The 141,876-nt window shown below is 34.2% G+C and overlaps 16 protein-coding genes and 1 pseudogene across 22 annotated transcripts; 6 read left to right on the top strand and 11 right to left on the bottom strand.

Annotated features, from left to right (window-relative positions):
• Nucleotides 1-1,958: 1,958 nt before the first annotated feature.
• Nucleotides 1,959-7,100, bottom strand: LOC102625704 (protein FAR1-RELATED SEQUENCE 4). Of its 2 annotated transcripts, none has more exons than XM_006493602.4 (4): nt 6,807-7,100; nt 3,567-5,787; nt 3,398-3,451; nt 1,959-2,397 (listed from the first exon to the last, which is right to left on the bottom strand). In XM_006493602.4, the coding sequence occupies exons 2-4, from the start codon at nt 5,622-5,624 to the stop codon at nt 2,251-2,253; spliced, it is 2,259 nt and encodes a 752-aa protein (XP_006493665.1). In that variant the 5' UTR covers nt 5,625-5,787; nt 6,807-7,100; the 3' UTR covers nt 1,959-2,250. The 2 variants fall into 2 exon arrangements, with proteins under 2 accessions (XP_006493665.1, XP_006493664.1); XM_006493601.4 differs by having other exon boundaries at nt 3,398-3,454; nt 6,807-7,096.
• Nucleotides 7,101-15,654: 8,554 nt separating this feature from the next.
• Nucleotides 15,655-18,548, top strand: LOC102625251 (transcription factor bHLH122). Its single transcript, XM_006493599.4, has 7 exons — nt 15,655-15,851; nt 16,162-16,864; nt 17,216-17,523; nt 17,616-17,780; nt 17,877-17,942; nt 18,056-18,124; nt 18,214-18,548. The coding sequence occupies exons 2-7, from the start codon at nt 16,300-16,302 to the stop codon at nt 18,265-18,267; spliced, it is 1,227 nt and encodes a 408-aa protein (XP_006493662.1). The 5' UTR covers nt 15,655-15,851; nt 16,162-16,299; the 3' UTR covers nt 18,268-18,548.
• A 3,278-nt stretch (nt 18,549-21,826) lies between these two features.
• On the top strand, nt 21,827-25,513 carry LOC102624964 (hypothetical protein). Of its 2 annotated transcripts, none has more exons than XM_006493598.4 (7): nt 21,827-22,505; nt 22,969-23,181; nt 23,282-23,428; nt 23,700-23,819; nt 23,905-23,991; nt 24,245-24,828; nt 25,349-25,513. In XM_006493598.4, coding segments are annotated over exons 1-7 (1,551 nt in total). In that variant the 5' UTR covers nt 21,827-22,106; the 3' UTR covers nt 25,350-25,513. The 2 variants fall into 2 exon arrangements, with proteins under 2 accessions (XP_006493661.1, XP_015381270.1); XM_015525784.3 differs by having other exon boundaries at nt 23,279-23,428.
• A 3,029-nt stretch (nt 25,514-28,542) lies between these two features.
• Nucleotides 28,543-33,360, top strand: LOC102624670 (hypothetical protein). Its single transcript, XM_006493597.4, has 4 exons — nt 28,543-29,347; nt 31,690-31,973; nt 32,282-32,509; nt 32,594-33,360. The coding sequence occupies exons 1-4, from the start codon at nt 28,900-28,902 to the stop codon at nt 33,098-33,100; spliced, it is 1,467 nt and encodes a 488-aa protein (XP_006493660.1). The 5' UTR covers nt 28,543-28,899; the 3' UTR covers nt 33,101-33,360.
• Nucleotides 33,361-38,747: 5,387 nt separating this feature from the next.
• On the top strand, nt 38,748-39,370 carry LOC102624198 (histone H3.2). The gene has a single exon (XM_006493595.4). It carries the CDS (start codon nt 38,836-38,838, stop codon nt 39,244-39,246), a length of 411 nt encoding a protein of 136 aa, XP_006493658.1. The 5' UTR covers nt 38,748-38,835; the 3' UTR covers nt 39,247-39,370.
• Nucleotides 39,371-46,171: 6,801 nt separating this feature from the next.
• On the bottom strand, nt 46,172-49,356 carry LOC112496323 (flavonoid 3'-monooxygenase CYP75B137-like). The gene is made up of 2 exons (XM_025093648.2): nt 47,844-49,356; nt 46,172-47,681 (listed from the first exon to the last, which is right to left on the bottom strand). The coding sequence occupies exons 1-2, from the start codon at nt 48,825-48,827 to the stop codon at nt 47,049-47,051; spliced, it is 1,617 nt and encodes a 538-aa protein (XP_024949416.1). The 5' UTR covers nt 48,828-49,356; the 3' UTR covers nt 46,172-47,048.
• Nucleotides 49,357-49,950: 594 nt separating this feature from the next.
• Nucleotides 49,951-51,800, bottom strand: LOC102631446 (flavonoid 3'-monooxygenase CYP75B137-like). Its single transcript, XM_025093638.2, has 2 exons — nt 50,796-51,800; nt 49,951-50,693 (listed from the first exon to the last, which is right to left on the bottom strand). Exons 1-2 carry the CDS (start codon nt 51,762-51,764, stop codon nt 50,064-50,066), a joined length of 1,599 nt encoding a protein of 532 aa, XP_024949406.2. The 5' UTR covers nt 51,765-51,800; the 3' UTR covers nt 49,951-50,063.
• Nucleotides 51,801-61,298: 9,498 nt separating this feature from the next.
• Nucleotides 61,299-64,185, bottom strand: LOC102631132 (flavonoid 3'-monooxygenase CYP75B137-like; annotated as a pseudogene).
• A 1,006-nt stretch (nt 64,186-65,191) lies between these two features.
• Nucleotides 65,192-67,096, top strand: LOC102630829 (E3 ubiquitin-protein ligase RHF1A-like). The gene is made up of 5 exons (XM_052434543.1): nt 65,192-65,196; nt 65,786-65,888; nt 66,028-66,163; nt 66,742-66,847; nt 66,934-67,096. Exons 1-5 carry the CDS (start codon nt 65,192-65,194, stop codon nt 67,094-67,096), a joined length of 513 nt encoding a protein of 170 aa, XP_052290503.1.
• Nucleotides 67,097-77,859: 10,763 nt separating this feature from the next.
• LOC102630520 (flavonoid 3'-monooxygenase) lies at nt 77,860-79,933 on the bottom strand. The gene is made up of 2 exons (XM_025093635.2): nt 78,806-79,933; nt 77,860-78,692 (listed from the first exon to the last, which is right to left on the bottom strand). Exons 1-2 carry the CDS (start codon nt 79,772-79,774, stop codon nt 78,060-78,062), a joined length of 1,602 nt encoding a protein of 533 aa, XP_024949403.1. The 5' UTR covers nt 79,775-79,933; the 3' UTR covers nt 77,860-78,059.
• Nucleotides 79,934-82,938: 3,005 nt separating this feature from the next.
• On the bottom strand, nt 82,939-84,870 carry LOC112496318 (flavonoid 3'-monooxygenase CYP75B137-like). The gene is made up of 2 exons (XM_025093634.2): nt 83,789-84,870; nt 82,939-83,683 (listed from the first exon to the last, which is right to left on the bottom strand). The coding sequence occupies exons 1-2, from the start codon at nt 84,755-84,757 to the stop codon at nt 83,051-83,053; spliced, it is 1,602 nt and encodes a 533-aa protein (XP_024949402.2). The 5' UTR covers nt 84,758-84,870; the 3' UTR covers nt 82,939-83,050.
• A 2,691-nt stretch (nt 84,871-87,561) lies between these two features.
• LOC102623620 (G2/mitotic-specific cyclin S13-7) lies at nt 87,562-90,529 on the top strand. Of its 2 annotated transcripts, none has more exons than XM_052435118.1 (8): nt 87,562-87,706; nt 88,404-88,564; nt 88,681-88,938; nt 89,036-89,161; nt 89,237-89,485; nt 89,609-89,656; nt 89,850-90,031; nt 90,221-90,529. In XM_052435118.1, exons 1-8 carry the CDS (start codon nt 87,670-87,672, stop codon nt 90,357-90,359), a joined length of 1,200 nt encoding a protein of 399 aa, XP_052291078.1. In that variant the 5' UTR covers nt 87,562-87,669; the 3' UTR covers nt 90,360-90,529. The 2 variants fall into 2 exon arrangements, with proteins under 2 accessions (XP_052291078.1, XP_006493656.1); XM_006493593.4 differs by having other exon boundaries at nt 89,609-89,770; nt 90,221-90,525.
• A 2,571-nt stretch (nt 90,530-93,100) lies between these two features.
• On the bottom strand, nt 93,101-102,622 carry LOC102623138 (hypothetical protein). Its single transcript, XM_025093642.2, has 18 exons — nt 102,485-102,622; nt 102,292-102,388; nt 102,132-102,206; nt 101,989-102,041; nt 101,838-101,871; nt 101,256-101,346; nt 100,753-100,850; nt 99,968-100,042; nt 99,564-99,655; nt 98,096-98,225; nt 97,457-97,546; nt 97,065-97,130; nt 96,332-96,423; nt 95,325-95,390; nt 95,154-95,220; nt 94,165-94,253; nt 93,891-94,017; nt 93,101-93,504 (listed from the first exon to the last, which is right to left on the bottom strand). Exons 1-18 carry the CDS (start codon nt 102,544-102,546, stop codon nt 93,439-93,441), a joined length of 1,470 nt encoding a protein of 489 aa, XP_024949410.1. The 5' UTR covers nt 102,547-102,622; the 3' UTR covers nt 93,101-93,438.
• Nucleotides 102,623-102,706: 84 nt separating this feature from the next.
• Nucleotides 102,707-103,305, bottom strand: LOC102622647 (histone H3.2). Its single transcript, XM_006493590.4, has one exon. It carries the CDS (start codon nt 103,211-103,213, stop codon nt 102,803-102,805), a length of 411 nt encoding a protein of 136 aa, XP_006493653.1. The 5' UTR covers nt 103,214-103,305; the 3' UTR covers nt 102,707-102,802.
• Nucleotides 103,306-105,672: 2,367 nt separating this feature from the next.
• On the bottom strand, nt 105,673-111,359 carry LOC102622140 (hypothetical protein). 4 transcript variants are annotated; one of them, XM_052435119.1, is made up of 4 exons: nt 109,710-111,359; nt 108,040-108,133; nt 107,743-107,794; nt 105,673-106,130 (listed from the first exon to the last, which is right to left on the bottom strand). In XM_052435119.1, the coding sequence occupies exon 1, from the start codon at nt 110,740-110,742 to the stop codon at nt 109,774-109,776; it is 969 nt and encodes a 322-aa protein (XP_052291079.1). In that variant the 5' UTR covers nt 110,743-111,359; the 3' UTR covers nt 105,673-106,130; nt 107,743-107,794; nt 108,040-108,133; nt 109,710-109,773. The 4 variants fall into 4 exon arrangements, with proteins under 4 accessions (XP_052291079.1, XP_015381275.1, XP_006493652.1 ...); XM_015525789.3 differs by lacking the exon at nt 107,743-107,794; XM_006493589.4 differs by lacking the exons at nt 107,743-107,794; nt 108,040-108,133 and having other exon boundaries at nt 109,710-111,353.
• Nucleotides 111,360-117,693: 6,334 nt separating this feature from the next.
• Nucleotides 117,694-121,169, bottom strand: LOC102630222 (putative receptor-like protein kinase At3g47110). The gene is made up of 2 exons (XM_006493613.4): nt 118,462-121,169; nt 117,694-118,344 (listed from the first exon to the last, which is right to left on the bottom strand). Exons 1-2 carry the CDS (start codon nt 121,061-121,063, stop codon nt 117,989-117,991), a joined length of 2,958 nt encoding a protein of 985 aa, XP_006493676.3. The 5' UTR covers nt 121,064-121,169; the 3' UTR covers nt 117,694-117,988.
• An 11,839-nt stretch (nt 121,170-133,008) lies between these two features.
• LOC107174690 (disease resistance-like protein DSC1) lies at nt 133,009-135,145 on the bottom strand. Its single transcript, XM_015525777.2, has 2 exons — nt 134,603-135,145; nt 133,009-133,498 (listed from the first exon to the last, which is right to left on the bottom strand). The coding sequence occupies exons 1-2, from the start codon at nt 135,076-135,078 to the stop codon at nt 133,171-133,173; spliced, it is 804 nt and encodes a 267-aa protein (XP_015381263.2). The 5' UTR covers nt 135,079-135,145; the 3' UTR covers nt 133,009-133,170.
• Nucleotides 135,146-141,876: the final 6,731 nt, after the last annotated feature.

Here is a 141,876-nt window from a genome sequence, read left to right as displayed (position 1 = left end):
AAAAATTATATTTTTCTTTAATATATGTGTTCTTTTTCTATTCTTTTTTGAGATGGTGATTTTGATGTAATTTGGGTTTTGTGTTTAGGAGAAAAAAAAAATGATTCATGCCCTAGTTGTTTTATTAGAAAATTTCTTATTCGGCCATTTCTATTATAGTTATTAATTAAATCTTGACATTTGATTTTCAATCTAGTGATCATACAACAAATAATTCAGTAGCCCAATTGTTTCCCTTCATTTGATGACCAATTTTGGGAACAAATTCGCAATGATTATTTATTTATTTCTTAATTATTGAGCAAGAAACTATAATTTGCAAGGGGCAGTATCCGACAAGGCAATGGCAATAATGCTACAAGAAGCTTATCCACAAGATTCTGGATCTCACTTTGAAAAACAAGAAATAAAATAAATAAAGACATACAAGACATTAAAAAAGAAATTAACAGATCGTTTCCGTTGAGATTTAGCAGAGGATCTCAAACAACTCTAGCTAGCTTGTAATGTAATAATAAGAGATCCCTTGATATGTGAAACTAGCTGCCCTGAAAATAGTTAGTGATATCAGAAACAAAAAAAAAAAATTTGAAAAATCGAAGAGTCTTAAGAAACATTGTCTCTTGAAAAGGCAAGTTAATAAAAAATATTTAATTTGATTTCTTTTTTCTGCTAAGATTTTGCAGCAGATCTGCCAATTAGCTGGCATACAAAAAGGGTTAAAAAAAACCTAAACATACTTAACGAGAAATTAAGAATCAATCATACCCTTTTTGTTAATTGTCACATGCGTTATTGGTACTAAAATAATGTTGCACATGTGCAACATGACTGTCCCAGCAAATACGTCCACAGGAGAAAAGGTTTCATAATTTTCTTCTTGGTTTGAAATAATTCACCCAAAATAATAATAATAATAATAATAATTCACCCAAAAAAAACTTATTATTAACCATAACTTCAAAAGAAAAGAAAAGAAAGAGCGTTGTTTATAAAACCATCATGTTAAGGGGAAAAAATGATAAAGAAGAAGAAATTATTAGACGGATATTTATTTACATGCAGTTTTTCATCTTTTTTTTTTTTTTTTTTGGGTTTATGCTTTACTCGAGTCAATTAGAAATTGTCAATCTTTGGTCAAAACCAAACAGACTTCCCAATACCCATATCAAAATAGAAAATATTAAAACATGAAGAAATTTAAATAAAAATTACCGAAGAGATACCACATCATAGTTTAGCATGTCAAAGTTTCACGCAGGTAAATCATTTATCCAACATTGAAATTAATTAATCAAAGGAAGCAACCATTTGTGTGCAACAGTTGTATGGCATTAGCATAAAATCAGAGACAAAATATTTGAACTTATTTTAAAAATTCTGCCAAGATCTTGTGTGCATTTGGGTTCTTTCTGGGGCAGTCAACAACCAAACTTCTTGGGTTGACCCAAAAAATAAGTCTCATGAAACTGAGCCAAGAACTTGGGATTACGCATTATTTTTACATATACATGTGCAGCTTCCATAAGACATGCCACTTAACATGCGATGCCATTGCCTGTTTTTGTTTTTGTGCTCTTCCTGGTCTCGCTGATAGCATCTTCAAGTCACCTAATGTTTATCTTATTGTCTATTGTTTAATATTAGGTGTATGATTTTCTTCTAAAAGTAAAGAGATTTCAAATATAAGATTTCGTTCAAATTATGATATTAGGTTGGTTTCATTTTAAATTAAATTAGACTCATTTTAATCGTTTAATAGCTAATACGGTAAAAAAATGCACCCACTTAAATTTTTTATTCTCTCAACTTCAATTTCTTTATCATTTTTCTAACCAAAAAGCAGTTGTTTTGTGTTTAGAACAATTTTTTTGTCAGCGATTTTTTGTATCAAAAGGGGTGACAAGCTATCATTAAAACTGTAAGGACATACATGGCAAAAATCATAAACATTAGGGTGAAAGTGGCAATCTTCCATGAATTTATATCTACACAATTTAACAACCTACAGTACGTACTCACTTTAACAACAATATATATTAATTGGTACATCATCTCCCACACTGCTAATCTTGGGTGGGAATAAAGAAAAAGACTAGAATTTTTCTTCAACCTAACAACAAGCACTTTACTTTGGACCATTGTCAGCAGTTAGCACCTAGAAAATTTGTAAAACTGCAACCTATATTACTCGTCTGGCCAAGTCTGTGGCAATTCGTGTCAATCCAGAGACAAGCAGCTAAACTCACACTACCGAGGAAGTCGACTATCCAGCAAATGCGTTGTAGGCACGTTATGAAACTGTGTTGGCGCAACATTATGAAACATTGTTGGTAACACTTGTAACGGCGTTTGCACAAAATTATGTAGCTGTGTTGGCCTCATGTCAGACAGCTCCTGCCACAAGGAAATGAAATGTTATAGGAAATGCATGCCATCAACAATGTGAACAGAAAGTTGATGCAAACAAAGTGAAACACAAGTTACAAACATGAGATAAATGAACAGGAATGAATTCCGTGACTGAAACCCGAAGCCAAATTGAGTTTGAACTCTCCAGAACATTAGCGTTAATTCTAAGTTACAGCTAGACACAACCAAAGGTAGTTTACCATGCACTTAATCAATAAGAACAAACTGCCTAAATCAAAGATCAACCACCACCGCAAAGTCAGTGCTCAAGCTTTAACAGCATGGCTTCAACTGCATAACTCCAGCATAATACCATAATTCTAACTACCATGAGATGCAAACAGGGCAATATAAGAACTAAGAGTAATGGCTATATGCAGAACCAAAGTGTATCTCACTGGATGAATTAAATAAAAACCAACAAGAACTAACGAGTCAACTTCAAACTCATCATTTTCCAGAAACAAAAAATGAACCCATATGGTAAAGAGCCGGCTGCCATAGAATAGGTTCTAGGTGAAACATTGCAGAATTTATTATAATTAAATAACCTATTTTTAACTATAAATAAAACAAACTACTGCATCAGCAGCAACAAATCGGCATAAGTAACAATCTGACAACTACCTAATAGCATGTGACATATTTTATGAACATAAGCACAAAACAATGATCACCAGGAGGCTGAACTCAGACATAGTTCATTTGCACAGCCCACTTCTATCTATGGTCTCAAAGTCTTCATTTAGATAAGCAGACAACCTTGGATGCAATCTATACAAACATAAAGCATTATAGTCAACCAATTAGATGTTGTATCACATAATTTCAGTGGAAGCAACAAATTCAGGTAAAATTCCATGCTATAGGATGTAAGGTTCCAACCACGCTAAGGTTATAGTCTTCTATTTCAGATCTAAGATTATGCCAGGATAAGAACTAATCTCCTAATTTAAAGTAGCTTAGAGATGAGAGTGAGACAAACCATTTGGTGGCAGCCATCTTGAGTCCTGACATTCCAGGTAAGTTGTTGAGTTGCCTGCTGCATAAGTCGAATCAAGTTTCAATGAATTTTTTTCTTGAGCCACAAAACAGCATTATAACAGCAAAATAACTAAAAAACTGCAACATTAACTATCTAGATCTCTACTAACCTTTCCTTTTTTAGCAGTGTTACTTACATTACTCCCCTTCCCCCTTCCAGTATCAGCTCTGCTAGAATTACCATTGGTGTTGACCACTAAAGGATAGGGAACCTTGTCTTTAGATGTATTACCAAATTGATTTTCTTCCTCGGTGGCACATACAGAAAGAACATCTGAGGTGATAGGCCTGGCATTGCTTTCGACAGAAATATTCAGACTTGCACATTGCTTCAAAGCTTCTTGGATAGCAGACAGTGCCATGCTATAACTCTCTTGTGAGATAGACCCTTCTTCACCCAATATAATGGCACGCCGGCATAGATCATTGTACCGACGTACCTTAGACTGCATCTCATCTAGTCTTTCACTAATGACATGCCTGCTCTTAGCAGCATTTGTCCATCTTTGCAATATGTATTTAGATGGGATGCTGAAAACACCAGACATCTGCAGAACAATGATAGCATGTCTACAGAGATAACCTTTATACTCAAATGAACGACATGAACAATATATGTCCAATTTTGACTCATTCCATTCCACCATAAAATTCTGATTATCTTCAAAGTCTTTAACTTCGTACGTTGTAGTCGTTTCAAATTCATTTTCCTTTTTAAGATGACAAGCAGCGGCTCCCAAAACCTCAACTTGGAACTTCTTGAAAATTTCATGTGTGTACACTAGTGACATTTGCTTTTCAAACGGTGATGGAGATTTCAACTCTGGTGTTTCATGCCATGCATCAAAATCTGCTTTGGCTTCCTCTTCATACCTGTCTTCAAGAATCACTCGGTATTGCTCTATAAACTCTCTCAATGATGTTTCTCCACGCACATATTTGTCAAACAAAGAGTTTAAACTCTCAGAACGTGAAGGCGTAGACAATGCAGCAAAAGATATGCCTCTCATGAATGTAGGAACCCAATGTTTACGATCTTCGTACAACAATTGAATCCATTGTACCTCTCTAAGATGAAACTTTTCAACTAATTTCCACCACCTCTTTTCAAATTGCTCCTCAGTCCATGACCTATATATACACTTATAAAATTTTTCCATAAAATTGTCGTGCCACGGGCTTAGATACTCAAGATGCCTAGGAATCATTTCCAATACATTCCACAAACTGAAACAATGGCGCGTCTCTGGAAAAACTGCTGCAACAGCTGCTTTAATGGCACTATTTTGATCAGTGAGTATCACTTGTGGAGCTCGCTCTCCCATTGCTAAAAACCATGTTTGCAGTAACCAAACAAAAGTATAAACTGTTTCATCTGCAATTAATGCACAACCAAGCAATGTGGGCTGAATATGATGGTTAACTCCAACAAAAAGAACCAATGAAATTTTGTACTTGTTTGTGAAATACGTCGAGTCAAAGGAAACTACATCACCGAAGTTGGTGTAATCTTCCATGCCTTTGGCATCCACCCAAAACACATTTCTCAACCGATGCTCTTCATTCAAATCAAATGCATAGAAGAATTTTGGATTTTCTTCTTGCATCTGCATAAAATATTCTAGCAATACTTGAGAATCTGCAGGGTCTAAAACCAAGCTTCGCCCTTTATCATGCTGATTTCTCATATAAGTCTCCAAACAATCAACATTTTGATAAGCATTGAAGAGTTTAGATACTGCAGCTAGGTTCTTCCTCCTCCTTATCCTAACATCATTCTTCAGTGGATCAACATTTCGGTGACTACGAAAGAAATGTACCTGAGCAGGTAAAAGCTCGTGATTGTGCTCCTTTACAAAGCTGTAAATAAACCACTTTCCATTTTGCCTTCTCTTCACATGCATGCTTGCCTTACATCCAATTTTTGGAGATGGCCGTGGATTTATGGCATCATCAGATTGTTGCTTGTTCCCATATCTTATGCATGAAAATTTTGCATCAATGAATTCCTTTGATGCCCTAGACCGGCGACTGCTCAATTTAGCAGTACCAAATCCCATAGATTTAGCATATTCTTTATAAAATGAATAAGCAGCCTCATGAGACTCGAATTCCATATCATCACGAGGCTCCAAAATGGTGTTGCTAGTGATGTCATAGGAATCCATCCTTACAGTGGGTATAGTCGAATCTAGTTTTAATCAAAATGCACTTTTCCAAGTTTTGCTCACATTGGTCTTATGTCTTTCATGTGACATCACATAGATAGTTCTTCAGAGTCTCCTGTGGGGATGATTTTATTCTTTCTACAAAGGGATCCCATGAAGGTACCTAAAAGAAAGAAATAATTGTAACTACTAATCAAAATCAACAAAAAAGAATTCAAATTTTCTGATTTTAAACAGACATTTGTACCACAAAATCTACAAATATCTTAAAATTAACAAAAATAGGAATGCGGTTAATGGTAAGGATTCACCACCTGAACATGTTAATCAATTGAATACAATACAATAGTCCCACTAATCAATTGTTATACAGAAAACCGAAAACTTTTAGCTAAAACTACTAGACAAAAGAAATATTGATCACATGGACAGCAAAGAATCTTTTAAATGGTTTCGGGGATAAAAGTTTAAGCAATGGATTAAAAAAATGCTTCTTTATCCCAATGGCTATATTCTAGCAACAACCATCGACCTCCAAACTACGTTATCATTCGCGTTTCCAAGACAATAACACATTCATATTAAATAGCAACCATCCCGCTAGCAGTAAACTAACATGAAGTAAGCATTATCACCGATTGCTCCTTTTCAAAACTACATTTCAATTCAGCGTACCACAAAACAAATACAATCCTTGTTTTTGGAGATTTTAGAATTAACCTGTTATCAGCTCTCATAACATCTACCAGGCAATTCGACTTTCAATTCCTGACCATTTACTAAGTTCCATCACTTCGATAGTGATTCTGTTGACCATATCCAACACTTCAACCACGTAGTGTTCAGATTTCCATACCGCTAGCCTCACTTTGAAACTTCAATTCTATACTCAAGTCTTACTTCCTTTTATCCTTTACCCACTTCAAGTTTTGCCCCAAAAATAGTGAAAATTACAAACTTTTCATATTAAAATTAACTAACGACACGATTGTCAGTGCCACTATTAACTCTTTGACTAAAACCTTTGTCCTCATGTTAACACAATTCGATTATTGACAGCCTGACATGATTGATCCCAAATAAGCATAATTCAAAAAATATATATATAGTAAACTAATTAAGGTAGAAAGTTTCCAAACAAAATTAAATGAGCTAAAACCAAAAAAAAAAAAAAAAATGTACCTGTAAATTGGCCGAAAACCATCAAAACAAAAACGAACCAATTGAGGGTTTTGAATTCAAGGCATAAATTTTCAAGCTTTGAAGAGAGTTTTAGACAGAGACGGGATTGGTGTCGGGTCAGGGTTTGGTCCGCGAAGAAGAAGAACGGGGGCTTTGATCGGTTTTTTGGGGACTGGCTTTGTTCTTTGAGAGAGGGCCACGCGTCTTGTGGTCGTGACACGTTTCCAGCTGGAGGGTGTTTTGGGTATATGAGGGGAAGAGTGGAGGCTTGTTTCGGTAGCACAATTGAGAGTGAAAATGCAAGTAGGCAAAGTTTAAGCTCTGCCAATGAAAAAAAAAATGAAATTTGGGCATTTGGCAGTTTAATAATTATTTTGTTTCTTTTGGGGGTGGTATATTTTAATTGAATTGGTGTTCCTTAAATAAAATATAGCAAAGCTGAAAAACATAAATATAAAATACAAACAGAATAAATTTTCCTAAAATTCTTCAATTAAAAGATGTAATAGGATGGGCAAAATCAAAGTAAGGTTTTAGCCTATTGACGTGCTATATAAATTGGGTTGGTAATGGGACGGGATGAGACGGTATTTATCAATTTTAGTTCTGTTTTCTTTATGCAAATGGGATAAAAAAATATTTCGGTCCATCCTTTTATTTTTTTGGAGACACAAATTTTTCCTAATTTTATCCCGTTAAATATCTCATCACAAGCCATTATTCTGAATAATCTCAAATATAAATAAATAAATTTTGATTTTTTTCTTTTAAGAATCATCATTTTTAATATAGCAAGAATCTTGAATAAATATAAAGTAAAATAATTAAATATTAGTTCTGAATAATCTCAAATACAAATAAATAAATTTTGATTTTTTTTCTTTTAAGAATCATCATTTTTTAATATAGCAAGAATCTTGAATAAATATAAAGTAAAATAATTAAATATTAGTTTTATTTTGACTATATGTATGTTCGAATATAATTTTATGTTAGATTTTTTATTTGTCTCTCTGCTTTTATTGCACGTTAATATTAAGACTTATATTTTAAAAACTATAAATTTGGACATTAATCAACTTCAGTCATGTTAAAATATCCAATAATTCAATAATATAATAATAAACCAAACCAACAGCTAGGGTTGGCAATGGAACGGGAGGAGATGGGATTTGTCAATTCTAATATTGTCCCGTAAATGCAAATGAGATGAAAAAATGTCTCATTCTCATCCATTTATTTTTTTGAGACAAAAATATGTTCTAAACTCGTTCCAAATGGGTCAGGATCCTATAGAATCCCATCCCAACAAAAAAAATTGCCATCTCTATATGTAAGCATGCATGGGTAAGAATAAAGATGTGTGAATCTCTCAACAACTCAAAGTAATAGACTTCTTTTTTCATATGGATTTGAAGGGGTTTTAGTTTCTAATAGACATTAGAAAAGATTAATTTTATTTTTTAAAAAAGGATAAATTCGTTTATTATACAACTGTTTTAAAATGTCGTGGAAATTCTCTAATCCACTTCCAATTTATTAATCTAATTTAGGGCATTTACACAATTTGAATAATCAAATTGATAGCATGTTTATTTAGTTGAAGTGAATTAATTGAAAATTAAGCAATTCCAGTTTTGACAATTCAAAGAGAGAGAGAGAAGAATGCTGGACATACCAAAAATGGTCTAAAGATTCACCCTCTCTTATTTTGAAATGCACCCAAATTCAGAAAACGAATTGCAATGAAGATGTTAGGGGATTCACAATCAAGCCAACAAATTTAGGTGGGCTGGCTCTCTTTTACTTCATCAAATGCAATATAGTTTAAGCCCAAATGAAGAGACCATAAGCCCAAATTATTGTTGGGATATAGGAGCTCTGTTTTGTTTTATCTAGATTTCCTTAATTTGTTTTTGAACCGCAAACTAAATAGATCCTATTTGTCACCTCTTCACAAAACAAATTATCTTTTGGAATCAATAATCAATGATGTTAAACCAAACTGCACCTAAATAAAGCTAAATGCATAGTGGAAATTCTTCAATACTTTCACATGGGCAACAATACAAGATGGGTGGTGCTGGTGGTGGTGGGGAAGAAGAAACCAATCTCATTAGCAGCCTGAGTCTCTACCAAGAAGAAAAAGGACACTTCCATGCTGTGAAAATTTGAGTTTAAGATTTGATTCCAAAAGTGGAAAATATTTTGGTTTTGTTGTCTTTCACAGTTTTGGTTAAGAATCTTATCTCTGTCTTCAATTATATGAGGAACTAATTAAAAAGGTGTTGCATATAAATGTACTCTTGTTTTGCTATCCATGTTACCCCCACCCAGCTTTATTGGAAGGCTTTTTTCTATTCATATCATTGATGTCAAATTATGGATTTGCTGTTTTTTTATTACTTGTTTGCTTTGCTACAATCTTCCACTCTCATGTGACAGCTCATTATTGAACCCAAAGGCCAAAACCAATAAATAATTTTTAGCATGTACTTATATATATTTATGAAATTATTGTACTATGTGTAATTGTCCTTTTGCTGAATCCTAAAACATGTCTTATTATGATTGCTTTGCTTGTTGCATACTTGCACGTGATAATAGCACCCAAACAAAAGTGATGAGACAGAGAGAGAGAGAGAGAGAGAGAGAGAGAGAGGAAGAAGAAGAAGGAAAATTTATTGTATCATTGTATGGTAGCTGGTAGGCAGTAGTTAGGTATCCTTTTATATTTGATTTTTTATTTATTTTTGGTAAGTAGAGTTTCATTAAACCAAACACAAATACAAAGATCAATTATAAAAAAAAAAAGTTTACTATAAGAAACAACTCGTTAACACTGTTTTAGTTTTGTTGAAGAATAGAGAGGATGATGGGATGGCGCATCCAAAATATTTGTTTTAAGATATGCTTTGATAAGTTTTAATGTGCACGTAATAAATTCGAGCTAGGTCAAAACTATTTCCTTAATTAGAGTCGTAACGTGATAAATTGTGCTCACAGTGCAAAATAGTGACACCCACAAAAAGTAAAAGATTTTGATTAACATTGAAAAGTACATTTATTTGATATTAATTGAGAATAAAGTAAAATAATAATAATAATAATAATAATAATAATAATAATATGAACGTCACGGATATGGGATGATGTGTGTTGCATCAATAATAATAAACACTATGAATCACATGAACATCGTAGTCAATCATACCGCGGACTGTTTGTAATAACATTTATTTTCATTGATTAAATAAGTCAACATTATCGGTGGATAAAAAATCAAAAAGTTTTTTTGATAATAAAACAACATATCAAAATAATTGATAGACTAGCAATTCATTTTGGTAACCTAACCGCTTAATACATAATAATATTGATTAAAATCTAACTCAATACACAAAACTATAATTTCATAAAAGCTAAAAATCTTGAAATTTTACAATAAAATTGATCGTCTAATCAAAGATCGAATATTTTAGATTAAAAATTCAGATACATATACGATATTGCATCTAGATAATCTTTTTAAAACAAAATTAATTAATTTCAATTTGACAACAAGAGCTAAGAGATATTATTGACTATTAAGTTATTAATAACGTGCAAGCATTAACTTATTAATTCTGTTTAATGACAGCTAAAAATTCTCTTCTTTATAAGCAGATGTGATTATCACTACGTTGTCACACAAATCACAGTGTAAACAAGTATTATAATTTTGTCAAACTTTCAAATAAGGTTTGTTTAAAATTTAATCAAGTTCGGTTTAAGTCATAATTATAAAATGCTTGACCCGTCATATCCGGTTCGGGTTATAAATGTTGGGTGTTGACAATTTTTCACGTGGGGTCCTAAGCCGACAGGATCCGATATCTGATTATCCGAATTTAATAAAATGTTCCTGCAATTACCAACATGTCCTTGTAGACCAATATTCTTTATTTCCCCCCCCCCCTTTTGGGTATAAATAATTAAAAATATTCGTGAAAATAAGAAATTTCATTTCTTTTTAATTACGTGCAAGCAATTCACAATTTCAAATGCCTTGTTGCGAATGCACCAACGAGAGGCAATATATATATATATATATATATATATATATATATATATATATATATATATTTTTCCTTTTTAATTATTGTATTTTTATGTAAAAGTATTTTGAATTTTAAATGAGTAGTTTCAATTATTATTTTTTTCAAAAAAAAAAAAAGAAATGAGCAAGTTTATTAGAAAATTATTGCTATTAGGGTCTATCAATCTTGATCAAACTGAGCACCATATATATGTTACTATAAATGAACGATAAATTTATTCTTTCGTAAATTAGACTTAAAAAATTTGAATTCTAACTTTAAAATTCAGTCGTGAATCTTAAAAAGAACAAAACCATCTTTAACACTATATAAAATAATAATTGCTTAAAAGGTCTTTCTAAACTTTCATTTCTATTTCTATTTTTATTTTTACTTGAAAAAAAAAGTATTTAATCCTATTATATTATATGTGACAGCATTTGAACCCAAGTGCTTAGAAGTTACATGCCCAATTGTTGTATAATTAAGAAATGCTAAAAGCATGCACTACAAGGAATATTGTCGTTGCTTTTGGTGCCAACAAAATCTTCTTATTCAGATTATTTACAAAATCCTCGTATCTTGGTAGTAAATAAAGTAAAGATTTCATTGTTTCAGGCCATTGTACCCACGCGTACACTAAAAGGAAAAAAGAGCTAGAAAAAAATATTCTAAATTTACACTAATTTGGACATTTGGCAAGACTAGGCACCGTAAACATAATCAATCATTAGCTAAAAAGTGACGCTAATTAACTTTAATTATCCTGACAATTATGGTAACTCCATTTTAAACGATAAATTCTAAGGTGTAAATATTGAGGTTACTAAAATAATAGTATAAAATGAGACATTTAACCTATCTATAACATTATTAATATGTAGCATTAACTAATGACAAGTACAAAACGTTAAAATGTTGAATATCATTGAAATTTGTTATCTAACAAAGATCAAGCGAACATCTAGACATCCATTAGCTAATTAGTGCCTCACTCCCAAAATGAGTTCGAGTCTCTTCAATGCATAAAGAAATTAATTTTTAAATATAAGATCAAATGATACTTATTATAAATATAAATTACTTTATAAAAGTAGTTTTAGTTCAAGTAATATCTCAATAAATAGTTAATAATTAATGTTAGTATGTAAAAAAAAAAATTGATATTCTTGTTCTGACAAGGTAACCTAACTTTGATTAGGACTTTATATTAAAGTGGGGTGTCACATGCATTTAAACTTAGCGAAACTAACATCTTTTGTGGCATGAATCAAGGCCCCATTATTTTTTTAAGTAATGCTACACGTTCTAAATTTTTTATCCCAAAAAGTTATCCTAAATGATGTGTCATTTATCAATTGATTGGTGAGATAATATAATTAATTCACTTGAATCTTGTAAAGAATTATCAACCACTCAATTAATGACACATCATTTGAGATAATTTTTTGGGATAAAAAATTTGAGATATGTAGCATTATTGTATTTTTTTTTAATTGCGGTCGTGATAAAATTTATACTTGTCATAAAAATTGGCACAATATCACGTTAAAGATGAGCATAAACCCTTTACATAATAGAAAACATTATCTATTAAATATTCCACTACTAATATTTTTAACAAGTTACAAATCAATCGATTCAATAGTGCTTGTCTTCCACTCAAAAGTGCTTTCTCACTTAGGCGTTGGATCACCTGAAATGATATCTTAAACAAGTAAACGACGACTAAATGTAATCTCTATCCACGTTTTCAGATTCTAATAGGTTACAAAGCAGATATAGTTGTTTGATTTGGAGGGGGTGAAAAAGAGGAAAAAAGAAATGGTAGATATAATAGTGATTTGATCAGTTAGCTTTCATCAAATTTACGGTGACTTGACACGTGTTTTAGCATCCAATGTAAAAAAAAATTAAACTTAAAAATATGCCAGCCATTCACTAAAATATAGTAATAATAAAATAGACAGAGAATGTTATTAAAAAAAGATACTTTACAATTATAAAATTTATGAAGGAAAAAAAAAAACAAGAAGAAGCATTGGTGATAAAAACTATTTGGATTCATCAAGATTAGGGTTTAAGAATAGTATAATTTACTTGTATTTCATTTATTTATGGGTAAGTTCATATGATTTTTACATTAATTGAGTATAGGGCTGTTTTTTTTTTTTTTGACTTAATGACTTAATTGACTTAATTTTAATCAGTTAAGTCATCAAATTTGTTTGTTTTTTCAGTTTAATGAAGATTTTCAGCAATTAAGTTATTGAGCTAATTTTTTTTTAGCTTTTTACTTAATCTAAAAAGTTTGAATGCTATCATTAAAAGATATATATTTTTTTAAAAAAATCCCTATTTAATTAATTAATCTATATCCTTAGCTAAATAAATTTTAATAATTAGCATTATTACCCATTTGTATATAATTTGTGATAATACATAGTGGTAGACTATTATTATTTTTATCTTTTTATTTTGTTCAAAATAGCATTATTTATCTTTATAATTTTTTATGAATACTTTTCATATAAAAACATCACAAAATATAATAAAATTGATTAACATATATGATATAAAATATTAAAGAGTTATACTCAATTGAATATGATTTATATTATGATAATTTATTAACTTATTTATATTCTTTGAGATGTTTATTATTTGTTTAACATTATAATTTATAAGGGCATAAATGTAAAATATATTAGTTTTCAGATTTTTTAAGTGAAAAAAGCAAACGACTTAATATTTATTTTTAACTATTCAAATAAAAAAACAAACATGTCATTCAAATTCAGATATTCAACTCTATCTATAATTCAGACTAATTTAGGTCTATTCAAATTTAAAAAAAAAAAAACAAATGCCACGTTTCCAATATTTGTTAAAGGAAACATCAATGATGATTTCTTTTTCTTTTTCTTTTGAAAGGCAATCAAAATATGATGGTTAATTATCAATCGATCAAATCATATCTTATTATCAAAACACATGTCCTATTAGTCCATTACATCTTGGTTCACCAGTGATTCAATCAAATGCAGTAAAAATATGTTTAACTGCAACAACGTTTTGATGCATTTTTTTTTAACATATGCAGGTTAAATAAATAATTAAATCAAAAGGTAAAGACCAAACAAATATTTACGCTGTCAAAAATAATAAAAATATTAATCACCCACAGACTTTGATGACTTTGCGTAAGATGCTTATTAAGAATACGTAATTCATATAATATTACAAAAAAAGAATAAAAAATAAAGCATAGAAACTGTCGCAACCAATCCAAGTATTAGATCTTACAACTAATATTTCTTTATTGAAATTCATGAATCATGGCATGATTAAATTATAAATTTGCACAAAAACAATGGTAGTGGAAAAAATACAGAGTTTTTATCTATGCATATTATATATTCATATGACTTTGGCAGTATATATTACTGACAAATTTATTATAAAAAAATTACGTTTAAGACAAATTTATCCTTGATTACCCACAAACATAATAATTTAACAGGGCCAGTAATGTCCTTGCAGCGCCGAAGTTTGACACATTTATCAACCTAAAATTAAAAAATTAATAATAATTGAAAGTTTGTATTTTGTTTTCTGTATCCACACGTGGCACCAATGGTGTGCGGCTACGTGGTAAAAGGAGTTAATAATTTAATTCTCATCAAACCTAGCACTTATATTATTTAAATGTGAAAATAATTAATGAATTGGTAGCCGCATTAGAAAATTATTGATTTTTGTCCTATTTTTCCCGAACTGATGGAGGATTTTATTAAAATATTTATCGCTTTGCACGTTGAAAGGCCGCACTGGTGCATTTCTCCAACCAATTTTGTTGCTTGTGAAAAAGACGATTTAAACCTTCAATTATGGCTAAATGGTTCTAAAATTCAAAGGCGGTGGTACGTGTAAGTTTCTGCTATTATTATGCTGTGGGAGACTAATTTTCCTTGGTTTGAAAGAAAGTGAAGGGAAATAAATATAACTTATACTATTAAATAAAAGTAAAAAAAAAAAATTCAAGCCAAAAATCTTTCTTTCAATAATATGAGACGATGAGCCGTGAATCAGTGCAGGTGTCGCACTCATGTGGATAGAATTAAAAAATAAAAACATAAATTTTAAAATGTTATTGAAAGACAAATAAACAATATATTGTATTCTTTATTTATTTTTATATATATTTTAACTCCATCTGAACTACTTTTTAAAATACGAACACTTGAGCACCAAAATCAGATGAATATATATTTGAGGTAAATTATTTTATTTTCATGTTATTTTTATTTTATTACGTCAAAACTTTGATAATAAAATATAAACTTTTAAAATTGGGACCATGATTTCCTATGGCTCTAATGTTCGATCAAGAAAACGTGATTTTCTTGGAGGAAAAAAAAGATCAAACAAATCTTTCTCAGAACAATTATTAGTTTTTAACAAGGACAACATCGTCATTTGCACGCATGGAGGGCTCCAATAATCAAATCGTTAGCTTTAGCCCAGTTCTAAAGAAAGAACTAGAAATTGTCCTTTTTCTTCCATTTCAGACGTAATTTCACTCCTGTACGTATGTACAGTGACGTGTACACATTGCTAGCCATTTAGGCTCTTTCATTATGCCACTTATATGTCATAAATAAAGAAAACACGAAGGGTATTTATGTCCAAAAGAAAATTAGATAAATAAACCAAAATAAAAAAAAAAAACCCCCACTATATTTATATTTCTGGTCCTTGTTATTTCCCACCTCCTGAAACTCATCAATCATCATCATCATAAAAATAAAATTATATTAAAAAAACTATATTTTGACTTCATTTTCCATTTCTTTCTTTTTTTTTCGCTCCCTGAAGATTTCACTTTCTCACTGCCAACAACAAAAACACTTTCAGCTTTTTGCTCAATCAATTCAGCAGTAGCAGAGAGAGAGTGATTTACTAAGTGAGTTTATCGTTGTTGTTGTGAGGGTGTTTTTGTGTTTTTTTTTTTTATTATTTTTGTTTCCTCTGTTTTGTGATATAACATATCCACCCCTTTTTTAGTGGTCACTGTTCATTGCTTGTTTTTGGTTATCATTTTTCTTTGAGTGATTCAGATTCAAGAATATGAAACTGGGTTGCTTTCAGATTTGATGTCCATCCCCTTCCTCTGATCGAAAATTTGACTTTTATGCTCTCCGTTTCCTCTGTTTTTCTGTTTCCTCTGTTTTTTAAAGCTTGTTTTCTGACCAAAAGTTGTTCCAATTTTTCAGAAATTAGATCCCAATGAAGAAGAAGCTTCAAGTTTGATCTGATATTGAAACAACCAAAGAAAAACGGAAAGGGTTTAAAAAAAAAATCAACTTTTTTGAGCATTATTATTATTAATAACAAGAAGAAGCAAGGTGAAAATGGAGTCAGATCTTCAACAACATCGCCATCATTTTCTTCACGATCATCAAATTCAGCACCATCAGAAGCAGCTAAACTCAGGCTTGACACGTTACCAATCAGCTCCGAGTTCGTATTTCTCAAGCTTTCTTGACAAAGATGCCTTTGAAGATTTCCTCATGAGGCCTTCGAGTCCCGAGACAGAGCGAATCTTTGCAAGATTCTTGTCAAATTCTGCTGGCAACACTGACAACACTGAAAACACGAGCAACAGCATCATCCCTGAACAAAAGATAATTCAATCTGATCAACAACAGCAACAGCAACAGCTTATGCAATTGCAGCAACAGCAACAGCAACAGCAACAACAACAGCAGCAGCAGCAGAGCTATTACCAAACTCAGCCTCCTCAGCCTCAGTTGCAGCAACAGAATTTTCAGAGTCAAAATGTTGGCATGGATCGATTTTCAACTCAGCCGATGAAGATGAGTGGTGCTGGTGCAGGTCCTGGTGGTAATAATTCAAATCTTATTCGCCATAGCAGCTCACCTGCTGGACTTTTCAGTAACATCACTATTGAAAATGGTATGTGTTTTTTTGTTTTTTTTTTTTCACAACACACTCCGTTGAGTTTGTTTGGTTTCTTGGAAACAATTTATATAAAGAAATAGAAAATTTTGGAAAGTTTCTTTTTAAGGCTATGTTTTTAGATAATAAATGTTTCACTCTTTTTCCTCATCATCTCTACAAACCAATTAATGTAATTTGTAGATTTAATTTTGTAGTTTTTTGAATTTCCAATGAAATTTTTAATAAGCAACTAGGACATAAAAAATTAAATAAAATAAATAAACTATTGAAATAGATCAACTAGTTTCTTGTTTGATGATTTGGGATTTTTAATTTATTTACTTATTTTTCTCTCGTGGGGGATAGGCTATGTGATGATGAAAGGCATGGGAGATTATGGTGGTGGAAATAACACAATCAAAAGAGAATCAACATCATATGCTTCTTCAGGGAAGCCACCTACTGGTGCAAAGCCGATGAGTCCTATTGTGGAGGTTGATAATAAAACCAGCAATGCCGGGTTCAAAGAAGGCCATAACGGCAATTATTCAACAGGCTTTCCTATGGATTCTTGGGATGATTCTTCAATGATGCCGGAAAATATTGTCAGTGAGGTTAATAGACTTAGAGAAGATGATAGGACTCTTTCTGGGTTGAGTGCAACTGAAACTCAGGTATCAAGCACCTTTTAAGTTATTCTAATTGTTACATCAAATATTGATCCAACGGTATAGTAATGATTTAGTGCTACTTGTTTCATCAACAGAGTATTGATCTCGGAACCCGGCCTCCTCCTCTCTTAGCTCATCACTTGAGTTTGCCGAAAGATATAGCTACAATTGAAAAGCTGCTTCACTATCAAGATTCAGTGCCGTGCAAAATCCGAGCCAAAAGGGGCTGTGCGACCCATCCCAGAAGCATTGCCGAACGGGTAATATATATAAATCTTATGTTGATGGTTACATTTCACTTGCTGCAGTCTTGATCATACATTATGTTTACTATATGGTTTTGATTTTAATTTCAGGTGAGAAGAACCAAAATTAGCGAGCGCATGAGGAAGCTACAAGAACTTGTACCCAACATGGACAAAGTACGATAATTTCCTTCTCTTTGCATTAATTTGTGTTTCTAATTTTGTCCATGGAGACTCTTAACTAATGTGACTTTTTTTTATCCATTTTCTTTTTTCCCCACAATTTGCAGCAAACAAACACAGCAGACATGCTAGATTTGGCCGTTGATTACGTTAAAGAACTTCAATGCCAAGTGAAGGTACATTACAAGCCAAGCAATCTTGCTATCTTAACCCAAAATTAAACACTATGCTGATTACATCTTTTTTCTTTTAAATAAAAAAAAAGGCACTCTCGGATAATCGTGCAAAGTGTACATGCGCAAAGCAAGAGCAGCAATAGAAGAAAAGGCCTGGGATTATGTACAGAAGCGAAAAAGAGCTGGGAAAAGGAAGATATAAAGCTTGGTTGTGGGTTCTTTTTTGCACTAAAAAATATGAAGATGGTAGTGATTAGTATTTAGTGAGCTAGCTATTTATTTCTATTATATACTATGCTGTGGGGTGTGGAGAAAAATTAAAAAAGAACAGAAAAGAGAGAAAAAATATGCTGCTAGAAGCTAATTTATGTAGCTAGTTTTTGTATAGTTTAATTGCTGTTTTAAATAAGTACTTTTAGCATAATTTTCAATCATGATCAGATAATTTATGTTGCCGAGAGAGACGAGATATGTGCTGGGGGCTAAGCTCTACCGTGCACTTTGCTATCAAGGGTTGCTATCCCATTAAAGGGCATGGGGACACGTGGGGGCCTACCATCTGTGCATCACATAGTTGAAACTATTATCCTTTTGAAAGAGATAATTCCACAAAACCCCACAAGATGGAATTTGTTACCAAAATTGGATCTTAAATTGAGTGCCAAATTTGCCCCACGTCATTTTTCTTTTTGCCTTAAATGAAAGTAAATGCTAAAGCGCATTGGTGCATCTAGATCAATCAAGTGCTTAGTTGGATGTGAAGTGTTATGTGATTATTAAAGATCTCACCTTTAGATTAGGCCTATTGACTTCCTATTATTGTACATGCTCTTTTTGGTTTTAGACTGCTCTAACATTTGCTTGAAAATGTTTTCTTAACTCTTTCACTATGTATCTTAAAATTTCTAAAATTTTCTTAATATTATTTTTCTTAAAGTATATTTCTCATATTAAGATAGTACATGAATGTTACATTTCATTTTTTAATATGGATATTAGTTGATTCAACTTATAAAATCTCTCATAATAATACATTATAAGAACTATGAAGTTCGCATAAAGTGAATGGACCATAAAGTAAATGGAGAAGAGATTGAACAATTATCACCTTACTTTATGAAAAAAAACATAAGTTAAAATGGGATTGTGTCATTGTTAATTTCTCATCCTTCAAGTATGATCACTAACTCTCTTTTTAGCCACAAAGATGAGATAATTCTATGTATAGTAGCACGTTTCGTTTTGATTGTAAACTCCTACTTTCATGTAAATGCTTCGAAAAGGGAAGGTGTGCCCAAAAAAAAAGAAAAAAAAAGAAAGGGAAAATGATAAGGGATTGATTGAATTGATGAGCTTGATGATGATGATATGAAGATGATCTAAAAATGTTTTTAACGTTTTGGTGAAAGGGTAGATTGGCTCTTGCCCTAGTGGGGCACGGCTAGCGATAGACTCAATAGATGAATCACTTTCTTATTGGACCCCAATTCCGTAGGAAGTGTTTGCCATGTCATTCATGATGTCATCCATATTTAACTGATGATAAATAATTTATCGATATACATATATATTACAATTACAAATAAGATTCTACTTGTATTTGTAATAAAAAAAATTTATTAAGATTATCTTTGATAAGTTTATCACAGCACAACTTTGAATTTTTACCCTTATATCTACTCTATGCATATTAGTGGGAGAGAAATTTTACCTGTACTTAATTTAATTAGATGGAGAATACTAGAGCCTGAACTGATATATTCAAAAAAATAAAAGTTAATAACCCATTAATAAATCTAAAATAATTTTCACTTAGTGATAAAATATATTTCTTATCGGTTAATATTAAATATTATTAGCCTACTAATTAGAATTTTTTTATAATCTTAACAAAAAGAAAAGGGTTTCTGTCTGTTTTGTTATTTTTAGTGACCAACATTGCTCATGTTAGTTCGGTGAACAAATTGACACATGGTAATACAACATCTTTTGAAATTTACTCTTAATTAATTCAGCAGAGGTGGGACAAAGCATAGCTGTGATATAAGAAAATATTACTTATTTTATTTTCTATAAGTGGGTACCTTTCTTAGAACCGTGAAGCTTCTTTGGATGGGGGCAAATAAAAGAGCAATAAGAGGCCGACAGTGCTGGGGCAACGAAAGCCCCAGTTTGTCTGGCTCTTATCTTGAGCGGTGATATTTGACCTTCTTATTACATCTCATTAGTTTTTACTTTTCAGTTAATTTTATTAAAAATTTTAAAATAATTTTTATCTCTCAACATGTTTCATCTAATCATGAATTTAGCATCATTATAATTTTTATCTTTTTTCTAAGTACCTACCATATAAAACTTACAAAATTTATTTCAAAAAAAGAAAAAAAAATCTCATAATCATTATAACCTCTCTCTTTTTTTTTAAAGGTTTTATCCATAGTTGTTATAACCATTAAAAAATATTTGATACTTTTTCATCATCTTCTATTTAGTACTAAAATTTAATTTCTTCCATAATTATAAAATTAAAGCATACATTATTGAAGAAGAGATAATCATTTAAAAAGTTAAATAAATTAGGGTTTAAGAAATTAAATAGCTAAATTAGATATTAATAGGAATTATTATGTGGGCGAACCTAAAAACTATTTACTCTTTAAAGTCATTTCATAAAATAATAATAAGTATTAATATAAAAATGATTCGTGGGAACTGGTGAGATGTAACTAAGGGGTCAAATATCACAACTTCTCTTACTTTGTTTACTAGGCTTCAGGCCACCATTGGAATCCAAGTCCATCGTTAACCCAAACACATCTTTAAGTCCAATTCGAGTGATATTTTAACAAAATTAAGGATATATAAATATGAGGAACATGTTTTGTGTGAATATATAAGTGGGTGCTGAGTTCCAACTAATTGCACGTTTGTCGCCTACCCCATCATTTTGTAAGAAAAGTTTAAAGTTTACTTGTACCCTTATATTATAAAGATGCTCGATAAATTATTGTATGTTGGGCCCAAAAGGGTCTAATTACATTTAATTCAAAAGAATAAAATTAAAGATATATATATTTGAGTCGTTGCTCTAAACTGACAACTTAGATCGTAAAATGAAAATTATGAAGTTTCCACTTAGATAACTACAGTATTTCCTTTATTTACAGTTGTTAATTTCAGATTTTATATCTTGATGTGAATTATGACTGTTTATTTATTTTTTAAATATTTAGAAGTAGATTCGGTTTATTATAAGTGTAAAAACTTTAGGCTATACCATTACAAGAGTTAATTAAGGAATTCTGACGAATTTATTAGTAGATTTTTAAATTTAATTTTTTTTTACAAAATTGTTATAATTAAAATATCATTTACAACTTAAAAAGAATGATATTATTCTATAAAGTTGATTTTCAAAGTTAATAAATTTTGTTAACGTTCTTGAAAAATTTCAAAGTAAATCTGTTGAGTGTTGATATTTGGAAGTTAACTTAATGCCAACAAATAGATGTGGAATTATTCTATATAGACAAGATTTGTTTAAAACTAATTACCATATCTAATCCAATACACTATCCACTATTCTCCAATACCATATCATTTTTTTTGGAAAAAAATAATTTCAAATTTCGAAATTTGATTACAAAAGCAAAAAGTATTAACAAAAATAAAGCCAAATGAAAAGAAAGCGGACACGTGTCAAAAGCCCAGATGCTCCTTCAACGTTCAACTCGGGTGCCTTGCGGCTTCAAGTTCGACGTTTTCCCTCTCGAATGGAAAAAATTCAAATTTACAGAATTCAATTAAATACAAACAATAATAGTAACTCGCTTATTCATTCAATTCAAATCTCACCGATCAAAATAAAATTTCCCCAAAACCCAAAAAAAAATAAAAAATTCAATTTCAATTCAATAATGTCCCTGTAATCACGCTCCTCCTTTTGTTCTCACTACTCTCTTTTAAAAATTCAAAACCTCTCATGCACGAAGCCGACAATGACCCCGGCTTCGGCCCCGGCTCGCGCTCCGCTGCACAAATGGCTCAGATGCCGCCGCCGCCAGCGTTAGTCTCTCTCAATGCATTCCGTTCAATGCCTTCCCCTTCGCCTCGCCGGCTCTCGAGCAATTTCAAAAGGCCGAGCGAGCCGGTCTCGAGAAGAAATCTGGCGTGGGTGTCGTTAGAAGGCCGGCTTGTGAACGCTGACAAAGCCAGCTCAGCTCGCGCTGTTAAGGGCGGGCTAAGCCGAGAGGAAGCCGTGGCTTGGGAGCTCTTCTCTCCCATTCAGAGGTTTCTGATTGTTGCCGTTATAGGCGTTGCCGCTGCGGAGTCGAAGAAGAATCGGCTCATTTCACAGCTTACAAAATCTGTGGAGTTTAGGGTTTGTGATTTTAACTCTTCTGCTTTAATGGGTTTGTTTTTAAATTGCCTTAAATAAAAAAATTGATGACTTTTTTTTTAAATTTTTTTCAAAAAAATTCTGCCACAAATTCCCTGTACATAACATTCAACTGTATGTTTATATAATTATTTTTCTTTTAGCAACTCCATGTATTTAATTCGCCTGAATGTTTATCTGTTTAACTTGTAATCAAGTAATGTTTATTCGTTTGAATTTCACTGTGCATAAACTTAGTTAGATTTGATATGATTTGCTGGCGAAGATTATTTTTCAATCAATAAAGTATTTTTGTATCAATATTTGACCCGGTTAATTGGATGAATTGTATGACAATTCGTTAACAAATAGTTTGCATTTCATTTTGATTATTCTTAGTGATCTTTCACATTGAAGCTGCTATGATCCGGTTTAATTTGTTTTACCATTGCTAATGCTTTTCCAGGATCAGGTGCTATCAAGCATGCAGCAGAAGCTTGACAGCCTATGTGAACAGTTGTATTACGTTAAGGACCAGCAAGGAATCATAGCCAACATGTCATTAAGTGGGAAAGCAGAATCAGCCCAAAGCGAAACTTTTGGCAGCGACAAAATCAATTTTGTTGATTGTGGTTGTTGGCTCTGTGATCAGCATCATAACCAGCTTTCAGGGTTTGCGGTAAATTTTAACTTCATTGTCCCGTAGAATGTTAGCCTTGCATACACAGGTTATCTGAGATGAGACACTTACTCTCACTATCTTATTAATTTGGTAGCAGGGTAGTTGTGCTGGAAAAAACTCCAGTGGGGATGAGATGATGCCGTATAAAATGATTCATGCAATTGAGTCAGAACAAGAGGAGCGCCGCATGTCTGACCTGTCAGACTGGGCATCATCAAGTGGCATATCTGCTGCAGAATTCCAGGTAATGGAAGATCCCAAAACTTTGTTTACACCTGGGATTTCTCATTGAAGTTCAGATAGATTAGTCGATATCCATCAATATTTGAACTTTGATCTTATAGTAAATTGGTTCTTGAATTTCATTGAATCAATCTTGTGAAGTACAAATGTGCAAGTTTCCATTTTGAATGATTATTCAAGTACCAATTAAGGATCAAATTATTGTCCATTCTGTGATGATGCTTAAGCATTGCAACAACTTTTCATTTTTGTGATTTCAAATTCTTGTGCAGATGAGCGGCTTTTCAATAGAACAAGATATCTGCAATCTAAGGAAGGAGTGTGAAGAGAAAGACACCACCATAAAAGAGCTAACCACCTTAGTTCAGTCAACTAATGTCAGAGGTTCAAAGGTAGTTTTTCATTTATATCCCCTTCATTTCATATTAGATTTTTTCTTCTGACCAAGATTAACTTAGTTCTTTTTATTGATAACAGAGGATCTCAGAGTTGGAAGACATCATACTTAGAAAGAACTTTATAATCACAAGACTTAAGAAGGACATGTTGGTCTTAGAACAAAAGGTGAGAAATCAATGTTACTGAATGCATTTGTCGAGATAAGGGAATTAGCAGTTGAAATTAAATGGAAGCTGGAGTGAATATTAGTGTGAATTCTTATAAAATCAATTGTCAAACTCAGTGTTAGGAAGAGAAGCTCATTCTGCAGTCTTCTATTTCAAGAAATAGCATCTATTCATGAACCTTTCATGTATACAGCTTGAATGTTATGAAATTCGTTAATGAGCTCTTAGAAAAATCATGTCACCAAATACAGGTAGTGCAGTTGACAAGGCAACAGAGATCTTCCTCTTCTGCCTCAACCTCAGCCTCAGACTCGAACTGCTGGCAACTTCCCACCATGGTAAATAATGTTATTTATGATATGGACAGTACTACTAGCCCTTCTTCTTCAGATTCAGATTCCCCTTCCAAGAACCGACTTGTAGCGATCAAGCAAATAGTAGCCAGCGACCGAGCAGTAGCCACTGACCTACCAGTAGTTCCAGTAGCGAAATTCCAAGACACCCCTCTTCGAGATTCAGCTGCTAAATTTCAAGACTCCCCTCCTCAAAGTCCCATGGCTAAATTTCAAGACATCCCTCTTCGAAGGGGACAACTTGCCTCAACAAGTAGACAGAGATCAGTATCACCAAAAGTCTCAAGTTCTTTGCTGAAGCCAATGGGCAGATCCAAAAAGCCTCAGTCAAGTCCTCTTCGAGAAACACCAACAAATCAGAAGTCTAGAACAACTTCTTCTCTGAGGCAGAAGCAGTCTCCTGTTAGAGGAGAATTCAAGAAGGCTAGAAGGCAACCTCTGACGGCATCAAAGGATGCAGCTCCACCGAAAAGATGGGCTTAGTAAGTCTTGTGTATTTGTGATTGCTTCCTGCTTTATGATTCTATTGGAAGAAGTTTCTATATGTTAATTCTTTATAAGTTTCTGTTGATTTATGGCATGGAATCTTCAAAAACAAGATTTTTCTTTTTGAGCAAACTTTACCAAAGACTTTTTGAACCTTCAGATTCTCCTATATCTCTTAAATTTTTTGAAATGTCTCAAAGTCAAACCAAATTGTCCCTGCAAGGAATGCTTTTAAATTTCTGTATTCATCATTTTTGAGTTCATAATCTTTGCTAAATGTTCTGCCTTCATCTTAAGAATTTTTTACTTTTAACAGGAATTTGAAACCTTTGAACATAAGATTAGTTCATACATGTGCCAGTTCTTTTGTTATTATAGGCTCCAAATGATGCAGTTATCGTTACTTAGTGAATATGGTGTCTACAGAAGCTTGTTACTTAGTGAATATGGTGTCTACAGAAGCTTGTACTTCGTTTTTATTTACTTTTGCATTTTCGTTTTTTAATGATAATGCAGGAAAGTTGTCAAAGTTATGGTGCAGCTGGTACATACTAATAGGTTTAAGCCGGTCTGCTGTGAATGTAATATCATTATTGTTGTTAGATTTCCAGCTCTGCAGATTTTATATGTAATAGATTTTGAGGCAGCTTCCTCATATAAATCAAAATGATCAATTTTGAATCTTTGGTTGCTTGTTCTTCTGTTGATGCTGTCACATAGTAAAAATTTCTCTGCTTTAGACTTGGGGCCGCACAATTTGCTTTTGGATTCACCTAAATGGGGTCATTCTCATATGGTTTGACCATTTGAGGAGCGAGTTTTACAAGTACATATCATAACCATTGTTAACTAGGGCCTTATTCGGGATTGAGGTTGGGTAGCTGTACCTTAAAAAGTTAAAGTACTAAAGTGCTTAATAAATACCAACTTTTGTATTATGGAAATGAAATTAATTTGATTTATATCTCTATAGTGAAAAATTTATTATATTATATCTTTAATAATTTTATTAAAATTATTATTTAAAAATTATATTTATTATATATTATTAATTTTTATTTTATAATTATAATTTTTTTCCACAACAGTTGTAATTAAAAGTTACAGTACTTTAATCATAAACAAGACCTAAACAATGTGAGTTTTTGGTAGCTCATTGTTGGGTGTTCAAAAAAAATAATAATAAATTGATGTCTGTTTCTGTATAAAATGTATTTAATCTACAATAAATAATTTAAATATGTAATAAAAAAATTAATTTATCAATAATATTAATACATGACGAAATAATAATATAAAAAATTTCATAATAATCAACTGGGGTCTAGGATACAAATATAAATAATAGAAATATATAGGATTTATATGTTAAAAGTTTAAAGTCTCTAATATTTTCAACTTGCAGCAAATAAGACTATAAGAGGGATGGCAGTGTAATTAGCCAAAATGGGCAGTTAGGCACCGCCACAACTGTCCCTCTTTTTTCCCCTCTCCCTCTCTCTTTTTGGGTAGTAGAAACAGAATTCAATTGAATAGTGTTTTGGAAGTTGATGATGTTGGCAATCTTTGTAGTCAAAATTCTTCCCAATTACTGAGTCCCGTCAAAGCTCGGAAGATAATAAAAATAATTCTGTCCTTATATAGTTGAATTGTCTTATCACTTGCTTCATATAATAAAATAAATTTGGGAATTGTTTTACTGATTCAGAATTGACTAAAGATATACCAAAAGTTGATGTTGGAATTGAATCTTGTAGCTTGTAGCAATATTCAACATTGATATGTTTTTCAGATTGGGGAGAGTCCGGTAAACACAGCACCACAAGCTGCAAGAACCAAATTACCCTTTTGCCAAACCATTTGTGATGATTTTGATGCATAATACTTAATACAATAACAAAATTTTTAATAAAACTATGGCTACGTTGGAGTTCACCTACGGTAGAGCACGAATCTCAGCCTACACACATAAAATGATAAATAGTAAAAAGTTCATTATAACTCATTATTTATTATTTATTATTTTGCGTGTGTGGTTGAGATTCGTGCTCCACTGTAGGTGAACTCTAATATAGTCAAATTCTTTTAATAATATTCATTCAACAATCTTTTCTTATTACTCTTAAAGACCTGATCAAATAGTTTTCAAACAAGTATTTTGTACGATAGTTTGAGTTTAAATCTTAAAAAATTAATGAGCTAAATAATTAATTTATATTTTTACTTTAAAAAAGACTAATATATCTCTTTTTAAAATATAATAATTTTTTTTATTCATTAATCATCTATCACTAAATGAATTTCCACTTTGGTGAAGAATAGAAAGGATTTGACTATTATTCAATTAATTAATTAATTAAGACCTCTAATTGTGATTGATGTTAATTTTCCATTATTTTATTTATCGAATGATTTCCTTCAATGCAGGGAAAGTTTGGTGAGAAGTAACCGTCACCCACGCGTCGCCTGAAAACGGCACTCCCAAGCCAATGGTTCGATCTTGTTGCTTAATCTCTCTCACTTAAGGCGCGTGTCACACCCAACAATCCTCGTCGGTCAACCTCAGCCAATCATAGAAACTTCTGATGCCGCTCATTAGAAAATAAATAATTATTTATTTATATAATTGACGACAGCATCACAGACTCATAAATTTATTCTTTTAATACTCGGACATGATTTAGTGTTACTCTTAATTCTTTTTTAAGTAACACTTGCAATATACAAATCTAATTGATAAATCAATACTGTATGATGAAGAAAAAGTTATTAATTAAAACAATTTTAATTTATTGAATTGTAATTTATTTCTATTAACAAATCGTATTATTTAATCGAGATATCAGTTTATCAAAATAACCAAAAAAATAAGATAGAATGTCGTTTCCAAGGTTCAATTCAGTCAATAGAATTGAGTAAATTTTCTTTTACGGTCTCATTTTGAATTCAAATATATCTTCATTGATTTACCCAAGCAAGACCTCCACAAATCCACGGCTGCTTGTAATATAATATTACTCCAAAAATACATTTGTTTGTTGCACATTATTAATGAATATCAAATTAAAATATCAATACAACATAACCTTGGTTTTATTAATACGGTTGAGGTTATTTAACTCAAAGTGTATTGGGTGGAATGAGTTATACAATTTATGAATCTAACTTCGTTTTGCTAATTAACATAGGAGATAACTCAACAATTTTCTCTTCAAAAGAAACATATTCCTTTCATCACCGACACACCTGAATTATACACCATGACATTTTTGGTTATTAATGTTTGACTCTAATACTATTTGTGGCATATCAGTTGAAGGAGGTTCATCTTTTTGATTGATCAAAACTTCTTCCCAAACCGAACAAGCTTCTTTCAAAGCATACAACTTTCTAGATGTAGATGATGATATCTATATAAATAGATCTTTGGGGGCTAACTTGGATTTCTTAACATTCAACCTAAAATACTAACTTATTAGAAGGAAAGACCTATTTTATTTATCAACCCAACTAACTCTTTTTTATTATTTATATAAAAAATCTATTTTTTACTGACCAATATGAAACACAATTCAACAAATATCCTTCAAACTAAGAAAAAAATAATTAGTTGATCAAATAATAATTTAGAAACGTTAGCATCAAGTCTTGACAACAAAACTTATTACTTAATCAAGTTATCAATTAATCGAGCACTAATTTTATTGGGTTCGTACTGTATTTACATTAGTAATTAAATCATGAATTGAACTTGTCAACCAAGGCCTCCAATCAGCATCAACCCATGTAAAAGTCAAAACTCCCCGATTATTAATTTCTTACATTCCAAATTTTCTTCTCCAAGTTAAATATCTGCAAATTCCTCGAAAATTAATCAGAAACGAAATTTTTTAATCTCGCTTCCACTTGTTGCCCCTTGCCGCCTCTTGCATTAAAACCCCCCAACTGACAAATAACTCAAAAGCCATCTCGCTCTCTCTCTCGCGCTATCGTCTCTCTCTCTCAAATCCTTTGCGCCAAAATTCAGTTAGCAAATGCACTGAATCTACGACCCGACCCGATCATCCATGGATAAAAACCAACAGCAACAATCCGATTCTCCAACGCGGGACCCCAAATCCTACACCGTTCTGTCAATCGACTGCCTCAAGGGCACCTCAAAAGCCGACGAATGGACGGCCGACATGCTCCAGACGGGCGACATCGTCGAGGAATTCACGATAGGAGGCGGCTCGGGTTTAGGATCGGGATCCGGCTCTTGTCGGACGTACAAGGCGCCGTTCAAGAACGGGAGGAGCGGAGTTCAGAAGATTCTGCACGGCTCGTTCAAGAACAAGGAGACGTCGATTCTGGTCCGGGTGAGGCGAGGCGCCGAAGAGTTCGCCGAGCTGCAGGCGTGCATCGTGCCGGAGTCGGGCGGGAGGAGGAACTGTTACATGCTGAGGTCCATTACGGATCCGAATTACGCCGCCGGGTTCACTGATCGGACCGAGGCCGACTGCCTCGAGTTGCTAGGTGAGTCCGTTTTGCTCATTTGCTTCTGTCGTGTTTCAGTGCTTGTGACCGCGTTTTGTTCGTTTTTTGACTTTTCCATGACTCTTTAACTTTTCGATTCCATTACTTTTTCGAGTATGTTTTTTTTTTCAAGTACACGTGCGAATATCAATCCCATTGGTGTTTACTATTTTTTCGTTGTTAATTTCTTTAAAATTCTTAGGAATATTTACGAAAATAACCTAAAATCATAACATGTTTGAGAGAACTTATTGTTGTTGTTTACATTTTCCATCTAAATAATTTAAAGTAATTTATCACATTAGCCTGGTTGAGCGCTTAACCAATGAGCTGTCGACACGTCACTGCCCACCCAAAGCAATAGATTACTTGGGGGTCTTTGCATTCAAAATGCTTATTTTTAACTCCTAAAGTTTGAAAAATAGTTGGTGGGCTATTTTTGTAAACATGCTTTATTTGCAGGCTATTTCTATTAATTTCCAAAAATTCTTGATGTAGGGAGTAATTTTGGAAATTTTAAGATTCTAGGATTCTATTATTTTAGGATTTTTTATTTTAATTAGAGTCAATTATGGTATTTTATTATTTTAAATTTTTTTATTTTTATTAAGGTCAATTAATGTATGAGATCGAGTTAACTTAGTAAAGTATCTTTTCTTTTAGGAATTTTAAGATTTAGTTTTTCATTTTTAAGTTAACTTAGGGGAGTAAGTTTTCTCTATTTTATATAGAGAGACATTGTCATTATTTGAGGGACTTTTCAAACTCAATTATTCAATAAATTTTTTATTCGGAGACTTGTTTTCTCTATCTTTACAATTCTGCTTCGTCAATTCTTATGAAAGTGATTAATTTTATCCAATTTAATTTTTATATAGTTTACTCAATTTTCCTGTTATAATATATATGTGTATAAAGATGATTTGTCTCTTTCAATTGCACATGATTCCTCGGTATGTGAGGCTTGCAGACCTTATTGACAAGTCACGCATATTAATGATGGAACTTTTGAAATAATAGTATCACGGCTTGGAGAAGTGCTTTATGACATGGGCATTGAATGTACCATGTTTCCACCATCACTGGGCAATTAGCATGATCTTGACTTTGATATTTTTAGAGCTTCCTTTGTAGAAAAAATCGATATTCATGAAGAGTATAATGACATTTTAATGTTATAATCATCACAAATATTATTATTTTTATTTTTTGTATTTACTTAATTAGAAATGAAGAAAGATTTAAGAAGTGTGGTGAAAACTTTGCGGTCCATTACAAAAAGTTTTCAATCATTATCATAACCTGGTTCATGAATTTTGTTTTCTTCACTTGAATGCTTTGCATCTTGACCTACGGCGGTCTACGTGATATCATGTGTTTCCTTTCTAGAATTTGGCATGAATGATGGCTTAGTTGATGAGACATTAATGGTACTCAGTTAACCTAATTTCCAACATGTCAACTGACATGAATTGCGGCTTTGGCTTTTCACACATGGGGTAGAAATTTGGACAGCAAGATCTAGGGTTTCCTAGAACATGTTTCTAGAAGACTAAGCCGCAAAAGTCTAGGAGAAAGGTATTTCAAGACAGCAAAATGTCTCATTTTCTAATAGAAATATGAATTTGAAAGTGACATCTTTTAATAATTTATAACGTTATGCTAATTAGTAAACCAAAAACTACATTTACTCAGATGGTAGCATAGTATTACCTGTAGTGTGAACATGCCATCTTTAGTGAAAAATATGGCCGATTCTTTTGCCTATTTATCTACAGCGACACGGCTTCTACTTATCAATACCAATCATATTATTGAATAATGGAAAAACTAATATGGATGTAATAAGATGCAATGGTTTGCTTGAAGATATGTTGTAAAATCATCCGTTCATCTGTATTTTATTGTCCGTGTCTATCCCAAGAGCCAAGAGTGCAACCATAATAGCTTTTCCTCTCTCTGAGTTTAAAATTTTAAATAAAAATCACTGTTAAAAACCTTTGTATCATCATGTGATGCAGTTACTTCTAGAATTGTTTTCTCGTAAGGTGAATCTCTTTTGCATTTTGTATAGTTGCACAAAGTGGTAACCTGGAGAGCAGATCAAAATTTTAAATTGGTTTGTGTTTCTTTAGAAATTTGTATAGGTTAAGATATCGAGATTTGTTTTACATGATATTTTGTTTCAGTTTGTTTTATGTTAATCATTATGGCTTTCAAGAGTTTTATAAATATTCAGTGAGCAGTTTATTTACTGATTGATTCTGCTAGAATCAAGATATTTTATGCTTTGTGTTTTATCTTCAAAGCTTCAATGTGAAATAAAGAATTGTAATCTTCAGCTTCAAGGAGCTCCAGGATTGTAAGTGCATTAGCTAGGGCTAGGCTTCAAGAAGGATATGTCTCGTATCCTTGGGAAAGGAGGAAGCAGGAGGTTCTATCTGTTCCCAATTCAAGCTGCTTTCTTTCTATGCTTCTCCTTCCAAAAGCTTCGGATGTAGTGGCTTCTCGCTACAATGATGTGGAAGACACTCTTGCCCGGGCAAATGCCTGGCTCAATGCGTCTCAGGCCACTGGGGTTCCGATTGTTTTCATGAACATCCAGACAGAGTCCCTGCTTACCAAGGTAAATTCCGTAGCCTCCACGAAGCTCAGGCTGCTCAGCTATTGAACTTGTTTGATTGGGTCCTTGTAGATTGTCAGATGTACTCAACTTCTCTAAAACTGCTTTTAATGCTAATTTAGAAAATTTATATTCAGAAGAGGAGTGTCTCCATTGTGCTTACATGGCATTGATGTCCAAACATATATTTTTTCCAAGTGTTCTCTTCTTATTTCTGACCATTTGCATCTGAGAGTAACTATTTAGCCTACGAAATCTACATGAGGAACAAGTGAAATTTATATTTTCAAACTTCTTTTTGTCTGGAACAGATCTCTGGAGAGACAGCCTCCTCCACTGTTAATTCGGGGTCATTATCTGACTTGTCTAATGTTGCAAATGCCAGTCTGTATGGCTTTGAGGATTATCATGGCGTTGACCTCGGTGTCGTTAGAGCTGTTCGGCTTTGGTATGCTCCAGTTGGGGGAGAGTTAGCAATTGAGATCAAACTAAAGGAAGGTGATTCCAAGCTTGGGTTTGCCATTAGTCGCACTGAAGAGGTACGCTATTTGATTCTCCAATTTCTCACTGCACTTTATTAATCATTTTGAAGGTTTTTGTTTACCATTCTTGTTCGTTGACAGGGATTTATCTACATTTCCACGGTTATTGATGATGACGAAAATATACCTTCTACAAGGTCAGGGCTCAGCATTCTTTACAAAGAAGCAGTAAGTGCTTCTAAGCTGCTGGTAGTCTCCAGAGTGTCAAACCAAAAAGTTCTTCCATGGATAGTTTCCTCAACAGGAGCAGTTAGATGTTTCGACACAGTTTCTCTCAGCCAGAAGCTCTCATTGCACCGGCATGCCAAAGTTCCTATTCTCTTACATGTGTTCTTATGGGACCAAGCACTGGCTTCAACAAGCGGGAGCAGCACTCGATTAAGGGCTGCCTCCCTGCCTACAATGCCATTACCCTCTGAAGTTCGATTGGCACGTCAACCTAATGAGAATCAGATACAACCTCTGCCAGCTGAAGTTCCAAATGACAATGAAATAAGAAACAATAGAGAGCGCAAGCTTGAGCGCGACACAGCTGGGGAGGTATCTTTTAGATTCCATGATTTTGCACTTAAAAACAACTGGGTGTGATTTAAATTCTTGTCATGTTAATTCACTCTGTGATTATTGCTGTATAAATAGAAATATTTTAAGTAGGCGTTGTCTTTGCTTTTGAATCCTAGCTAATTTTTTCAGTTAGGCAGATTTAAGAATTTAAGAATAGAAGGTATAGCACTATTCTGAATAGAGTGTGTTTTGCGAAATAAAATAAAATTGTCTGTTAGTACTTGTATCAATGTATATGTAATTAGACCTTTGTAATATGGAGTGATATTCTTTCTTCTTACGTATTTTTATTCTTCTTTTCTTTGGGTGACAAATAGTACTCCTAAGATATCTATCATGAGTAAAAATGCAACACATACGATGCACACAGATTTTTCAAATCTCGTTTACAGGGAATCAATTTAAGATGCATAATCTAAAATATTGCTTGAGGTTGACCAACAACAGACTTGTCAACCTGAAAGGCCTTGACAATTCATCGGCAATGGCAGAACTAGATCCCAAAACGGCATTAGCTATAGCGATGACTCTAGGATTCTGGCTGCTTAAACCAGAGATTGAAAAGACATTTCCACGATCACCTTGCGTTGAAAGTGAACAAGTCCAACAGGGAAAACGAACGCATCACCCTTTCGAAGGACCTTCGTGATGAGAGCCTGTTGTCTGGATTTGATGTTACGAACCCGACCTCAAGGCTTCCTTCGATGATCGTTAGAGTCTCGGTGGCACGAGGGTGAACATGAGGAGGAACCACTCCCCATGGTGCGTAATCAATACGAACCAAACGAAATGCCAAGAGTGTTAAGTCCAGGTAATTGTGCCGCTGCGACTGGTGTTACCCTAGAGCCAGGTGGTTTTGATGTGTTGCCTGCTACATGCAGTCCGCTGAATGAAAAATGGTTAGCCTGAGCGAGTTTTGGGTCCACGCAGGCATAGCCATTAACCCTGGCCGATGAGGACTAGGCTCAAAAGCAGCTGCAAGATGAGCACGTACAAGGAGTTATGGCCAGTAAACTCATTACCAAAATGTGCTTGGCCATTTTAATTGAAAGCAAAGAAGTGAAGGTGTGAAGTGATGTGAAGATTCAATAGCATGAACGCTATTTATAGTCGGTAGTAATATTATTTCAATTGCATGATATTAGTCATTTGGGGTTTTGGCCTGGTGGTGAACCATTGTCCTTAAAGTCAAGCATGACTATGAGGGCAATGGTTCGAGTCCTCAAGGATTCAAACTCCCTCAATTAATTATAATTGTGTGGAGATTGCTTATAACGTCTTTCTCCCTTGCGAAATGCGAGTGAAATAGAGACATCCCTTTCCCTTGAAGGGTATTTGGCTGAGCTTGTACTTCATAGAATAAAAATGTATATATATATATATCTGATTGTAAATATCAGTACAATAATATGTTGTCATTTGTAAATATCTATATGTAATTCAGTAACCTGATGCTTAATCAATTTCAAAAAAAAAAAAAATTGCATGATATTAAAAAATTGCATGATATTAAATTATAGTAAAATTTGGATAGAGAATCATAGTCCTTAGTGGAAATTAAAGCGATGCCCTCTAGGCTTCAAACGTGTTGCAATAGTCTAAGCCGATTGTTCCTCTCACACACTATTTACTTGTTATATTTGGACATGGGCTTTTGTATGCCTTTCCTTGTTCAATCGACAATACCACAAAAAATTGAAGTTTATTGCCAAGAATTAAGTACGTGCCTTTAACTAAAGATGTCAGACTTCAACCAATGAGCCTTTGGCCCAATGAGAGAATCATTATATTTATAATGTTGAGTGCAAGGGTTCGAGCCTCCATAAGAGTATTATAGAGGTTAGTTTCCGTTCTTCTTCAATTATCAACTAATTGAGTGGAGACAGTCTCTCCCTTACGAAATGTGAGTGGAGTAGGCATCCTTCGAATATTAGAGAGGGAATAAGAATTTATGTATAACAGATAGGGGTGGGCAAAATCGGGTTCGGGTCGGGTTCGGGTCAACCCGATCGGGTTTCGGGTTGTTCGGGTTAGACAAAAACCAACCCGAACATAACCCGAATTATTGACCCGACCCGAACTATGTTCGGGTCAGTTCGGGTCGGGTCAATAATTCGGGTTATGTTCGGGTTGGATCGGGTTGGATTTAAATTGGGTTGGATTGAGTTCGGGTCAATTCGGGTCAGTTCGGGTCAGTTCGGGTCAATTCGGGTCAGTTCGGGTCGGTTGAAATCGGGTCAATTCGGGTCGGGTCTATTCGGGTCAATTCGGGTCAAATTCGGTTAATACAATTTTGAGCTCTTTTTTTTCCTATTATTGTAGTTTTTATGAAAGTTTTAAGACATTTTTCTTAATTGTAGTCATTTTTACTAATTTTCAACTAAAAAAAGAAAAGAAAATGTTATTATTAATTCAAAAATCAAAACACATAAATATTATTAACATAATCCATAAACAAAAATTAGTAATTTCAATTCAAGTTGTTCATGCTCCATAAACAAAAAGTAAGAAATTCATGATACTTAATTTTAATATAATATATAATATCTAATTACCCATTCCCCATAATAAATAATATGATATTATTTGTCTATCTATATCTTATTTTTTATTATAAATTAAATCTTTTAATTTCAAGTTCAAGTTACTTGTACTTAACAACTTAACGGATGATTAACATATAATATAATATTAATTGAATTTATTAATTTGTTTAGGGTTGAAAGCTTGAAGCTACTGCACAAGTACACATAATTACATAACATAAACACATTATAATTATAAAACATATACAACATAATACTTAATTTTAATATTTAATCTACCTAATGTACTAATTTATTCATAAAAAAATTAATTATTAATTATTGTTAACAATTATTAACAATGATCAATTAATATTATTTCAATTATTAACTATTATTAACAATTATTAACAATTATCAATTATCAATTAACAAAACCCACCAATCAACAATTCCTTTTTATATATGAAAAAAAATAATTTCTGATGAGCTCAATAATTAATAAAATTTCCTTGATTTTATTACTAATATTTATAAATACATAATTCGTTCATTACAATAATTAAATAATAAACAATTACTAAATTACATAATAAACTATTTAGCATATATAATTAATTAATTATATAGTGTATATATACCATGAAACGAAACAGGAAACACTTAGGAAACGGGTCAAAAGGTTGAAGGCTTGAAGCTTGAAAGTGGAAGGTGGAAACCGGAAAGCTTCAAAATCGGGTTCGGGTGGAGAGGATTCGGCCTTCAAGCAGCAGATCGGTGGCCACGGCTCACGGCTGGACGGACGGGATTTCACTTGGCAGCAGATCGCGGCTTCACTTGGGAGTTGGCAGCAGCAGATCTCGGAGATGCGGGCGGCTCACGACTCACGGCTGGACGGGTTTGACTTGGCAGCAGCTGGTCGCGACTTCACTTGGCAGCAACAGATCGTGATTTCAGCAGTTGGCAGCAACAGATCGCGTCTTGTGGTGGCTGGTTGCAGACTTGCGGGTTGCGGGTTGCGGCTGCCTTGTTCAGTTGTTTCATTGTTTGTGTTTGTGTTTGTGATTTGTGAAGTTGTGGCTGACAGGCAGCGTGTGTGCTGTGCACTTGCAGCGTGTGTGTCACAGTGTCAGTGTGTGTGCTGTGCAGCTTGTGACTTGTGTGTGCTGTGCAGTGTGCAGCTTGTGGCTTCTATAGTTCTATGTGTGCAGCAGCGTATGTGACTATGTGTGTGTGGCTCAGTGGCTGGCAGCTTGTGACTTCTGTTCTAGTGTTCTGTGTGTGTGCTGTGCAGCAGCATGACAAATTCAAATTTGTTTCCCGTGACAAATTTCTTTCTTTGTTTCTTTCTCATCCTCTCTCGGTCTCTCCCCTTTTTGTTTTTTTTTTCTTTTCCTCCAAAAAGAAATTGTTCTGTTCTTAAACAATTTGTCAAATGCTCGAAATTTATCAATTGCTTGGCGTTGGGTAGATGATAAGATCTCTTTTGAATGATTAAATTGGACAAAAACAGAAAAGGGTGAGGATTGCTTCAGTCATCATTGCACTTGCAAAATGCCATCTAAGGCAACTTTATTTTCTTTATTAAAATTTAAAATGTCTCTGAGAAGAATTTTGACAGAATGGCTGCTAACTTTTTGGATTGGTTATTGGTGTGATTCGATTGCTGTTGGAGAATGGAGAGGGAAATATGCTCAATAAGGAGTACAGACACATGCCAGAAATCAAAATTTTTTTTTTTTTGGGAACCCGATCGGGTATTCGGATCGGGTCGGGTTTGACCCGAACCGATCACAACCCGATCGGGTTTGTAAGTTTCAATCCGATCGGGTTTCAATCCCGACCCGATCCGACCCGAACCCGAAATTTATCGGGTCGGGTCGGGTCGGATCGGGTAAAATGCCCACCCCTAATAACAGAATTCAAAAAAAAAAAAAAAAATGCCAGACTCCTTCAATATTTGCCAAGTACAAAAGATTGCTTTCTTTATCAAAGACTCTTTCTCGCTTAATTTATGCATCGAGTGATTTCTTCTTCATGTGTCTAAACATATACATATTTTCTGAAGACGCAAACAATAGTCTCTCTTGATTTTGATAGCTCTAACACTTGGCATTAATTTGAGCTTAGTCCACCGCAAGACCGTTGATTGACTTTTATCAAGAGTAAAATTTATATTTAAATGTTTTTTTTAGAGAAAATTAAAATTTATGTGAGTTGAGCGTGATTTATCTAAAGTAGTGCATCGGATTCATAAGAATTTTATTTTGATAGTTGTAGTGGGTCACACAATAAGATCTACTAAACTTATTAAAATGTCCTATCTTTCTTGACTGAACATACCACCTCACTATACTAAAATAATGCACACGAGCCACACAAATACTTCTTGCAATTTTTTTGTTCTAGTTGGCACAAGAGGTACAAGCTCCAAAGTATTGATATAGAGAATGCGAAATTGCTTGCTTGCAAGTGAATAGTTAGGAAATAATTTAAGGTACAACTATTTTATCTCCAACCAATTTTGACAAATATGATGAATATCCAAATCTTTAAAAACATTGTTATGTTTTGGTAGTCCATCACTCTTGTTTCTATTAAAACAAACTATCCACGGCGTGGACATCATCAAATAATTAAAAAGTTAAAAAAGTTTAATAATTTCATTGTGGAGGCTGTGAAATACAGACCCTCGTATCTTTCTAGCAATAATAATGAAATAATCACAACCCTTAAAATTATATTTACTTTACCAGATGGGATTATGGGATTGATCGAAACGCGATTAGGTTAGATTGAAACTGAATTTTGGATAAAATTTACTCTTCAAGCTATGATTTGCAGGTGAACTCGTAATCAAATTACAAGTTCTCCATCTCCCCCTTCAAGCTAAATCTTTATCGGTCAGTTGACTGGAAGCACGGGGATCCCAATCCACACCACTCACCTATTAAAGATTTATAACCGTCCATCTTCTATTAAAATCTACGGCCACTAATCTACTTTCAGAAAACAATCCCATTGGTTGCTTCTATTTTATTCGGATCATCAATATTCACCGTAGATTACTCCAGTAGAAAAAAAGAACGGTCCAGATTCAGAACTCACAGAAACAAACGCCTCACCTCATTGTCTTGTATAAATCACCATCCCCCAAACCTGTCTTCCATCGCCACATCGCCATCACTTTAAAGTTTTCCCTCTTGGTGCTGGAGAAACAAACACTTTCACAAAATGGCCCGCACGAAGCAGACAGCAAGGAAGTCCACTGGAGGAAAGGCACCACGTAAGCAGCTGGCCACCAAGGCAGCTCGGAAGTCTGCTCCGGCGACGGGAGGAGTGAAGAAACCACACCGTTTCAGGCCGGGAACAGTGGCTTTGAGAGAGATCAGGAAGTACCAGAAGAGCACTGAGCTTCTGATAAGGAAGCTTCCGTTCCAGAGGCTCGTTAGGGAAATCGCTCAGGACTTTAAGACCGATCTGAGGTTCCAAAGCAGCGCTGTCGCGGCTCTTCAAGAAGCTGCCGAGGCTTATCTGGTGGGTCTCTTTGAAGACACCAATCTCTGTGCTATTCACGCTAAGAGGGTCACCATCATGCCTAAAGATATCCAGCTTGCAAGGAGAATCAGAGGCGAGAGGGCTTGAATAATAATATGACACATGTAAATATTTTAATGGGTTGTTTTTGTTGTTAGGGTTTGCTTTTGAGATGTTGATATGTAATGGATCATTTTGGAAATCTTATGTAATGTACTGTTTTTTTTTTTTTTTTTTGGCCCTTTGGAGGTTGGGTTTAGACGTTTAGATTGTGCCTTCCAGGTGCTTGTGAAAATGTCTGTTGAATGTTAGAAGTCCTATTTTAGAAAAAATGAATTATTGGGCAGTTTCATTTGCTTAAGCAAGCTCTCTCATCGTTGAAATAAATTTTGCATATAAATAGCTCAGAAAAGAAAAGAAAATCTTCCAATAGAATGTAAACAGTAGTTTGAATTGGGAGGTCTTGGTGTTGGAATGGCAACCGGAGGCGCTTTTTCTTAGTGATTCCAAACACCAAGCGCAGGGCCTTAATGGATCAAGCTAATGAAAGCATTGTCTTCATTTTCTTGAAGTTCCAAGAGTAACTGCAAGAAGTCCTTATTACCTCCTTCAGTATTGTTCCCTGCTGCTTCTTCTTCACCTTTAACAACAGACTTTGTTTCTACACTTTCAGCAGTAGAACTTATAATATATTTGAACCATAGAGAGATCTTCTTTGTTCTCCTTTCTATACCTTGAATTAAACCATGAAAGCATCGGAAAGATGTGCAAAATATTTGGTGTTCCCATTAGCGCCATGAGCTCCGCAAGCTTAAAGTTTAGCACAGCTCCAAGTTTAGTCCCCTTGTCTCCTAATGCAAGCGTGCCAGTGCCGTCCAACAGCAGGTTCTGAATTACACACGCCAATTCCCTTCTTTTTTTTTTTTTGGGTTGTTGTTATACATGTCTCTTAATAGTATTTTTAACCCCTTGGTTTCTTAGACCATAGCAAGCATCGAGGCTTGCATTACTCATCATCTTGGCCACAAATAATTGACACAACTTTTCCCATTCGGGACCATAATTGGATCATGCTATATCGTTGGCGCCATAGGTGGCAACCGGTGCGGCGATTGTTGGGTCGCAGGGAGCGAATGTTGTGTCTTGATCACGAACCACTTGTTTAATTAGGGAAAGCGGGCACACGACTCCACATAATTTGTTTCAAGCCAGAGCTTTAAGATCAGACCATACACTCCATATTATTCCGTTGCTGCTGATATTTAAAATATAAATATTTATAGATTGTAATTCAAAAATAAATTAGTCCAACTAGCTTCTTGAAAACACAAGTACATATGATGATAGATTATGCCATTGAAAAACTAGCAACCAAGGACATTTTATTATGATTGAACTTCAAATAAAATAGAAATCTTCCAATACAATGGGAAACAATATCATCACAACCATTTTGATCTTACTTATAGAGCTCTGAATTTGGTAGTCTTGGTGTTGGAATAGCAACCAAGGGCTTCTTCTTTTTTTTTTTTTTCCTTAATGACAATCCCAAACTTTTCAGATAAGTCTAGCCTTGTGCCTGTCGGCAATTTTCACTCAAACAAGTGCAATAGCGAAGCCAGAACATACATCAACATCCTCTCACCTAGAGCAACCCCAGCAACACTTCTTTCTCCCAGAATGAAATGGCAAGTACTGAAAATTGTTACTCGAGTAATCGAATTTGATTGCAATACCATCATTCAAGAACCTCTCGGGCCGAAATTCTAAGGGATTATCCCAAAGTTGAGGGCCCCTGTGATTGCCCAAACATTTCAACATAAGAGTTGTATCGTTGGGAATGGTATAGCCACCAAGGGAAATGGAGCTGGTTTTGCACCAAGTAATTTCTTGCAACTTCCGCTGAGACAGGAAGATTACTGTCGGATTTCTTGCAACTTCAACACCCAAAAAATATTTCAATGGACCCAAATCTTTCATATAAAAACAGTCACTCAAATACATCTTGAATACCCGAATAGCTTCGTTGTTGTTTCCCGAAACAATTATATCGTCAACATACACAAGCAAAAGTAAATGTATGCTATCCCGATGCAAGGTAAAGAGAGAATAATCCGAGCTCGATTGAGCAAAGTCGTAAGTCTTCAAAACCACTGCCAACTTTGCAAACCAGCAACGGGGAGCTTGGTTTAATCCATATAATGACTTTCTTAGACGACAAACCATTCCAGATTCATTTGAGGTGAAACCAGACGGTAGGCACATGTAAACTTCTTCATTGAGGTCACCGTGTAAGAAAGCATTGTGAACATCCATCTAATGAAGCTCCCAATTCTTAGCCGCAGCAATAGCCAGAAAAGTTCGAACTGTAACAAGTTTTGCGACAGGAGCAAATGCTCTGTGTAATCAATTCCTTCAACTTGCTTGTTCCCAAGGATTACCAAGCGAGCTTTGTATCTTTCAACTGTACAGTCGGCATTGTACTTAATCTGGTACACCCAATTACAGCCTATGACACGCTTTCCAGGTGTTAGAGACACAACAGTCCATGTGTTATTATTTTCCAGTGCCTGCAATTCAGACTTCATGGCCTCACGCCATGTAGGATCTCTCACGACTTCACCAAAAGAGGCAGGCTCAGCTCCTGCAGTAATCGCTGCTAGAAAAGCACAATGTCGAGATGAGAAAATAATTACAATTCACATAATCAAGTATGGGATAAGGACTACCTGCAGGAAGTGATTGAGCGTGTGAGCATGAAGAGGGCCGCGAAGAGGGACTCAAATGCTGAACAATATGCAAGACATAATCTTTTAACTTAATCGATTGTTGCCGCTGTCTAAGATGGCGCCCCAACATCGGTTGTTGTTGCAATGATGTCTTAATAGCCTCAATGCCCCCCCTGTCGTCAGAAGCATGCTTATCAAGAGTAGGAGAAGTAGGTACAGGTGATGAAGTATTAATGGTCTCATGAACATCGCTTGTATCCTGTGAAGCAACAGGAACCGAATTTGGTGAGACAACATGAGCACTTAAATCATGTGATAAATGCTCAGCTAAAACCGGTTCATCAGGCTTAGGAGCAGGCGTGGCAGTAGCTGCTGGTTCGGTTAGAGCCTTGTAGGGAAATTCATGCTCAACGAACATTACATCTTGGGAAGTAAAGAATGAGGCACTCTCCAAATCATATAAATACCATCCCTTTTTACCAAAAAGATAACCCATGAATATACAGTGACGACTTTGACTAGCGAATTTATCACCGCGATGATCACGGTTGTAGGCATAGGCGAGGCAACCAAATGACCGAATATTTGCATAAGATGATGCCTTGCCAAATAGTCGTTCATAAGGAGTCTGTCCGTCAAGAAGAACAGAAAGTGTTCGATTGATCAAGTAGCAAGCAATTAAGACACATTCACCCCATAATTCAATTGGTAAGAAAGCCTGAAAGCGCAGAGCGCGAGCAACATTGAGAATGTGTCGATGCTTGCGTTCGACTCGACCATTTTTTTGAGAAGTACTCACACAAGGTGTCTGATAATGAATGCCATACTCAGCAAAGAAATCAGATAAATGCATAAATTCTGTCCCATTGTCTGTCCGCATGATTTTAACAAGTTTATGGAATTGTCTAGAGACCATACTCAAAAAATTGCGTAATACACGCCCAACCTCATTCTTCGCGACTAGAAGATATGTCCAAACACCGAGAGAAAAATCATCAACAATAGTTAAGAAATAATGAGCACCACAAGAACTAGTTGTGCGATAAGGTCCCCACAAGTCACAATGAATCAATTCAAAAATATCTGAAGCTTTTTTATTGCTTAAAACAAATTTATCACGACATTGTTTTGCTCAAAAGCATACATCACAATTCTGAAAACTAGACAGACAAGAGGCCGACTCAATAAAAGGGAGCAGCTGAACAACTTTAGAAGAAAGATGCCCCAATCTTCGATGCCATAAATCACAAGCTCGGTTAACAACACTAGACAGAGCGGCGGCCGAACCAATGTCCAGAAAATAATAGAGTCCCTCTCGCTGCTCACCCACTTCAATCAGCATCCTCGTAATGCGGTCCTGTATCACACATAATTGATCAGAAAATTGAATAAAACAATTGGCATCTCAAATCAGTTGCGATACGGAAATTAAATTGCAAGTTAAACTTGGCACAAATAAAACATTATTTAGTCGCAGGAGGCTAGCAAGCACAACTGTTCCTTCTTTATTTGCTATTGTCGTGTTTCCATCAGGCAGCCGAATAGAACATGGAATAACAGATACAATGTCGCATAAGATTTTTCTGTTTCCTGTCATGTGATGTGAGGCCCCAGTATCAAGAATCCACTCCATTGAATTAAGTTTACCACTGATCCGTGAGGTGTTATCTTTTTGACTGTTCAAAAGATTAAGCAATATGTTCCACTGCTCACTGTTCAAACCGCTGAGATCGCTTGCGGCAGATTCCGGGAGTTCTCCAGACGGATTGTTAGACCCTGTCGCGACTTGAGCAGCATTGGCCCAAGCAGGACCTCCACGACCACGCCCATTGTTTCTACTATTCTGTCGTGAATTGTCGCGACCATGACTTGCATTCCTCGTGGCTTTCGACCGTTCACCCCAACATTCGGGATATCCAATAAGCTGGAAACAGGAAGATGCTTCATGTCCATTCTTGTTGCAATGGGTACAAAGTATAGAAGACTTATCCCAGTTGTCATGTGATCCTTACGCGGCTTGAACGGCAAATGCTACAGGTTCACTCCGTTCTTCTTAGCACGTGTCATTGATTGAACCTGCTCCTCTTGAATGACTATGGCATAGGCATGGTTCAACTTTGGCAGCGGCTCGGTGCTTAGAATATGAGACCGCACACCACCGTACACGGCTTCATCAAGACCCATCAAGAATTAATGTAACTTTTCTTCACCTCGTTTCTTATCCCATTCCGCAACTAGATTACACGTACAATTACCGTATAGACAAGCAGGCGATTGCTCGTAGTTACTCAATTCTTCCCACAACATCTTGAGTTTCCCACAATAATTCAAAATAGTCATACCTCGCTGCTTGCAATTCGCCAACTCAGATTTGAGTTGCTGCACACGTGGTCCATTCCCAACAGAGAACCTTTCCTTGATAGCATCCCACAACAACTTAGCAACTTCTTTATTAGTCACAGTAGATCGCATGTTCGGTTTGATTGTATTCTGTATCCAGGAGACCAACATTGAATTCACCATCCACCAATCCTCCAAATCAGCCGAGTCATCAGCAGGCTATTTCACGATTCCATCAACAAAACCGAATTTCTTCTTGGCGCGCAATGCAGTCTGCATAGCCATTGCCCACTCGTCATAGTTGGTTCCTCGAAGTTGCACTTGAGTGATGATAGTTCCAGGATTATCACTGGCCGAGAGGAAGTAAGGAGACATCATTGTCTTGCCCAATCCACTTCCGCTAGCCTCTTTATCTTTTGTTTTTGTTTGAGTTTGGTCTTCCATCACGCTCTGATACCATGAAGAATTTTACGATGCAAAACGGCAACAGTTGTCTGCACTCTTATTGATCAATATTTATATGTACATAAGAATTACCCTAGTTCACAAGGAAAGGAAATCCTATCTAGCTAGGAAACATATAACAATCAATAATATATACACGTGAGTTAACAAAATGATAGTTGGAGGAATTTAATAAGTGTAAAAATAAAAAAAATAATATACCTATCCTTAATGTATACATCCAATGAGATTTTAGAGCACGCATGTGGCTTCAACCAATGAATTAAGAAATCATATTTTCATCCTTAATGAGATTTAATATGTTACACATTGCTATAGGAAAATTAAGCATTGGTAGTGTGTGTTTGATGAGTGTTTTCTTAATTGTAAATTTTTAATAAATCATATTTTCTGTTATTTTATTTTTTAATTCAAAATTATTTGATTATTGAGAATTGTAATGATGAAATATTAGATTAAAATTAAGTTAAATATCATTTTAATTTTTTTAAGAAACCTATTCTGAAACAATTTTTTAATTTACACTAAGGTGAGTTAACCTACTATATCTTTATGTGAATTTAAATATACAAAGATTTATTAACCTTTATGGAAATTGCATGAATTACATTGGCACATTTATGTCTTTCGTTCAATTTGTTGCATCCATTATATAGAGCAAAAACACTAAATCTCCTGTCGATCTCATTATTTATCCACAAATCATTTAAGTATCGGTAAGATATTTTAAAGCATGAAGCATAATAATGAACAATCATCGTGAAATAATAAGCTAAAAATAATACATAGTTATAAAATTTAGTCTTCATAGTTAAGCTGCATCGTAGCCTTGACAAAATAAATTAGTTCATGGAAATATTAAGAGAATTCATAAACATGATAAGAAATATTCAAGTAAGACAACTGGAAAAGAAAAGAAAAGAAAAATAAATTCAGGAAACTGTCTCTCTCTATTATCTGCAATTCGGCTTGTCCAAGTTGTTGCTCTTGGTTTTGCAGCTGCAATTTCTCTCTTTTCTTTTGACTTTTCTCTCGGGTTTTTCCTCCGGTTTTGTGCGGCTGCTGCCCTTCTCTCATCTCCCTCTAATTTTTCAATCAGGTGGGCTTTTTATATTAATAATGCTAGCCGCCTTTTTCGTGTATTGCAGGCTGTGACCCTTATTAAATTGAAAATCCTAGTTGCCTTCGGATTTGCTAGCCACAGACCTATGTATTGCGGAACTTATGCCAAATTCTGTTTAATTTCCAGGTGCCATCTATTGCCTTCTAGTGCTCCACGTCAGTGCATGCATAATGGTTTGTATAATTGTATCTTCGTTGATTTGTTTCAATTAAATTTCTTTATTCCTTTCTCTTTCCGACTCCTTTAAATAAATTTCTTCCTGAATATTTCAATTTAATTCCTCTTTAATATTAAAATATACCCACAATAAAAATACAAATTAATATAAAAATTAATATAATAAATTTAATTTAACATAAAATTAAGTTAGGGAGACATTAAAATAATATATAATTTATAAGTACATCACAAATAGCTTGAAAACACAAGTACATATGATGATAGATTATTCCATTGAAAAACTAGCAACTTAGTGTTGATGCTTAAATCTGCTCGCCTTTTTGACCGACCAGATTCCTTCACCAACGTTTGTGTTATCAACTGTTGCTCGAACCACTGGGGTTGAAATTGCCCTCCTTTCTCTTACTAAACCTGCGTTCACCAAAAACGGATCAGAGACTCCGGTGGTTTTGCCGGCGTAAACCCTCCGATGCCTAAGTTAGCACGAGGTATTTACGGGAAAACAGTGCAATTTAGATTCAAGAATGGTTTCTAATTTATTCGAAGTTTGTAAGAAAAAGGCCTGATTGCAATTTGGCAGCGTTTTCCCTCTTTCAATTTTTTTTGTCCCCTTCTTCATCGATTTCTCCCTCTTTTATAGCCGCCCTTTGTCCCACGTTTTCCATTTACCCTTTATCCCTCATTTTTCGGGTGGTGGCAGCCCCTCATGGGGCTCTAACTGTTACATTGTGGGCAAACGTGGGATCTCGCGTGCCCTTCGATCTGTTCTGGGAAAAGCGCAACTACCGCGATTCTGTGGGATCGTGTTCCCGCTTTCCTGGGGTATGAGTGCCAGCTCGGTATATGATTCTGGTTGGTATTCGTCTCTGGTCGGTTCATGTTTGCCCCCGTGTTCTGCTCGTACTACTTTGGCTGAGGTGATCCACGCCGGCGTGGATAGTAGCATGGCCGACCTGGTGCTTTTATTTACTTAACACCTAGGACATTTATTATATGTTTATTATGACCGAACTTGAAATAACATACAAATCTTCCAATATAATGGGACACGATACTATCACAATCACTTTATCTCACTGGTAGAGCTCTGAATTTGGTAGTCTTGGTGTTGGAATTGCAACCAAAGGTTCTTTTTTCTTAGTGACAAACCCATACTTTTCAGATAAGTCTAGCTTTGTGCCTACCGGCAATTTCCACTCAAACGAGTGCAAGAACGAAGCTAGAACAAACATCAACAACCTTTCAGCTAAAGCAATCCCCGCACACTTCCTTCTGCCAGAACCAAATGGCAAGTACTGAAAATTTTTACCGGAGTAATCAAATTTGCTCGCAATACCATCGTTCAAGAACCTCTCAGGTCGAAATTCTAAGGGATTATCCCATAGTCGAGGGTCCCTGTGGATAGCCCAAACATTCAACATAAGAGTTGTATCTTTGGGAATGGTATAGCCACCAATGCTGCTACTCTCGCTTGCCCTATGTGGTACTAATAAGGGCTGTGCAGGATGCAGACGAAATGTTTCTTTCACCACAGCATCTAAATACTTTAATTTAGGCAAGTGAAATTCTTCAACACAACTGTCCATACCCACAACTTCAGCTAATTCTTCATGAACTTTTTTCGTTACTAGTGGATGCTGCATCAACTCTGCCATAGTCCATTCCACCATCGTAGTTGTGGTGTCGGTTCCACCCGTAATTATATCCTGTTCAAAAGATTACAATTAAATTCTAATTAAAAAAAAAGGAAGAATTGAAAAACATTTCATAGTATAAGATAAAAATTGAGAATTCTGGAGGCAAAACATCACTCATGCAAATATACAGCTTTGCTTGTATAACTGTTTGTGGCTAGTTGTTTATCATACCACGAGCAAGGCCTTAAATTGGTTCATGCTAATTGAGTTAGCACTGTCTTCATTGTCTTGAAGCTCCAATAATAACTGCAAGAAGTCCTTGTTCCTTGATCCTTCAATATTGTTCCCTGCTCTTTCTTCACCTTCAATAACAAAGTCCTTGTTTCTATACTGTTCAACAGTAGAATTTATGACATCTTCAAGCCAGAGAGAAATCTTCTGTGCTCTTCTTTCTATACCTTGTATATCAAGCCATGAAAGCACCGGAAAGATATCCGAAATATTCGGTGTTCCAAGTAGCACCATGAATTCTGCAAACTTAAATTTTAGCTCAGCTCCAAGATTAGTAATCCCTTTCTCTCTTAATTCAAGCGCTTCACCCCACAGCATGTTCTTCATAACACATACCAAAGTTGAATTCGACAATTCACCAATGTCAATGGGATTGCCACTGCCATTGCCAATATTGTCCCTGTCGCTGTTATACAAATCCCTGATAGTATTTTTAACCTCTTGTTTTCTTAGAGCATAACAAGCGTCAAGGCTTGTGTTACTCATCAACTTGCCCACAAATAATTTGCGCAACTTTCTCCATTGGGAACCATAATTGGAAAGTGCAATATCATTGCCACCATAGGTGGTCACAAGTCCAGCGATCGATGGGCTGCGGTTAGAGAATGTTAGATCTTGATCATGGACCACTTGTTTAACTAGGGAAGGCGAGCTCACCACTACACACAGTTTGTTTCCAAACCAGAGCTTGAAGATCGGACCATAGACTCCAGATAAATCGTTGAATGTCTTGTGCAAGTCAGTAGTTCCGAGAAATGGGAGGTATCCGACTACAGGCAAACCACGCTGTCCCGGCGGCAGTTTAGCATTTGCTTTACTTGATTTGTTCACATTCCATGCGAAATAGACCACGGCGACTACAGCAACTAAACAAGTGATAATTGCAGTCTCTTTGCGGCTCGCATCATCGACCCACAAAGCCATTTTCGTATATTTAGTCTCAGTGTTTCAGAATGAATTTTAACAAGACAAATGATGAGAGGATAATTTTTAATGGCACTGTCACAGCTAAGCTGGTGTATTAATCGTGTAAATGTAGATAAGATTCGAGTGGTCAGGATCCTGTCATGCGATATGTGGATTCTATATCCCACAAATTCAATCAACCTATTAACTGTTTCCCGTCGGTAGCAGTTAGAAAATCACATCAAACACTTTCATCAATGTATAGTGACAAATTTTATTACAGTAAACAGATGTCGAAATCATTGATCAACTAATAATTTGATCACGACAGATGTCACTGTATGGGATATCTTTGATTGATATATCCACCCAACGAGCACACAAAAAATTTGAGCTCTGTCAAGAACACCCTCCAGCTCTTCTAAACTGCCGCCCCATCCAAAAAAAAAAAACAGCTGATACAGTGATAGATATTGTGCATGGAGTAAATAATTATCTAAATTTGGGAAAAAAGAAATTTACAGAGATTTAGATTCATGGATTTATTGGCCTTCACACAATTTGCAAGGATTAGGAGGAAAGATAAAAAAGAAAGCGAACCATGATTTCCTCAAAGATCTCTGAGCCTTCTGAGTTACCAAAGCAGCGCCGTCGCATCTCTTCAAGAAGCTTGTGAAAAGTTCAAAGATTTTTTGAATTCTTTGTTGGGTTTTAGATTGTGCCTTCCAGAAGCTTGTGAAAATGTTCGTTGAATGTTTAAAGATTTGTTTTTGAAAAATTGAATTAATTGGACAGTTCATTTGCTTTAAGCAAGTTGTTTTAGAACTCTCTCCATGTTCAAAATCCAATTTACTTATAAATTTATTATTTGACACCTAAGCTTAGATATAATTGTAGTCCAAATATTGGAGTAAACGTCTCTCCTTTTAGAAAGTGTAGAATAGATCAAAAAATTAGTTGGTATAAAAATTTTGGTCTATGCTTTGTAAAATTTTGGATTTTAGATTTTTTGGGAGATTTTGGGTTGTAGATGTATATAAATTTAAAATCTTGTAAGAAATTTAAAGTATATATATTTTAGATTGCAATTCAAAAATAAATAAATAGCTCGAAAACACGAGTATGATAATAGATTTTGCCATTGAAAAAATAACAACCTGAAGACCTTTATTAATATGCTTATTATGATTGACCTTGAAATAACATACAAATCTTCCAATACAGTGGGACACAATACCATCACAACCATTTGTCTTATTGGTAGAGCTCTGAATTGGGTAGTCTTGGTGTTGGAATAGCTACCAAAGGCTCCTTTTTCTTAATCAAAATCCCAAACTTTTCAGATAAGTCTAGCTTTGTGCCTGCCGGTAATTTCCAATCAAATGAGTGCAGCAGTGAAGCCAGAACAAACATCAGCATCCTCTCTGCCAGAGCAATCCCTGCACACATCCTTCTGCCAGAACCAAACGGCAAGTACTGAAAATTGTTACCCGAGTAATCAAATTTGCTCGCAATACCATCATTCAAAAACTTCTCTGGTCCAAATTCTAAGGGGTTATCCCAAATTTGAGGATCTCTGTGGATTGCCCAAACATTCAATATAATCGTTGTATCTTTAGGAACAGTATAGCCACCAATGCTGCTACTTTGGCTTGCCCTACGTGGTACTAAATAGGGCACAGAATGCAGCCGAAATGTTTCTTTCACCACAGCATCTAAGTACTTTAATTTGGGCAAGTGAAATTCTTCAACACAGCTGTCCATGCCCACAACTTGAGCTAATTCCTCTTGAACCTTCTTCATTACTCGTGGATTGTGCATCAACTCTGTCATTGTCCATTCCACCGTTGTAGTTGTTGTGTCGGTTCCACCAGAAATTATGTCCTGTTAAAACGATAACAATAAAATTCTAATTAAAAATAAGTTAAAACACATAACTTATACAGCTGCGCTTGTACAACAGTTTGTGGCAGTGGCACAACATACCACGAGCAAGGCCTTCAATTGGATCGTGCTAATTGATGAAGCACTGTCCTCATTTTCCTGAAGCTCCAAGAGTAACTGTAAGAAGTCTTTATTCCTTCCTTCAATATTGTTCCCTGCTCCTCCCTCGCCTTCGACAACAGAGACCTTGTTTCTGTACTGTTCAACAGCAGAATCGATAAAATTTTCAAACCATAGAGAAATCTTCTTTGTTCTCTTCTCTATACCTTGTATATCAAGCCATGAAAGCACGGGAATGATATCCGAAATATTCGGTGTTCCCATTAGCACCACGAGTTCTGCTAGCTTAAACTTTATCTCAGCCCCAAGGTTACTGATCCCTTTCTCTCTTAATTCAAGAGCTTCACCCCATAGCATGTTCTGTATAACACATACAAAAGTTGAGATCGACAACTCACCAACATCTATGGGCTTGCCAATGCCGGTTTTGTTGTTATTATACAAATCCCTGATAATATTTTTAACCTCTTGTTTTCTTAGAGCATAACAAGCGTCAAGACTTGCGTTACTCATCAACTTGCCCATAAATAATTTGCGCAACTTTCTCCATTCAGGACCATAATTGGAAAATAAAATATCATTGCCACCAAAGGAGGCCACGAGTCCAGCGATCGGTGGGTCGCGGTTAGCGAATGTTATATCTTGATCACGAACCACTTGTTTAACTAGGGAAGGCGAGCTCACCACTACACACAATTTGTTGCCAAGCCAGAGCTTGAAGATTGGACCATACGCACCAGCTAATTCCGTGAATGTCTTGTGCAAGTCAGTAGTTCCGAGAAACGGGAGGTATCCGATTACAGGCAAGCCGCGAGGTCCTGGTGGCAGTTTAGCATTTGCTTTCCTTGATTTTTTCACATTCCATGCGAAATAAGCCACGGCAAGCACAGAAACTAAACAAGTGATAATTGCACTCTCATTGCTGCTGGCATCATCGACCCTCAAAGCCATATTCGATTGTTTAGTTTTAGTGTTTCAGAATGAATTTTAACGAAATATATGACGAGGGGATAATTTGTATTGCAATTGTCGTGCCTAAGCTCGTGAATTAATCGCGTAAAAGTAGATAGGGTTCCAGTGGTCAGCATTCTGTCATGAGATACGTGGAATCTTTACCACACATATTCAATCAACCTATTAACTGTTTTCCGGTCGGAAGCAATTACAAATCTCATCAGACATTTAGATTAATGTAGAGTAGTGACAAATTGTATCACAGTAGCGAAATCATAGATTTTACTAATAATTAGATCACGACAAATATCACTGCATGGGGATTTACTAAAAATTAGATCACGACAAATATCACTGCATGGGGATATCTATGATAGAGATGTCTCCCAACGTGTCCGTAATAAATTTGAGATCTGTCAAGAACAGCCTTCTGCTGTTTTCAATTAGATTTCAATTACCGCTCCCTCCACGCAATCAGCTCATACAAATATTATCTATGATTGAATTATTATCTCGAATTGAGTAAAACAAAAAATTTAAAGAACTCTAGATTCATCGATATATTAGCCTTCACACAATATGGAAGGACTCTTTTTGGCGCCGGGGGCGGGGGGGGGGGGGGGGGGGGGGGGGGGGCGGCGCCGAAGCATCATTTCCTCAAAGATCTCTGTGGTTAATGAAATGGCATAAGTTTTTAGTTTGTAGCACAAGATAAAAAATTTCGAGAGAGAGAATCATCTTCCTTTAAAAATATTAAAATGGTTTAAATTTTAATGCATTTATTTTAATAATATGTTTTTATTTATTATATATATATATATATATATATATATATATATATATATATAATAGGATTTAAAATATTAAAATGGTTTTTAAATATTGAAACTATTTTAAAATGTATATACTATTACATTTATTTTAATGTTATATTTTTATTTATTATAAAACATTAGAGTCAATTTTTTAGGGATAATAGAAGTAAAGGGTATTATGGTCAAAAGGGGTCTTGGTGTCTCTTTTTGGAAAGTTGGGGATATTGATGGCCATTTCCCCAACCTTTTAAGAATCCTATTTTGAAACATTTTTTTTTTAATTACATGAGACTAACGCTCATATTACAACTCATATTTAATTAGATTAGTATATTGATATTTACAATCAGACAATTACTGAGACTAATTTACAAATCTTATATAGTACAATTCAAATTTTAACCCTCTCTAATATTTGAGGGACGTCCAATCCACCCACATTTCGAAAGGGAGAGAACTATTTTCACTCAAATTGAAGAAGAAAATTAACCCCCACAATACGTTGTGGGGGCTCAAACCCATGACCTCAAAATTGTGACGCTTGGGTTCTAACCACTAGGCTTATTTTGAAACAATTTTTAAATCTTGACTAAGGTGAAATACAATGAATGAGTTTTGCTGGTTGAAAAATGATTGTTATTTGCCGAGTGATTGTTTTGGCAAGGACTCATCAAACGGCACTAATTCGGAGTTGAAAAATATGACCGTTAGTCTTTTCAAGGCGCCAGTTTTTTGATTCATTCATTGTTAATAGAGCTTCATTAATCAGCCGTCATCTTTGTAAACAAACAAGAAATTACTTGTCGCCAAGAATTGAAAAATGGAAGCCAAAGCCGTGGTTCCAAGGCAACCCAGGGTTTTTTGTGGGTTATTTTTTCTCTTTTATTGGCTATGATTTTTTTGATTTTTGAGTCTTTAATGGTATTGCAATTTTGATTATCATGAAACCCAAAGGTATCATGACCTGAACACCCCCCCCCCCCCCCCCCCCCAACAATAGTTTATATGTTTGGATTTTATGGGTAAGTGATTGTTTAAATGGCTGTGATGTGTTTCTAGGTACCATTTCTTTTTAATTCCTTATAATTTTATTATTAAGTTATTGTTAATAATCTCTTGTTCGCCTTTGATTGGATAATGTGTATCATTTATTTTTTGTCTCTTAGTAGGCGCATAATTTTTAATTTATACTCCGCAAAATTTTGAGTCGTAGATATTTTTTTTTAATGCTCAATAAAACTTTGGCTTGAACTCTAGGTTGAATGTATATTAATTTAGAATTTCAGAAGATTTTAACGATAGATTAAGCTATTGAAAAAAAGAGAAAAATAAAAAAACAATAGAGGACATATGATTCATATATTATATTACAGTGCAGAATGTTTCTTTCACCACAGCATCTAAATATTTTAACTTAGGTAGGTGAAATTCTTCAACATGGCTGTCGATGGCCACGGCCCGATTTAGTTCTACCTGTACATTCTCTATTACTTGTGGATGCTGTATCAATTATGCCATTGTCCATTCCACCATTATAGTTGTGGTGTTGGTTCCACCCTAAATTATATCCTGTTAAGAAAATTACAATAAAATTCCAATTAAAAAAAAAAGCCACAAATAATTATATAATCACCAGAAACGGTCGTAATATGCCAAACTCAGTTTCTGTAACTGTCTGTGGCTAGTTGCGCAAACATTCCACGAGCAAGCTCTTAAATTGCGTCATGCTAATTGATGAAGCATTGTCTTCTTTACCTTGAAGCTCCAAGAGTAACTGCACCAAGTCCTTATTCCTTCCTGTTGTGAGCGGAATGCGGAATCAAGCGTACCAAATAATTATAGAAGAATAAAAGATACAAGAATTTAACGTGGTTCGGTAATTAAACCTACATCCACGGAGGCAAGAAAGAATAATTGTTTATTTAACAATTAATAGAGTACAATATTTGAGTAACGAATCTCAGTTCCCAGAAACCTAAATATACCCAGTACTCTCACACTCTGCAGAAAAGATAAATTCCCCAGATACACTTCTCTCACTTCTCTCAAAAGCTTAAAAACTTATAAGCTTAACAATTTTGGGATGCAATGAAATGACGAAAGGCTATCTATTTATAGGCTTGAAGCTAGAACTATTCCACCTAACCCAAGTACTATTCCACCTAACCCAAGCACTATTCCACCTAACCCATGCAAATATGTCAATGGTGTCCATTTGGCAAATTTGACAAATTTGCCAACTTTTCATTTTTTTCTTCAATTGTTTGGTAGCTCTTTGAAAAATTGCATACTTTCTTGAATTTGCATGCCACGTGTATGATTTTTCAACAATTCTCCACCTAGGCAAAATTTGTCCAAATCTGAGCCGACTACCAATGAACCATCATCCCCAAAAGTGGCTACATCTCTGTGACTGCCTACGTACCCAAAATTTGGGATCAAGCCAACTGTAGTTCAAAATTCCCTAAGGACATAACTTAACACAATCGAATGATTTGAATTAGTTTCAAGCAATGTTGAAACTTAACTCCAGAAACTACCTTCGTCAACATATCTGATAGATTATCTTTGGTATCAATCTTTCTCAACAACACAACATCGCTCTCGATAATCTCCCTCACATAATGATATTTCACATCTATGTGCTTCGTCCGAGCGTGATATGTTTGATTCTTCGCAAGGAATATCGCACTTTAATTATCACAGAAGACCGTAATGTTCTCCTGGATTACTCCCAAATCACCTAACAAACCTTTCAACCAGATAGCTTCTTTTATAACTTCAGTTGCTGCCATATACTCTGCTTCCGTAGTGGACAGAGCAATTGTCGATTGTAGAATCGACCTCCAGCTAACCGGACCTCCACCCAATGTGAATACGTAGCCCGTTGTTGATCTTCACGTGTCAAGGTCTCCAGTAAAATCAGAATCACAATACCCAACACATTGTTGACCACAATCCTTCTTGAATAATAACCCAACATCAACTGTCCCATACAGATATCGGAGAATCCACTTTACCGCAAGCCATTGATTTTTACCAGGATTGTGCATGTATCTACTAACCATGCTCACTGCTTGAGATATATCGGGCCTTGTGCATACCATAGCATACATAAGACTACCCACATCACTAGCATATGGAACACGAGCCATATAATCGCGCTCCTCTTGAGATTTAGGATATGAAGAAGAGCTTAATTTGAAATGAGGAGCTAGAGGTGTACATACCGGTTTAGTTTTGTCATCCATACCGAATCTTTCTAGCACTTTCTTCAAATAAGACTTTTGAGTCAACCATACGCTCCCATTCTTCTTGTCTCTACGAATCTCCATCCCAAGTATTCTCTTTGCATCACCTAAGTCTTTCATCTCGAACTCAGAAGCCAACTGCTTCTTTAATCTTTCGATTTCATCTCTATTCTTTGAAGCTATAAGCATATCGTCGACATAGAGTAACAAATAAATGAAAGCTCCATCTAGTAGTCTTCTAAAGTAAACACAATGATCGTGTTCACTTCTGGTGAATTTCTGCCCTTGTATAAATTGATCAAATCTTTTGTACCACTGCCTTGGCGACTGCTTCAGTCCGTACAAAAATTTAATCAATCTACATACATGATTCTCCTTTCCAACAACTTTGAAACCACAAGGCTGAATCATATAGATTTCCTCCTCCAAATCTCCATGTAAGAACGCCATCTTAACATCCAATTGAGACAACTCTAACTCATATTCTGCAACTAAGGCAAGCAGGATACGAATGGAAGTATGTTTTACAACTGGAGAGAAAACTTCATTGTAGTCAATACCTTCCTTTTGAGCAAAACCTTTTGCCACGAGCCTTGCCTTATATCGAGGAGTTGATTGATTTGGAGATCCTTGCTTTTTAGTGTAGACCCATTTATTCCCAATAGCCTTTTTCCCCTTTGGTAACTTTACAAGTTCCCAAGTCTGGTTTTGATGGAGAGATTTTATCTCTTCCTCCATGGCTAACTTCCACTGATCACTTTCACTGCTGCGTAATGCTTCACCGAAAGTGTTGGGGATGTCATCATCAATAACTGGAAGTGCATAAGCTACCACCATATCTTTAGTAAGCCATCCGGGTTTCTTTATCTCTCTTCTTGGCCTCCTTGTTGCTATAAAATCATCATTATCTACATTATCAATTATTTCTTCATTTTGTGGGACATCAGAAGAAACAACCTCTTCTTCAACTCTAGGTGTCACCTCTATAGTTGAACCCTTCTTTGATGTAGAACTAACTGGTACATATAGAGTTACATCAAACTCCACCCGCTGCAATACCTCTTTGGTCTTGTTCTCTACCTGCAGAGAACTTGAAGCTTTCATCATTGAAGCTTTCATCATTGAAGCTTCATCAAATGAAACATCTCTGCTACACACAAACATTTAGTCTTCGAGATCCCAAAGCTTGAAGCCCTTTACTCCACCTTTGAATCCCACAAAGATAGCTTTTCTAGCACGAGGATCTAGTTTACCATCTTTGACATGATAATAAGCTGGACACTCGAATATACGAAGGGAATCATAGTCTTGTGCATGCTTTCCAGACCACATTTCCATAAGAGTTTTACCTCCAATTGCAGCAGAAGGCAACCGGTTTATCAAGTGACTTGCGTAGCTCACAGCTTCAGCCCAAAACTTTTTATCTAAACCAGCATTAGATAACATACACCGTACCTTCTCCAGAAAAGTACGATTCATACGCTTAGCCACACCATTTTGCTGCAGAGTATGTCTCACAGTGAAATGTCTTTTAATACCCTCATTCTGGCATACTTACAAGAATGGATAAGAAGTATATTCACCCCCATTATCAGATCGTAATACTTTGATCTTTCTGCCAGTTTGAGTCTCCACCAATTTCTTCCATTTTACGAAAATCTCTAGAACCTCATCCTTTACTCGCATGGTGTACACCCACACACGTTTAGAGAAATCATCAACAAATGTAACAAAATAATGGCTTCCACCAATTGATGCAGTCTTGGTTGGTCCCCATACATCACTGTGAACATATTCAAGGATCTCACGAGTATCGTGATTAGCCGTACCAAACTTGACCCTTGTTTTCTTGCTTACTACACAATGCTCACAGAAATTTAATTTACAGGTTTTGGTACCTTTTAAGAGTCCATGCCTCATCAGAGTTTGCAAAGACTTCTCTCCAGAATGTCCCAGTCGTACATGCCATAGCTTGGTGGTGTCACTGTGCGCCTCAACAACATTTGCTTCATCAGTTGTACCTCCCTTCAAATAGTACAGATTGTGACGCCGAACCCCTTGCAGAATCACCATAGCCCCAAGTGTAAACTTCATTGTGCCATCTTCAATGGTAACCTTGAAGCCTTTAGCTTCCAAAGCACCCACAAAAATTAGATTTTTCTTTAAAGCTGGAACAAATCTAACCTCTTTGAGTTCTCTGACCATTCCATCAAACATTTTGAGCCGAATTGTTCCTATTCCCATTGTGTGACAATGTTGATCATTCCCCATCACAACTGCACCGGATTCCAGATTACGAAAATCCGTAAACCATTCCTTAATATGACACAAATGATAAGTTGCTCCAGTATCAAGTATCCACTCGCTCGAACTAGCCATGTATGCTGCAGGAGTAATACTTAGTGAATAATCAGAGCCCTCATCTTTCCGTGCCATGTTTGCTGCTGCTGGTTTCTTCCCATCTCTCTTTTGAGCCTTTGGACAATCTTTCCTCCAATGGCCCTTTTCATGACAAAAGGCACAAGAATTTAACGTGGTTCGGTAATTAAACCTACATCCACGGAGGCAAGAAAGAATAATTGTTTATTTAACAATTAATAGAGTACAATATTTGAGTTACGAATCTCACTTCCCAGAAATCTAAATATACCCAGTACTCTCACACTCTGCAGGAAAGATAAATTTCCCAGACACGCTTCTCTCACTTTTCTCAAAAGCTTAGAAACTTATAAGCTTAACAATTTTGGGATACAATGAAATGAAGAAATGCTCTCTATTTATAGGCTTGAAGCTAGAACTATTCCACCTAACCCATGCAAATATGTAAATGGTGTCCATTTGGCAAATTTGACAAATTTGCCAACTTTTCATTTTTTCTTCAATTGTTTGGTAGCTCTTTGAAAAATTGCATGCTTTCTTGAATTTGCATGCCATGTGCATGATTTTTCAACACTTCCTTCAATATTGTTCCCTGCTGCTGCTGCTTCTTCACCTTTGACAATAGAGACGTTGTTTCTATAGCGTTCAGCAGTAGAATTGATAATATTTAAAACCATAGAGAAATCTTCTTTGCTATCCTCTGAAAACCTTGTATATTAAACCATGAAAGCACTGGAAAGATATCCAAAATATTCGGTGTTCCCTCTAGCACCGTGAGTTCTGCAAGCTTAAATCTTAGCCCAGCCCCAATATTAGTAAATCCATTTCTTTGTTATTTCAAGCGTTTCACCCCACAGCATGTTCTGAATCGCACTTACCAAGGTTGAAACTGACAATTCACCAATGTCAATGGGCTTGCCAATTGTGTTGTTGTTATAAAAATCCCAGATAGAATTTTTAACCTCTTGTTTTCTTAGACCATAACAACCGTCAAGGCTTACATTACTGATCTTCTGGTACTCAAAAAACTTGTGCAACTTTCTCCATTTGGAACCATAATAGGACCACGCAATACATTGGCACCATACGTGATCAAAAGTCCACAAAAGTTTTACAAAAATTTTAGTTGTTTGGCTATCAATGAGAGATTTTATTAAAAATTATAAACTAAAAATTATAATATTTTCAAAGCATAGAAAAATCTTCTTTGTTCTCCTTTTTATACCATGAATTAAACCAGCATCGGAAAACATTACCATTAGCAAGATGATCTCTACAAGCTTATATTTTAGCTCAGCCCTAAGATTGGTCCCCTCGTCTCCTAACGCAAGCATGCTAGCGTCAACCCACAGCGGGTTCTGAATAAAACATACTAAAGTTGACAATGCCAATTTATATATATATATATATTAACCTCTTGTTTTCTTAGACCATAACAAGCATCAAGGCTTGCGTTACTTGTCATCTTGCCTACACATGATTTGCTCAATTTTTTCGGTTGTTGTTTTATATATATCTCTGATAGTATTTTTAACCTCTTGTTTTCTTAGACCATAACAAGCATCAAGGCTTGCGTTACTTATCATCTTGCCCAGAAATAATTTGCGCAACGTTTTCGATTGGGGACCATAATTGGACCGTGCAATATCGTTGGCACTATAGGTGGCAAACAATGTAGCGATTGTTGGGTGGTCGGAAGCAAATGTTGTGTCTTGATCACGAACCACTTGTATAATTACTAGGTCATAAGATATGTGGAATCTATATCCCACAAATTCAATCACCTATTAAGGGTGCATTTGAGATTGAGGTTGGGCAGCTGTAACTTAAAAGCTACAGCAAAGTGTTTGGTAAACACTAGTTGCTGTGGATTGAAAGCTATGTTGATGTGATTTTTCACTTGTATCATAAAAAATATATTATATCTTTAATAATTTTGTCAAAATTATTATTTGAAAATTATATTTACTATATATTACTAACTTTTATTTCATAATTATAATTTTTTTCTTTTACAGCAGTTGTAGCTTAAAAACTACAACACCTCAATCCCAAATGCAACCTAACTGTTTCCCATCGGTAGCAGTTAGAAAATCACATCAAATACTTACATCAATGTATAGTGACAAATTTTATTACAGTAAACAGATGTCGAAATCATTGATCTACTAATAATTTGATCACGACAAATGTCACTGTACGGGATATCTTTGATGGATATATCCACCCAACGAGCACACAACAAATTTGAGCTCTGTCAAGAACACCCTCCAGCTCTTCTAAACTGCCTCCCCCTCCAAAAATAAATAAATAAATAAATAAAAACAGCTAATACAGTGATAGATATTGTGCATGGAGAAAATAATTATCCAAATTTGGGCAAAAAAAATTTACAGAGATTTAGATTCATGGATATATTGGCCTTCACACAATTTGAAAGGATTAGGAAGAAAGATAAAAAAGAAAGCGAACCATGATTTCCTCAAAGATCTCTGAGCCTTCTGAGTTACCAAAGCAGCGACGTCGCATCTCTTCAAGAAGCTTGTGAAAAGTTCAAAGATTTTTTGTATTCTTTGTTGGGTTTTACATTGTGCTTTCCAGGAGCTTGTGAAAATGTCCGTTGAATGTTTAAAGATTTGTTTTTGAAAAATTGAATTAATTGGACAGTTCATTTGCTTTAAGCAAGTTGTTTTAGAACTCTCTCCATGTTCAAAATCCAATTTACTTATAAATTTATTATTTGGCACCTAAGCTTAGATATAATTGTAGTCCAAATATTGGAGTAAACATCTCTCTTTTTAGAAAGTGTAGAATAAATCAAAAAATTAGTTGGTATAAAAATTTGGTCTATGCTTTGTAAAATTTTGGATTTTAGAATTTTTGGGAGATTTTGGGTTGAAGATGTATATAAATTTAAAATCTTGTAAGAAATTTAAAGTACATATATTTCAGATTGCAATTCAAAAATAAATCAATAGCTCCAAAACACGAGTATGATGATAGATTGTGCCAGTGAAAAAATAACAACCTGAAGACATTTATTAATATGCTTATTATGATTGAACTTGAAATAACATACAAATCTTCCAATACAGTGGGGATACAATACCATCACAACCATTTGTCTTATTGGTAGAGCTCTGAATTGGGTAGTCTTGGTGTTGGAATAGCAACCAAAGGCTCCTTTTTCTTAATCAAAATCCCAAACTTTTCAGATAAGTCTAGCTTTGTGCCTGCCGGTAATTTCCAATCAAATGAGTGCAGCAGTGAAGCCAGAACAAACATCAGCATCCTCTCTGCCAGAGCAATCCCTGCACACATCCTTCTGCCAGCACCAAATGGCAAGTACTGAAAATTATTACCCGAGTAATCAAATTTGCTCGCAATACCATCATTAAAAAACTTCTCTGGTCCAAATTCTAAGGGGTTATCCCAAATTTGAGGATCTCTGTGGATTGCCCAAACATTCAATATAATCGTTGTATCTTTAGGAACAGTATAGCCACCAATGCTGCTACTTTGGCTTGCCCTACGTGGTACTAAATAGGGCACAGAATGCAGCCGAAATGTTTCTTTCACCACAGCATCTAAGTATTTTAATTTGGGCAAGTGAAATTCTTCAACACAGCTGTCCATGCCCACAACTTGAGCTAATTCCTCTTGAACCTTCTTCATTACTCGTGGATTGTGCATCAACTCTGTCATTGTCCATTCCACCGTTGTAGTTGTCGTGTCGGTTCCACCAGAAATTATGTCCTGTTAAAACGATAAATAAAATTCTAATTAAAAATAAGTTAAAACACATAACTTATACAGCTGCGCTTGTACAACAGTTTGTGGCAGTGGCACAACATACCACGAGCAAGGCCTTCAATTGGATCGTGCTAATTGATGAAGCACTGTCCTCATTTTCCTGAAGCTCCAAGAGTAACTGTAAGAAGTCTTTATTCCTTCCTTCAATATTGTTCCCTGCTCCTCCCTCGCCTTCGACAACAGAGACCTTGTTTCTGTACTGTTCAACAGCAGAATCGATAAAATTTTCAAAACATAGAGAAATCTTCTTTGTTCTCTTCTCTATACCTTGTATATCAAGCCATGAAAGCACGGAATGATATCCGAAATATTCTGTGTTCCCATTAGCACCACGAGTTCTGCTAGCTTAAACTTTAGCTCAGCCCCAAGGTTACTGATCCCTTTCTCTCTTAACTCAAGAGCTTCACCCCATAGCATGTTCTGTATAACACATACAAAAGTTGAGATCGACAACTCACCAACATCTATGGGCTTGCCAATGCCAGTTTTGTTGTTATTATACAAATCCCTAATTATATTTTTAACCTCTTGTTTTCTTAGAGCATAACAAGCGTCAAGACTTGCGTTACTCATCAACTTGCCCACAAATAATTTGCGCAACTTTCTCCATTCAGGACCATAATTGGAAAATAAAATATCATTGCCACCAAAGGAGGCCACGAGTCCAGCTATCGGTGGGTCGCGGTTAGCGAATGTTATATCTTGATCACGAACCACTTGTTTAACTAGGGAAGGTGAGCTCACCACTACACACAATTTTTTGCCAAGCCAGAGCTTGAAGATTGGACCATACACACCAGCTAATTCCGTGAATGTCTTGTGCAAGTCAGTAGTTCCGAGAAACGGGAGGTATCCTATTACAGGCAAACCGCGAGGTCCTGGTGGAAGTTTAGCATTTGTTTTCCTTGTCCACACGAAATAGACCACGGCTAATAGAGCAATTAAACATGCGATAATTGCACTCACGTTGGAGCTGGCATCATCAACCCACAAAGCCATATTCAATTATTCTTTAGTTTTAATATCTCTCAAAATCTGTGTTACCAAAGTAAATAAAGGAATGAAGTGATCATGTGTGAAGATTCAAGTACAATAACTTTATCTATAGGCAAGTACTAACATTAATAATTTCAATTGCATGTTATTAATTATCGTAGTAATTAGGACAAAGAATGATAGACATTGGTGCAAATTGAAGCGGTGCCGCCTACGCTTCAAACCTATTGAAGTAGTCTAAGACGATTGTCTCAATCTCACAAGTAAAATGTCACGTCTTAATCTGACGTGAAACCAACACCAATCAATAATATTTTGATATATGTTAATTTTTTTAAACTTATAAACTAATTTATTAAAAGACAAACATTAGAATTTCTCCTATAATATTCTTTAATTATCTTATCACTAATATTCTACTAATATAAAACAATGGCAATTACAGCAAACTTAACATGTGATCATTGGCGGTCTCCTCGTTGCTGGCGTCGTCGACCCACAAAGTCATATTCAATTATTATTTGTTTTAATACCTCAAAATCTGCTTTAGCAAAGTAAATAAAGGAATGAAGTGATCATGTGTCAAGACCTTTATTTTCCAGCCGACAAACGGAGTACATATTGTAAAAAATGCTTCAGTCAGGGTCAGGGGTGGACATACAGTCGGGGTGTGTGGGCAATTGAACCCACTAAAAAATTAAATTTCTCTAATTTCCTAATAATTTTTAGGAAAATTACCTTTGATTGGGGGCAATCGTACAAACAAATCATTAAGATCATTAATTTAAATTCACTAATAATTTCTCTAATTAATAAATTTGTATTTTTAAACTAATTAATAATATATTGCATTAAGAGAATTCTTAGTTACCTTTATTTATATTTCCTAAAATCATTAATTTTAAAAGCTAATTAAAATTATTTTGAATAAAAATATAATAGTAAAATAAATTCCGTGAATTTCTTGTGCAAGTCAGTAGTCCCGAGAAATGGGAGGTATCCGACTACAGGCAAGCCGCGAGGTCCTGGTGGCAGTTTAGCATTTGCTTTCCTTGATTTTTTCACATTCCATGCGAAATAAGCCACGGCAAGCACAGAAACTAAACAAGTGATAATTGCACTCTCATTGCTGCTGGCATCATCGACCCTCAAAGCCATATTCGATTGTTTAGTTTTAGTGCTTCAGAATGAATTTTAACGAAATATATGATGAGGGGATAATTTGTATTGCAATTGTCGTGCCTAAGCTCGTGAATTAATCGCGTAAAAGTAGATAGGGTTCCAGTGGTCAGCATTCTGTCATGAGATACGTGGAATCTTTACCGCACATATTCAATCAACCTATTAACTGGTCAGCTCATACAATGATAGATATTTGCATGGATTGAATTATTATCTCGAATTGAGTAAAGCAAAAAATTTAAAGAAATCTAGATTCATCGATATATTAGCCTTCACACAATATGGAAGGACTCTTTTTTTTTTTTTTGGGGGGGGGGGGGGGGGGGAGCATCATTTCCTCAAAGATCTTTTGTGGTTAATGAAGTGGCATCAGTTTTAAGTTTGTAGCACGAGATAAAAATTTCGAGAGAGAGAATCATCTTCCTTTAAAAAGGGATATTCTTGTAGAGCTAGTTGATTACTTGATTTTAATAAGGGTAATTATCACAAACCTCCCCTAAAGTTTGACGTATTATCAATTTGATAGATTGTATTCGCGTATTCTCAGCCACCTCCCCTTAAGTTAATACACCGTTTAGTATAAGTTTAGTGAGTGAGGGCAAGATAGTAATAGAACTCGTTAATAATAAAAAATTCAAACAAACTTAAAAATATCAAATTGGATTCTGAAATTGATTTGAATTTTGTTAATATTCCAATGGGTAAAAACAAAAACATCCTTTTAACCAACAGACAATATTATAACAAAAAAATGAGAAAGGAAAATGGCATCTTCTTGCTCCGTTCAAACAGGAGCTACCAAGAACAACGCCCCTTTCATCTATACTATACTTTAATAGAAAAAGGGTGCCACGATCGGGAGACCATGATGACGAACTCGAAGACGCTGATAGCAGGGACAACCGAATCACGACCGCCAGGTGGAAGAATGCCGACCAGTGAGTTTCCATGTTGACCCACAGACAACCTCAGTTTGTTCGAGCCACTAATGAGGTATGAAAATGCTTATTACTGTGCATGTCAGTTTTATTAGATGGAATTAATCAATTTGGTAAAAATGAGTAATGGCTCTCGACATTTTTTGAGAGTATCTCTGTTGCTTCCATTGTTTTCCATCGATTGGGTTAGTTGTAGGTCAATGATTGTTGTAAATGCATGTTCACCTGATTTTGATTGAAGATGGCTTCAGCTACATTACGCTGCCTTGTGAATGATTGAAGATGGGTATGAAAATTTTTTAATTGTTTAAGCTATTGCCACTGATTGTTTGGATTCATGCTAGTTTTTATTAAATTATAGATGTAATTAAGTGTTGGAGATTCCTTGTGCCGCAATATTAATATTTTGAGGATACTTGATTTTGTTTTTTTTTCTTTTTATCACGATATGTACATGTCTTGGTTGAAAAAATGATTTGCTGCATTCTCTCACACTGGAGCAGTGAGCTTAGTGGTTTTAATTATTTTCTTCTCTTTGACTACTGGCTCTACTTCACTGCATTCATATATCTTTATTTGTCCAGCGTCAAATGATAAAGGAACATAGTCTCCTTTTGATTTCAGTTTGTCTTTCTGTTTTGTAGCCAAGAGGTTCTAACTACCATCGCGAGTGAAAGGCTCTCCAAGTCAAGGCACATAGCTCCTGCTGCTCTTGTTACTTTCCCTGAAGATTTTGATAATGGGCTGGTGATTATTTAGTTTGGTTTCAAATTATGTTCTCAACATTGTATTTTGAAATATTTGGTTGGTGAGATAAAGTTTATTATTATATCTCTAATATGTGAGATGGGATATTTCAAGATGGTACTTTGGTTACGATGATAAGGAAGCACGTGTTATGCAACATCTAGCTACTGTTCGATATTTTCGTAAAAGAGATATGCAGAGATATCCTGGACTTGATGTTCCCCAAGTGGTTGATTCTAGCTCTGTTGCAAATGCTTCTTTAACGCTGCCAACAAGTACGAATATACCAAATTTTTGTCATGGGTCATCTACAGTGATTTTCCAATTTCTGTCATAAGATCAACTGACTCGACCTTCTCATCTTATCCTGATCTTAACAGAGATAACCCTTTTAAATTCAGGTATTTGTTCGGAACTCAAAAGTCCAATTATTTTCCATATTTCAATTGTTTTTAACTAGCATTTGGGTGGCAAAGCCGAAGAGGTTATTTGAAAGGATAAAAGAAAACTAGAATTGGCTTGGAATGCTGAATTATTCCTGTAAAAGTTTTTTGAATGATGCAGTGAAATAATAGTCAGCTACTCAGCTTGGGTGGAAGTACGAATGATTTCTGCCCACTCATATAAGCTGACATGCATTCTTTTTTCTCCATTTTTTGTATGTAAATGTACTTTCGAAAAGCGTGATTGTTGTCTTCTTCTTTTCACAAGTGGATTTATCATGCATATTTTTTTGCCTTAGAAAGCTCTTGCTTCCATTGCACAAGTTTTTATATTTATAAATATATTTAATTGATTTCCATTATATATATATATATGTTTCATATTATTCAATAGATCATTTTTTTTTCAGAGTTTTCTTCAGATAATCACCACCTGATAGTCCAAGAAGGCCAAACCCTTCGGAGGTATTCTCCTTCTCAGAGTCTAAAATCGAAATGGTCTGCTGCTTCAGCCAGGTAGATTTTTTGCAACTTGGTTCCATTTGGAATTGGTATTTATATGTTTCAACTTGTCAATTTGACTTGCGTTTGTTTCTTAACAGATATAAGAAATTAATCTCAAAAGGTACCTGCAGTTTAAAGGAGAGGCTGGTCTCTAGGAATACTTCAGTTAAGCAACTAGGTAAAGAAGTTCAGCATGAGATGAGTGCAGGGATTACTGGTGTTGCAAAAATGATTGAACGCCTAAATCTTGCCTCAAAGTGAACTAGAATCTCTGCTCCTTCTGTTGATGCAGGGGGGCCGTCCAATGTTTTATTTGGTATTTACAATGTAATCATAACTCTTGGCGCTAAAACAGATATGACTGGCCAACAATTCTTTGATTTGTGTGAACGAAGTATTTTTTTTTCAACACAAGGGTATTTTGGTCATTTTTTCCAGTAACAAACGATCAACTAAATGGTATACTAAGGAGGTGGCTGAGAATACACAAATACAATCTATCAAACTGAGAATACGCCAAACCTCAAGGGTGGTTTTTGATAATTACTCATTTTAATAATTTATCTGGCAATGGCCTCTTCATCATTGAAAAAAAAATTCAAATGATAGTTAGAGGATTTAATAAGTTTAAAAATGAAAAATAAAATACCAAGCCAATGTATATGTATGTATGTATGTATGTATATATTGTAGAGATTTGTTTTAATAGTATATTTTTATTTATTGTAGAGATTTGTTTTAATAGTATATTTTTATTTATTGTAGAGATTTTAAATACATATTTGCGTTAAATACATTCTACAATTAAAAAAATTCTCATATACTAATAATGATAAAATTATTATTTTACATAATATTCAAGATAATTTAAATTTTAATGCATATATTTCAATATTATGATTCTATTTATTATAAAATTTACTTTAATATAATAAAATATATATAGTATAATTTAAAATATTAAAATGGTTTTTAAATATTGAAACTATTTTAAAATGTATATACTATTTCATTTATTTTAATGTTATATTTTTATTTATTATAAAACATTAGAGTCAATTTTTTTGGGATAATAGAAGTAAAGGGTATTATGGTCAAAAGGGGTCTTGGTGTCTCTTTTTGGAAAGTTAGGGATATTGATGGCCATTTCCCCAAACTTTGGAAGTGTAGATGTCCTTTTCCTATATTAAAATTAAGTTAAATATCATTTTATTATTTTTTTTAAGAATCTCATTTTGAAACAATTTTTTTTATTACATGAGACTAATGCTTAGATTACAACCCATATTTAATTAGATTAGTATATTAATATTTACAATCAAATAATTACTAGGACTAATTTACAAATCTTATATAGTACAACCTAGATTTTAACCCTCTCTAATATTTGAGGGACGTCCACTCTACTCATATTTCGAAAGGGATAGTACCGTCTTCACTCAAATTGAAGAAGGAAATTATTGTAGGGGCTCGAACCCATGACATCACAATTGTGACGCTTGGGTTCTAACCACTAGGCTTATTTTGAAACAATTTTTAAATCTTGACTAAGGTGAGAAACAATGAATGAGTTTTGCTGGTTGAAAAATGATCATTTTTTGCCGAGTGATTGTTTTAGCAAGGACTCATCAAACGGCACTAATTCGGAGTTGGAAAAATATGACCGTTAGTCTTTTCAAGACTCAAGTTTTTTGATTCATTCATTGTTAATAGAGCTTCATTAATCAGCCTTCATCTTTGTAAACAAACAAGAAATTACTTGTAGACAAGAATTGAAAAATGGAAGCCAAAGCTGTGGTTCCAAGGCAACCCAGGGGTTAATTAATATCTTCTCTTTGTCTCAAATTTATTTTCTTGATGATTTTTTTGTGGATTATTTTTTCTCTTTTATTGGGTATGATTTTTATTTTTATTTTTGAGTTCCTTCATCTCAAACTCTCTCGACAAATACTTCTAAAGAGCAACCCACTGGTTTCTTTCCTAGTAGAAGATCAACTAGTTCCCATGTTTGATTTTTTTGGAAGAGATCTCATTTCGTCATTCATAGCCGCTTTCTACTTTGGATTTTTTAAGGCTTCTTGTACACTGTTAGGAATAGACACAATAGATAACTGATTCACAAATGACTGATTTGATTCTGACAAGCGATGGTTAGACACAAAATTACTCATAGGGTATTTGACTCTACTAGAGAGGTCAGACTTATATGTGGGTTTAGAGATACCTCTATTTTTATGATGGGGAAGTATTCTTCTGATTAGACTGGGATTTGTGGTAGGATCATCCTCTGCAGATGATTTGTTAGATATTTCTTCATGGACTCGTTCTCGATTGTGGTTATGTCTGAGTTATTTTGCTCCCCAAATGTGTCTTCACTTGTCTCAGCCTGAGAATCATCGCCATTTTATTTTCCAATATCTTGAAGGTTTACTACCTCAATGGAGGATTAATCTTCTTCAGGTGGAAGATATGTAAGAGTATGAATTTCCTCTTTATTATACTCCCCATGAAATTTATGCTCCGATGGGTAGTACATGATATCTTCATGAAAGAAGCGTCCATGGTGATGTATATATTTTTTTTAATAGAGGATGATAGCATCAGTACCCCTTTTGATGTAAGGCATACCATACAAACACACAACGTAGTGCTCGAGGAGATAATTTGTCTTGTCGTGGCAAATGAACGAAGGCAACACAACCAAACATATATGAGGGTAAATTTGGCACATTTGATGACATAATTCTTCATTTAGAACCAGAAAAGGAGTTTGGAATCCAAGGGAGATTGAAGGTGTCCGATTGATCAAGTATGCTACGGATACTAGTGCTTCTCCCCAATAAAACAGTGGCATGTAGGTCTAGATTAGTGATGCTTGAACAACTTCTAGTAAATGTCTGTTTTTCCGTTTAGCAACGCCATTTTGTTGGAGTGTCCCCACACAAGTGGTTTGGTGGTCAGTTCATTGTGATTTAAAAAACTGTTAAATTGCTGTGCTCATATACTCGCCTCCTTTATCAGTATGTAGAACTCAAATTTGTGTCTGAAATAGATTCGTCACCATCATATGAAATCTTTGAAATAAATTAAGATTTTACTTCGTCTTTTGATTTCATAAAAAAAAATCCATGTCATTCTGCTACAATCATCAATAAATGTAACAAACCAATGAGTTTTTCTAATGATAGAAACTTTAGATGGTCCCCATACATCAGAATGTACTACCATGAAAGGAACTGGATTTTTATTTAAGGACAATGGAAAATTAGTTCGATGACTATTTGAAAGTTCACAAACATCAAATTTCAGAAACAAACTAGGAAATAATTTTTTTAAGTAACCAAATGACACATGCCCTAAACGTCTATACCATAACCAAATTTCTTATTTCTTTTTTTTTTCATGGAACTGTTTGCTACTAATGCGGGGCTTAGCTTTTCAGTGTTTGTTGATGTCATCTCCAGGTAATATAAGTTGTCTCGTTTAATACCATAACCAATCATTTGCTTCGTTTGGATGTCCTTAAACACGCAATGATCGAGCCAAAACATTACAACACATGATAAGTAAGTGGTTATTTGAGACACATATAAAAGATTATAATTTAAAGATGGAACAATTAACACATAGTCTAAATTTAATTTAACTGTGAGTTGTAAAGATCATTCCCCAATAACTGAGGTTGTAGTTCTATTTACAATGGAAACATGTTTTTGTGAAGATGGTTTCAATTGAGAAACTTGTCGAGAATCAAAAGTCATATGATCAGTTGCACCATAATCAATTATTCATATACTATTAATAACATATGTAAGAGTTTTAAGGACATTACCTGAATTGACAGGGGTTGCAATTTGCGCTGAAGATTCTTTTCTAAGATCTGTAGTGGATGTGGATTCAGCCATTGCAGTTTTTTATCCCTGCTTTGTGTTATTCCTTTGAGTATGCCACCAGTCAGGATATCCAACAATTTCAAAACATTGTTCTCTAGTGCTATCATAGCAGACGTTTCTGAGTCGTCCACCTTCTTGTTTAGTTTGCTTTGCCGTACATCTTTTTTTCGGATTATAGAATAACATTCTTTTAAGTTTGGGATAGTATCTTTTCGTAGAATTTCTCCACAAACTTGGTCAAATTCTTCATCTAGCCCAGCAAGAAAAATGTGCACTCTTAATCTTTCAATAGACTTTCTGTATATTATAACATCTTCTGGATCCTTCATGACCACTTTATCTCGATGATTAAGTTCTTCAAATACTTCGATCAATTCTCCGTAGAATTTAGAGAGTGGTTGTCCATTTTGCTTCGTAGAGAACGCCTTCTGGTTTAGAGTGAAAACTTGTATTTCATCGCTTCCATCATAAAAGACTTTTGATAATGCATTCCAAATTTTGTAAGCTGTAGGAATTCGTAACTATAGCTTCATGATCTCAGGACACATGGATATTAGTAACCATCTTTTTACTTTTTGCTTCTCACTATACCATTTCTCATATTCCTTTGAAAATTTGTCAGATGGCTTTGTGCTGCTACGAATATATGAGAGTTTTTTTTTTCTTTCTGCGAGATGCATCTCTATAATTTGAGACCAAATATCGTAGTTTGTCTTAGTAAGGATAATTCTGGCATTAAATACTCCATCAGGTTGAACAGATTGAATGACAACATGAGTAGATTCAGTTGGAGTTTTCTCTATTTTTTTCTTTTTTATTGCAAAAAACAAGTTTAGAAAGAAAAATGTTGTATAGCTTCAAACGAGGAAAAAACAAATTTAAGGCAAAAACAACAAGTTGTTTTATTTCTGCTTAAGAAAACGACATGTCGTTTCTAACGGAATAAAAATGACGAGTCATTTTCCAAGCTGCTGCACTTCTAGAGAAGAAAACGACACGTTATTTTGCGTCTTCTGCAACCTCTGGAGCGCATGAGGGTGAGTTAGTGGTGACGGAGGCACGTGGTGGTTGGCCGTGATTCCGGGAAGTGCGTGGAGGCGCGTGTGGCTGTGTTTGAGTGCGAAACTTTTATAGTTTGTTTATTGGAAGCTGAGAAAATTGATGATATTTTTGGTTTTTTAAGATCACTTTTTGGGAAAATTTATGAGACTGTTGATAGATTTGTAAACTTAAGTTTTTACGTATGTGTGGCTTGTTCTTTTATTGGCATGGGTTTCTATAATGCTAGAAATGCTTTTAAGGAAGAAAAAATGGTGGAAAAATAGTTGTGGGAAGAATTTAGTTTTCTTTGCTTTTGTTACAAACAAGGCAGTTAGGGGTGTCAAAAAAACCCGCCCGGACCAGATCCAGTCCGGACTCGGCCAATCCGGTCCGGGCAAAACTCGGACCGCATATGCTGCAAAAGCGGATCCGGGTTTCAAAATTTAAAACCCGGACATTTCCGGGCACAGTCCGAGTTCAGCACCAAAAACCCGGAACCCGGACCCGGACCCGAACCCGTTTTCTGAATAAACTTTAAAAAAAATCTAAAACCAGTTACCCAAACCCAAATCGCAAAACACCCAAATCCCTAATTCGAATTCCCAGACCCCAGTTACCCAAACTCAAAGGCATAAGCAGCGATGCTGCCACCGGCTACCCACCGTCACCGTTGGCTAGCACCCACCGTCAGTCCGTCACCGTCGCCCCTCGGTACTCGGCAGTGGGCATCATCTCTTCTCGTTTGGCATTTGCTGACTCGGTTTTGCTCGGTTGCGGCTGTTGCTCCAGTAAAATATTTTCATCATGCTTAACTTGGCTTTCCTTCTTCAACTAATCAACCATCTTTCCCTTATCTGCAATCATTTTGTCTTTTTCCTCGATCACTACATATCACGACGAGCAACCTCCTCATCCAACTCTTTTGCCTTCTGTTTCAAGCTCTCCTTCTCAGCCTCATCAGTTTTAGCCCTCTCTTTAATATATATATATATATAGCAAGTGACTTTGCTCCTTGTTTAATTACCTGGTCATTGTGTTTCTTGAATCTTGAACCGACACCTTAGGTAATTGGCCTAACAACACATATAGATTTCACCTTTTCTTTTCTTGGTATTTTAAATAAAATGAAAAGACATTAGAACATTATAGGTCTGTTAGCGAAATAATAAATTTTGTCTTCCCAGTTGCATTTTTGTCGATTGCTTCTCTGTTGGCTGTTGCTATTCGTGTTTATCTTCGACCAATTTTGTGCATTGTTGCTGACTTGCTGTGAGCCTGTGAATTTGTGATTACTGTTGCTCTATTTTTTAGGCCAAATCCTTTTGCCTTTTTTAATTTTATGTTGCTGACTTACTGCTGTGAGCCTTTTTTAATTTTTTTTGAAATAATTGTTTGCGGGCTTAGAAGCCCGGAAGACAAAATCTGGACCCGAGACACGCCGGGCTCAAGCCCGGACCGGACATGCAAAAGTTGGGTTTTGTCCGGGTCCGGGTTTCAATTTTTGGCAGCCGGTCCGGTCCCGGGTTGCACCAAACCCGGACCGGACCCGAGGTTTTGCCAAGCCTAAGGGCACTGAACCTCGCTCTGATACCATGAAGAAACAAGTTTTTCATTTCTTAAGTAAAACATTATACATTGAGCATATTTATAGATGCAGAGGTTATAATTTTTCAAAAATTAGATACTCGTATTACGAAAAAATCTTCACCAACCGTGTCGTTGCTGTTCAGTGCGGATCATGTCTTTGAAAACTTCCATTCAATGTCGTTTTATTTGACATTCTCAACACTCCTTTCTATACCTTGAATTAAACCATGAAAGCACCGAAATATGTCAAAAAATATTTGGTGTTCCCATTAGCACCATGAGTTCTACAAGCCTAAATTTTAGCTCAGCCCCAAGATTTGTCCCCTCGTCAATGCAAGCGTGCCAGTGCCATACCACAATGCGCAGGTTCTAAATTACACATGCCAAAGTTGAAATCGACAATTCACCAATATCAATGGACTTGCCAACGCCTTTTTTTTTTTCCTTTTTGTTGTTATGAATATCTCTGATAGTATTCTTAACCTCTTGTTTTCTTCGACCATAACTAGCATCAAGGCTTGCGTTACTTATCATCGTGCCCATAAATAATTTGCACAACTTTTTTCATTCAAGGCCACAATTGGACCATGCAATATCGTCGGCACCATAGGTGGCGACCAATGCAGCAGTTGCTGGGTCACTGGGCCGGAAGCAAATGTTGTTCTTGATCACGAACCACTTGTATAATTACTAGGTCATGAGATATGTGGAATCTATATCCCACAAATTCAATCAACCTATTAAGGGTGCGTTTGTGATTAAGGTTGGGTAGTTGTAGCTTAAAAGATACAGCAAAGTGTTTGGTAAACACTAGCTGTTGTAGCTTGGAAACTATGTTGATGCGATTTTTCACTTATATCATGGAAAATATATTATATCTTTAATAATTTTATCAAAAGATAACAAATAAATCATTAGCCTTCTATTTTCACATACTAGCACTAAAAGCCAGCTAACTCAGTCGAGTTGCCCACAAAACGAAAGAAACGTTGTTTTTAACTTCAAATGGAAACAACTAAATGCAGCAAGAAAGTGTTTTAATTAGGATAAATTTTCATTTTCTTGACTTTTATCTTGATGTGTAAGGCTCATTGGCTGAATAATTACACCTTTAATTCAATATTGATACCGACGTGGCTTGATGTCATCGACTCATCGTTGTTATTGTCTATGAAGGAAACGTATTTCTAACTTGCCTCCCTCTGGTCTAGTCCATTCAGATTGGGGATTTCTTGGAAATAGCAAAACATTTGGGCCGCTTATATAATTTTGGCGATTTTTGTTAGTAAATTGAAGGGTTTAGCAGACACGCAACTAAAGCGAAATTGAGAAATAATGAGACACATAATTACATAGGGACACCATAAATTATGTAGTTTGACTTTTAGCTTACGTCCACGAGCGAAAATAAAAGGAAAATATTTTACTAATAAAAATGAGTTACAAATATTGTAATATTTTATCTCACTATTTAAAACCATAATACACCCAAACTCTCAAATCACTAGACTCTTAAATCGCTTAAAAGGCACTAAAGAATTCGAAGAATAAAATGAGGGAAACGCCCCTTTATTTATAGCAATCACATGACTGCTATGCACTATTATTTTATTAATTTTTTTCCTTCTTCCCTATACCGCACGGCACCATTTTTGTCTTCGTTCTTTTTTCTTTTTCTTCTTCCTCTTTTGTCTCCTTTCCTTTTTTTCTTTTGCTTTTGCGGTGGGGTATTGACAATTTTCTCATCTGTCTTATCTGTTTTTATTGCTCCAAAGAACTATTCTACCAATAATTCAAGATATACCATTGCAGTTTTCCATCATAATAATGCCTCTGACAAGCTGTGTGAGGTGTTTGTCCATTGATAAAAAGTTCTGCTTAAAAATTAGAATGATCGATCCTGACAAAATTACAGATGATATGGCATACAATGCTAGCATACATTTTTCTTGAATAGTTATTTTCGTTGGAGTTTTGTCCATTGATAATGTGAAAAAATATTTTGTTAAATATTAATTTGGAAGTAAACAAATTAAATGTGGAAAAGATTTTAATTCTAATGTCGCAAAGTCGTAACAGTGAATGTTGAGTAACGGTGCCAACGCTACGTTCCGTTTAGTAAGTTCCAGGTGATGCAGCATATGGTGCAATTCAGTAACGAATAATTTGAAAATTTCTAAAATCGACCGTATAACAAATAAATGCCACTCCAATGCTTGAGATTAAAATATTGAAATATTGTCGAGAATTCTATTATTATTCAATTTAAGTGGTAATACGATTAAATTCAACTAAATTTGTTATAACAAATTGACTTGATTTTAATATAAAAAAAATTCTACAATAATCTTATTACTAATATTCTATGAATATAAGACAACCGCAATTAGAGTAACTTAACAAGTGATAATTGTGGTCTCCTTGTTGCTGGCATCCTCGGCCCACAAAGTCAATTATTATTTAGTTTTAATGCCTCAAAATCTGTGTTAGCAAAGTCAATAAGGGAATGAAGGTCATGCGTGAAGATTCAAGCACAAAACCTTTTTTTTATAGCCAAGTGTTAACACTAATTATTTCAATTGTATGTTATTAGTTATAGTAGTATTTACGATAAAGGATGATAGTCATGTATTGAAATATGTTCACTGTTGCAACATAGCTAGATCAGGTTGACACTTTTGCATGCGAAAAGGCATGGGGTTTGATTTTCTACATCTCCACAAATTAAATAAATAAAAATTTTTAATTTGATGGAGTAGTTTTCAATTAATTTTCTTTAGCTGGTCACCTAACTATGAAATTTGAAAGATGGAGATAGGGCTAAAAATTTATTTCAGTTTTATCTGCCCTCCTGTCTTTTAAATAGAAAGATAACAAATAAAATACACATAGGATTATGACATTTAATAAATAAAATAAAGATTATTAATTAGTTTTTTTCATTTCTTTTTAAAAGTTAAAGGGGTGTGCAAAGTCCAAATTTATTTCTTAACCCCTAATCTCCACCAAGATTTAAACCTAAGTAGCCAGCCAAACAAAACTTCTTGAGAATCACTCAGTCAGGTCCTTGGGAACAGAAATTATATAATTAGTTTTTTTTTTTTTTTGGTGCTGATTTCAACATATTCTGTTTATACATGGCTCCAACAAAATTCAAAGCTAAAAAGTAGGTCTATGCAGAATAATAAATTAAAGTTACAAATATGGGTAGGTTTTTTTTTTCCAATATTATTGAGATTTGTTTTTTCAATTTTATTGAGATAATAAAAGCCTACTACTAAAACAAGGCCTTGGTAGAATGGAGGTGTTTGATAAAATGTGAGTAATTATTTTTATAATACTATAATATTAAATTAGAAAGAAGAAAAATGAAAGGTGGGAAACAAAGGCTCTGGGAAATTTCTAAGTAAGATGGAGATGGGAAGAAGAAATCGGGAAAAATGATGACTATGGTTGCTTTTAAAAAGAGTGGAACTATTAAGACCCTTTCAGCATTCTCACAAAACCTCTCTTTCTAGAATTCACAATTTAACCTTGATTAATTTTAAAATCTTATATATTTTAATTAAACTCCTCAATCGTGATCATCATTCTTATCGATCAACATATAATTTTCAAAGGTGCATAGCCTAGTTAAACCCCTTTGTTTTTTCTGCTTAGTAATTATTTTGAGATAATTTATTTCAAAATTTAACAGCATATCCTGATTTTTTTTTCAAAAGAATGATGAAGAAATTAAAAAAAAAAAAAAAAGATTATGCTTGAATTTTGATAAGCAGATGATTGTTCAACAGCAATTGAAGGAAATTGAGAGTGATTCTCGCACAGGAATGAGTTACAAATTAATGTGTTGTAAAAGTTTTGTTATAAAAGAATTTTGTTCTTACAAGATTTCTTGAGACTAAAAATAAAGGGTTAGTTATGGAATTAGGTTTCAGGTGATTTTAGCATATGATGCAATTTAGTAACAAATAATTTTATAAATTTTAAAATCCATCGCATAACAAATATATTGAAATATTCGTTGAAAATTCTATTATCATTCAATTTATATTGTAACACAATTAAACTCAACCGAATTTGTTATAGAAAATTGACTTAACATTAATAGAGAAAAATAAAAACTCTAATCTTTTTGCTACCGATAGAATACAGCGGCAAATTCAGCAACTAAACATGTGAAATTTCTTCCTTCAATATTGTTCCCTGTTGCTTCTTCACCTTTAACAACAGAGACCTTGTTTCCATACTGTTCAACAGCAGAATTCATAATATTTTTAAACCATAAGAAAATTTTCTTTGTTCACTTTTCAATATATATTGAATGGTATCGTCTTTTGATAAACATATATATATATATTTTATAATATCAATACGTAATATTATTTAGAGATACAAAATAGTGTAATTTATGACAAATGGGTGTACAATGTATGATATAAATTGTGTTAAATATGTATGAAGCGGGTTATTGAACGTGTATAAATTTAGACTCTCATAAAATTTTAAAATGTAATATTTATAAATTGTAATTCAAACATAATTATTACAAAGTAGCTCCAAATACAAGCATGACGACAGATTATGCCGTTGAAAAAAAAAAAAAAGCAACGGAGGACTCTTATTTGAAATATTTTATTACGATTGAACTTAAAATAACATACAAATCTTCGGAAATTAACAAAATCATCACAACCATTGTCTTAATGGTAGAGCTCTGAATTGGATAGTCTTGGTGTTGGAATAGCAACCAATGGCTCTTTTTTCTTAATGACAATCCCAAATTTTTCTGATAAGTTTAGCTTTGTGCCAGTTGGCAATTCCCACTCGAATGAGTGCAATAAGGAAGCCAGAACAAACATCAGCATCCTCTCAGCTAGAGCAATCCCAGCACACATTCTTCTACCAGAACCAAATGGCAAGTACTGAAAATTGTTACCTGAGTAATCGAACTTACTCGCGATACCGTCATCTAGAAACCTCTCGGGTCGAAATTGTAAGGGATTATCCCAAAGTTTAGGGTCCCTGTGGATTGCCCGAACATTCAACATAATAGTTGTATCTTTGGGAATGTTATAGCCACCGATGTTGCTACTCTCGCTTGCCCTACGTGGTAGTAATAAAGGCACTGCAGGATGCAGACGAAATGTTTCCTTCACCACAGCATCTAAATACATTAATCTAGACAGGTGAAATTCTTCAACACAACTGTCCATGCCCACAACTTGAGCTAATTCTTCCTGAACTTTCTTCATTACTTGTGGATGCTGCATCAACTCTGCCATTGTCCATTCCACCATCGTAGTTGTGGTGTCGGTTCCAGACGTAATTATATCCTGTCCAAAAGGTGACAATAAAATTCTAATTAAAAAAAAAAGGTTGAAAATATCACTCATGCAAATATACAACTGTGCTTGTATAACTGTTCGTGGCTAGTTGCTTAACATACCGCGAGTACGGCCTTGAATTGGTTCATGCTAATTGAGGAAGCACTGTCATCATTTTCTTGAAGCTCCAATAGTAACTGCAAGAAGTTCTTGTTCCTTGATCCTTCAAAATTTTTCCCCGCTCTTTCTTCACCTTCAACAGTTAACTCCTTGTTTCTATGCTGTTCAACAGTAGAATTTATAACATTATCAAGCCAGAGTGAAATCTTCTTTGCTCTCCTCTCTATACCTTGTATGTCGAGCCATGAAAGCATTGGAAAGACATCCGAAATATTCGGTGTTCCCGCAAGCACCATGAGTTCTGCCAGCTTAAATTTTAGCCCAGCCCTAAGATTAGTGGTCCCTTTCTCTTTTAATTCAAGCGCTTCACCCCACAGCATGTTCTGTATAGCACATACCAATGTTGAAAACGACAATTCACCAATGTCAATGGGCTTGCCAATTTTGTTGTCGTTGTTATACAAATCCCTGATAGTATTTTTAACCTCTTGTTTTCTTAGAGCATAACAAGCATCAAGGCTTTCGTTATTCATCATCTTGCCCACAAAAAATTTGCGCAACTTTCTCCATTCGGGACCGTAATTGGACCATGCAATATCATTGCCACCATAGGAGACCACTAGTGCAGCCTTCGGTGGGTCACGGTTCGCGAATGTTGTATCTTGATCACGAACCACTTGTCTAATTAGGGAAGGTGAGCTCACCACTACACATAATTTATTTCCAAGCCAAAGCTTGAAGATCGGACCATAAACTCCGGATAATTCCGTGAATTTCTTGTGCAAGTCAGTAGTTCCAAGAAATGGGAGGTATCCGAATACAGGCAAGCCGCGAGGTCCTGGTGGCAGTGTAGCATTTGCTTTCCTTGATTTTTTCACATTCCATGCGAAGTAAACCACGGCAAGCACAGAAACTAAACAAGTGATAATTGCAGTCTCATTGCTGCTGGCATCATCGACCCGCAAAGCCATGTTCGATTATTTAGTTTTAGTGTTTCAGAATGAATTTTAACGAAATATCTGATGAGGGGATAATTTGTAATGGCATAGCTGGCACCCGTTAATCTTATAAATAGATGTAGAAAGGGTTCTAACGGCCAGCATTTTGTAATGAAATACATAAAATCTATACCACAGACGTATAAGTCAACCTATAAATCTTTACCACAGATGTATAAATCACCTCAAACATCTAGATTAATGCATAGACAAATTTTTCTACATTATTCAGTCGGCAAAACCACAGATTTTTTATATTAATAAGTTTGTCGAGTGAAATGTCAGAGATATTTTCAATAGAGATGTATCAATCAACCTAGAAATTATTTCCCTTTATATATAGTAGGCAATTTCTAATCACCTCAAACATTTAGATTAACGTAGAGACAAAATTTTCTACAGTATGCAGACGGCAAAACCATAGATTTTTTTATATTAACAAGTTTGTCGAGTGAAATATCAGAGATATTTTCAATAGAGATATCCACCCAACATGCACATAATAACTTTGAGCTCCGCCAATAACACCCTTCATCACCACCAACTGATCAGCTGATACAACGATGAATATTTTGCATGGATCTAATTATTATCTGGATTTTAGAGCATGCTTGGGGCTTCAACCCTCAATATCGTACACACTGCAATATATAGAGAAAACAATAGCTATGTGTGTTTGATGAACGTTCCCTTAATTGTGAATTTTTAATAATTAATAATTTCTATAATTTTATTTTTAAATCAAAATTATTTGATTATTAAAAGTTTAACTAACAAATATATTATATTAAAATTAAGTTAAATACCGCAACTAAACAAGTGATAATTGCGGTCTCGTTGATGTATTCAATTTCGTTTTGTTTTACTGTTTCAGAAACTATAATGATCAGGGGATAATTAATAATAGCAGTGGCACACCTAATCTTGTTTATTAATCGTTTAAATGTAGATGGGCTACAAACTATAATGATGTGGCTTGATGTCCTCGTTGTCACTGTCTATGAAGGAAATGTATTTCTTACTTGCCTGTCCATTCAAATATCAAATTGACGCCCCGAAAGAAACGCTGTTTTTAACTTCAAATGGAAACAGCCCAATTTTCATTTTCTTGACTTTTATCTTGATTCCCCAAAAAAAATAATAAAAAAAAATGTGAAAGTGAAATCACTAGCCTTCTATCGTCACACACTAGCACTGGAAGCCAGCTAGCTAGTGGCGCCTGCTCAATCGAATCGCCCACAAAACGAAAGAAACGTTGTCGTTTTTAACTTCAAATGGAAACAGCCAAATGCAGCCAGAAAGTGTTTTAATTGGGATAAATTTTCATTTTCTTGACTTTTGTATGTTATTAATTATCGTATTAATTTGGACAAAGAATGATAGCCATTAGTGCAAATTTCAAATGCGTTAAAATAGTTTAAGCCGATTGTCTCCACCTCATAAGTAAGGTGTCACGTCTTAATTTGACGTGAAACCACCACCAACTAATAATATTTTAATATATCTTAATTTATTAAAAGTCAAAAAATAGAATTTCTCTTATAATATTCTCTAATTAAACTCATTTTTGTTACTAACCTCATTAACCTTAATCATTTTTAAGTGAAAATTTTAATTTAAGGTGGAAGGCTGTTCCCGCTGATAAACAGAGTACATATTGTAAAAAATGCTTCAGTCGGGGCCAGGGGTGGATCTACGTTCAGAATGCGTGGGCAATTGAACCCACTAAAAGTTAAATTTATTTAATTTCGTGTTAGTTTTTAGGAAAAATTACCTTTGACTGGGGGTGATCTTGTAAATAAGTTTTGATGTTGGGGTTGATTTTAATTATGAATCATTATTTTTCGTTATGGTATTACCCCCTCTAAATTAATTTTCTATATCCACCGATTGTGACCGAGTATTAAAATATGTTTTATCTAACCAAATTTATATGTAAATTAGAAGAAGGAAGAAGATACAAATAGGATTATGATGTATAGATGAATTAATTAGTTAATTGTGTTGCTGATCTAATTGTCTGTTGCATTTTTTTTTTTTTTTTGCCTCCTCCAAATATCTTTCTCATTTCTATGTCAGTTTCTCTTTTATTATATATTCGAATATTTAATCGGGGTCTATAAATATTCATTAAAAAAAAAAAACTCATTTCCTTCAATAATTGTTCGTGGAAGTAGAAACTGATCCGTGAACTACCAATGTTAAAACTTAAAATATGTGATAGGTTATCAAGGTTCATTTATGTTGCAACACCGGTACATTGCTTTCACTATTGCAATGTGCTTGAAGATACTTTTATTTTCTACACCTCCATTAAATAAATAAATAAAATTTGTTAAATTGATGGAGTAGTTTTTAAGTAATTTTCTTTAGCTGGCCACCTAAATAAGAAACTTGAAAGATCAAGATAGGCTAAAAATTTATTTGAGTTTCATCCACCTACCTATCTTTTTAAATAAAAAAAATAACAAATAAAACACATGTAGGATTATGATATATTAATGAATAAAATAAACATTAATTAATTAGTTTTTTATTTATTTTTAAAAGTTAGGAGGTGTACAAATTTTGAGATTATTGATTTTTTTTTATACAATATCAATATATAATATTATTTAGAAATATAAAATAGTGTAATTTATGACAAAATGGTGTACAATGTACAATGTACAATGTAAATTATGTTAAATATGTATTAAACGAGTTATTGGGTTATGTCGTATTAAGTGACATAGTTACCTAATCATTAAATGGGTTTTTCGGTCACCCAGTTATTTTCCGTGTCAAGTTTAAGTTTTAATATTTTGACACGATTATTAAATGGGTCATATTTGAGTCAAATTAAATTTAACACAATAAAAAAATGACATAACGCGAAAACAATCAGGTAACTCTTTTTACTAGCTCTAGAAATATCTCCTCTTTAAACTCGTAGAATAGACCAAAAAATTAGGAGGTATAAAAGTTTCATCTATACTTTAATAGAATTTTGAATCCTAAAACTTTTAGGAAATTTTTTATTGAACGTGTATAGATTTAGACTCTCATAAAATTTTAAAATGTAAATATTTATAAATTGTAATTCAAAAATTATTTCAAAGTAGCTCCAAACACAAGCATGATGACAGATTATGCCGTTGAAAAAAAAATTAGCAACGGAGGACTTTTATTGAAATATTTTATTACGATTGAACTTGAAATAACATACAAATCTTCCGATACTCACAAAATCATCACAATCATTTTGTCTTAATGGTAGAGCTCTGAATTGGATAGTCTTGGTGTTGGAATAGCAACCAAAGGCTCTTTTTTCTTAATGACAATCCCAAATTTTTCAGATAAGTTTAGCTTTGTGCCAGCTGGCAATTCCCACTCAAATGAGTGCAATAACGAAGCCAGAACAAACATCAGCATCCTCTCAGCTAGAGGAATCCCAGCACACATCCTTCTACCAGAACCAAATGGCAAGTACTGAAAATTGTTACCTGAGTAATCGAACTTACTCTCGACACCAACATTCAGAAACCTCTCGGGTCGAAATTCTAAGGGATTATCCCAAAGTTGAGGGTCCCTGTGGATAGCCCAAACATTCAACATAAGAGTTGTATCTTTGGGAATGGTATAGCCACCAATGCTGCCACTCTCACTTGCTCTGCGTGGTACTAATAAAGGCAATGCAGGATGCAGACGAAACGATTCTTTCACCACAGCATCTAAATATTTCAATTTAGGCAAATGAAATTCTTCAACACAACTGTCCATGCCCACAACTTGAGCTAATTCTTCCTGAACTTTCTTCATGACTTGTGGATGCTGCATCAACTCTGCCATTGTCCATTCCACCATCGTAGTTGTGGTGTCGGTTCCACCCGTAATTATATCCTGTTCAAAAGATTACAATAAAACTTTAATTTAAAAAATTAAAAAAAGTTGAAAAGCGTCACTCATGCAAATATACAACTGTTCGTGGCTAGTTGCTTAACATACCGCGAGCACGCCCTTAAATTGGTTCATGCTAATTGAGGAAGAACCGTCTTCATTTTCTTGAAGCTCCAATAGTAACTGCAAGAAGTTCTTGTTCCTTGATCCTTCAAAATTTTCCCCTGCTCTTTCTTTACCTTCAACATTAAAGTCCTTGCTTCTATACTTTTCAACAGTAGAATTTATAATATTTTCAAACCAGAGTGAAATCTTCTTTGCTCTCCTCTCTATACCTTGTATGTCGAGCCATGAAAGCATTGGAAAGATATCCGAAATATTCGGTGTTCCCAGTAGCACCATGAGTTCTGCAAGCTTAAATTTTAGCTCAACCCCAAGAATAGTGGTCCCTTTCTCTTTTAATTCAAGCGCTTCACCCCACAGCATGTTCTGCATAGCACATACCAGTGTTGAAATCGACAATTCACCAATGTCAATGGGCTTGCAAATTTTGTTGTTGTTGTTATACAAATCCCTGATAGTATTTTTAACCTCTTGTTTTCTTAGAGCATAACAAGCATCAAGGCTTGCGTTACTCATCATCTTGCCCACAAAAAATTTGCGCAACTTTCTCCATTCGGGACCGTAATTGGACCATGCAATATCATTGCCACCAAAGGTGGCCACTAGTCCAGCGATCGGCGGGTCACGGTATGCGAATGTTGTATCTTGATCACGAACCACTTGTTTAACTAGGGAAGGTGAGCTCACCACTACACATAATTTATTTCCGAGCCAGAGCTTGAAGATCGGACCATAAACTCCGGATAATTCCGTGAATTTCTTGTGCAAGTCAGTAGTTCCGAGAAATGGGAGGTATCCGACTACAGGCAAGCCGCGAGGTCCTGGTGGAAGTTTAGCATTTGCTTTCCTTGATTTTTTCACATTCCATGCGAAGTAAACCACGGCAAGCACAGAAACTAAACAAGTGATAATTGCACTCTCATTGCTTCTGGCATCATTGACCCGCAAACCCATATTCGATTATTTAGTTTTAGTGTTTCAGAATGAATTTTAACGAAATATCTGATGAGGGGATAATTTGTAATGGCATAACTGGCCATAAATAGATGTAGATAGGGTCCCAACGGCCAGCATTTGATAATGAAATACATAAAATATATACCATGGACGTATCAATCAACCTATAAATCTATACCACAGATGACAAAATCATAGATTTTTTTTGTATTAATAAGTTTGTCGAGTGTAATGTCAGAGATATTTTTAATAGAGATGTCCACGAAATGTCAGAGATATTTTCGTTTAAATGTGGATGGGCTACGATTCTACGAATGGCCAGCATTTGTTATCAGAGACGTTCAATTATCGTTTAAATCTGTGCCACACGTGAAAATTGATTCAAAAGAAAAGAGAGGAGGGGAGGTGGGCTAGTGAACGCCTCTAACTTCGGTACGATCTCTACAAGATATTTGTTAAAGATTAATTTGGCAGAAAACAAATTATATGTACAAAACAAAAAGAATTGAATTCTAATGTCAAAAAAGTCGTAAAAGTGAATGTTGAGTAATGACACATTCCGAATTATTAAGTTTGAAGTGATAGTAGCATGTGGTGCAATCTAGAAACAAATAATTTTACAAATTTTTAAATTGATTGTATAATAAATAAAGTGTAATGATATAGTCATTAATTTTTATATAAATTTATTTTTTATAAATTTACGTGGCATGATAAAATTGGTTGAATTAAATGTCATTTGGCCCACATAATTTATTTTTATTATTTTATATTTTTATTCAATTAATGAATTAACGCCACGTCAGTTTGTATAAAATAAATTTATATAAAAATTTATAGTTGTATCATCACTCATAAATAAATGCCAGTTCAACACGTCAGATAAAAATATTAAAATATTCTTTGAAAATTCTATTATTATTCAATTTAAATAGTAGCGCAATTAAACTCAAACTTTTGATGTGGAGGTTTAAGAACCGGTCGATTTGATTCAATTTTTTTCATATCATAAAACAAGCATTTTTAACAACTTGTTTTCGTAGACCATAATAAGGCCTAGGAAAATTAAGGTCGTAGGCTAAAAAATATAAGTTATACTTTTTTATAATTACCATTAAAATTATATTAAAAAATTATTTTAAGCTTCTCCTTCCTGTATTATGAGATGCAACGTTTTTATTAGATTTCAGGTATCAATTTTTAATTTTTTTGAATAATTATGCATGATAATAGAATAAGCTATGACATATATAACTTTTTTTATGGGTAATTTTTAAAAACCTCTCCTGAGGTTTGGGTTTGTTGCAAGTAGATGGCGAGAATCTATTTATTTGTAAAAAACTCCCTACCGTCAGTTAATTTTAACATTGACCGTTAGTTGACTGTATAAAGACAATATTACCCTTAACAACAGTTTGTAGACTGACGTAACTAAAAAAAAAAACTAAAATTATTGGCGCGAAAAGCACAAATCCTATTTTTTGACAATTTTATCCTTGTAAATTCCAAAGATTTACAATATCATAGGTAAAGATTATGACTATTTCATTTTCAAGTTTTTAATTTTATCTTTCTTGTAGGAACTTTAAGGAAATATCAATAATTTAAAGAGGATTTTTCAAGTTTTTAATTTTATCTTTCTTGTAGGAACTTTAAGGAAATATCAATAATTTAAAGAGGGTAAAATAGCCAATAATTTTAGTTTTTTTTTTAGTTATGTCAGTCTACAAACTATTGTTAAGGGTAATATTGTCTTTGCACAGTCAACTAACGGTCAATGTTAAAATTAACTGACGGTATGGGATTTTTTACAAATAAATAGATTCTCGCCATCTACTTGCAACAAGTCCAAACCTCAGGGGAGGTTTTTAAAAATTACCCCTTTTTTATTAATATTTTTATTATTTATAAAATGAAGGGCCTTTTTGATAAATAAAATGGGGCCTTATTAGTAACAGGAGGAACGTAATTTTTGGGTGGGGCCCTGTTCGATTATTTAGTGTTTCAGAATGAATTTTAGCAAAATATGGCGGAGGGATACCCGAGCTTGTGATGGCATTCGCACACCTAAGTTATATTATTAACCGTATAAAATAAAAATATTAGATATTATATGTAAGTTAGATATTATATCAGGGAGCTATGCAGGTGATGAGGCCTATATTATATATTTTTAAACTAATGACAAATTAAGAAGAGTAAGGTACATTGTTATTAATTCCTAATTAAATTATTATTATAGAAATATCCATAATTATCATTAATTAATTACTTTGGGACAGCATGTAGTGATTATTTATTTAACAATTTATTTTTTCAATACAGTGCGCTGACCATGTACTATATTTGTATTTCGAAATGAAAATAAAAATAAATTCCACAAAATGATATCGAACCGATCCTAAAAAACAGTATTTTAAAAAAGATAAAAAGGAATTCAATCAATAAAAAATTACAAATAGTTAAAAATTCTGAAGATCAAAATTACACAAAAGATAACAAAACTTCTCAACACCCAATCATGCCTCTTCACAGTTCTAATTCTGAAATTTGAAGATTATGTTTTTATAAATTATTGTTATAGTTTGGAATTGAATATCAAACTTGCCCAAAAAAAAAAAACTTGATTGCTTGAATAACTATCACTATTCACTAAAGTGGATTGGGCGGGCTAACTGGGCTGGGGGCCCATGGCTGGTTAAAAGCGATATTAGCCGTGTGATTATTTTGGCAAGCACTCATCAAACGGCGGCGATTCGAAAATTGAAAATATGACCGTTAGTTTTTTTTTTTCAAAAGGCTAAGTTGTTTTAATTCATTAACAAGCCATCATCTTAAGTTAAAAACCCTCATTCTTTACCAGACTTAGCAGAGTAACAGTGTGTGGAAATTGTGACCAAGAATTGAAAATGGAAGCCAATGCTGTTATTGCAAGGCAACCCAAAGGTTAATTAATTTCTTCTCCTAGTCTCAATTTATTTTCTTCATTAATTACTTGTGCGTCCCCTCCTCCTTTAATGGGTATGATTTTTCTCTTTTGATTCTTTAATGGTACCCAAAGGCATTATTTTTGCTTGATACTATATTTGTTTGGATTTTATGGGTAAGTGATTCGTTATATTTTGATTCAGTTTAGGGATTTTACTTTTCATTAATGGGCATTGATGTGTTTCTGGGTACTATTTCTTTTTGATCCCCAGTTGTTTTGTTTTATTAAATGATGGTTGATAATATTTTCGTCTGCTTTTGTTTGCTTTAGCGTGTATCATTCATTAGGGTTCTAGGGGTTTATTGCTTGTTCTAATATCAATTTTCATTCTCTCTCTCAGTGTAAATTTTTTTACGTAGATTTTATTAAAAAAATTGATTTTTTAATTATTGCTTGTTTAATTCCAAAGATTTGGGTATTGTTCTTAAGATTATCATCCTGTTTCTTTTTTAAATGATTCTTTGTTCGTCAATTTCCAAATTATGGAAGTTTCTCTGAATTCTGACATTTACTAGAGCATCTGGGATTATTTTGATCACATTATGTTTCTAAAACCAGATTATATCTTTTTCTTTGCATTTTTTTTTCTTAGGTCTCATTTCAGTGGAATGTTGTTTAAAAATCTTCTCTTTTTATTTTGTTTTTGCCTTCTAGGAAGAGGAAAGATGAAGAATGAGCCAGCACAAGGTCAGAATCGACGAGTTCTTTGTGATATTGGCAATATGGAGACGCTTCCAGTTGTGGAGGGGAAGATCTCTCGCCCCATGACAAGGAGTTTTTGTGCACAACTGCAAGCAGCAGCAGACAAGAACAAGGTAGTAATATGCAGCTATTTATAGTTATATTAAACTTTTTTATCTTTAGAATCTTGGTAATTGGAGGCATTAATAATTGGACCATTTTATGGACCGGATGCTTTTTTTTTTTGCAGCTCGTAGTGGTTGATGATATTGTAGCTGCAGCCACCAAAAAAGGTAGAATTGTAAAGAAGCCAGCAGAACCTCAAAAAAAGGCATCTGAAATTGCCAACAATGACTTAGTTGTGATAAGCTCTGATGAAGAAGAGAACGTTAAAGAAGTAGAAGCTAAAAACGAAAAAATTAAACCTGTTGGGGAGCAGAGCTCAAAGGAAAGGTCCCTGAGGAGGAATGACAGGACATTCACTTCAGTTCTCACTGCTAGAAGCAAGGTGGTTTTGATGATGTTCTTCTTGGGTTATTTTGTTGATTATGAAGATTCTTCAATAAGATATTTATCTTTGTCTTTTCCAAATTTATTTGTATTAGGCTGCTTGTGGAATCACTGACAAGCCAAAGGATTTGATAGTAAACATTGATGCACCAGATGTTAATGACGATTTGGCAGTTGTTGAATATGTTGATGATATCTACATGTTCTACAAGCTCACAGAAGTAATGTTCCTTTTATACTTTTCACTCTCAGCAGTAGTTCCGGCCTCTTTCTTATAATGGGAAACTTTTATGCAGGAAGAGGGTCGAGTGCACGATTACATGGTCTCACAGGCAAATATCAATGCTAAGATGAGAACTATCCTTGTTGACTGGCTGATAGAAGTTCATAACAAGTTTAAACTAATGCCTGAAACCCTGTATCTTACTGTAAACATACTCGATCGCTATCTTTCCATGAAAACTGTGAACAGGAGGGAGCTTCAGCTAGTTGGCATTAGCTCAATGCTCATTGCATGCAAGTATGAAGAAATATGGGCTCCACAGGTATCTTTCAAAATTTCTTTTGTTTCTACTAGTTCTTTTCTCTTCCTTCTTTTGTTTCTTTAAGTTGTTTCTACTAGTTTCAAAGTATTTAGAAATTCTCATTGATTGGCTTTGATTTTGCAGGTTAATGACTTCATTTGCATATCAGACTATGCTTACATTGGATCACAGGTACTTGTCATGGAGAAAGCAATTTTGGAGAAATTGGGGTGGTATTTAACAGTTCCTACGCCTTATGTGTTCCTAGTTCGATATGTCAAGGCTTCTGTCTCACCTGATCAGGAGGTGCTGCAAATATCTTGGTCTTGTTTTGATTATAGTGCAATAACTCAAACTAAATGATTGACATTTCTGTCCAACATAGATGGAGAATCTGGTATTTTTCCTAGCCGAACTAGGTATCAGCCATTATCCCACTGTCATTTGTTACTGCCCGTCCATGCTTGCTGCCGCATCTGTATACGCTGCACATTGCACCCTTAACAAGAGCCCTCTTTGGACTGAGACTTTGAAGCACCACACAGGCTACAGTGAAGAGCAACTAAAGTAATGTCCCCTTTCCATTATTATCTGTAATTCTTCTTACTGTAGTATCCTTTATATTTGGTTACTGATTTCTGGTGTTAAGTGGCGCATATCAGTAAGCTCATGTAGCATGGTATTTGCTCATGGCTCTAATTTGTAACTGAGACAAGTGATATGCTCTAACTTCACATGTTATATTCCATGTAACAGGGATTGTGCAAAGCTCTTGGTAAGCTTTCACTTGGCAGCTGCGGAAAGTGAGCAAAAGCTAGGAGTTTATAAAAAATTCTCAAGTCACAAACGAGGCGCTGTAGCTCTTCTCAATCCTGCTGAATATCTTATGACCTAATCAACATATAATAGAGGAAGTCAATGTGTATCCAGATGATTTTGTAATTGGATGCTCCGGTTGTGGTTGTAAATTCTTAATTGACTGAAGCAAATGCACAATGAATATTGAAAACCTATCAAGTGAATGCAAGAAGTTTTGCTCTTCAGTTTTCTATCTTCCCTTTACTTTCTTAGAGCTTATTTGTTCTTTCTTTACAGCTGACATAAGTTTTCATTCTTAAAGCAGCAATCACTGTCTTTTAACTGAGATAAAGCTAATTAATATCATCAAACAAGGAAATAAAGAATAGAGTTAAACAATTTACAGTTGCCAGTCAATAAATTAGGAGTTTGTCATTAGCAGATACTCAACATACTTTACTACAAGGCAGAGGACATTGTTTCACTCTGGTTTCAGCTCTATTTTCAATTGCCCTAAGCAGTGCTTGTGCTCCTAAAACTGACATGGATCGACAAAATCTACAACCAGTAATTCTCCAAAAAATGTGGTAAACCTTCTAGTGTAAGCTCAATCCAAGATTCAGGTACTTATAAATATTTAGTTTCCTTTCTGCCTGTATATTTTGGAAACCATAGGATCACTTCTCCAGCTTCTTCATTGTTCCATTCCAGCATTGAATCACTGGTGCACTGTTGCTTTTGGGTTACCTCCAACAAAGATGAATTCTGCAACCAACAGAAATGCAGTCACAAAAGTTTAGGCTATCACTTTTCTTTAATGTCTTGTCTTTAACTCTCTTTTAGGTGTCAATGATCCTTCTTTCTGCATAAATTTCATAGCATAACCAATAGATAATGTTCATCATTAAATAAAAGAATAAATCACTTATATCAATTGGAACTCAACATTTATTACCGCATGCAACTACGTTTTTGTTAAACAAGTATGCCTTTTGTGTATTGTTATGATGGCACTTGGTCATTAGTGAAATCTGAACGGCAGTTTTTCTGAAGGAGGTTCAAAAATGCCATATCTGCTATCGTGGAAGAAATATTATCAAAGCAGATGCTACAAAACCACAAACCTTTGTTCTAACTACGATGGTACTGTTGAAAGGATGGCTGACACATGCAGTAACACCTTCTGATAGTGGAACAAATCTATTTTGCTTCTTGTGTTTTTTTATCTCAGAAAGGGTCTGTATATCCTCACTGGAAGGATACAAGCAACAAGAAAAATGTGAACACAGACGCTGTCAAAGAGAGACAAAGACTCAAAGCACCTGCTCGCTGATACTCCTCAATAAGAAAAAGAACTTCAAGACTGGGGAGCATTTGAAAACATGAGCAAAACACAGGAAATTATATACATATGACATTTCTTATCTATCCTCTTTTTCTGGGTGTTCTTGTTTATGCAGGATCATGGCGATATCAATCCTATCAATCCCTAGAAAGCCTTATTTCCACATAAAGTAAGTTAGCCATTTCAGGTAGTTTCTTACTTCTAGTCCACAAGGCTGAGAGAGCTGGAGCCCGGGTAGAAGTCTAAAAGATGAATGCCATGGTCAGATGATGATCCCACCACATAAATCTGCATGAGAAGACATCAAAGTCATATTTGACTGAAGGAAGACACTCAAGCATGTTTTCCAGCGGACAAGAGGTCTGAGATGAGCTTTAAATAAAATCAGGTAATAAATTCTCTACATGGAGGCATTACACTAATTAGTTGCCACATATAATATCTTTGAAAATTATATGCTCAACAGCCATGTGATACACATGCCCACACCATAGCATAAACATGTTACCAGTGAAAAAGATGATATCAACGATAAATTACTTACAGAATTTGTTGATAACCACGATGGTTTTCGCAATTGGATGGATTGTTGGAAGGTTCCTAATTACTCCAAAGGGACAAGGAAGTAGTTACACAAGCATTAAACAAGATGCCCATGGTTCTAGCAAAATTGTGGTAATTCTGAACGTTCAAATTCTACTTGCAGCCAAGCCAGAGGAGCCGGCGGAAGACAATGAATGTGGGTAACTCGAGAATTGTAAACATCAAAGGCACCAGACCTGCACATGGAAAATGAGGAAAGCAAGAAGATTTAATCAGAAGCATTTGACAGAAACATATCATCTCAAATTTATCATTTATAAACAAATAAGTCATCCCAAAAATGGAGCAACATAAATGTAGGAGAGATCTAAAAGGCAAAGGAAAGCTTCCTCTTCAGGGTCCTTGGTAGGAAGGATTAGAGAGAGAGAGTAATTTGCATTCTCATCAACTTCACTTTCCACATGGACAAAATGATTCCACTCACTCATTACCATTCTCGACATTCAATCAAACTATACACTCCTCCCCTCTTCTCTGTTCCAGCCCCTAATATCTCTCTCATACCAGGTAAATAGATTAAATTTTATTTTTCCTTAACATGCACTTTTCAGGGTTTTCAGATACAGATTCTTGCGCGGAACTATAGCATTTTTCCATTAGTGATTCCAACAGACAATCACCTCTCTCTCTCTTTCTTTTTTTTTTTTTTAAATTTTTACCCCTCATAAATCATAATGACACTATATTTTTTCGGTTTACTCTTTATTCCCTCCAAAATCATTTCTTCTAAACTTGCCTCTTTAATGCTTTTTTAGTACATAGGGCCAAAAAACATTTCCGAATTTTGTGAACCCGGTTTGGACCGGAGAATAAATTTTCATTTGAATAGATGGCAAATAAAATCCAGATTCCGCATTACGGTCCATGGGTGTACTAGTTAAAACAAATCAACTCATTCAAGATCGTGTTCTTACCTGCATTTATGGTTAACGCGTACTTAAGTTTGTCATTAGCATACTTAAAAGTTACTTGACAACACAGCAAGAGGCCATTGTTTCACTCTAATTTCAGCTCTATTTACAATTTGTAACTCTTAAGCAGCGCTTGGTCTCCTAAAACTGATAACATCCATAACCAGCAGCTCCAAACTATTAAGCTATGTTGTTGTTTGGTTGCCTCCAAAATAATGGTAAACCGTTTTGAGATTCAAGTGCTTCTGCAGTTAGTTTCTAGACTTCTAGTAAGCTGTTTATTTTGGGAAATATAGGATCTATGCTCTCCAGCTTCTTCATTGCTCTAGCATTGAATCACTGGTGCACTGTTGTTTCTGGGATACGACCAGCAAAGATGAATTCTGCAAACAAAATATTAAAGAAAAGTGATATGTTCATGCTTGAAACAGAAGCCTAAACTTTTGTTCAAAGACCCATTATCGTGAAAACAATCTTTCTGTAGAAATTTCATAGCATAACCCTAACGATAATATTCATCGTCAAACAGAAGGGTAAATTACTCATATCGTTTGGAGCTTGACATTCACTACCACATGCAACAATATTTTTGCTAAGCAAGTATAAAGTGAGCAAGCCTTTTTCTGTATTGTTATGGTGTGCTTGGCCACTAGTGAAATCTAAATGGCAGTTCATAAAATTTTAAGGAAGTTGCGTAAGGAGTTCAACAATGGCATTTCTGTTATCCTGGACGAAATATTATCAAAGTAGATTCTACAAAACCACAAACCTTTGTTCCAGCCACGATGGTATTATTGAGAGGATGAGTGACACATGCAGTAACACCTTCTGATAGTGGAACAAATCTATTTTCCTTCTTGAGCTTTGTTCTCTCAGAAAGGCTCTCTATATCCTCACTAGAAAGAAGGATACAAGCAATAAGAAAAATGAGAACATTTTTTTTCTGGGTATTCTTATCCATGCAGGATTAAAATCAGGTCGTCAATCCCTGGGAAGTATTTTTGCCACATAACATAAGTTAGCTATTTGACATAGTTTCTTACTTGTAGTCCACGTGGCTGGGAGAGCTGGAGCCTGGGAAGAAGTCTAAAAGATGAATGCCATGGTCAGATGATGATCCAACCGCATAGATCTGCATTCGAAGGCAACAAAGTTATAATTGGTTGAAGGGAGGTGCCGAAGCACATTTTCCAGTGGAATTATAAAAATGGCTAGAATTGTAAATTTTTGACGAAACCTAAAGCGAGAAAACTTTGGAATATGACTTGCCTTCAAACACGAAAGGCAAAATTACAAAACTAAGTTTCCAACCAAAGTGTACAATTAATGAAAAAATTGTTTCCATGCTTCACCTCAAATTGGCAAGAGAAATGCTGTTCTTCTAGTTAAAAATGCTTTATTAATAAAGAAATTAAACTGACTCTTTCCCACATGAGAAAATAGCGGTGACGATGAGCAGAGTCAAGATGACTAAATAGGCTTTCAAAGCCCAGCTTGAAATGAAAAGAAAGATTAGACCTCAAGAGGGCATAAAGTTGAGATCAGATAACATGTATGTGATAAAAATGAGCAAGCTCAGCACAAAAAGACATGATCAGATATCAAGTCATTTGAACTTGAAATTGAGGTGAAGTGATGTACATTTATAATAGTTTATGGTATGCCAGTTATATAGATATATCAAAATCTATAGCGTTCAATTTCATGCTTGATTTCAATACAAACAAAAAAGAGATTTGAGCTGAGCTTAAATAAAAATCAGCTAATAACCAGAAATGAGTATTTCATTCTCTTCATGGAGACATTACACTAGTTACTTACCAATGACGAGAAATGTTAAGATATGCAATGTCCTATAAAATCTTTGTAATTAAGCTTGAAGCTAACCATACTTCTTTGCAAATTACTTCTTTGCAAATTCTGTGCTCAACCACCATGTAAAACACATGCCCATACCATACATAAACATATCCCCAGAGGAAAAGGTAAATCAATGATAATAATCATTAATAAAATAAAATAAAAAACTTACAGAATTTGTTGACAACCATGATGGCTTTCGCAAGTGTAATTGATCAGCTGAATTGTTGGAATCACTCCTAATTACTCCAAAAAGACGAGGACAGTAATTACACAATTATTAAAGTTGCCAATGATTACAGAAAAAATATGGCAATCCTAAACATTATTGAATTCTACTTACAACCAAGCTGGAGGTGGGCAATGAACATGGCTAACTCGAGAATTGTAAACATCCAAAACGCCAGACCTGCATCACATGGAAAATAAGTAAGGGAGATTTTAATTAAAATGAAGCATATGAATTATGATAGAAACATATCATCTCATATTATCATTTGCTAACAACTTAAGTCAACCACTGTGATAAATCTAATTATATAAATAAGAAACAAGCAGAACCTTTGATAAACATGTCAAACATTGAAAGTTAATCATAACTTTCATAGGGCAAAATTTAAGACTTGTACATATGAACAATCAAATTTTGAAACATCACGAAGTTAGAGTATTGCATGATTATACTGGCTATGAAAAAGAGACGGTATAAGATAATGCCAATTTGTCTCTCCACCTTTATCACTGGCATGACATAGTCAAAATGTTAGATTACGAAGAATGTCGAAGTTGTCAGCAAGTGTTTCAAGAGTTTGAAAAAACAGTTCAAAACAAGAACTAAATGTGTGCCTGATTGCTAAATAAGTCAGAAATGCTTGACACGCCAACAAAAAATTATGAATAATTTCCTAGTTCGATATTCTCCAGCCACAGGGAGCAATCAATTTTTACCATCCTCTATAGCTCATTCTGGATCAACATGTTCTTTTATGTTTCAACAAGCTGAAGAAAAAGAGAATTCTAAAACCTCAGAATTGCAGAAAGATTCTAGCAAATATATGATTTCTTGTTGGGTAGCATTAACCTCTACAATTCACTAATTCAGGTAGTCTTTTATAACGTACTTTGATTTCCAAATCCTAGTAGTGAGTCAGCCTGTAGCAATACATTGTCTTTTAATTGTATAATTCATTGTAAATGATGTGTTGAATTTTAAAACTGCTAAGAAAATTACGTGTTAATTTAGCAAAGCATGATGCAGTGTTAAGATATGAACAAATGTGTTCAGAATACATACATACATACATACACATATATATAAGTCAAAGAAAACACATTCATTTCACAACTTACCAGCCATCATCAAGGTGGAATGCCAATTGGTATGAGCAAGATGGATCAAGATCAATTGAGTGTATTTCCTGTGAAACAATTTTTGATTGTGCCTGTGCAATAAACACTAATAATGGATTATTCACAATTCAGAAACAACAAAAAGCGCCTTTCACATTTGAAAAGTTTTCAGCATTAATTTCTATACAATAACCCAACTCTCTATCATTAATAACTATGTCAACATTTTTATTTTGATAAGAAAAGAGAAAATATATACTAAGTAAAATCATTTGCAAAACAGCATACATAGATGTATAAAAATATTTGTATATAGAAAATTACTCTCGAATAAAATTTATATGGATTAGCTTTGTAAGGAAATGCCAATTGGCTTCCCTCTAAGTCCTTCATCATTTTATTGTAAAACAAAATACATCTTGTAATAAGTAAAGCCATTACAAAACTCCATATTTCTAGTCTCAATTACATTATTGTTAACATTAATTTTTCAGATTAGAGAAAAAATAAATCTAGGATTCTCAAACTTTCCAAAAATGTATGTTCTAAGTTACATTTCTGAAGTCTGATCCTGCCATAAAGCTAATGAGGTGGTGATTTCTTTGCCCTAATAATAGGCAGAATGGGAACAGCAGGAATACTTAGTTTATTAACACCTCGCTGCCATCCACAATAGTAAACTTGATGAAAATAATTGAAGACAGCATCAGAACGTTTGTGCATAGTTACATACCTTCAAAGTCCCAATTTTTTCCAGCATTGATGCTAACTTCAGAGATGTTAGAGGTAAATGACATACCTGAAGAAGCGGGGGGGGAAGGAGAGAGAGAGAGATCAATTATGCAAAACAACCATATTATCAACTACATAAGATACATTAACCCAAATGCTTATCAAAATATCATTGACTAATCTGTCACAGGCACACCAATAAAGCTAACCATGAAACAATTTGTAACAAGAAAGTTTAGACATCAGTGCTAGTGCTCATGGGATCAATAAGCAAATATTCACAATATGATTGTCCTTATTTTTGTGGTAACTGCTGGCAGTTGTTTCGCGTCTTCATTTGAATTATCACATTGCAAGATAAAGGAAAAAGATACATCTATAAACACCACCAACCTCCTTATGATTATGAAAAGGAGCAGATGTTCTTCCACCACGAAGATCCCACAAATAAATGCTCCCATGCTTACCAGCAGCAAAAATAATCTGAAGTAAATGAACTTTTGTAATTAGGGCTCCAGGAAAGTGATGGATGATATTAGAAGAAAGAACTTGAAGTATACTTAAACACTAGAGAGTAAAATCCAACTGCCTAATTCATTATTGTTATTGTAGTTTGAAAAAGCTGACCTAAGAATCACTATGTTGATAGGACCATGGCATGGCATATATATAAGCCTGCCATATTAAATAAAACAAGGTGCCGTTCCTTTTTGACCTTATGGTTTATGGTTTGCACTCTTTCAATTGGCAATTTTCATCCCAGAAATGGCATAGCACTTTTAATGCAAGCTTGAGCAATCCATTTGTAAACTATAAAATAGGCACACTCATCTAAAGACTGACTGCAATTTATTGAAAAACTGTTACATAAGGTGGCTCTGAAATGTCGCACACATGAAAGATGGGACAACATCTTAATGCAACAAAATTTTACATTCACAATTGCGAAAAAAATCAAAGTTTGCACATTTTTAGAAACAAACAAGTGATATTTACAATAAATAAAAGAATATTTGGATTCAATAAATTAACCTGATTTTCAGCATGTAATTGAATGCTATTAAGAGTGCCATGGGAACCAGTCGAAAGCTCAAGACTTGGAAGAACACCAACTCTTCTATCCCATATATTTACTACACCATGTGTATCGGAAGCAATTAACCTACAAAAATCGATCATCGAGTGGGAAAATAATTATTGTCAACAAGCCAAAATAGCAAAAAGCTTGTTGCATAGGCACATCTCGTCACCTCCCATTATCCTCAGTCATTGACTTTAGTTCAAAAATGTTAGGGCAGAAGATCAATAAGAATCCTATTTCTCATAATGAAAGGATTAGATAAGTACACTAAAACCAGACAGTAGTTATATGACATGAATGGGTCAGTTAAATTGAAAGCTGAAATCACCAAAGGCTACACGGGGAAAGACGAGCTTAATATAACCTCCATATGAAATGATTTCATTAGGACTTTTAAATATTCAAAAGTGATAAATGATTATTCGGTGATGCAATGGTCTACAATGTTTTATGAGCTCATCTATATTAGAGGAGGGGAGAGAGAAGGAGGATTGGGGGAAACAGAAGTACACATTTAATGTTTCTATAAATCATTACATGTCACCTTCCTCATCTTTTAGATTAGAAATTCAGAGACTCTAATCCTATTTGCTCAATTTATCAAAATGGCAGCCAAGTAATAGCCATGTACCTCACTCACATCATTATAGATATATTCAAAATTATCAATAAGGGTATCACACTATATGGTGCCCAGCATAAACAATTTTGGAGGAAAACTGGAAATGAACTTTTAAAAATAGTGGTTTTTCCTTTGGTTCCCTGCCCTGCATAAAATATCATGGTTAATGCATGATAAATAAATCAATAAGCACAAAAATGAAACCTCAGCATCAATTCTACCAAAATAAAAAGTCATCCAGTGTTGTCATTTGAGGCCATCAGCTCAGTATTAATGTTTAACAGGATTTTCCTCACTCCCTTAGAGATAATAAACACATAATTGCTATAGCAGTTCTTGATATGTTTAACTCCGATCATATTGTACACATTTCTTTGCATAATGTTATCAGCATTTCTCTCCTACAAATCTGCATGGTCCTCCTAGGATCATTCATGCAGAAAACATATTGCAGGCCAAACAGTTGATAACCCTAACCAAAAAGGCTTTAACTTTATTCAATACTTATAAAATATCTGGGAAATGGTTCATTCTTTGTTACTAAGCTTTACACAATAGAGGACGACAAGGGGTTTTCCTCCATTTGGTAACAGTTATTTAACCCAAGGGATAGTTTTTCCACCATTAATCACTGCAATCTCTAGCAACTAGTGTACATTCTGGTATAAATTTACCACCTAGGTACCACCTTCGGTGCCAACAGTTTATTTAACAAATACAATCATATGCACCTTAAATGAGTAGTCCATTCATTGAATGAATTTGGTATTTCTAACAAAGGTCAACCATTTTAGTACCTTGATGTATTAACTGCACTAAAAGCAAGATCAGATAGACCTTTCTGGACATCAGACCCAACAACAGTGACAGAACGTCTTGTTTTTAAGACCTACATCAAGGTAAAAAATAAAAATAAAAAAACCTGTCATCATGATAGTTGAAAATTCAGGACCATGTTCTAGAAGAATAACTCAACTTAATTTTCAATGAAAAATAAAATGTTTATTGTCAAATACTTTTTGGAAACATTCTTTATTAAGGAACAGGCATATGCTATTAGTGATAAGGAAGCTGGAGAGGGAGTTTATAGAAATTCAAGTGGAAAATGAGGTCATTAGCAATGATTTGTAGAAGAAAACTACTAACTATTACTTCCAATATACTAGTAAAGCCAGATAAGAAGATGGAAAAGTCAACTTACTTCGACTGGTTCGTCTGATATATAACCAATGTCATAGATGCTTACTACATTACTTCTTGTAGAAGCACAAGCAACCTGAATAAACGAATAAAATGAAAATATGTTTAGATCAGAAATTCACTATGAAAACTTATTTTAAATAAGGACAGCAAATTAGCGATCCCACAAGCAAATGCGTCAGAAAATTTTAAAAGATTTCTAAACTAGAAGTAAATGACATATTTAGTAGCATAATTAATGGTAAAGAAAGAGAACAAGTTTTCACCCTGACACAAAAATATTCCAAATAGAATGATTGAGCAGGTAAGAAATTATGTTTTCTACATCTCTAAAAATGACAAAATTGTAGAAGCAAATGACATATTTTGGACCGCAAATTAGTGATCCCACAAGCAAATGCGTCAGAAAATTTTAAAAGGTTTCTAAAGTAGAAGCAAATGACATATTAAGTAGCATAATTAATGGTAAAGAAACAGAACAAGTTTTCACCCTGACACAAGAATGACAAAATTGAACTACAATGCACATTGCATAACCAAATTTAATATAGTTAGAACTGGAATAAACACAAGTAACCATAAATTTTTAGACATATACATATAAACTTTATCTGACTGAGAGAACTAATTAGAAAAATTTTAGTGCAATGAAGACTTTTATGTTGCATTCTAGAACAAAAATTTGGTAAATTTCTACATGATTATCTATCTATAATTATCCCCAGCTCAAACAAATGAATCAGCATAATAATCTAAATATACAGCGAGTACACATGTAAGCTGAACCTCATCTTGATTAGCCAGATTCCATCTAACAGCATCAAGTTGTTGAGGCAAAGGAATGTGCAGTAAGTGTTTACTCTGGTCTTCCTTCAAGCCCACTCCTAACAAAACAATAAACAAAATTAGAATAGAAATAATGTAATACTGAAAATTTAGAACCACTCAAGTACTGAGATGCATAGAATCCACCAACTGAATAAAATTTGTACTTATTTCAAAACGTGTGTTAGATAAACCATTTTACTAGAACTTTCTACTCTACTCTTCAGTCACAGGAAAATGGAGTCAGCTATACAATTGGTCTCCAAACTCGAGCTCGCTTCTCCTTCACTAACTAGAGTTTGAGATGTGGGGTGCATAGTAATGCTACTTTTCTATTAGAAATAGCTATATTTCTTTCTTTAGAACTTCCTTGCTGCAGTTTGACTCAGTTACAGTTATTCTAGTTCTAGTCCATATAGTTTTCCTAGTCGTAGTTTTGCTAAGTTAAGAGTTAAGGTACTAACCTGGTAAAGTTCCATTACATTGGTAATATAGAGATTCAAAGTCATGCACCGTTAAGCACCCAGATCTCGTAGCAGAAACCAAGTAAATCCCCTGAAGAAATATTGCAACAACTAAAGTAAAAGCCAAGCTTCAAAGCGAAGACCAAAACCAAAATGTATTTGTCAGCACAACCAGTTAAAAGAAAAAGATAAGGCTAAAAGTTCAAAGAAATTAAGTAACATTCCACAATGTTTCTCCAAACAAAGTCCACATTCAATAAAAAAGGAAGGCTGAAAGTTCCAAGGAATTGACCATATAAGTTCAAACACTGTTTTCCTTCTAAAATAAAGAATTACAGGATATCTTTAAACATTGTTTCAAGATTATTGAAAATGTAATAATATCTCGAAAGAACCTTTGATGGACCAATTGTAGGTGATGGAAGAACCATATCAATATAAAACCAAATAAAAAAGATACCAATGAAAAAGACATAAACACATTACAAACAACCACGAAACACGACAGCCACAGGCATTTTTAGCAGGAAGTTGTCAATTTCAGAAATTATAGTTCTACAGACAACAAATTTGACACTTCACCTTGCAGTCAAAGTCCAGTGCAGAGATGCCTGGTCTGAGTACACAAAAAAAAAAAAAAAACACATAACCATAATCACTACATTTTAATCATCTAATCACACTCAAAGCTCAACAACAAGAAAAGACAACACAAAGAGAAGGCAATACCCACTTTCCAAATGACCGTCGGTGATCAATCATTGCAACATCACCAGCCCGACTTCTCTGTAAAATCTAAAAATTCAACCCAACTGCATGCGCAAAATGAAAAAGGCTGCCAATTAACCAAACAAAAATGGGAAACAGAAGCAATACCTGACTATTGACAATGCCTTCGTGGGTCGGACACAGCACTCTATCAACATGATACAAATGGGGAAATGCCCCAATCTTTCCGTAACATAAAAATAAAAATAAATAAACGACTTAAAACCCAAAATCGAAACTAATGAAAAGACAAAAGTAATTAGATCACCTGAGAATAGGACTGCATAAGCAAAGCAGACAAGTCATGTCGGTACTTGGACTCAAATCTGCCGTTCAATTCAACCACACTCCTCTTCCAACGATTGCTTTTCATTAAAAAAAATAAATAAATAAAACTTTGAATTAAAGAATAATGGATACTGCAGTTAAATATTCTTAAGAGTTATATTTTTTTTTTAAACCTTGAATTGCATCGTTTAGGGTTTTCAGGTACAGATTCGCGAGAAACTAAGTATTTTTCCATTAGAGTGACAACAGATAGTTTACCCGCTCACTACTCCCGCCAGAATCATTTCTGCTATCGTACGCTTGGGCACATTGCGAATTATAAACTAGGCGGATTGTTACGAACCCGGTTTGGACCGGAAATCAAAATTGGACCGAAAAATTAGCCAAACAAGAGATTAAGCAGAGCAACATTTTTTTTCCATTTCAATTGATAGCAAATAAAATCGAGATTCAACATTACAGTCCAAAGATTTACAATCATAAGAACTCAATTAAGCTCTCTCGCCTCTAATTCTCCTAGCGAGCTGAATATCCTTGGGCATAATAGTAACTCTCTTGGCATGAATGGCGCAGAGGTTAGTATCTTCAAAGAGACCGACTAGATAAGCCTCGGCAGCTTCTTGAAGAGCCGCGACGGCGCTGCTTTGGAACCTCAGATCGGTCTTAAAGTCCTGAGCGATTTCCCTAACGAGTCTTTGGAACGGAAGCTTCCTGATCAAAAGCTCAGTGCTCTTCTGGTACTTCCTGATCTCTCTCAGAGCAACGGTTCCTGGCCTGAAACGGTGAGGCTTCTTCACTCCTCCCGTCGCCGGAGCCGACTTACGAGCCGCCTTTGTTGCAAGCTGCTTGCGTGGCGCCTTTCCTCCGGTTGATTTCCTAGCGGTTTGCTTTGTGCGGGCCATTTGTGAGAGTAGAAGACGAAAATGAGTGTTTGTTTCTTGAGAAAGTGAAACAAAATTTTAGAGTTGCTGAAGATAAATTTGTGAACAAAGGTGAGGAAGTGGCAGTACTTATAGGGAAAATTATTTTTGGAGGAGGGAAGTTCGAAAATTTTGTGTTACTTTGAGAGATTTGAATGTGTGCATTTGGACCGTAGATTTGACAGTGATCAATGGTGAATATTTCGAGAGTGTATGCTGATTTGTCAATCCATGTGAAATTGAAAGTGACCAATGGAATTGGTTTATGAATGGCATAATTTTGATCGTTTGATTGGCTTAAAATACTTTAAATATCGACGGTTCGGAGTCCTTGGAGAGCAGGATCTCGGATCACGATCCTTGTGCTCTTGTAACCATTAGGATTTTCTTTTTTTGGCGCTAAAAAGCAGGATTGGGGAAAACTTTAAAAACCATTTTATCATTGGAACTTAGTCTAAAATTTTCCTTTAATTAGTTTAATTAAATTACAAAAATTAGTTTAATTACTTTAAAAACCCATTAGAGTTCAAATTTCTACAAGTCGGGGGGCGGAAAAAAAAAAGATTACAATTCCTTGTTTCTTTATTTCGTAATAAATGAGAATAAATTTTGTTTTAATTACATAAATTTTCAAGTTATCTGTGTTCCATCTTAATTGTAGTCACATAGATTCCGAACTATACTTAGTCTAGGCTTCGAGGCTATTATCATAAGATTAGTATTCTGCATCTAACATACTTGTGTGATACTCTAATAACTCTTGTTTAAAAATTGCTTAGGAAGCTCTAAGCTTCTCAACTAGTTAAACTAAGATGCTTGCAAAAAAATTAGAGAAAATAGTGAGCAATTAAGCCAAAGAGAACATTTTCTTTTCACAAGTATGTGTACAAGAGAGTTTTGAGAGTTTGCTTTGAGTTGCTTACTAGCTTGCTTGCTTGTTGCCCGAAAAAAATGACAAGAATCCATGGGCCTTTAATGTAGTCGAAGAGTCTTTACAATTACAATGATGAGAGTAAGGATTCGGACCCCTATAAAAATATTATGAATGTTAGTTTCAATCATTTTTTAATATCAAATAATTAAATGAAGACAATCTCTCTGTTACGAAATGTGAGAGAAGTAAATACTTTAAATATTAGAGAGGACTTAAAAAATTTAGAAGTACTTCTGATGATTAATGTAAACGCCATGAAAAGATTTCAGTTATATAATCTTATTATAAATATCAATTATAATATCTGATAAAATATTAATAACAACCTTGTATATAACATAATTAAAAAAATAAAAATATAAAATGACGAGTGCCAAGCCTATTTGAGGTTAGCCTAGAACTTTCCGTATCTAGAGATTTCTGAGAGCCTATTAAATTTATACATCTACTAAGCTTTATTGATTTCTTTGTACAAGGCCTAGAGGATCCACATTCTACCACTCTGTAATTAGTGAGTACTTACAAGTGAAGAGAAAGTGCTAAAGATTATTGGAGATAAAACTTTCTGTAAAATCAAGTTATCACATCTTGGTTTGTGCACTTTACCTCTTTGCCACGGAATTTTGAGCGGTCTGCGACACTATGCTATTATATAGTCTTGATAAATATTGTTTCTGATAATATTAAATTTTGATATAATAATTCAAAAGAAAAAAAAAATGCACCACGCGTAACACAGCCCATTGGACACCTTTTTAAGATTTAAAATTGAACCAATCAAAAAGCTCTTCAAAAATATAAAAATTAAACATATAATTTTCAGTAGGTCCTGTTGTCCACAAGACGGGAATATATATCAATTAACAAGCAAAGTGCCCTGCCAACCAGGTGCCCTCCACTTTATTAGGTTCTTATGCCACGAGTTAAGGTGTCGTTGTACAAAACTTATAATAAAATAATTTGATACTTTTGCTTCATATGGAATCCTCAGATATCCTAAGTAAATGTTTGCAATTATTAATTAGGCAAGTTAATAATTACTTTTGAACTAATTCACCATATCGTTCGGAGAGGAATGTCACTTTATTCCCTCTCAAATATATTTTATTTACCACTTAGGTTCTTAATAAAATTTCAATATCCTATTTCACCTATAGTGTTAAACTTGCAGTAAAAAAAAAAAAGAAAGAAAAAAAACACAATGTTTAAGAATAAATATGACCTTTTAACTATTGAACCAACTAATTTAATTGACAGCGACCTCAGATAATCAAATTTAATGTGAAAAAATCGATTCACATTACGATTACGATGTTTTTCTTGTTACTCACGCAACACCTAAACATTAAAACCGACATCGAAAATGGATCAAAATATCATTTTCACCCATTGTTAAAACATTTTCAGAATTCAAATTGAAGCTTACCCACAAATCACATCTAGAGAGACTAATAAATTCTTCTCATACACAGTGACCCGGAAAATTAAATTACCAACCACCGACAGGTAGAAACTAAATATATGCCATATCCTAAATTTATTATCAGAAATTAATTAAGTGGCACAATTATTCATTTCCGAGAGATTCTTCTCGGAAAATGACATGCTAACAACAATATATTTATTGCAAAATTAGCCACACCTAATAAACTTGTTGAAGTTTTGATCGATCATCAATCAGAAAACCTGAATCCATCAAGTCTTCACTTGTTGTAGTTGCAAAGGTTTCATCGATCGATTGGCTGCTCACCACCGGAAATGGCTTTATCACCAATACTTAATTATTATATATACACTTACTGGTATTTATAGTCAGCCGAATAATGCTTGCTTTATATATATTTATATTTTATATACACTTTTTTTTTTCCTTTTTTGTCTAGACTTGTCCATCGTCTTAATCAGCATTTTGCTCCTTCCCCTGCCAGATCTCGCTCAAAAACTGCTTTAATTAATAATAAGAACCTGTCACAGGAACAATTTTTTTTAATATATACACAATCTAACTTATAAGAGTGAACATGACAATATTTTTATCACCTAATCAACATTGAAATCAATCAAATTATCTGGTTTCTTTTTGTGTGTGGGTGCGCCTGTGAAAGCATGCCTATTTGAACAAAAAGAACTTGTATATAGAACAACCGAGAGTACTTTATCATAAAGAAGTACTTATCAATTCAATGTTTGTTCAAATTACACTACAAATATTTTTCTAATATATGACATCTATTTTTTTCAGTACACCATCACAAATCTACTTACTATTACAACTGAAAATCTATCCAAACCTCACAAATTAATAACTTTGTGATGATATAATCTGAATATTTTAACTCAAAATAAGTTGAATTACTCCAAAATATATATTTAGGAAAAATAAATCAATCAATATTAATTCACACATCGGACGCAGCCCAAAATAACTTTCCATTGTATTTTATGTATACAAAATATCTATTCCATTCAATCATAATAAAAGATACCACAACAGGACATAAGACAAGCTGAAAAGACTTTCGTGATATATGCCCAACAAAGGAAAAAAAGAAAATTCCAAGTGTTTCTTTAATGAAAAAGCTTCGCAATTCAATAGTCATGACTCATGAGTTAAATCTCCAGATAAAGTTGGCACGTCAGGATTTTTCCTTTTGTAAGAAAGTGACTGAGCCACAACTAGAGGCATTATTGACCCTTTCATTTTTATATACATACATATAGACATGCAGTGCTGAAGTTTGGTAAAACATTCAAAAAACCTAGTGGTTGTGGTCCAAAACTTTTTGATATGATATATAATATACCATATTGTAACATATTATTTCTGAAAATTACATACAAAAAAGAAATTGTTAACTCAGTTGCCATGCATGCATGACGTAAAAGTGGTAATTTTAAGTAATAGCTATGCTTGACGTAAATTGTTTTACATTAATTTTATAAACAATAAACATAATTATAATACTGATGAAAACGACATTATTCTAATCATATAACCACAGAGATAAATATCAACACAATTTCATTGTCAGTAAGTCTAGCAACATAGATCATATTGCAAGATCAAGTCACTAAAAGAAGGCTAAAGTTTCCGATTTCAAATTGTTAGCTGGCAAGATTTGATTGGACTACTTGAAGGTCAGTAGGTGTAATCCCATATGATAATCAGCATATCACTGGAAAACTAGAATCAGCTTTTTCTTATTGTTTAACAGTTATCCGTCAAAGACTTTAAATTGATCTAGGTTACAATTTGTGTAACTTACAGTCCATACAAAAATCATGCGGGGCTCACTGTTAGTTACTACTTTTTGTATGTTTTTGAATTGGATGTAAGTTACAGCCGGCTGTAACTTAGCAATTACCTTAGATTAAATGCATCTATAACCATCTAGATCAAAACCATCTGCAGATCAGCCCCATATTTTCAAAGAAAGGTGCACCCCTTTTTTTAATTATTTTATGATACGTACTCATAAAATATTTACCAGGACCTGCTTAATTATATTAAAGTCCATCTATACCCACTTGAATCGTAAGTAGCTCATGAGTCTACTCTAAAGAGAGAGGTTTCTACCCTAGTTGATTGAAAGTCCACTTCATCGTGTACGTAGACTTGAATCTTCAACCTAAAAGACGAAGTGAAAAAGTGATAAATACTTAGCCAGGTGGCAGATTTTCAAGAAAAGGTGTAATTTTTTTTTTAATGGAACCTATGAAATATTAAGATGTCATGAGTTCTTTAATATCTACAAATTCGCTACGTGATGACAAAATGGTTTCATATGATGATGATTGTCAAACCAAGTTTAATATATGTTAATGTTAGTCCTTAATGTGTAATAAGAAAAAGTTTTTAGATCAAATGATTTACCAGAAGATGATGCAAAGCCTAAGTCTCATGTTCCAAGCACTAAGTAGTCCTTTTTTGTCTCCACCAACTTCCTAATCTATTTCTTGCTCTCCTTCTAATAAAAGCAACAATAGCATCAAATGTATACTAGTGTATATATATTTGATTAGTGCCAAGACCAATAATTATAGTTCTAATGTACTACAAGAAAGTAATTAAACAACGACAATATAAGAAAAGAGTATTGCATCAATTGGAATGTGTTGAGGATAATTAAAGGTTCGCTATTAAGCATGTGAATTGAAAAATGCATGAGAAAAGAAGCACAATAGAGATTTGGACAAACAAGAAGGCACGTAAAGGATAGTGCGTGAGGAAAAACCTTGTGCCACAAGCAATCATAGAGATTAAGAGAACTAGTATACATGAAAGGAGAATAAGGAAACTGTTTGGGTCCACTATTATGAATGTGATTTTATTATCTAATTATCTAAATTTTTATTTTATTAAATAGTATATAATTAGATACCTTTTATTAAATAGAACGATCACCACTACTTAAACGGTAATAGGGTCATTTATTAGGACAACATGAATTTTAGATGATAGAAGTCCACCAAGCATTAGGATTTAGAGACTTTGTATATCATAAACTTCATAGTATATTAATTTCAGGAATAGGAGATATACATTGTACGGTAGGAGAAACATAAGGAAGTTTTATATCAACGAGTTTTAGATAGTTTTGAATATAGCTAGTGTTTTGTCATTGTGCAGTAAGAGAAAGGCAAGGAAGTTTTAGACCAATGAGATTTAGATAGTTTTGGAACTAGCTAGAGTGTTTGTATATATCATAGGAAAGAATGTTAGACTTGTTCTGTATAGTATATAGATTACATATTGATGTTTTAAGAATTTTTTTGGAAGGAAAAGCATCTTTTTATTGGTTAAATAAATAGTTAATTACAAATTAGTAGTGATTTAACTGAAGAAAAGATGTTACCTTCTACACCTAATTAAACAGCGAGTAAACACCATTTGCTTGTGTCATACGTTATTCAAGTTTACACAGACACATGTATATATATAGTAGTAATATAGATAAACATCAACTTTGTTCTAGAAAGCATAAGATACCACCATATATAACAAGCCAACTGCAAGATAAGGACACGTGTCCCAACTCCCAACACCCCTATCTTACCTGGCAAGAAAGAACACAAAACAGCACATCAGTGTTATTAATCAAACAAAGAGTACATGTTGGGTGGGAAATCTAGTGAATGTATTATAAAATTTAAAGCTGATTCATTACATAGTTTTTTTTTGCAGTAGTTATGTTCTGCGTTGTGTAGTATCAAAAGACCCTCCACCTGTCCCTTCTTGTCTTTGCTGTCATTCTGGTTTGTTGCTTTATGTGTTTTCGTTTTCGTTTTCGTTTTCGCTTCTTGTTTCTTGTTTCTTGTTTTCGCTTTCATTTGCCCCCTCCCACTCAATAGATATAGCTAATGCTATGTTGCCAACCTAGCACACTTCTTTAGAAATATTTAGACTTTTAGAGGATCCTATTCCTCCTTAAGCCACGACTATTTTTACCGTGTAGTGTTTTGCTATCTACCCATATATTATAATTTAACCACATAGTTCAGTATATACATATACAATTGGCAAAATATATATTCTCATGTTACCTGATTATTTTACTCGTTGATTTGAAACTTCATTTGATGAAGTTTTTTTTCTGATTTTCTTATATCAACGGCCCAAACTGAGGGCAGCTTCAACGTCGAGTCTCCATGCAAACCCTCCACCGTCCATTCTGAACGCATCACACGGTACCATCTTCGAGTACTTCTCATTCTGCCACGTGTACTGCAGCCTCACTTGACTCGCAAACAACGAGTAATCCAAACTCGGCAACTTCTCTTTAAGGACCAACCAAACCATTATCTCTATCTCCGGCCAGCAGCCGTCGCCATTCACCGCCATCTTCTTGTAAGCTTTGTTAACCCACAGAACCCGGTTAAAACCATCTGATATGAACCCTGGACACGTGTCCTTATCAAGATCAGTCTTCACTCCCTCAACGTCCAAACAACGTCCTAATATATCCATGCATGTGTCTGCAGTCACGCTCTCCACAGTCACCCAAGATTCCACCACCGTCCTCCGACGAACTTCCACCACCGTCTGATCTGACACACCAAACCCACCCCCACCAACACCGTTGATCATCAAATCTTTCCCCTTCATGTTTAGCCAGATAGCAGCAGCAGCCCTCAGATCCTGACGATTATCGTCAACTTTTGAACCCATCATCAAATCAGGATCATTCTTGCTAACATTATTATTGCACCAAGAAAACGACTCTTGATCTTTCGTAGTAGGTCTCTCAGGCAACAACTGTAGCGTCGTAACAACGTTAACGTTCTTGTTTAATCCATCTTCTTCTTCTTCATCATGATCATTATTAATATTATTATTATTATTATTCTTTCTCTTGTACCCATTATTTTTGCGAACCCGAACGTACTTTCTCTTAGATCTTTTGCTAGTAAACCTATCAACTAACAAGTTACCTGAAACGGTGCCGCTTGACACGGGTTTCGGTGCAATCGGACGGAATCTGAGCATTGTACGATTGATTATCTCGTTATCACTATTCTGCACACCACCGGCGTATCTTAGCATGCACCACCCTTCTTTAGCCTTACCACCGTCCATATCATGAACCGGTGCCGGAGATACCCCTCTTGTCTCCTCTTTTACTTTCTTCTTTTTTTCTTTTTTTTTGGAAACGAAAAAACTACACACACACACACACACTCTCTCTACCCCCGAGATAATTCAGGCGATAATCTTAGAAGCAGTACAGGGTCATTTGGTGAAAAACCAACACGTGTCTAGGGCTAACATTTGAAACAGTGGTACAACCTGATTGGTCGATTTTTTTTCCTACTCTCACGCGGGTCCCACTCAAAAAGTAGTGTAGCCTGCGTAATTGATCGTTGGGGAGCTGACCCCACGGCTTCAGCCAATCGGAAGCTACAGCGTGTTCAGCACTGCCGAAAGGTGGGAACACGTGTCCTTTACCTAGAGAATAAAGGGGGAAAAAGGACAAAAACATATTTAGGCAGGTTCGAGATAGTTCACACGTGGTTCATTTCGATTAGCACAGAACATGTAAAATTTGGTTCGCAACAGCCGAGACCACTTTTTATAAACTCCTTCCACGCTCTTTCCGGCAAGTGAACAACGCCACGTCTCTGAGTGTTCGTTGATGTTTGTGAACCACGTTCTTGCGTGAGAGTGGGGATTGGCAATACTCTCATGAAGACACGATGGTACGATGAGGACGCGTGGATGGTCTGATGGAGACGTGGATTTATTGCGAGATTTTGCAGCGTCATTAGATTTTGAAAGGAGGATGGATTATTTGCGTCTCGTTTCGTCAAAAGCTTTTGTTATTATCCAATCCCATCTCATGAATTAAAGCCCTAATCATTCGTTTTATGCTTTTACAAAATTATTAACAATACCAGTTTCAAGAAGAGCAAATTTTTCGTAGTAAAATTACATAAAACTTTAATTTGAAGTTGCTACCGTATGTGATCAACTACGGAATTTTGAGATATTGTATCTTATAATTTGGACATCGTTCAATGATGTCATCAAAATATGAGCTCTATTAAATAATTAAAAATTTAATAAAATTTGAATATTTAATGTTTTATATTATAGAATATGATACACACACTTACTTTTTTTTAAACTCCTTCTACTCTCCAAATTTGAAAACAGTCGTAAAAAATATGTATTTTAAAAAAATTATTTGATTGATTGTTTTCAAATTTGGAGTGCCAACTAACAGGGAGTGGCTGGTCTTAGAGTCTTAGAGAGAGGGCGAGTAGTTTAAACGCCGTCGTTTAGGTTAAGTGTTTTCTTCTATATCCATGCAATTCCTCCACAGTTGTTTCACGTGAATCACGTCCGTACAGCTCATAGCCTTCTTTTGTTTCTTTGACATGCACGCGTATTGTCACCCTCGACACCCCACTGTTCCTTCTGAGTTCTGACGCAATCACACCCGTCCAATCTTGTCCGCTTGAATGTTGAAGCACATGGGGTTGTGGGCCCTCCCCATCACAGCCGTACGATCAAAATCAGCTTTTCCTTCTCTCAAAGACCTGTAACAAAGCAAAGCATCAGTGCGTCGCCACCTCTCCATCTCTTGAAACTTATTTTCGAATTTCTCCTCTCTCTCTCTCTCTCTCTAGTCTCTATTATTCTTTCCTCGACTGCGAAGGGAAGGATAATCATATCGGTAACAGTAACGATCAGCAAGTGCTGGCTGCTTATGGAGGGGCCACGTGTTCAGACCAAAACTTTGAATATGATGATCGCAACAACAGCTGAGGGGTTTAATTTTGGTGGGGCCGCATCAAAAGAAGATCAAGATTTGAGGGTTACACGATAGGTCGACGAAGTCGCCAATGAGAGAAGAGAAGGTGGCGGCAAATCCTTCGAAAGATTCTTTATCAAACGTGGCGGGCTCCTACTGGATGGAAGTGGATTGTTGCTTTTCTAGTGGGGCAGATGGGGAGTGGAATCGAGAAAAGTGCGTACGTGTCTTGATGAATGACGAGTTCGTTCTGTTTATGTCTTTGTTGACCCACACTCGCTTTCCTGGCTCGTGGCTCACAATTTTTCCAGCATTTGAGAATGACAAAATAGACGGAACGAGGTTAGTCAACTGTCTGTGCCAAATTTCCAAATAGTTTTGTAAAATATTTTTGAACTTTCAATATTTTTTTAACAAAATATTAAAAAAATACAATTTTTCTTTATTATTATAGACAGCAAAAACAAATCGAAGACGTGGAAGAATTTTATTTTTAGATCGGTTGTGTCGCTGTTCTCATCTTTAATTATGGTGGAATACTTGAAAGATATAAATAATTAAAAGGGGGTACTGGGGTTATTCAATTATTGCAACCGCTCAAAAGTAGTCTCTCACAAAAGTGGTTTTTTTTTTTTTTAATATTCATGTAAAAGGGAAATTTACAAAAATTGCCATAAAAATTTTGTGTTTTTCAACTTTAACCCCCCAAAATTTTTTCTATCATAACTAGCCAAATACCCTATATTTGGACTACATTACCCTCGTCACTTTCATCAAATTTACAAAGGCATGCCACTTGTTCAATTCCAGCAAAAGTAAATATAGATTTTCCTCAACAACTTAACAAACCTTTATCACTCTCAACAAACTTCATCATTCTCGATAAATCAATTGCATAATCGAATATATAATTATCAATGTGAGAGCTTCTTAAAATTAATTTATGCTCTTATACAATGTAAACCTTTAATCTATTAATTTTATCAACTAAATTCGAAATTAAAGTGGGTTTTGTTGTAAATATTGTTATTTTTCATTTATAAAACAATGTGATTTGTTAAAGTACTTAGATTGAGTTGAAAAATGAAGAAAAACCATTGAAAACACAGAAAAATCGGGCAAAAAACGAAGTTCAGAACAAGTGAGATATGCAAGTGGGACAGGTGCATGTCTCACATAAACGCACTGCATTTATGTGCGACAGGCACCTGTCCCACTGCCTGCCGCACATAAACTCACGGATTTTATGGAGTACATGATTTTGAATTTGATTTGTCTCGTCGTAAGCTTCGAAACGGTATATTATACGCCTAAAACGGACATATATAGCTCAAGTTATGGCTTTTGAAACATAAATGAATTTGGTGAGACAGGCAAGTGGGATAGGTGCTGCGTTTATGTGCGACAGGCACCTGTCCCACTGCCTGCCGCACATAAACCCACGGATTTTATAGAGTACATGATTTTGGATTTGATTTGTCTCGTCGTAAGCTTCGAAACGGTATATTATACGCCTAAAACGGACATATATAGCTCAAGTTATGGCTTTCGAAACATATATGAAATTTAGTGAGACATGCACATGTCCCACTTGCCTGTCTCACTAAATTTCATATATGTTTCGAAAGCCATAACTTGAGCTATATATGTCCGTTTTAGGCGTATAATATACCGTTTCGAAGCTTACGACGAGACAAATCAAATCCAAAATCATGTACTCTATAAAATCCGTGGGTTTATGTGCGGCAGGCAGTGGGACAGGTGCCTGTCGCACATAAACGCAGCACCTATCCCACTTGCCTGTCTCACCAAATTCATTTATGTTTCAAAAGCCATAACTTGAGCTATATATGTCCGTTTTAGGCGTATAATATACCGTTTCGAAGCTTACGACGAGACAAATCAAATTCAAAATCATGTACTCCATAAAATCCGTGAGTTTATGTGCGGCAGGCAATGGGACAGGTGCCTGTCGCACATAAATGCAGTGCGTTTATGTGAGACATGCACCTGTCCCACTTGCATGTCTCACTTGTTCTGAACTTCGTTTTTTGCCCGATTTTTCTGTGTTTTCAATGGTTTTTCTTCATTTTTCAACTCAATCTAAGTACTTTAACAAATCACATTGTTTTATAAATGAAAAATAACAATATTTACAACAAAACCCACTTTAATTTCGAATTTAGTTGATAAAATTAATAGATTAAAGGTTTACATTATATAAGAGCATAAACTAATTTTAAGAAGCTCTCACATTGATAATTATATATTTGATTATGCAATTGATTTATCGAGAATGATGAAGTTTGTTAAGAGTGATGAAGGTTTGTTTATGGCCATTTTTGTAAATTTCCCCATGTAAAATTAATACATATCGTCTTTTTTTCTCTAAATTTTAATTTAATTAAAACAACGTTAACCCTCCTATGAAGATACTCCAAAGCACTCCGTTTCAATTTTAAACTACTTTTTTTTTTATTACAACTTTCTTAAAGTATCGCGTTCATTAATTAATTAATTGGTTGGTGATTGTTAGTGAACAGTTTTTTTTTTTTCGGGGGGTGGGTGGTTTAAATTAAAGAATTAATATATATATCTCTGTGTTAACATATATTCAAGTTGTAAAATGGCTTGTAAATTGGTGCGGCTGCAAATCGTGGCTTTGGCAAGATCGGAGAGATTTTAAACCAAGAAGAGGGATCTTGATGGGACATAACTGGTTCCCCCTCTCAAAATGTTCTATTGGTGGAGGTTTTTTATCCAATGATTCAGTGTTGTATTTAATTGTTCAATTATTATTCAATGCTTTGGTACTAACGATTCTGTGTCGGTTTCTAAAAAACAAAAGTTTACAATTTGTAGGTATTTTTTAAGTGTTGAAGTTTAGTAGTTTTTAAATTAATAGTTATAAAATAAAAATTAATAATACGTAATAGATGTAATTTTTAAATAATAATTTTAATAAAATTTAAAAATATATAATAAATTATTTATTATATAAGTTTAAAATTAAATATATTTATCTTTTAAGATATAATAATAATTATTTATTATGTACTTTAATAATATAATTTTACTGTTTAATCTTAATATCAAACGGACCTATAAAAAAAGATTTCAATAATTATTGATGAACCAAAATCTCTCTCAATATATATATAAAAGTGGTGATATTTTACTTTTTTTTATATCTCTTAGCATCCCCCAATAATTAATGTTATTTTAGTTCCTATATTGTCCCTAGATAAAATTACTAAAATAGATATATCTCTTTGTTAATCTTTCCTTCCAATAAACTTCCAATCCCTCAATTAGTAGATCTTTAGCAATTGGTAGCCGACCATAAAAAGGAGTGTCTGTTTGGTTGCTTGAAACTTAAGCGGGCAAATGTTACACCAAGCTGACAATGTACGCCTATTAATAGGCCTTGCCATTGCCATGACTACGGCCATCGTCGACATGAGGAACACTAAACTGATCAACATTGAACCCTTTTTGGTTGATGGCGAGCACCCAGCGCTTAAAGAAATATTCAATTATGCTTGGATTAGAATATGGTTATGGAGTAGAGTTTTGGAGTTAAATTCGGTGAAGTGTGTGAAAAATAATAACAAGGATAAATTGGGGATTATATGGGCTATATTGAGAGAAAAATTATTTATTTTATTTTTTAAAATTTTGGATGGGTTAATTGATAAATGGTGATTAGTGAGATTTTTTAAGAGGGTTAGATATCACCACTGTACACACACACTAGAAACTCCTTAACATTTTTGTAGATTTGAAGTTTGTTGTCCCAAAATTCTTTGCATTAGGCTGAGGCGGAGCCCATGAACATTATGGGTCAGACCTTGGACATTAATAATTGGCCCAAAAAGAAGGCAAATCCAAGAGCTCATCGTGTGGGAAGAGCTTTAGAATAATTAGGGGAACTGGGAACCTAAGGACTACACGGTCTACACCTGTCCGGATACCTCTTAACACCACTGTTCTTTATTAACCCATTAAAATATTTTAAAAATTATAAAATTCTTTTAATACCTCTATCAATAAAAAAAAATCCTTAGTTAAAATTTATTAGTGTAAGTCACATTCTCTAAATTTTTTTATTATTAAACTCTATTTTAACAAAATGATTTTTTTCATTAAAAAAAACAATGGTTTTCTTCTCTTCATTGTAGCAACTGTTGGATTTCTTCCACTAAAAGATAATCTTTTTTATTTTTAAAATGTTAGATTTTTGAAGGAAAAAAAATTATTTGACTTTTGAGTGGGAATTTAATTAGAAATTGTCTTATTATATAATTTTAATAAAGGTAAAAATTGTGAAACAATTAAAGGGATTTTAAAAGTACTTGGAGGGATGTCAATAGTCCCACTTGAAGCAAAAATATATTTTAATTGCTTTATTATTTTTGCCACTTTTGTATCTTTTGGGAAGATTAAACTTTCTTCAGTAAACAAACTAGACAAAATTTGCATTCCAGTTAAGCTACTTATTGTTGAATCAATGTAAGCAGTTTGCCTTCTAAATTGACAAAAAATAACTCTAAGGATTGCCATCAATTTAGAAATTATCGCCAACACAATATAAAATGCAAAATGCAAAACCAACAAAAGAACCAAACTTTCCATTAAATTCCAAAATGATTTACATACCCATTTCTAGGGGAAAAATAAAAATAAAAATGTTAATAGCTATTTCAAAATGCTTTTAATTTACGTTTGCTTTGTCTGTGTTTATCATTTTACGTAATTAAAATTTGTAATCATAAAGTAGTTTCACTAATTTACAAATTCTCATTTTCAGCTGTTTTTATACTGGGCAAAGAAGGTGGTCAATGCCTATTTAGATATGTTTGCTTGGTAATTCTTGGGATGTTTCACTTTATTTATTTTGCTAAAGAGTATTGTCAACAAATCATAGGTATAATTTTGAGTAAAATTTTCGAAATTCTAATTTAAAAAATTAAAATTATGAATATTTTGTTTGTGGAAAACCAACAAAGGTATTTTTGGAAATTCATATTTTCAAGTAGAGCAATTTTGGCAGCGTAGCTTACAAAATCTAATTTTTAAATAATCAACTTGTAGAAAAGTTACACTAACTTGCTTATAAAATTCAACAAAAAAATCTTGTTATTTGAGAACTAGATTCTTTGATAATTATATTTAAAGTGTGTTTGGTGACACCTTTTGGCGTAAGAATGTTAAATAATTATTCACTTTTTGGCAAACTAACACAATCCCAAACATGCTCTAATAGATAATATATAAATAATGTGAATTAATTTTCTTTACATAGCTAGTAAGACATATCTCAATTTGACAACTATACATAAGCTTTATTTTGTTCTAATTTTATGTGATTGTAATCAAAACAAGTCATTGATACATTTCCATGGCAATTCTTGTGATGTTTCATTTTGTTTCATATGCTCAAAAGCGTGATACCGGGTATATCCAGCAGCTCGCAAAGAGCAACTGTAAGAGGACTTTTAACAAACATCTGGAATGCAAATCCCAGATCTAACAAATGAAAAAGAAAAAAAAAATCATTATTTTACATCAAACCAACCTGCCAACAAGAGTCTGCCTCGCAGCACATAACTTCGCCAAAACATCTCTCATCTCCATTCGCTCAATTGGAGATTCCATTGAGCATGCAACGCCAATTCTAATGACAGTAACCAAGCACTCCTCGACTTTAGCTCTTCTGCGTCCATCGCTCCAAGCTAACAGCAGTGAAGGATCAACCGTCTCCATCACTTTTTCCGGCAAAGCCATCTTGCAAAATTCATGGAGAGTCAAGCCTCCCTGGAACATGCAATTCGTTGGTCGCCTTCTAGTAAACATCTCAAGCAACATAACTCCCAAGCTGTATACATCTCCGGTTACGGAAGCTTCGCTGCCCATGCCATACTCTAAACATGGCAGATTTAACATCTTAGCTATGCTATATGATCAGTGTTGACATCTAGTAAATGAATAAAACATTTGCAAAGATAAATCATTGAATATCAGTCATAAAAAAGACTTGCCTGGAGGAACGTAGCCAACAGTTCCTTTTATCCCAATTGAGCTTGATTGAGTTTCCATCGAAGTATCAAATGGGCGAGCGAATAGAAATCTTGCAAGCCCAAAGTCACTCACATGGGCAACCATGTCATGATCAAGCAGAACGTTGCTTGGTTTTAGATCTCCATGAACGATTGGGGGTTGACAATGGTGGTGAAGATACTCGATTGCAGAGGCCATATCAATGGCTATGTTAAGTCTTTGAATAAGACTTAAATCGCACACTTCGGGTTGACCGTTACTTTGGTGTAGCCACTCCTCTAAACTTCCATTTTGCATGTATTCATAAACAAGAGCTTTGAAATCAGCCCCTTTGAAATCTATGCTAGAGCAAACAGTGATGATTTTGATGAGATTTCGATGGCGGGTATTTCTTAACACTTCACATTCAGCTACAAAACTCTTCAAGGCCCCTTTTTGCATAAGATTAAGGATCTTCACCGCAACAAATGTTCCATTTTCACCCAAAATCCCTTTATACACAGAGCCAAAACTTCCTTGACCAATCATGTTTGATGATGAAAATTCATTAGTTGCCTCACTCAACTCTGAATAAGAAACCATTGGAAAGTATTGCTCCATCGGCACCGAAATAGAAGATTCTTGTTTTGATCTCCTTCTTCGAGCATAAACAATAATAAAGCATGTTGATAAGATCAAACATGACACTATCATTGGAATCCCCACTTTACCGAGACGAAGGACAGTTGATTTTCTCGATCTTTTAGAGGGACAGGATGGTAAATGTAATTCATTTGAACCTCCACAAAGCTTTCCATTCCCTGTAAGTTGCACTCTTGTTTTATTGCTGAAAACTCCTTTTGTTGGTACTTCGCCATCAAAATGATTGTATGAGAGATTCAAGTATTCCAAGAAAGATAAATTTTCAAGAAATTCTGGAATCTGACCAGACAAATTGTTGCAAGAAAGATCTAACTCTTTAATGCTTTTCAAGGATCTCAAAGAAAGAGGAATACTTCCCCTAAATGAATTGCCTTGCATATGAAAAATTTCTAAGCCTGTACAACCAGTTAGAGTAACAGGAATCTCACCAGAGAACTGATTACCAGATATATACAATGCAACGAGATTCTTTAAGTTGCCCACTTCTAGAGGAAGAGAGCCGTTGAGATGGTTATTACCCAGATCTAGGAAACGTGAAAGAGTTGTTATGGTGAGAATTTGCTGGGGCACAGCACCAATGAGCTTATTGTCAGAGAGGTTCAAGGATACCAAATTCTTGCAATTTCCTAGAGAAGGGGGTATGTTGCCTTGCAAGTGATTAGAACTCAAAAAAAGATCGGTCATAAGTGTTAAATTTCCTAGAGATGAGGGAATGTTACCTTGTAAAAAGTTTGAGCTTAGGCCTATTGCCTGTAAGTTTCTAAGCTGACCAATTTCACGAGGTATATTTCCAGTTAGTTGGTTAAACTCTATACCAAGTAAATTTAGATTGACAAGGTTTCCTATCCCAGAAGGTATGGTTCCAGATATTTGATTAACTCCCATGTAGATGTCGGTCATTGTTGTGGAAAGGTTGGCTATAGAATGTGGCAGAACTCCTCCAAGCCTATTTTCCTCGAAAGCAAGAACTTTCAATTTGCTGCAGTTGGTTAGAATGGTTACAAAATCAAGATCATTCGCTCCTCCGCTTCCCAGATTATTTATTCCCAAATCTAGAGACCATAAATTTTTAAGTCTACCAAAAATAATCGACACTTTTCCTGTAAAATAATTTATGGGAAGGTCAATTATCTCAATATTCGAAGCATTGGAGAATGACTCTGGTATAGAACCTGAAAAATAGTTATCCCCAATTGCAAATACTTGAAGGTTTGGAAGAGTTACACCTATGTCTAGTGGTAAATTTCCAGTGAATCCATTTACGTCGAGGAGAATATTTTCAAGTGAAGACATGTTATAAAGTGAAGGAGGAACTGTGCCAGAGAATTGATTTTCCCCTACATGGAGATAAATTATTGAAAGATTCCCAATGGAAGCTGGAAGCATTCCTGTTAGATGATTGCGAGCAAGGGAAATATGCTCAAGCTTCAACCAGCTATAGCCAATATCTTCTGGAATTTCTCCCACAAGGTTGTTTCTATAGGCAACAAAGGACAAGAGGTTAGAGCAACTGGACAGATTGGTTGGTATTTTACCTGAAAATGAATTGTTAGCTAGCATTAGAGTTTCAAGCCTGAATAGGAAACCAATTTCTTTCGGAATTTCACCATGAAAGTTGTTGGTTGCGAGGTTGATATACCTGAGGAAGCTGAGATTCCCAACATATGGAGATAAGGAGCCACCTATGTTTTGGTGTCTCAGATCTAACTCAGTTACCCTTTGATGCCGATGACCACACGTCACGCCTGCCCATTGGCACAAGTTTATAGAATTATTCCATGAATTTGTAACTCCTAATGGATCATGAAGCTGCGACTTTATTGCAAGCAATGCAAGGCGATCTGTCTCGTTTGTATGGGCAGAAAAGCTTTGAGAATGAAGCAACAAGCTGAAGCTGAATATGAAAGTGGCAAGGCAGGTAATGGAAATGGAATTAAGCATGTCTGGAGAGTTTGATGATAAGAGTAATGTAATGTGAGTGGTATGGATGATAGTTTGAAGTTCATGTGATGGGTTTTTAAAGCAGAAAATATGAATGCAGGTTTCCAGGTTGGTTTAGTCTTTTGAGAGTGATATCAGACTACATTGCATTGTGTCATTAACAAAATTATTCAAGTCCATGACTAACCGAGAAAGTGTACCTGTCCACGTCAACTCATCAACAAAATCCCAATTCAAAACTGTCGTGCAGCAGTGGCTCCGCCATTCCCACCTATTCAAATTATAAATTGGAAAATCCGAAAAAGATACTGATTTCGGACAAATGGTCAGTCCAAAAAATCAAGGAAAAAAATTTAAATTATAAATTTGCCACCATTGAATTAATTAAGTACATTAAATTTAAATTCAAAATTTACTTTAAAATCATACAAACATTTACTTGTTAGTATGAATTTTTGTTGTACTCACACTGGATAATAACAATCTTGCAGATTGTCTCACAATTTAGGTTTGGTTTACTCGGGTTTTACTTGGTGGCAGGAGCCTCCTCAAAAAGATTCGTGGCTTTCTATCTCAAGATACAAATAGATTTCTAGAATATCATTTCTATTAGTTAGTTTTTTTTTTTTATATATATTTTCTGGTATATGCACACTGAGATTTTGTTTTTCTTTCAAATCATCATTGGTAATTGACTTATGACTATTGCCATTTTTCAAGAAAGACAAACACTTCTCTAAAATTCATTTATCCAGATGATTTTCTTTTACAATGTCACAGACTAGTTAATTCATGTTCATACTTTTGAGTTCCATGCTCAAAACAATTAAGCTTGAAATCAAATGATCTACTTTGTTTTCCTTCATTGCATTTGCATGTGAGAATCAAACCAAAAGATATTTTCTTTTGAATTGAAATCAACGGTTGAATTTTTCTTTGCCAGCAGCATCGACACGACAAAGGGCAAATATGTTAATGGACAAATTTGACTGGGGTTGATGGATTCCTTGAGAGCTATTCTTTCTTGAGTTAAAAAAAAAAATTATTATTACTATTAACTATTATTACGTACGAGTACACTCAATTCACGTCCATCGTTTCTTGTTCTTGCAGATGCAACAGGAGTCGAAGATATAAGTCCGTCCATCTCGGAAAACAAGTTAGGTGCAATTGCTCCGGCATCGTTATTAACGAGGTCTCGCAAAATCAAATCTTAAGTAAACTAATTAAAGCTTTACTTTGATTATATATATATATATATATATATAGAGAGAGAGAGAGAGAGAGAAATGTTCCAGTCCGGAATTTTAAAGTACGGGAAAGTCCGGGAAAGCCTTAAGCCTTTAAAACCATGCGGTTTTAAGGGTTTCCCGAACTTTCCCGTACTTTAAAATCCCTGACCAGAAAACTACTAATATATATATATGGCAGCTAATTAGTTAAGGATAAATATTCAACAATAATTCTTTACTCGTTTCTCGTATATAGCAACTTTTACAGCCTGAAATGGGTGGAATTATTGAATTTGTTTAAAATGAGTCCTTTCTAGCATGTTTAATTTTATTTCGTGGTGGAAGATGCATGTAGGTTCGATATTTTCTCCGTTTGAGAGCTATTCTTTCTTGAGTTTTAAAAATATACAATAGAATGACATTTAGTATCGCTTTTCGCACTGTGCGAAGGGGTATTAGAGCTTTCTGTGTGCAAGTAGAGCTTTTCTGACCATTAACCACCCTCCATACACAAAAAAAAAAAAATATATTTGTCTGGAAAAAAAAAAAGAAAAAAAATCTGAAAAGTCAAGTGAGACGGTTGAAATATTCAATTTCTTCCTAACATCTTCCACAATTTGGTCAACCAGGTGCGCCTCGGACCTACAAGATGAGAAGACGAAAAGCAATGAGATAAATTGGATTAATTAAGCCCGAAACACCGATAATAATAATAATAATTGTAAATATTTTACTCACACATTTAACTCACAAATAGAAAAAGCAATCCAGAAGAATAACATCTAAATTCCTTTTTATTTTTCTGTTTTGATATAAAAGGAATTTCATCTAATAGTGACTGCATTTAAAAACTTGGGAATAGATAATAAGTGTACTTAAAACTACAGAGCAAAAATAATAACAATAATAATAAAATATTAGATGATCTATAAAATTAAGCAAAACTAGAGCTTCAAAGTTGAACACATTTGTAGAAGGCACACGGTTGGATCATCAACAGAATTACCTTCGCAATTTTCAAGTGTATATATTAGTTTTTATTTATATTAATTTCACAAATGTTATGACATTTGTTATTTACATCCACACCGTATACAATTTAAATTTTAAATGTCTTTACTACAAGTTTTAGATGAAATAAAATGAAAAAAATAAAAGTAGAAATGGGGAATGAGGAGGGAATGTGGATTTCACTAAATCAACGTCCCCTCCCTAAATAAGATATTGGATATTAAATTATCTCCGTCCATTTCCTAAATAAAAAAAATTAAATATAAAACTGCCATCCAAATGTTAGTTGATTTTATCATCTATCGATAATATGATAAAATGAGCTTTATTACCATTTATGTGTTTAATTTATCTTAGAATCAAAATCAGAATGAATTAAATTATAACCAATTGCTATAAAAGCATTCATTAATTTTTATCATAATTATTATTTTATATTTTAATTATTGTTATTGTTATTATTATTCAAAAATTAATTATTAATAATAATTATCGTTAATTATTATTATTATTAATAATTTAACGAAAAAATTATTATTAATTATTGTTAATAGATTAATTAATTATAATACTTTTTATTCTTGTTATTAATAATAACAATAATAATCTATTTAAAAAATATAATTATATTTATGATTATAATAGAATAATAGTTACAATTATAATTCATTTGATAATAATTATGTTTTTTAATTAAATGAAGGTTATTTTGGGAATTTAAAATTATAGGGGGCGAATTCGTACTCTAGAGTTTAAATAAAATAAAATTAAGTGTAAGGGACTAAATGAAATTTTACAATCCAAAAAATTTTATAATGCTTATCAATAAATTATAAATAATAAAGAGTGTAGGGGCCTGGATGAAGTTTTACAGGCTGGCCGTAAGTTTAAGGCGGACCCAAAAGGAAATGATACGATACCTCCAAATTTGACCATACAGCATGTGCAAGGCAAGGATGCTTAATATAAGATTTTATATACATATAAAATCTAATCCAATTATTAAATTTTATTAAAATTTAAAAAAATTATTAAGTGATAATCCATATATATATTCTAGAAATGAGTAATAATTCTTGTCTTTTAATTTAATGGAGAAAATGGAAAGAAATTTGGAGAGGACTAAAGAGAACAATGAATAATAAAATTTCAGAAAAATGACAATTTTGTTACTACTTTTTAACGAGTTAACATTATTTTTGCCATCAGAATAAATAATTATCACATACAACATGCCGATTTGTAACAAAACCACCTCATATGACACCTAAATATCACATCCTCTCAGTAAATTCTTTCAAAATATTTTTTAAAACTTTTTTTCCCCCTTTTTTAAGGTGGGTGTGTGGGGTTTAGGTGGAATTTAATATTCGTTGAGTGCATCATTTTCTCACATTTTATTCTTACCAATGATTGCGGAGATAGTGGTGTCAAATCAATTTCTATAGTGGTGTCAAATCTATTTCTTTACAAACAATCCAGCTCTAGAATCCAAGTTTTCCATTAGCTCCACTTTCTTTTGTCGGCCACCGTCTCTTCATTATAAAAAGGGTAATTTTTAAAAATCTCTCTTGAAATTTGGGTTTGTTGCAAGTAGATGGCGAGAATTAATTTATTTATAATAAATTCTCTACTATCAGTTAATTTTAATATTGACCGTTAGTTGACCGTGCAAAGACAATATTACCCTTAACAATAGTTTGTAAACGAAATAACTAAAAATAAATAAAATTATTGGCTATTTTACCATCTTTAAATTATTGATATTTTCTTAAAGTTCCCATAAAAAATATAAAATTAAAAACTTGAAAATTTCTCTTTAAATTTTTTATATTTCCTTAAAGTTCTTACAAGAAAGATAAAATAAAAAACTTAAAAATAAAATAGTCATAATCTTTACCTATGATATTATAAATCTTTGGAATTGACAAGTATAAAATTATCAAAAAATAGGGTTTGTGCTTTTTGTGCCAACAATTTTGGTTTTTTTTTAGTTATTTTTGTTTACAAACTATTATTAAGGGTAATATTGTCTTTTCAATGTCAACTAACGGTCAATGTTAAAATTAACTGACGGTGGGAGATTGTTTACAAATAAATCAATTCTCGCCATCTACTTGCAACAAGTCCAAACCTCAGGGGAGGTTTTTAAAAATCACCCTTATAAAAATTAATCACCAACGCCAGGGAATTTCCCATTTTATAAAATTTATTTCTTCTACCCTCAACACCCATTTTAATTTTAATTTTTTTTCTGCCGAATGACTCATTTTTCTGACAGACACCCTTATTTCCTTAACTCTTCTTGGCTCATATATTTTGTTCTATGAAGACATGAGAGCATTGAAAAAGAATCTTTGACAGTAGTTCTGTGGGAGATTGACAAGGATTGTGTCCGCTAGTAAAATACTTTTTCATGAGGGTGAAAATGGCTTTTTGTTATAGGAAAGTATGCTTTTAATTAAAGATTAATAATCACCAATAATATAATACCACACACAGGTGTAAATATTTTAACTGATGAATGGATGAGTTGGTTTAATTAATTAGCACCTGGACGCCGAACAGCTTGTTCTTCAAATTAATCTTAAATAAAGACCTACAGCGGTAATCATTGTATTCTTTTCTTTTTTCTTTCTATTTTACCATTCAGAGTCTTCAATCTTAATTGTTTTAACTTCTATTTGAATAAATAAATAAAAAATTGGTGATCACGGTTGGAAAGTTGCCTTTTAATGTCGCCGTTGCCGTCGATTGACACGACCAGCACGTGCCAGAAAGCAAATCAAATTCTCTTAAAAGCAAATGATATAGTACTCTCGGAATACTTGTCTCTCTGTTAATAAATCCCACGTAAAAAAATCTCATCATCTGTAAATTGAATTCTCTCAAAACCTTTTTTTTAAAAAAACTTATTTATTTATTTATTTTTACGGGGGGGTATGGGGTTTAGGTGGAATTTCAACATTCGCTGATTGTACCATTTCTCTAATTTTATATTTTCTTCCCTTTGGCTGACGAGATTGGTGCCAAATCAATTTCTTTACAAAAATCGAGCTTTAGAATCTTTCTAGTAGCTCCCCACTTTCTTTTGACGGCCACTCGTCGCGAGCCGCTCGAAGTTTTCCGAAAAGAAAGTTAGACTGGCGCCCCAAGGTGCGCTTAGAAGCGAGTAGAGGTGCGTTAAGTAATTGTCCGCCCAAGTCCCCAAGTCCAAGGTGTGTTAGCTTGGCCTGATTTTCAGAATTTTTCGCCACAATTAAATTACTGTCAAAACTACTACAAATTATCTCTAGTATCAAAGTTTTGATCTAATAAGTTCATTAGATTTTATTTAATTGAGTTTTTTTTTTTCACTTTATGTTATTTTATGTGTTATTCTAAAAAATAAGAGGTAATTAAAACTTATGTCTATTTATTTATTATATAATAAAATAATACGTTAATAATTAAATTTACCAAACGCATGTACACTGCTTTTTAAACCCAGAGCAGCCTTAACAATACAGTTTACCAAAGGGTAAAAGCTTGTTTAGTCCCTATATTATGAGGTTAGTGTCCATTTAGTCCATGTATTTTTAAAAACACCTTAAAACGTCCCTGCTACTAAATATTGACACTCATTCCATTATTTTTTATTATTTTTAACTTGTTTTTACAATATTACACTTTTATAATAATGTTTCTTTTTTGGATATTAATAAAAAATTAAATTATCAAATAAAATAAAATAAAAATAAAAAAAGTATATATTAATTTTTGTGGAAGCTCACGTATGTCTAAAAAATCAATATCGTAAAAAATTACATTATCAATTTTTTTAGAAAATTTAATATTTTAACTCAAGAGTGTGTTCCACAAAAATTAATATATATATTTTATTTTATTTTATTTTTTGGTGTTAAACTGGTAATTTATTTTTTTCTTTTTAATAATTTCTAAAAAATTTATTATAAAAGGGCAATTTATAAAAATAAGTTAAAAGGAACAAAAGATAATGGCAAAAGTGTCAATAATTTAATGGTAGGGATGATTTGAGGTATTTTTAAAAATATAGGGACTAAACAGACACTAACTTCAAAATATAAGGACTAAACGAGCTTTTACCCGTTTACCAAATACCAGGCTGCTTCTTTAGTGATCAGCTTATTACATCCGCAAAGTAAAATCAGCAATTGAAATTTCAAACTCACCCTATGTGTGAAAATGTCGGCTTTGCATGTGTAGGATAGCTATAGGATGGTCCCAGTTGATGTTTGACTGCATTTAGCTTGAAATGGATGCAGTGCGTAGGACGCTTTCAGCTCCAGTAAAAGATTTATTGATTCCTTTCATATAACACAAGAGAGACATTTAAATGTTGGACATTTTAAGAGTAAGGATTTCTCATCGACATTTCCTCCATAAGCTTACTCAACATCCTTGAAATTAATTACATCATTTTAAATATAACAACTGAGATTTGGTTATGAGATAATTTGTGGGGGTTGTAAGAGCTCCACTCTAAATCTTATAAAAAGTTATAACAGTTAGCCATTCTAGTTCTTTCCTTCTAAAATCTATGCCTCATGCTTTTAAACGTATCTTAACAAATTGTATACAATAAGGGCAGATAATAGCAAGGGTGGCTTAGGCCTACTAAATCTACTTGCTACCCGTCATAATCAGTTCATTAAATTACCTTGTTTCTTCATCTCAAAAGTCAAAACTAACGTATGAGATGAGCCAAAGCGTTGCCCTAGCTTTTGAATCTTTTGCCGCTTATTTGGGGTGTACATTTTTTTGTGGAGAGTTGGCGAATGGCGTGGCATGACGGGGGCGATGACCGCCCGCAATTGTCAACATAATAATAATAAAAGCCTTTTACTCTCTTTTTTTTTAATTATTTTTATTACTCGAATGATTTTTTTTTTCAAAGTGACCTTCTTGATGAATTGAATCTAAATACTAAAGTCTTTTGTTAACACACGTTTGTGTCTAATGCAAAAACATTATTATGGGGAAATTTGATGACGTTATATAGTTTTTAAAATAATACTATCAATTGTATTATAAAAATAATAATTATAAAATAAATTAGTTAGACGTTCGGTAAAATTTATTTTTAAAAGTGATATGAGTTTTAAAAGCAATCATATATATTGAATAAATCATATTAATAACTATTATAATAATACAAATAACAAAAATGAACATAATATTTAATAAAATTTATTTACACATTTATGAACATATATATATATATATATATATTAATGGAAAACTTAAAATAAATATTTTTATTTTATTAATTTTTTTTATATTGCCATCTCAATATAATTGGCAATAATAATAGTCTAACTAAATTTAATGATTTTATTTCTTAATTGAATAAGGATGATTTTAAATATTTATAATACATGTGAGGATGGATATATATAAAATTATATTAAATACAAAATTGATTCTCAAAAATAAATTTTGAAAAGGAGTGATGGTATTTGAACACCTAATTTCTCTCACCTGCTCCTAATAATTACTTTAATGTAAATTTCCATTTTATTCTTATATGAAATTACTAAAAAAGATAAATACGCTTTAAGTACCCACAATTGACAATACAAATAATTTTTTTTTTTGCAAGAACAGAGCTATTCAATCAATTTTGTCTTGTCTTTACATTATGATATTCTAATTTTTTCAAATTATTTAAATTCTCAAACTACCTCTGTTATCTAGTTTGTAGTAAGGAAGAAGAAGTCGAAATAGCTGGAAACTCATGAATGATGACGATGAACTGGTACCCCCACCCCCACTGCATAATTTGTTAGCCATAAAGATTGTGGGATTTACCAAAAAGAAAATAACCCAACAAAAATGGTTTCAATGTAAAGAAAAATATTTATTCGTCAAATACCAGCTTTATGTATCCAATGGCTAAGAGGAGAAATCAGGAGGAGGATAATTCATTGGTGTTGGAGATCTGCCAAAGGTTTAATTTTAATTTTTTTAGGGAATTATGTTTAATTTTCAAAATATGATTAAAATCAACAACTAGATTTTGGAAGTTTTAAATGATGGGGAGTATAAAAAGAATTTAAAAAAAAATGATAACAAGGGTAAATTTAGGATTGCATGGTATGTATTGAAGGAGAAAAATTATTTTAAAATTGGGGGATTGCCACTTCCCCCCTATAGAAATTAACGTATACCATTTATTCCCCTGTTGTTTTTATAATGGCCAAAAACCCCCCTGACAGTATAAGTTTACAATATTACCTTTATTTTTAATTACTATTTTATTTACATTTATTATAAATTAAATAAATTACATGAATAGAAACTAAATAAAAAATTAAGTATTAAAAAAAGAAATATATGTTTTGATATGAGCAAAAAAATTAATAATAATTTTTTTGTAATTATTTATTTTGTAAACATTTTCTTATAATAAACATTTTGTAATATTTTAAAATTAAATGTAAAACGTATAGGCAAAATATTTTATTATTTATCTTCTAATAAATTTTTATTTGTCATTCAAATTTTATTATAATAATTTTTTTATCATTTTATAATAACTTTCTTATATATTTATTATAAGAAAATTTTCACAAAATAAATAAGTACAAAAAAAATTTTATTATTATTTTTTCTCATATCAAAACATATATTTCTTTTTTTTAATGCTTAATTTTTTATTTAGTTTCTATTCATGTGATTTATTTAATTTATAATAAATATAAATAAAAGAGTAGTTGAAAATAAGGGTAATATTGTAAACTTATACTGTCATGGGGGTTTTTTACTATTATAAAAACAGCAGGGGGGAAAATAGTATATGTTAATTACTGTAGGGTAGAAATTGGCAAATCTCCTCTAAAATTTTATGGGATTAATTAAGAAATATGGGCTAATCAGAGAAATTGAGGGGGTCAAATATCACCACTTTTGAAAAAATTACTTTTCCCCCACTGTTTAAAATCTGTTGAAGAAACAAGATGATTTTGCTAAAAATAATTTTTTTAAAAATTTATCGATTTTTAAAAAATTAATTTTTAACTTTTCAAAATCACATTTAAGCATCTTAAAAACCCTAAATATAATACTAAGGATAAAACGTTTTTTACGATTACATATGTAGTGGGGGAGTACTAAAGACAGAGATTTTTAATTTAATACAAATTAAAAAAAAAACTAATTAATGACGAACCATTTTCTGAGGCATAAATGGGTGCTTTCCATGACCGGCCCAAATCGAAAATGTAGTCCCATGGGCCGGACAGCATGCGAAGGATGGAAAGCTGTTTAGATGACATTTTAGTTGATGAATATTTTTCGAATTTCTCCCAAATGAATATTCTGCTGGATTTGCTGGTTGACGTCAACGTGTTCCTTCACTAGAAGATGTGTAGCCAGTCTAACTTGACATTCTAGAAAATTTAGAAATTTGAAGTTCTTTTAGCATGCAGTTGGACTGTTTATACTGCTTGTGCTTGATACATTTGAATTAAATTTCAAACAGAGTAGTTGAGTTTTTGAGTACTCAGTTTTTCTTACTCCATTTCTTTCAAGGAGAAGCAGTTTTTGAAGCCGCAGTTGCTGATCGAATTTGCTGATAAAAAGGTAAATTTGACTCTCGATTTTTCACTAAAATTTGATTCACTTACTTATAACCATGTGGTGATCAAGAAATGCTGAATGATGGTTTCACTCTCTTTTTTTATTAATTTTCTGGGTTCATTGCTAAAATCAAGTTACAAGAACTTATTCACGGTGATTCATTCTTCCCCTTCTTTATTAGTTTACCAAATTCTCATAGAAAAAAGAAAACATGTACAAATTTTATGAGGTATAAAATATAAATGTACCATTAATTCAAAGATCCATCATAACAGAGAGATAAATGGAGGGGATAAAAAAAAAAACAGAGATTAATTTGATTGAGTCAACTAAGATAGTATGCCCAGGCCCAGCCACTCATGCTCTGCTCTGCCATTTGACAATTTTGGGAACCTGCTATTGTGTCGGGAGTCTTTTGGTGGGGCTTTGGAGCAGAAAAAAATATTTGCTTTAAAAGTCCCGTCAAAGTGTCAATTATTTTCTTCACGTGTCAAGGGATCCCAGTTGGATACGGTCAACATTTTGTTTGGATACGATCATGAGAATGTCTATTATAGGCAGGAACGTACGTAAAGCCGTCAAATCACCTGTCAATATAATTACACAATTAGTAGTTGTCACTGTCTTGAATTACTGTGTAAAGAAACTAAAGTTTTTTATTCCTTTTATCAATCCCAACACCAAACCAGTACTCATTAAAAATTCCTAAAAACCCAATTCGCATGTCCAGAAGAAGTCAAAAGGTTATAGTGATAGTGCCGCCGCGCACAACTTTTCCTTTCCTCCAAAGTTTTATCATATTTTTGTCGCTGTCTGCAGATTGCTGCGGTGGCGGTCTCCATCACCCTTTCTGACCAGATAGAGTCGCAAATTGCTAGAGAGAAAAATCCTGACTCTACCTAACTAAATGATAATCCTATACTGAGCTCATGTTTATTTGTCTTTAGTAACGAGTCGCTGTCAGAAAACCGAAGAAGATGGCTACTGGAAAATACGTGTGTTATCAACGGCGTTCCACGTCGCCACCATTTTTTCATATTATTTATTATTTATTTATGCTTTGTTTCTCACTTATAAAATGCAGCGTTTCCCCCACAGATACCCCTACATTGTTTTATTTTTCCGGTTGCTTAAATGGCCGTCGGAAACAGAAACGACACCGTAACCGTTGTTCTCGTTTTATGTCTTATTTTCGCTACTCTAGTCTCTAGCCAGCTCTACTGGTTTTGTTCGGAACATCACACAGGTAACTAACTCATTACTCGTTTTGAAAAGTAACACTTGGAGCTTTAGTTATATATGATCGGCGATTTTTTATGCTTTTTTTCTTCTTGATAGGAGTCTGGCTCGGAGAATAGAAGCAGCGGCAACTAGACCGCCGTTTCTGGTGGAAGACCGGTCCGATCAGATCCTAACATTTTTCACCACCATTAAACTCGCACCGAGAATGGCGGCGGCGGAAGCCGGGCCGCCGTCCCTTCTCCGAGACGGGTCCGATCAGATACTAACACTTTTCACCACCATAAAAGTCGCACCGAGAATGGCGGCGGCAGCAGCAGCAGCCGGGTCGCCGTCCCCACTCCGAGACCGGTCCGATCAGGTCCCAACCCTTACCAGCACAACCGCCACGACTATCGCACGGCATCTCAACCATGAGCTTCAATCATATATAGGGGTTGAGGCTTCGAGCACATTGATTCCGTTCATCTGCCATCTAAATTAAAAAAAAAAATTCATAAACAATAAAGATAATATAAATGTTTAGATGACAGAATGTTTCAAATTTGAATGTTAATTAATGAGTTGAACACTTTATAATATTTTATTTTGCTTTATTTTTTTAATGTGAGATTATTTTTTGCTTGATAACTTTACGCTGCGAACCCAAATTTGATGTGATTATTTTATTAATTTTGTTAAACAAATGGAATTCAGACATTTTGATAAACGAATCACATTTGATTCCGATAAATTTAGTATTTGATATAAATGCATGCCGTGAGTTTTGATAATATAAAATTTTGTTCATATCTATTGATGCGATTGTGGATCTCGTGATGGCGATGCTTCGACGTATCATTTAATAATTGCAGCGCGATTGATCAGCAGAGAATATTTTAAGTACGGACAGCAAAAATCTCACGAAAATAGGTACTCTTGGAAATTTTGTTCATTTTGAAGAGGGTACGAAAATAATTTTATATCTATTTTTTATTGTTTTTTATTGTAGGAAGGAATGGAAAATTTTTTTTATTTAATTTTTTATTCGGGAAAGAAACGGGGATGAGGTGGAACGTGTCTTAAAAAATTTGACAAAATGACGAGAAAAGAGAGTGAGAAGGGACCACGTGGTGTCACTAAGTGAGAACGGGTCTTAAAAAAATCCCAAAAAATGGTGAGCCGACCGTGTGACAACATATCTTTCAAAGAGCGGTCAAGTTGACCGCCGCTCTTGGAGAAGGCAGGAAGAAAAAAAAAATTGTCTGAAAAAAAAAAAGAAAAAATATCTTTAAAGTCAAGTGAGACGGTTGAAATATTCAATTTCTTCCTAACATCTTCCACAATTTTGTCTACCAGGTGCGCCTCGGACCTACAAGATGAGAAGACGAAAAGCAATGAGATAAATTGGATTAATTAAGCCCGAAACACCGATGATAATAATAATAATAATAATAATAATAATTGTAAATATTTTACTCACATTTAACTCACAAATAGAAAAAGCAAATCCAGAAGAATAACATCTAAATTCCTTTTTATTTTTCTGTTTTGATATAAAAGGAATTTCATCTAATAGTGACGGCATTTGAAAACTTAGGAATAGATAATAAGTGTACTTAAAACTACAGAGCAAAAATAATAATAATAATAATAAAATATTAGATGATCTATAACATTAAGCAAAACCAGAGCTTCAAAGTTGAACACATTTGTAGAAGGCACACGGTTGGATCATCAACAGAATTACCTTCGCAATTTTCACGTGTATATATTAGTTGTTATTTATATTAATTTCACAAATTTTATCACATTTGTTATTTACATCCACGCCGTATACAATTTAAATTTTAAATGTCTTTACTACAAGTTTTAGAAGAAATAAAATGAAAAAAATTAAAAGTAGAAATGGGGAATGAGGAGGGAATGGAGATTTTACCAAATCAACGTCCCCTCCCTAAATAAGGATTTCACATTTGTTTTTTTTTTTTTTTTTGTCTTTATCTTTCTTCTCTTTTTCATTATAAATGAACTAATTGTTCGGCGATGCAAACATCTACTTGCGATTGCGTTTGGGCTTCTGGGAAATGTTTCGATTTGCTAGTGCCCACAAGAGATTTGTATAATAATTTATTTCCATTTTGTAGGTACATATCTGTTTCATCGATTTCTTACAAAATTAATCACAGATATACATGAATTTATTCATTAAACAGAAACAAAATTACAGATGAAAGGTAAAGTTTTTTAAGAAAATCAGAGGGATTTTTGACATGTGTTTTATTTTTTTCTTTTTCTCAATCACCAGTTCCAAGAGAATTTGAGAGGAACGCCAATAGTTCAACTCTTTACTAAATTCTTTATTAATTTTGTTCATAATTAATTATTTCTATCTTATAACTAATAATAATTATTTTAAAAATTAACTACAACTACGATATTATCAAACTCACAGATAAAGAGATTAAGGAGCTACCTGAAATCCATGGAATCCAATCCAACTATAAGGGATGCTTCTGTCAGCCCATCCCTCCATTTCTGTACATTTTCTGGATGCACCTGGAACTGTCCTTCATGCATAACAAAAGGATCCCTGAAACTTCCACTTTGATAGCATACATCTGATGGATCTACTTCGTAGAAAACTGGTATAACAATCTGGCCTTTTTTTCCCTTGCATTCAAGAATTTTGAGAAGTTCGTTCAAGCACCATTTCGAAGAAGCATAGTCTTCTGAGAAAATGATTACTGAAATCTTCGATGCTTCAATTGCATCCGAAATGGCAGTAGATATCTCATCTCCTCTCCTAATTTCTTCATCAATGAAGGTTTTTACATTTCTGTCGTGTAGAGCGGCAACGAGATGGCTAGTGAAGTTATCGCGAGTGTCCCCCCCTCCAAAGTTGATGAAGACATCGTATTTGCAAGAAGATGACGATAAAGCCGAACCCATGACTGGAAATTTTAGAGATTAATTTTCTGATAGAAACAGTGATTCTTGAGGGTAGATGTGTGTTGAGAGCTTGGATCTACTTTCCTATCACCAGACTTTGACTTGCTTGGCTTCTTTAGGCTTCATTGAAATTTCTTCAGCAAAAAGATAATGGAAATTGAAGGGAAAGTAACAATAAACTAAGGGTTTATTTTTTAACATTTTTTTTTAATTTAGATATAAATGTTTAAAAATAAGATAAGTTACAAAAAGAATAAACAAATAAATTTAAAGTATATTTAACACTAATAAAATTTTAAACTCCAGATATTTAATAAATAAGTCTTAAGTGACTATTAAAATCACTTTTACAAAGTTACTTGTGTTTTAAAATAATTAGTACAAAATTAATTTTTTTCCTTTTACATTACTTTCTTTAATTCTTATATTTTAAAATCACTTGTACAAAATTACTTTTCTTTGCTTCTACATTATAAGTCTTGGTATATGGTAGTCAGCCACTGTATTGCTTGAATTTTTAACATACCATGATAAAAATATTCTTTTCTCTTTAAAACAATAGGGAAAGACGTAAAATAGAAAATATTCGAAAAAAAACACAAATTCATTAATTGGCTCAAATCTTTTGAATGAAAAGGACATTTTGTACCCTACGTATCTTTGTTGTCATTAGAGATGAAAAAAAAATCCGAATCATCCGCAAAGATACAAAAGATTCGGATCCAGAGTCTATATGCACATATCCGGATCCGGATCTGAATGCGCTTGCATCCAGAAAGCCGATATCCGGATCCGTCTGATTTTTAATTAAATTATTAATTTAATCAATTTTCAGTTGGAAAATATATAAACTAAAAAAAAACTAGTCCCAGCAACCCTAAAAGCTAAAACTAAAATCGCATGCACTCACGACTTCCCCACCGCTCACAAGCAGCCGCTGCAGCTGAAATCGAAAACAACCCCAAATGCCTCACCGTCGAATGCCATCTGCCTTGCAGTCGTTATCATCGAACGCCGGTTGCCTCACAGAGCTGGGCACGCATTGCTGTCGTTGAACGCCAGTTGCTCTGCCTCACCTCACTGACCGCACTTGCTGTCATCAAACGCCGGCACGCCGCTGCATCTCTGGCTCGCTAAGCACACCACACAATACACATGGCTGCATCTCTGTAATCTTCCTTGGCTTACAAATTAATTCAATTCTTTAATTAGGTTTTTTTTTTCCTGTCTTACAAGCCGTACAAAATCAGAGCAACAGCCACCACATGTCGAATCCAATGCAACACATCTCCCGATTGATCCCTATCCCAGGATGCGTCTGGATCTAACAACTTGGCTAATTTGAACGGAGACAAGTAGCCACCGTTGGCATGCTATTGCTGTTGCTGCTGATTTTGAAGATTGAATTTAACGGTTTTAATCCTCTTTATTTCTCCGAATCTCAACGACGACTTACAAAAATTTGACTGATTAATTGATGAATTAATTAACAAGTAGTAAGAATGAATTTATGGTTTTTAGTTTAATTACTTTAATTAAATGCATTAATTTTCAATATAATGTAAAATTGTAAATATTTAATCTTATTTTTAAATTGTTAAATTTTAATTTTTGCGGATCAAGTATATGTAATATTCGCTCATAATCCGTGCAGATATTATCCGCATCCGGATCTTATCTGCATTCTGATCTGTAGATTTTGCCATCCGATAAAATTTATAAATACTAATTTATGCAAACTTATAAATACTATGTAGTTTTTTTATCATTAAAATTTTTAATTTTATAAATACCAAGTAGTTATTTTATATTAAATTATGTTATTTAGGAGCCTCTAGAGAGTATTAAAATTTGTATTTTTTTTAACTGGTTAAATGCTATCACTAGAGGATATATATATATATCCTATTTTTTGAGTGTGTTCACGTTAAAAAAAAAAGTGTCCGCAACTAAAAATAATTATATATCTCCATATAGACATCAACACCCACACAAATAACTAATTAATTCATCTCGGTATCGTAATCCTATATTTGTATTTATTCTATTTCATAGATAAATTTGATTAGATAACCTAACACATTTTAATATTCAATCAGAAGCCCAAAGTCAAGTATTTTCCATTTTACTATGGCTTTCAAAATCATGGAAGTTCTACTTTTCATAAAGGAGGTCGCAACCAACTTAAGGAGGAGTTGCTTGTGTTGTGTTAACTTTGCCCCTTCGAAATAAATAATAATCAATATATACGATGTAGACTCCCTGGATCGGCCAAAACAACTTTCCAGTTTAATTGAAATTTGTCACTTAAAAATTATTAACGTCAAATTAAAGTTGGTTGAGGGGTGACTTTCCAGGAAGCATCAGCAAAGGAAATAATGAGTTTAATTAATGAATATTATATATCCCAATTGCATATATTGAATATATAAGAGTAAAAAGAAAGGGCCATAAATCAAATTAAGTGAAAAAAAACATTAACAAAAACAAAATCGGCAACACAACGAGATAAAGAGAGATCATGGAGAAAAAAGAGATGATCGAGAGATATGAGAGATCGTGTAAATCAGGGAGACATATCATCGAACTTTATTGGTTCCCCTGTCCCCTGGCCCTTCGTAAGGAAGGCTACGGGAACTGCTGGTTGTGCAACCAAAGCATTCATGGTGATCCGAGCTACTTTTTCGCCGGTGGTGCTGACCATGAGGTTTTTCGTAATTGTGAGTTTCATATCCATAAATCATGTGTTGAGTTGCAGAAAAAAAATCCACCATTCGTTTCACCCTGGCCATCAATTGACAATCGATAAATCAAGAGTCTTGATTGAATGTGGAGACTGTAAAGTCTGTGGATACCATCTGGAATTTATCTTCTACAAATGTGTTGCATGGAACTGTGACTTTAGGATGCATGTTGAATGTGCATATCTGAAGCCCAACATAAAGCACGAAGCTCATCAACAACATCTTCTTACTTTGGTAGATAATTGCAGATACACAAACACAAACACAAACGCATGCAAAGCATGTAATTCTGCGATCAAGAGTCTTTTTAATGTTTGTTGTGTTGAATGTAACATCAGATTTCATCTTCAGTGTGGCAACAGCAGCTTGGTCTCGCTACCAGAGACTATTATTGTCCATGAACATCACCAACAGCATCCTCTCATGATACGCACCTCCGCCTCCAATCTTCTTGATGATGGTGATCATTCTTCTCTGTCTCTGATATTGTACTGTGACGTGTGCAAGAAAGAAACAATTAATCAAAAGTATCCTTTCTATTCTTGTTCTGATTCTGAATGTGACTAAAACGCTCACGCGTGTTGCGTAGTCACTGATGACGATGTCGTACAAGTGAATGACATCGGCAGAGAGAAACGGATACATTTCAGCCACAGACATTACTTAACTCTCCTTCAAAACGAGAGGAACATTAATGGTAATATTTGCTTTGTTTGCGAGAAACTTATCCAAGGCGGCCGCGATCATAATAGTAATATTCCAGCTTATGGTTGCGATTTCTGCGAATTTTACCTTCATAAATCGTGTATGGATCTGCCTAGAGAGATTCAGCATCCCTTCCACCTAATTCATACGTTAACTCTCGATTCTACTGATTTTTACAGCGAGTGCAGAGCATGTCATAAACATTGTCGTGGCTTCATTTATAGTTGTTATGAATGCAACTTCAACTTGGATATTGCATGCGCTTCTTTGCAGCTGCCTTCAATAAGTTACCAAGGTCATCATGAGCACCCTCTTACTCTCTTTAATAAATTATATTTTACACCAAAATGTGTTGCCTGCAATTTTGCTACCTCTTGCGTCGGCCCCTTTTTACGTTGTGTGATTTTCAACTTCAATATACATCTCATGTGCTTACCCTTACCACAAACTATTCAACATCAGAATCACCACCATTCACTCACCCTTGTCGAACAAGTAGATGATTTTCAAGACGAGCTTTATAGTTGTGATGTTTGCAAGAAAGAAAGAGACCCTCGAGAATGTGTTTGCTACTACTGTGCAGCATGTCATTTTATGGTAGAATTAAACTGCGTCATTAGTGAGGTACGAACACACGCACGCACGCCTATTGCATTTGAAAAGAAATAATCCATATAGTTTTTTAATTCTGATTTTTGAAACGTTATACATATAATATATGCGGTTCTAGTGATGGCTAAAATCTTATAAATTAGTAAACTGTTGTGTACTTCCATCTCATAATTAAGTCATAAATGCTTCTATTTAAATCTTTTTTTTTCTTGGTTGCTTCTTAGGTAATTGGTTCCTTGAAAGGAGAGTTCGAAGGTGTACAACTAAGAACTATCAAGAGATCAATTGTTGATAAGGCGATCAGTAAAGGCTTAACCATAAAAGACATATCAGATTCCACTGAAGAGGGCCGAAAAAAATTGGATGATGTGTCGCCAGCAATTGAGGAGGAATTGGCCGTTAAACAGGGTATCTTAATTTTTTAGAACAGATGAATCTTGACTAACGATATTCATACAAAGTTATGATACAAAATGACATCAATCAATAACTGTCGTGTGTATGATAATAGTTGACTTTCTATACAATTATTAATGAAATTTTTATATGAGAAAGAAAATATCATAGAATTGTTTCTCATAGATTTTATATATTGTGATATTGATAAATTCAATGAGTAATATGAGAAAGAAAATATCATAGTATATGCTTTCCATTCCATTGACACATTATGTATCTGAATTCCAGTTATACTTCCTACTGGCGGGAGGGGTAAAAAGGGGTTTAAAAACTTTATACTGCACGAGCATCCGTTAACACTGTGCGAGAATGTGAAGGAAGGTGAAAATTTTCATTGCTATTGGTGTGGCGACTCTTTCCGGATGAATACTTCAGTTGTCACAACTGTAAGTTCTGTCCTTCAGGCTGCTCTGCTTGTGGCAATAACTTATACTCCTCGTCGGCCTCGGCCTGGGGTTGTTATTATATATGCGAACAATGCTGGCCAGAAACACCTGTTTTCCACCAATCATGCGCCGAACTACCGCATGAGATCCAAATTAGCTTTCATCCACACGCCTCCCTCCACCTTGCAGAAAAATCCAGTCTTTACGATATGATGATTAAGCCAAGTGATCAGAAGAAAGAAAAACAGATCTATGAGTTCTGTTGTGAAGAGTGCAGTTTCGAGATTGGTTATGGATCGGCTGCAATGCTCATGCAGTGCCAAGAAGGTAATCAAGAACACATCAAACATATCTGTCACGAGCATCCTTTGACCCTCATCATGATGAAGGAAGATTATGGGCCGTGCAAGCTATGCGATGTTATCATTCGCGGTCCTACCTATGGCTATGGCTGCACCCCATGTGAGTTCTATGCCCATAAGTCATGTTTTGAATTGCCGCACCAAGTTAGGCATCATTTTCACCCATCCCATTTTTTGGTTCTCGAAACGAAAAGATTTGATTCCGAGAATATTCCTTATTGTCAAGCCTGTGGTTCCTTATGTCGCGGGTTCAGGTACCAGTGTTCTGCTTATTGTGCATTTTCCTTGCATATTGAATGCGCCACTCTGGCACCAAACATAAAGTACATTGGTCATACGCAGCATCTTGTTATTCGAATAGATCATGTAGATATGGATATATCTTCCCAGGGCAGAGGATGGGCATGCAATGCATGCGGGTTTGATATTGATCATCAGGTTGCCGCTCCCTTTCTCCGTTGTGTGGAATGTGATCTCAATTTTCATGAGGAATGTGACACAGAACTGATCAAACATTTCAGCCACCCGCATCCGTTGGTTCTATGTGACAATGAAGAGGAGGAGACTAATGATGATAAAGTTTGCTATGCATGCAACAAACTTATCCAAGCGGGGCCAGCAGCATACATTTGTAATTCCTGCAAATCATGCTATCTTCACAAATCTTGTTCTGAGTTGCCGAGACGGATCCAGCATCGCTTCCACAAAAATGTTCTCACTCTGGTTTATACTGCAGCAAGCCGACAATGCAAAGCTTGTTGTAAATACTTCAATGGCTTTACTTATAACTGCAGCACTTGCAATTTTTATCTGGATCTCGACTGCGTTTCACCCCGGCCTTTATTGATATTCAGAGGTCATGAGCACAAGCTTACCATCTTTGACAAGTTATATAGCAATCAGATGTGCCAAGGCAGCTGCAATTTTACCTCTCCCAACGCCTACTATCTGCGTTGTGTGAAATGCGATTTCAACATCCATCTCTGGTGCATCCCCCTACCAGAAACTATAAAACACGAGAGTCACCATCATTCCCTTATCTTAGCGGATAAGTTGGCAAACGATGATTATGAGGATGAGGTTTGTGATATTTGTGAGGAGCAAAGAGACCGACGAGAATGTGCTTATTATTGTGCAGAATGTGACTTTGTTGCAGAATTTAGCTGCGTGAGATCTTTGGTACGTAGGCCAATTATATTCGTGCATATATATATGAAGTGTTCTCTCCCGCAAACGCGAGCATGAAATTTTGTGTGGAATTAGTGTTTTACGCCATCCTTAATCATTTTAAGATGGCCCAAATCCTTTTGCTACACCGTAAAACTCTGAATCTGCATGAAAATTTATGAGGATGTCTGCGGGAGAGAATTTTCGTGTCTATCTATAATTTGATGGAAAGTTTTCCAATCTGAGAATCCCTGACTTTACAAAGCGCGGTACTTGTTTACAATATTATAAACAGCCTTTTAACACATTGTAAATGAGTGAAAAAAAGTTGTTTACAACACTATAAACGGGTCCCGGAAATGT

This window comes from Citrus sinensis, chromosome 2, assembly GCF_022201045.2.
Source record: "Citrus sinensis cultivar Valencia sweet orange chromosome 2, DVS_A1.0, whole genome shotgun sequence".
NCBI lineage: Eukaryota > Viridiplantae > Streptophyta > Magnoliopsida > Sapindales > Rutaceae > Citrus > Citrus sinensis.
Note: the sequence above shows the minus strand (reverse complement) of the source record. Positions and strands in the feature narration are given on the sequence as shown.

Bases quoted from the DNA above. Each gene is read 5' to 3' on its own strand.
- LOC102623620 (XM_006493593.4), top strand. From the start codon at position 87,670: ATGGAAGCCAATGCTGTTATTGCAAGGCAACCCAAAG. The intron at 89,162-89,236 runs GTAATGTTCCTT...ACTTTTATGCAG, and splicing joins TGTTCTACAAGCTCACAGAA to GAAGAGGGTCGAGTGCACGA. The intron at 89,771-89,849 runs GTGCTGCAAATA...TGTCCAACATAG, and splicing joins CTGTCTCACCTGATCAGGAG to ATGGAGAATCTGGTATTTTT.
- LOC102623138 (XM_025093642.2), bottom strand. From the start codon at position 102,546: ATGGAAAAATACTTAGTTTCTCGCGAATCTGTACCTGAAAACCCTAAA. The intron at 102,042-102,131 runs GTATTGCTTCTG...TAGATTTTACAG, and splicing joins AAGGCATTGTCAATAGTCAG to AGAAGTCGGGCTGGTGATGT. The intron at 95,391-96,331 runs GTAAGTTGTGAA...CATGTGATGCAG, and splicing joins TTCCACCTTGATGATGGCTG to GTCTGGCGTTTTGGATGTTT.
- LOC112496323 (XM_025093648.2), bottom strand. From the start codon at position 48,827: ATGGCTTTGTGGGTCGATGATGCGAGCCGCAAAGAGACTGCAATTATC. The intron at 47,682-47,843 runs GTATGATAAACA...TCTTTTGAACAG, and splicing joins AATTTAAGGCCTTGCTCGTG to GATATAATTACGGGTGGAAC.
- LOC102622647 (XM_006493590.4), bottom strand. From the start codon at position 103,213: ATGGCCCGCACAAAGCAAACCGCTAGGAAATCAACCGGAGGAAAGGCG.
- LOC102625251 (XM_006493599.4), top strand. From the start codon at position 16,300: ATGGAGTCAGATCTTCAACAACATCGCCATCATTTTCTTCACGATCAT. The intron at 17,524-17,615 runs GTATCAAGCACC...TTTCATCAACAG, and splicing joins TGAGTGCAACTGAAACTCAG to AGTATTGATCTCGGAACCCG. The intron at 18,125-18,213 runs GTACATTACAAG...ATAAAAAAAAAG, and splicing joins AACTTCAATGCCAAGTGAAG to GCACTCTCGGATAATCGTGC.
- LOC112496318 (XM_025093634.2), bottom strand. From the start codon at position 84,757: ATGGGTTTGCGGGTCAATGATGCCAGAAGCAATGAGAGTGCAATTATC. The intron at 83,684-83,788 runs GTATGTTAAGCA...TCTTTTGAACAG, and splicing joins AATTTAAGGGCGTGCTCGCG to GATATAATTACGGGTGGAAC.
- LOC102622140 (XM_052435119.1), bottom strand. From the start codon at position 110,742: ATGGACGGTGGTAAGGCTAAAGAAGGGTGGTGCATGCTAAGATACGCC.
- LOC102624670 (XM_006493597.4), top strand. From the start codon at position 28,900: ATGGATAAAAACCAACAGCAACAATCCGATTCTCCAACGCGGGACCCC. The intron at 29,348-31,689 runs GTGAGTCCGTTT...TGTAATCTTCAG, and splicing joins CGACTGCCTCGAGTTGCTAG to CTTCAAGGAGCTCCAGGATT. The intron at 31,974-32,281 runs GTAAATTCCGTA...TGTCTGGAACAG, and splicing joins CAGAGTCCCTGCTTACCAAG to ATCTCTGGAGAGACAGCCTC.
- LOC102624964 (XM_015525784.3), top strand. From the start codon at position 22,107: ATGCACGAAGCCGACAATGACCCCGGCTTCGGCCCCGGCTCGCGCTCC. The intron at 22,506-22,968 runs GTTTGTGATTTT...ATGCTTTTCCAG, and splicing joins CAAAATCTGTGGAGTTTAGG to GATCAGGTGCTATCAAGCAT. The intron at 23,820-23,904 runs GTAGTTTTTCAT...TATTGATAACAG, and splicing joins CTAATGTCAGAGGTTCAAAG to AGGATCTCAGAGTTGGAAGA.
- LOC102630222 (XM_006493613.4), bottom strand. From the start codon at position 121,063: ATGCTTAATTCCATTTCCATTACCTGCCTTGCCACTTTCATATTCAGC. The intron at 118,345-118,461 runs GCAAGTCTTTTT...TGCCATGTTTAG, and splicing joins TGTTGGCTACGTTCCTCCAG to AGTATGGCATGGGCAGCGAA.
- LOC102631446 (XM_025093638.2), bottom strand. From the start codon at position 51,764: ATGGCTTTGAGGGTCGATGATGCCAGCAGCAATGAGAGTGCAATTATC. The intron at 50,694-50,795 runs GTATGTTGTGCC...TCGTTTTAACAG, and splicing joins AATTGAAGGCCTTGCTCGTG to GACATAATTTCTGGTGGAAC.
- LOC102624198 (XM_006493595.4), top strand. From the start codon at position 38,836: ATGGCCCGCACGAAGCAGACAGCAAGGAAGTCCACTGGAGGAAAGGCA.
- LOC102630829 (XM_052434543.1), top strand. The intron at 66,164-66,741 runs GTACGAATATAC...TTTTTTTTTCAG, and splicing joins TTCTTTAACGCTGCCAACAA to AGTTTTCTTCAGATAATCAC. The intron at 66,848-66,933 runs GTAGATTTTTTG...GTTTCTTAACAG, and splicing joins TGGTCTGCTGCTTCAGCCAG to ATATAAGAAATTAATCTCAA.
- LOC102630520 (XM_025093635.2), bottom strand. From the start codon at position 79,774: ATGGCTTTGCGGGTCGATGATGCCAGCAGCAATGAGACTGCAATTATC. The intron at 78,693-78,805 runs GTATGTTAAGCA...CCTTTTGGACAG, and splicing joins AATTCAAGGCCGTACTCGCG to GATATAATTACGTCTGGAAC.
- LOC102625704 (XM_006493601.4), bottom strand. From the start codon at position 5,624: ATGGATTCCTATGACATCACTAGCAACACCATTTTGGAGCCTCGTGAT. The intron at 3,455-3,566 runs GTTAGTAGAGAT...CGACTTATGCAG, and splicing joins ACACTGCTAAAAAAGGAAAG to CAGGCAACTCAACAACTTAC. The intron at 2,398-3,397 runs GTTTGTCTCACT...TCCTTGTGGCAG, and splicing joins AAGATGGCTGCCACCAAATG to GAGCTGTCTGACATGAGGCC.
- LOC107174690 (XM_015525777.2), bottom strand. From the start codon at position 135,078: ATGGGTTCGGCTTTATCGTCATCTTCTTGCAAATACGATGTCTTCATC. The intron at 133,499-134,602 runs GTAGCTCCTTAA...CTCATCTTGTAG, and splicing joins TTGGATTCCATGGATTTCAG to GTCCGAGGCGCACCTGGTAG.